General features: G+C 40.6%; 3 protein-coding genes across 5 annotated transcripts; 1 reads left to right on the forward strand and 2 right to left on the reverse strand.

Moving 5' to 3' along the window:
* Positions 1–7,358: 7,358 nt before the first annotated feature.
* MPC1L (mitochondrial pyruvate carrier 1 like) lies at positions 7,359–8,111 on the forward strand. Its single transcript, XM_013057490.2, has one exon. It carries the CDS (start codon positions 7,375–7,377, stop codon positions 7,927–7,929), a length of 555 nt encoding a protein of 184 aa, XP_012912944.1. The 5' UTR covers positions 7,359–7,374; the 3' UTR covers positions 7,930–8,111.
* Positions 8,112–11,129: 3,018 nt separating this feature from the next.
* Positions 11,130–29,502, reverse strand: CUNHXorf38 (chromosome unknown CXorf38 homolog). 2 transcript variants are annotated; one of them, XM_004754910.3, is made up of 7 exons: positions 29,237–29,500; positions 28,952–29,086; positions 22,233–22,352; positions 20,061–20,210; positions 19,586–19,765; positions 13,959–14,141; positions 11,130–12,455 (listed from the first exon to the last, which is right to left on the reverse strand). In XM_004754910.3, exons 1-6 carry the CDS (start codon positions 29,450–29,452, stop codon positions 13,980–13,982), a joined length of 963 nt encoding a protein of 320 aa, XP_004754967.1. In that variant the 5' UTR covers positions 29,453–29,500; the 3' UTR covers positions 11,130–12,455; positions 13,959–13,979. The 2 variants fall into 2 exon arrangements, with proteins under 2 accessions (XP_004754967.1, XP_004754968.1); XM_004754911.3 differs by lacking the exon at positions 28,952–29,086 and having other exon boundaries at positions 29,237–29,502.
* Positions 29,503–31,542: 2,040 nt separating this feature from the next.
* On the reverse strand, positions 31,543–104,561 carry MED14 (mediator complex subunit 14). 2 transcript variants are annotated; one of them, XM_045089468.1, is made up of 31 exons: positions 103,846–104,560; positions 97,958–97,984; positions 95,571–95,676; positions 89,350–89,523; positions 88,551–88,680; positions 87,957–88,085; positions 87,519–87,626; positions 86,844–86,976; positions 85,711–85,861; positions 84,790–84,901; positions 74,404–74,529; positions 72,427–72,505; positions 68,213–68,372; positions 64,498–64,692; positions 63,981–64,115; positions 61,444–61,520; positions 55,738–55,898; positions 55,501–55,647; positions 54,784–54,875; positions 53,680–53,832; positions 53,090–53,359; positions 49,568–49,708; positions 47,920–48,031; positions 45,204–45,335; positions 43,089–43,271; positions 41,898–42,133; positions 39,313–39,492; positions 38,670–38,777; positions 36,876–37,001; positions 36,287–36,479; positions 31,543–33,716 (listed from the first exon to the last, which is right to left on the reverse strand). In XM_045089468.1, the coding sequence occupies exons 1-31, from the start codon at positions 104,058–104,060 to the stop codon at positions 33,643–33,645; spliced, it is 4,365 nt and encodes a 1,454-aa protein (XP_044945403.1). In that variant the 5' UTR covers positions 104,061–104,560; the 3' UTR covers positions 31,543–33,642. The 2 variants fall into 2 exon arrangements, with proteins under 2 accessions (XP_044945403.1, XP_044945404.1); XM_045089469.1 differs by lacking the exon at positions 45,204–45,335 and having other exon boundaries at positions 103,846–104,561.
* Between the last annotated feature and the right edge of the window lie 39,618 nt (positions 104,562–144,179).

The following is a 144,179-nucleotide window of genomic DNA, read 5'->3' on the forward strand; positions in this document are numbered from 1 at the left end:
TCTTGATTGGACCAGGACCAGCCACGACACGCTTTATAGCTAGAGAAAGTGAGATCGACACACTTAACTGACACTCTCCCAGCCACGGAAAGATGCACCTGCCCAGCCTTCAGCCACGGTATTCACAGGAGGGAAAAAGAGCACACATAAAGGCAAAAGATGAGAATCCAGGCCACAGACGGCTCTAAAATTATTTTCAGCAGTAACTGAATATATCTACCTGTTGTTTTATTCATCCAGCTTCTCCTGAGGCACTCTGCTATTTATTCCCTTTGGTAGAATTTAAGAGCAAATACTCCAAGGATATCAGCATAAATGTGGTCCCCCCCCAAAAAAATCTTTTTCATTAAATATCCAAGTCCTAAATGTTCAGTTTTCACAGCTGTAATTCATGAATAGGCATATGTTTTGTAAATGTTGGCCAGCATTCCAGGGCAACTTTAATGAAGTACATTTTTTACTTTTCTTTTAAACCAGAAGATACGAGATGCTTGCCTTTGGTTCAGGTCATAATCCCGGGGTCCTCAGATCGTGCCCCGCATCGGGTCCTCGGATTGTGCCCCGCATTGGGCTCCCTGCTCAGTGAAGAGTCTGCTTCTCCTTCTGCCTGCTGCTCCCCCAGCTTGTGCTCTCTCTCACATGTACTCTCTCTCAAATAAATTCTTTAAAAAAAATTTTTTTAAAAAGAGGTGCCTGGGTGGCTCAGTCAGGTAAGCATCTGCCTTTGCCTCAGGTCATGATCAGGATCCTGGGATTAAGCCCCATGTCGAGCTCCCTGCTCACTGAGGAGCCTGATTCTCCCTCACCTCCCTGGTTGCACTCTCTGTCACTGTCTTTGCCTGTCTGTCTGTCTCTCTCTAATAAATAAATAAAGCCTTTTTTAAAAAAAAAAGGAAGACATAAAATCATTTAAAAAATACAATGTTGCCAGGGTGCCTGGGTGGTTCAGTCCCTCAAGCATCAGACTCTTGGTTTCAGGTCAGGTCATGATCTGGGGATCCTGGGATGAAGCCCAGGTTGGGTTCCGTGCTCAGCGGGGAGTCTGGTTCAGTGTTCTCGCCCCCTCTGCTTCCACCCCCACACACCACCCTGCTCATTCGCCTGCATGCATGCATGTGCACTCTCTCTTAAAGTAATAAATCTTTAAAAAAAATGTTAAAAAATAGAAAACAGAATGTCCCTATCATTAAAGTAATACTTAATTTAGGCAGGAATCAACAATGATGCTAAAATTAGTAGGTTAAATATTTGATGAGAAAAGAGATATTTACATAGTCTCAAAATATCTCCCCCACAAACCACCTATTACAAAGGGGAAAACAGAGTTTACAGTGGGGAAACCCAGCAAATACTGCCTTGCTATCACCAGACATACAGACATCACGTGCCTGCTAATGTGATTGCTGCACTAGGGACACAACATTCTTGTGGGGTTCCTGCCCAAAATGAACCCTGAGGACAGTCACGAAGAAACATCAAATGAACCCAATGAGAGACATTCTGTCAAATAGCGGGCCTGTACTCTCCTAAAATGTCAAGGTCACGAACAACAAACAAAGGCAGAGGAAGGCATAACTGTTCTAGATGGAAGGAGATAAAAGAGACATCATGGCAGTGTGTTATCCCTGTCTGGATCCTGGACTACAAAAAGAGAACTGTGATACAGGACATTATGGGGACAATGAACAAAATGTGAAGAGGGACTGCAGATTACGGTATTATGCTGTTCAACATCTTGATTCTGATGGATGTACTGTGGTAATGTAACAGACAGTCATGAGGGACACCTGGGTGGCTCAGCTGGTTAAGCGTCTGCCTTCAGCTCAGGTCCTGATCCCAGGGTCCTGGGATTGAGCCCCCACATCAGACTTCCTGCTCAGTGGGGAGTCTGCTTCTCCCTCTCCCTCTGCCCTACCCCCTGACACATGCTCACTCTCTCTCTCATCCCTCACTCTAAAAACTAAATAAAATCTTTAAAAAAAAAGTCATGAGCCTCCATGTGCTTAGGAAATGCACACTGATGTTCTTAAGAAATACCCTTCAAGGAAGAGAAAACTTTACAGAAAATATTGCACAATGTTGAGAGTTGGTAAATCTGAGTGAAGGATATGTGGGTTTGTTTGTGTTTTTTTTGACACTTCTTGCTTTGTTATACTTGTTTGAAATTGTTTTAACTTTTCTATGAGTTCGAAATTATTTCACAATGGAAAGTTAAGAAGAGCAGTTAAAATAAAAAGGTATGCTCTCTACAATCTACTGCATGGGAACTCACTGAAGGGTCCTGTTGGGCTAGAGCTGTTAATGTCAGGCAGGATCTCACAGGACCCTGTGGGCTGCGATCTTGGGTAGGAGTGGGGGCTGGGCAGAGATCTGAATCCATCTTTGTATTTAGGTGTCTTCCCCCCTCTGAGCTTACTGACTATGTTCATGTTAACGTGTCTCTAGGCTGAGTCACACAGCAGACTCGGACCGCTTTATGTAGAAGAAACACCACCTCCAATAATATTAATAGTAAAGAGATATTATTTAATGATAAACCTTCAGTTGTTTAGTCTCCTCCATTAAAAGGCAGTGAAATACACAGCGAGGCTAATTTACCTGTAGGGAAGGGTAGTCACGGGCCAGCATTAGCGTCATGGTAGCACCTAACCGGGCTTATGGATTAACTTGCTTCAGGTTAGCACACTCCCGGCTTGCTGACCTAAGGCCTCTGATATGTCACAGAACTAATTTACTTCCTCTGAGATTTGCAAACCACTGGCCTTGGGGAGTGTAGGACCAGAACTTTCCCAGGCTACCAAGGCCAACAAGTCTGTCTGAGGCTGCCTCAGCTTTCTGATGAGCTAAAACATCTTTTAGCAAAATGTTTTTCTCTTTTTAAGGTCACATAAATGACTTTACTGACCATCCTCTGTGCATCTGCAGCCCCTGCCTTCCTTTGCAGAAAGAACAGAGTATTCTTGCACAACCCCCAAAGTACCAAGGAACCAGACCTTCTTGCACCATCCCTTCCCCGCCCCCACTTCCCTACCCCGTGGGGCACCAAGGAACTTCTAGAACTTCCTGCACAACCCCCGAGCACTGAGAGAACTCTGTAGCCGGCCTCATGGAGTCTGCACGTAATAAAAAAATGCCACAGACCACTGCACTCCCTTAACTGATTAAATCTCTTTAAAAATCTCGGGGCCAGGGGCGCCACTGGGTGGCTCAGTGGGTTAAGCCTCTGTTTTCAGCTCAGGTCATGATCTCAGTGTCCTGAGATCAAGCCTCGCATCGGGCTCTCCGCTCTGCAGGGAGCCTGCTTCCTCCTCCTCTCTCTCTCTGCCTCTCTGCCCACTTGTGATCTCTGTCAAATAAATAAAATCTTTAAAAAAAAAAAAAAGAAATGTGGGAAATCAAAAATTTCCTATACTTCTAAAAAAAAAAAAAAAGTCTCTGGGCCAGGCAGAAACCTCAGAGTTGGCTTTTGGACAAGGCTCTGCCTTCTCCCCAGGGGGCTGGCCACCTGAATAAAGTTCATATTCCTTTCCAGTCAATAGTCATCTCTTGAGTACTGGCTTTTCAGGCAGCGGGCAGTCGAGCTTGGGTTCGGTAACATTACTTATGTTCTCTAATCCTAAAACTCTTTGGTCACCATCTTTGCCTCAGTCAGGTAGGATTCTCGATAGCTTTGCTCATGCCTAGCCCTGTGTGCTTCCTCTCTTCAAGTGCTGGCCAAGCTCCATGACAATGCCGTACACTTCGATGGGGCTGTTCGTTGCAACTCTAACCACCAACAAATATCTAGAAGGCACAAACCTTATACGAAGACTGTATTCAGCCTGCTTGTACTGGCCTGGAACCAACCAGGAAAGTCACAAATTGTCTGTACCTCCATTCCCCTAGCTGTAAAACGCCCCACTGAAAGGCAGACCTTGTCACATTCAATTTGGACCATGTCCAGTCAGCACATGCAAAAGGCTCATGGGGAGAAGGAACAGTTTCTTTGGTGATATTTTCCCTGGTCTGGGGGAACTTAACAACTTAGCTGGAAAGACAGAAACACATCAGATGTTAAAGTGATATGTGCATGGGGCCCATGGTGGCTCTGTTGGTTGGGCGTCTGCCTTTTGCTCGGGTTGTGATCTCAGGGTCCTGGGACTGAGCCCTGCATAGTACTCTCTGCTCAGCGTCTCCCTCTCTGCTGCCACTCCTCCTGCTTGCACTGTCTCTGTCAAAGAAATGAAAAAAAAAAAAAAAAAAAAAAAAAGACACAATAAAAAAATAAATTAAAAAAAGAAAAGAGAAGAAAATAAAATAAATAAATAAAACAAAAAATTAAATTTTAAAAATAAAACCAAAAATAAAAAATAAAATAAAATAAATAAAGTGATGTGTACAGAGGACTAATGGGAGAAATAAGAAACCTTAATCCTGGTCTACTGCAAATTCACTGTGTCACCCTGGCAAATGAAGATGTCTTAAGGTTTCACGCCTAATTTGTAACATGAGGGGGTTGGAGTGGATGACAATGAAGAGGGTAGAAATGTACTGAGCACTTATATACCAAGCCCTACAGTAAGCACTGAACAAGGATTAATACAGTGAAATCTCCTGCTATGAGGTAGAGACCACTATTTCTATTCTACAGATAATTCATGAGATCCTTTCAACTCCAACAGAATTATATGATTTCAAGTTAAGTAATATGGTAAACTACATTCTCCAAAGGTGGCCACAATATTTCCCATCCCACGTGATCTTCTTAAAGTGTGACTCTGATACTCCTGCCTTGGAGAGGGGGGTCTATGTCTTCTCTCACTGAACCGGGGTGGGCTTGTGACTGGAGAAAGCAATGTTATGTGACTTCTGAGGCTAGATCACAAAAGCCAATCTCTCTGATACTGGTTTGCTATTGCAGTACAACAGATTACCCACAAACTTAATGGCTTATACCCACTTATTAGCTTAGTCCATAGGTCAGAATTATAGGCACAGCATGGCTGGGTTCTCTGTTCATAGTCTCACAAGGATGAATTAAAGGTGTTGTCTGAACTGAGTTTTCAGAGGGTGTAGGGGGAAATCTGCTTACAAGCTCCCAACGTTGTTGGCAGAATTCAGTTCTTTGTGGTTGTAGAACTTGAGGTCTGCCTGTCCTTGCTGGCTGTCAGTGGGGGCTGCACTCAGCTCCTAAAGGCTACCCAAATTCCTTGCTAACATGGCCACCTCCACCCTCAAAGCCAGCTGTAGATAATCTCCCTCACATCTAATCCCTCTCACACTTCAAATCTCTGACATCCTCAGTCCCTGGCTTCCAGAATGGACCCAGATTGAAATGGCTCAAGCGATTAGATCAGGCCCACGTGCAGACTCTCCCTATCTTAAGGTCAACTGATTTGGGACTTACTTATACCTGCAAAATCCCTTATGTCATATAATCATGGGAGTGAAATCTAATCATATTCATAGGTTCCACTCAAATCAAGGGGAGGTATGCCAGGGCAAGGGTCACTGGGGGTAAAATTCTGCCTACCACATAGCTTCTATTTTATTCTCCTGTTACACTTATTTTTGGAGCTCAGCCTTCATACTGCGAGGAAGTATAAGCAGCTTGTGGAAAGGAGCAGAGGCCTCCCCGCCAACAGTCCCAGCTGAGCACCTGGCCAACAAGCAGTGTTAACTTGTTGGCCATATTAGTAAGCCATTTTGAAAGTGGATCTTCCAGCCCTAAACTGAGCTGCTCCAAGTGGTGATAACAACAATTAGTGAGTCCCACCCAATGTGCAAATGTGTGAGTAAAATAAAGAACTGTTGTCAGCCACTAAGTTCTAGGGTGATCTATTACATAGCAATAGGTAATCAAAGTGAAGTAACAACCCAAATGAGAAGATCTACAAGTACTGAAAGGTTTTTTTGCAGATAGGAGTGGTAACCCACCTTTCTTTTAGGACACTGGGGGATCGAGCATCTGACATTTTAGGTCTAAAATGTCTTTCAATTCACGGTTGCTGATTTATTGATTCAAACTTACACTGAACTAATTTACACTCGTATACCAGTCATCTCTATTTGGAAGCCCAGCATTTTAAAAAGGTTATCTAAAAATTATGCTGTTTTCCTTTTGAGCAATGGTTATACCATATATTCTAAGCTACAGCTGAGAAATATTTGGGATGTAAATAAAGATAATGAATGTACTAATTTTTAAAGATACCATGGTCTTGTTCATAAATCACTAAAGTATTAGTTACCTCAATGTATACTTAATTACTTTTCAAATTTTCAATTAGAAAAAATAGAAAACACATGGAAAATAATCATCAGTTTTGTCATTAAGAATTTTAATCAATCGATATTAACTATTAGGTGAAAGACTGTTGGAGTAGAACTTCCATAAACTCTCAAAGAGAGTTTGGATTATTTGTTGATTACAGAGGGGAGAAACCTGGCAGACAAAGCCTTAACAAAATCAAACAAACAACAACAACAAAAAAATCAAACTTAATATCACCAATGATAGAACAAAGTAACATCAGGTGCCTTCCACTGTGATGCACTAAGGACACACCATCACATGTGTAGTATTCTTGCCCCCAAATATTTGTTTATGAGAAAACATATAAATCCAAATTAAGGATATTCTGAAAAACCACTGACTTGTACTTTTCGCAAAAATGTCAATGTCATAAAAAGAAAAAATGCTGGGAACTCCTCTACACTAAGGAAGATTAATCTAAAAGAGGTAATTAAATGTGAATTTTGACTGGATCTCCCCTCTCCCAACAAAAAAGAAAAGAAACAGCCACAAAACTCTAAATTTTAAGTATGCACTGCATATTAAATAGTACTGTACATAAAAGTATCTGAGTGGATTATTGTACTGTGATTAAGTAGGGAAATGTCCTTGCTAAGAGCCAGATGCGGAAATGTTTAGGGGTGAAACGTCACTCTAGATGCAACACTCAGGCAAATTGTGTAAGGATTAAATTTGTGCACCTGGTTGAACGATATTGTATCACATTTAGTCCACACTGCCCACAGACCGGACAGAACAATCAGAGCTTCCCTTTGGATACGGAGGAGAAGCACACAGCTGGACACTCACCTCTCTGGGTGGCGCACGGAGCCCTGGGAGTTTTACGGTGGTCTCCGCAAAAGGGCGAGCGGAGGATGAGGCTGCCAGAGAAACAGAAATACACAAACACAGGACAGGGTTCACGCGCTGCACACTTTATGGCCGTGCTGCTCAGGCATGACGGTGAGGCCACGCCTCTTGCCCCTAAAGGCGTTATCTGACAGCAGCACGTGTCTGTCCAATGCACTTTACGGCAGTCACGGGAAGGTGCGGGGGCGTGGCTATACCTCCCGCACCACAAGCACACACGACAGCCGCACATGCTGTGTGGAGCACTTTATGGCAACCACGCAAAGGCGCGAGGTCACGGGTCCAGGCTGTGCGGAGTAGGCTCTGCATCCTACGTCATCGTGGGTTGGCTGTTATTTCTTTGGTGCTCTCATGCCTTGGAGATCATGGCGATGGTGGCAGCACTGTGGCGGAGTGCGAGGGACTATATGAAGACCAAGGAGTTCCGGAACTATCTGGCCAGCACTCACTTCTGGGGTCCCGTGGCCAACTATGGCCTTCCGCTGGCTGCCTTAAAGGACATGAACGCATCACCTGAAATCATCAGTGGCCGTATGAAAGTAGCGCTCATCTTCTACTTGATGGCCTTCATGCATTTCGCCTACCGTGTACAGCCTCGAAACCTGCTGCTGTTCGTGTGCCACAGCACCAATGTCTTGGCGCGGAGTGTGCAGCTGAGCCGCTACCTGAATTACTACTGTGGCGGAGGCGCGTCGGCGGCTGTTGGTACCACAGCTGCCATCACCCCCGATCCCACCAGCTGTCCTGTACCTGTTAGCGACCTTGACAATGATGACTCCTGTTAGGCAGCCGCCAGCCCCAACCCATTGCCCCAGAAGCGTGGTGGAGAGGGCCCGATTGAAACTTTGCAGCTTGCAAACATTGAACTGTTCTCCCTAAAGAGACCAGTGAAGTTTGGTTTTTACTCTAATAAAATTGCGAGTCTGACTGAAACCTGCAGTTTGGTTAATAAAGAAGAGAAAATAGAGCAGAACTGAAGGTGTTGAGTGTTGTTTATTTTGTGATCTGGAAATACAATGTTCTTAGGTGGGGGTAGATTGGCTGGTCTTCCTCTTCGCTGGACCTGCATTTGAGGGTTAGTTTTTACAGGGGAGGAAGAATGAATGATAGCGTTCCTGAGATGGTGTTTTGTTTCTTGTTTCGGGGTGTCCAGGTCAAATAATGCTTGGTAGCATACATGATTTTTAAAACTTGGTACAGGCACCTGCGTGGCTTAAGTCCTTAAGCGTCTGCCATCAGCTGAGGTCAAGATCCCAGGGTCCAGGGATTGAGCCCCACATTGGGCTCCCTGCTCGTGGAGAAGTCTGTTTCTCCCTCTCCCACCTCTCCCGCTTGTGTTCCCTCTCTTGCTGGGTCTCTCTCTGTCAAATAAATAAATAAAATCTAAAAAACAAAAAAACAAAAAAAACTTGGTACAGGCATTAATCTCTTTGCAGCAAAAACAAGTCGGGGGATATTGCTACTGAGGGAAATAGTTCGAAGTGGGTTTAAATGAATTCAGTGAAATCCAATTTAGGCCTTTAAAAAGTACCTATTAAGAGAACCTAGAATCTCTTGGTGATTGGATAGCAATTAAAGAATCTATGGTGGAAACAGGATAAACAAACCTGAGTTTAGTTGCTGTCAACCCTGGATTCTAGGTAAATAGAAAATAAAAATGACAAAATCACAATCGTTTCCTCTTCTTGCCTAAAAATGGGGGGAAATGGCAGTCGGTAAAACTGATAAGACTATTGCCCTGTGGCTAGCTAGGATTGGGGACGAGGGTCAACAGCATTAGCTCACAGTGTCCCCTTAGGAATCTTATGGGTGCTAAGGACTTGTCTTTTTTTTTTTTTAATATTTTATTTATTCATTGGACAGAGAGATCACAAGTAGGCAGAGAAGCAGGCAGAGAGAGGAGGAAGCAGGCTCCCCGCTGAGCTGAGAGCCCGATGTGGGGCTCAATCCCAGGACCCTGGGATCATGACCTGAGCCAAAAGCAGAGGCTTTAACCCACTGAGCCACCCAGGTGCCCCTGCTAAGGACTTGTCTTAAACCAGGTTAACATGACGTGGGGAAAGAAAAGGGTGGGGCTGTGAGTGTAAGGCCACTGTCTCTGCAGCAGAAGCTGCCTTTTAGGATTTGATGCCAAATCTGCCTCTGGAGATGCAGGGAGTTCCAGAGGGTTCTACGGGGTGAAGAGTGCTTAAACCCTACTTTTGTTAAAGATTTCGAATGCAGAGGCGCCTGGGTGGCTCAGTCGGTTAAGTGGCTGCCTTCGGCCCACTCAGGTCATGATCCCAGGGTCCTGGGATTGAGCCCTACATCGGGCTCCCTGCTCAGTGGAGAGCCTGCTTCTCCCTCTCCCTCTGTTTGCTGCCCTGCCTACTTGTGCGCTCTGTCAAATAAATAAATAGTCTTAAAAAAAAAAAATTCAAATGCAAAGGAGGGCCCCTGGTGGCGCAGTAGGTTAAGCATCTGACTCAGTTTGGGCTCAAGCTGTGATCTCAGGGTCTTGAGATCAAATCCCTCATCTCACACATAGTCTTCTATGTCGTCATCTGGGAAGTGACATACCATCACTCAGCTGTTTCCTATTGGCCACGTGAACCAACCCCAGTACGTTGTGGGAGGAAAATACAAGGGTGGGAATACTGGGAGGCAGGGATCTTTTGTGGGGGGGGAGCATCTTGGAGGCTGGCTACCACATATGGTTCTGAAATTAAATTTGTCATGCCTTTCTGAAACTCAGTATAAAGTAATAAAGCATGTCAGGTCATCACTCACCTTCCCCCAAAAGATGTCACAAAATGCTCAGTTTACAGTTGTGTGGTCATTACTAACATGCATATATCATGCAGCATGGGTTTGAGAAGCGAGCGGGAAAGAAGTCTCTGGAAGATAGTATTTTCATATTTATATAGTTCAGACTATATAATGTAGTAATAAAAACTAGTTCTTAAAGTTTCAAAATGAGTCATAACCTTTTGTCAAAATTTTTATTAAAACTTGAATTTTTCCCTTCACTACGTGAGTAGAAATTCATATATTTTTAGATCTGTCTTACAACATGTATTTTGTAATTTGAGTATATTTCAATCAAAGGCAGGTAGGTTTCTAATTAACCTGGTAAGGGAAAAGTAGGTAATAATCCCTACTGATAATTTCCCATTATTCTACATTTATAATTTAGAGGGCAAAATGATTAGAGAAAAAAATCCAAAAGATTCCAATGCCGCCAACTCTAAGGCAATGTTCCACTTACAGGATCTAATTTGTAGTATGCCCACCCAAGAGGCCTAACCCTTTGTTGCCTAGGATATTCATGTTTAAAGCCATATAAGTGATTAATACTTTAATAAAAATGAGGCTTTCAAATCATTAGGGTAACAATCACTTATAATCTCCCCAAACTATCAAATACAGTCCTTTCTGGCCTTCACAATTTAACCTGTCTACAGATCTCTTCTGCTACTTTATGAAGCCAATAACATTTTGAATTGGCAGAGCTATTTTTCCATAAGTTTTTGTTACTGACACACTTCTGTTATTACCTAGAATTCGTGTTTTATACTGAGCCTAATAAGTAACGTCCTTCTCCTTGGGTCCTCTGAGTTCCCTGGAAAAGCACAGGCTAAAATCCGAAGAATTGCCTTACCTTTGCAACCATAATGTCAAAACTCTTTCTCCTCTAATTCTTTCCACCTACTGTGTCACAGGGAGAGGAGGAGAGAGTAAATCATATTGTTGGATGGAAACCAGGCCCTTGGAGACAAAACAGCCCTGTGTGAAAGGGAGACCACCTCCTGGGCTTCTCCGGATGCTACCGCCTCCCCAGGGCCCTAGAGGTGGAGCTGACCCCCGCAAAAATGGGAGGCTACAACCTATTCCAGGGAATTTGACACATAAGTCTTATAGTTTGAATTTATATTGTTCACGTCTCTTGATTATCTTGAAATGAACAGACTGTAATTAAGAACTTTCAAAATACCAGGAGCACATGTTTGTTGAACAAATTTTATATGGGACGATGCCACAAACAGAATAGCCACATTTCTTCTAACCACCCCCCTCGACCTCAATTCCTCTCCCAGCAGTAACACAGCAAAGGAGCCTGGGACAGGCATACAACTTTCCCGACCTCTTACTGAAAAAGACAAGAGTTACAGTATACCATGCAATGCTGAACGTTCTGCTTCTGTTCCGTGTGTGTTAGAGATCCTTCTGTATCCCTCCACTGCAGCATGACGACATTCTTCTTTACAACCACAGAGTGCTCTGTGGCTTGGATGCGCTGGGATTTCACCAGTCATCTCTTGATGCCAGGCTCCCGGTGCCACTGTGAGCACCCCCCGTGTGTGCATCATGGGCCACGTGCCCAGATTCGTAGAGGAGAGGCCCTGTGCACGCTCCATTTACTTTAAAGCCCTCTCTGGACACGTCTTCCCTTTCTTCGATTTCAATGTAGTTAAATGTTGCCAGTATAACGTTTTCTGCACAGTATCTTTCATTTATCAGAGCAGACAATAAATCCAAGACGATGGCACATATAACATTGTCCATACCTTATACATCCTCACATCTGGCATCCTCTTCAGTGCCCAGCTGTGGCGGACACTTGATAAATGTTTGAGAGAGAAGGAAAAGCTAACTGGACACAAGGGATATGAGACGAAAGTGTTCATAACCCTAAGTTACTAAAGTTTGAAAGCAGGTCTTAACTTGGTTAGTGAATCAAGATTTAATTGGATCCTACCTTCCAGATGTACCTTACATCTAGAAGCTGGGAAATGTTTCAGCAATTTTCTTAGTCTGGGCATGGTTGTGAGAACAATGAAGATTCTTACTTTACTATGGAAGTTTTTTTAAAGAAATTGTGTGAAATGAACGGACAAAGAAAATGTACAATTCAAGACCCGTCAGTTAGGAACATCTGCCTTCATGCAGGGTTTACAGCATTTTATACATGCATTTTAATGTAAAAATATGCCATATATACCCCCACCCTCTGCTCACTGTCTACAGAGCACATCCTTGATGGGCAGCCGAGCAAGCGAACGATGGCTTCCTTTGGGCTTGGAGCGGAAACACTTCCTCCAAGGAGTGCGGCAGGTGGCAATTCTGTCCCTGAAGGTCCAGAAATGACCTGGCCCGGTTAAGTACTGCTGGCTTTGAAAAGGAGCAGATGGAGGGGAGGGAGGCTGATCCCATGGACCACTGCATATGACTGGACAGTGGTTTTGCAGTTGAGGAAACAAACAGGACAAAGTCAGAAGTGGAGAACTCTTGGGGTAAAGCAACAGATGAAGTTACAGATGAGTTTGTCAATCTGTGGAAAGAAAATGATGTCTCTGAATTTCTGTTAAGAATGGTGATATTTCATCCTTAAATCTCATAACAAAGGACAAGGCTTAGTTAATAGTATGACACACATTCATGTGTAAGAATAAATTGTTGGTGGATCCTTCAGTCAACAAGTATTTGTGAAGCATACGAGGGCTAGGCCCTGTGCTCGGCACTGAGAATATATAGAACTGACCAGAAAGGGCCATGATGGCCATGGGAGGTGACTTTTCCCAGGAGTGTCATACACAAGCCAGCAACTGCAGAGCTTTCCCCGACGTCCCCATCTGTGATGCTGGCTTGGGCCCTCTGCCTGCTTTGGTCAGTCAAGTCACTGTGTTCTCCAGTCCCCCGCGACCAGCCTGGGCCCACCTCCTCACCCTACCGGCCTGGCCTATCAGAAACGGGGACCAATAATTCTGTACTAACCAGAAAAGGCTAGGAAATGGCCTTTCCAGAGATTTGTTTTCTTGCCTTCTTCCAAAAAGGAAGGATTTATACCTCAACATTTATATCACAGCCCCCCCACCCCCCGCTGTCCCCTGCTGCCGCTTGGGCATCCTCCTAAAAGAGACTTTCAGGAATGGGTGTGGGGACAGGGCTTGGGTGTCATTGGGTAGAGCACTCAGTGTGACCCTTCGTGCAGGCCTGGCCAACCACAGACTTTACTGCGTGAGGCAGTTTAAAGTTTAGGACCAGAAAAGAATCTTATCTTCTGAATGGAAAACAAAAACAAAAACAAAAAACCACCCTCCCCCAAAAACCCAATGCCCCAAACCCTAAAACCCCAAAATCAAAACAAACAAATAAAACAAGAAAAACCCTGGATGACAGCAAGTTTTGGCACAGCAGCATCTAACATTTTCTGGGCAGTTACAGATAACACAACACCAAGCTTATGAATATTAAAAAAAATATTCCCAAAGAGTCAAAGAAGTCTAGGACAAACCAACAAAAATTCCTTTTCTGTCTGGGCCAGGGTACTCTGATAAGTGTTTCCTTTTGCACAGAAAAGAAAAGCTGAGATTGAAGCCATGCTGACATTCACATAACAGGCCTGATTTCTATCAGAGGGCAATCTAAAACAATAGAAAATATTTAATTTCCTTTATTTGAAAGGAAAACCATGAAACATTGGAGACAGTGATTTTAACAAATTTTTCTTATGGAAATGAACAAGTTGTTAAAAGCTAGGTATCACTGGCATTGTTTTAGAGCTGACAGGCTTTTTGATGAAGTCAGAAAGTTGATCTACTTAAGACTAGACCAGTGACTCCAGGTATATTGGACTAAACAAAGCTGACAGGGACATTATGTTGAATTACTTCACAGATGTGAGAACCACCAATTAGAGCACAGAGCTCAGTGTCCTTTCTTTCAAATAATAAGGACACGGGGAAACTTCAGGTTAGACCAAACTGTGTGTTCATCACCGCCTTACATAAGAGAACAGGCATCAGGGTGATGAGGTTATTTTGTCCTTACTTACCGTCACATGCAGGAAATCACCTCAGGCCTTCCCTTCAGGTGTCTGGGCCCCAGGTTCCTTGGAATCTGGAGTTTGGTGCTGTAGATGGAGGCTGTCTAGCTTCTGCAGATCTCCTATAAGACCACTTCTAAGATCCTTATTGTTTCTCAGAAATTCTTTTACCACTTGCAGTCGGTTTAAGATCTGCAAGAGGAAATCATATGATGTACGGCTTAGATCATTTAATAGCAGGCTTGTAATTCAGATGGAAAACTTACTAGGTCCGAGACTGGCTCCTTTTCACGTGTCCGCCAATAGTTGGTTCTGGGGCCACACAAGGGGTTGTTTGTTTGTCTCCTCAATTTTTTTTGCTTTTTAAAGGCTAATATCCAAAATAGATGAGGAACTCGTACAACCCAATAGCCAAAAAACTCCAAATAATCCAATTAAAAATAGACAAAGGACCTAAATAGACATTTTTCCAAAGAAGATGTATTATTGGCCAACAGGTACATGAAAAGGTGCTTGACATTGCTCCTCATCAGGGAAACATAAATCAAAACCATGATGAGGGGACACCTGCGAGGCTCAGTCGTTAAGTGTCTGCCTTCGGCTCAGGTCATGATTCCCAGGGTCCTGGGATTGAGCCCTGCATCAGGCTCCTTGTTCAGTGGGGAGACTACTCCTCCTTCTCTCATTTCTCCTGCTTGTGTTCCCTCTCTCTCTGTGTCTAATAAATAAATGAAATCTTAAAAAAGAATAAAGAAAAACAACCACAATGTGATCTCACCACATGCCTGTTAGAATGGCCGTCACTGAAAAGATAAGAGATAACCAACATTGGAGAGGAGGTAGAGAAAAGGGAACCCTTGTGAACTATTGGTGGAATGTAAATTAGTGCAGCCAGTGTGGCAAACAGTACGGAGGCGCCTCAAAAAATTAAAAATAGAGCTACCCCATGATCCAGCAGTTCCACTTCTGGGAAGATATCTGAAGGAAACGGAAACACCATGTCGAAGAGATGATGTGCACCCCTGAATTCATAAGCAGCATTATTTACAACAGCTAAGACATGAAAACAACCTAAGTAACCACTGAGAGATGAATGGGTAACAAAGATGTGGTATATATATACAATGGGATATTTCTCGGCCATAAAAAGAAGGAAATTCCACCATTTGTGGTAACATGTAGGTCGGGTCATCATGTCGTATACCCTAAACTTATGTAATGCTGCATGTCAATTACATCTCAATAAAAATGGAAAAAATTTTGTAAATTCTTTTTTGCTTTAAAACCTCCTACATTTGTAGGAAAGGCCTATATAGCTACCCCATCTCTATATGTGTATATACACACATTTGCATATATATATATATATATATATATATATGTTCATATAAAAACAAAATAAGGGGCGTGTGGGTGGCTTATTCAGTTGGGCAGTCAACTCTTGATTTTGGCTCTGGTCATGATCTCAGGGTTGTGGGATAGAGCCCCGCGACAGGCTCTGTGCTCAGAGTGGGGTCCGCTTGAGGTTCTCTCCCTTTCTCTCCCTCTGCCCCTCCTCCCACTCATGCATGCTCTTTTACTCTCAAATAAATAAAATCTTTTAAAAAATAAAATAAAATGAAGCCCTTTCGTTTGGAATTTGTACCTGCACATTTATTACTATTACATATATGTATACTTATTACTATTAAATATTTATAAAATATACATGTTTTAATAGTAATAAATATACAGGTACAAAATTCAAAATGAACACATTGGAACAAGGTAAAAAGTCAGTTTGACACAGTCAAAACAAACTTTTTAAATTAAGAATGGGGAAGGCTTATGCACGTTTATAGGTAAAGGGAGAAGAGGAAATAGAGGTAGAAAAACAGAAAGTCTGGAAAAATTAAGGAATATAGTCAGACAGACTTGGATTGTGAAGCCCAGCTTTACCACTTAACCAGCTTTGTGACTCTGGGCCAGACACCTGATCTCTCTGAGCTTCCTTGCACGTATGCAAATGGAGGACAATGATACCAACGCTGCCTAGGATTCTTAAAAGGTCTAGAAATAATCTACTTCAAGCGCTTAGCGTCGCTTCAGGTATATCCTTTCCTTTCTATGGTCATTCCACAAATATTTATCCAGATCCAGTCTACTGCATGCTATGCACTGCTCCAGGCAAAAGATGCTTAGCACCTCCATTCCTCCAAACTCTTGGGCTTGTCTTGCACGTGTCTCTGTGCCCCTTCTCACCACCCCACGTGGGCTTTGAAGCCAGTATGGGCGACAGCCTCCTCCCAGCTCTCCCCACTCCTGGCCGCCCTGGGCTCAAGAGGGAAAGACTCTGCCCTTCCAATGGCTAACAAGCCACCCACACTTGCTTCTTCCACCTTCCCTTCTTTACCCCTGCCTGAAGGCCCTTCCTCCAGGTGTGCACCTGCCTAATCCTCCGCAAGCATCCCCCCAACCAGAACACAACCTGCCCCTCAGCCCCAGGGGCCCCAGCCGATTGGGCTAAGTCCTGATCGCCCAGACTGTGCTCCACATAGTACTTCTAATGCTTAGAAGCAGCGCATACATACAACGTTGACTGTTTACTGCCTCCCCCTACCGGGGTCTTTGTTTTGTTCACTGACACACACCAAGCTTCCAGAACAGGGCCTGGCACATGGGAGGCACATGGTCTGTAACTATTTTTGAAATGTCATAAATGAAGGGTCATTTCCATCCCTCCTCCCCACTGCTCAAGGCTCCCCAGGGATCTCTGTGGAGATGGTCCCCCCCCACCCCGATTTTAAGAAATCACTAATGATTTTAAAGAATGCACAAATTCCTTACATGTTTCTCAGCTGCCTACTGTGCTTGCCATGCTTTTGCTGAATGGCTAAACTTGCTGGACCCTAATAGAGCCCTGAGGGCTGGCAGAGCACGATGGAGGGGTCTTGGGTGGTGGCCAGAGGCTGCTGCGGATGGGCCCATGGTGGGCACACAGCATAGGTGTCCCAAGGGGCCTAAGCAGCTGCTGCTCCCACTTGGCTTTGGAGTGGAATGAATCTCGCAGGCACAGAGAGTGGATTTTAAGGGGAACCCCTTTTTAGAATGCTAGACATCATGGAGGTTCGTCAACTCAACAGAACGGGACGGTAATGAGCTCTGTCTGCTCGGCAGTCCCTGGCACCCCCAGGCTCCGTGATGCCCTGCCTGGAAACCGTCACAGTGAATTACCACCATGAACCTTTTTTCTCAAGTTGGCTTTCCAAAGTTAGCCATGCTGGTTTCACGAACACTAGAAACAGGTCTTGTGAAACAGTCACCAAAAAAGCCCGTGGTCCTACTATAACCATGGTGTTTCTAAATTCCTGGATGCCTGGTTTTTCATCTTTTAGCATTTCAAATGAGAAGGCACCTTACCGCTGATAGTGTCTTACAATAAACTGGCAGTGGTTTTTTTCGATTGTTTGTTTCTTTCTTAGAAGTAACTGGATTCATGCTGTCTTACAGTTCATGGCACTTGCAATTCAATGGAATTTGGTTTATCAAATCCTCTGACTGTGGAGACTAACCCTAAAGTACACGGATGCCAATATATGGTACCGAACCTTCCAGAAGAGAGCGGTTCCACAGGCTGTGGAAAGCCAACTTTCAACTTCTTCGAGATAATAGGCCACTCAATCCTAACTTACATTTTGATCAATTGAAATAACAAGAGGGATGCCATAGTCTACTGAACAGAAAGCATGAGAAATGAGAATTTATCAGTGCTATCTAGAGACTCTGGGGACCCAGAGGACAAACCCACTCACCTCAATTTCCTGTTCGTGAAACAAAGATAATGAGGGTCAGAATTTACAGTAGCTAGCTCCTCGGAGATAGGGGAGCTGCAGGGCTGCAATGCAGAAAGGCATAGAACCAGGCAGCGAGACCCAGGCCTGCCCTCACTTGCCAGCCGTCTGGCCTGGCATCTGTCAGCGCCTGTCCTTGCGGTTGCTGCCTCCCGTGGTAAACAGGGGGATCTGGGCCCTGCCAGGTTCCCTGCCAGCTCTGAACTTAAACAGACTCCTGGCTTGAGTGCGCCACTATGGACGCATTTTGTTGTTCGGTACACAAACAGAAAAAAAGAACTACGGCTCCCTCAAGAGAGAAGACGGAGTTATTGACGCCTCTGGGGCCTTAAGCCTGATGGTCCCCCCTCCCCCACCAGGTTGTCTCCTGTTCCCCGAGGCTTCTAACAGAAGCCGCAGAAACAAAACTGGGGCTGGTTCTAACCATGTTTTAAAATAAAGTCAGATAAAACACACGGATTTAGAGAACAGAAGACGTAACCATCTTTTTCATTTCTGTACATGCCTATGGTGTGCTCGGGTGGGAGCATCCAAAAACCAGTGGTTTTCAATCCCTCTACTAAAGGAACTCACCAAGTTGAATGAATGAAGCATCTAGGTCAAGGTCAAAATGGTTAATAGAGGCCTATGGGGCAGTGAGGAGCAAGGCTTAATAAATGAAACACACACTTTGTATTAAATACACACTCTGTCTTTAAAGAGGTAAGCAGCAAAACCCCTTTCCTTGACAGGTAGAATGGAGAAGTAAAATGATTTGTCTAAGATCTCCTGGTGATTTAGAACTCCAATCTAGCAAGTATTGGAATATGTCTGAACTTTCCTAGTACAATTCTACTATTGGTCACTTTTTTTGTACCTTGTGTGTAACAAAGGGGATTCATTTGTCCTGTATTCCCTAGCAGGACTTAAGACCATCATCAACTTGCCATGTCCTAAGCTGGAAACCTTGCCGATCCTTTAACTTCTCCTTCCCCATCTTCTTCCAGCCCCATGCCACATTCCAAGTAATCTAAGCAGCCACTAAGAGCCATCAGCTCTGCCCAAGTAATGCCTCCAGAATCTGGCCCCTTTGCTGCCCCTCTAGTTTTTTTCCATTCTCAAAGGGCTGTGACAGCCCCCTGCTAGCCTCCTGCCTGCAACTACCGCGAGTTAACTTTCTACAAGCCACAGCAGATCTATCCGATTTACTCGTTCTTGCTTAAAGACACCTGTTGGCTCCCCACTGCTTTTTGGGAACAAGGCCCAAGCCCCTTGAACAGCAGAGCAAGCCTTTCAAAATATGGCTCCAAGCTCACCTGACTGCCCTCGCTTTGGACCGTCCCTCCTACACCTGCCTTGTCACCACTCATGCCCCACTGTTCTTGTAGACATCTGCCAGTGCTGCCAGCTCCTTCGGCCAGCAGCACCCTTCTGCTCTTGCCAGTCTGCCACACTCTTGTGTGATTCTGCTAGTTCCAGCTCAACAGCACCTTCTTGGCAAAGTCTTTTTCTTGTAACCATCCCCTGACCTGCTGAGAACGCCTGGAGCCTTTTGTTCAGAACCCTGCTGTATCCCTTACCACATTGGTCCACTCTGTGCACACACTGGGCACTCGACTGTTGGCTGACCGAGTGAAAATATTTGTGGCGAAGTAATATTGGTCTGTGCCAAAAGCATACTCATTTCCGGAAGCGATCTGACTTCTAAATCAGAAACATAGCTGGAAGTCTGCCAAAAGGAGAGACTTTTCCTCCCCGGTGCCTTTCTTTGTATTGTTTACTCACACCGAGCGGATGATACTTTTTTTTTTTTTTTTTTTTTTTTACCTCTTCAGGCAAGACGTCTTGTTCTTGTGCTTGAAGATAGATTTCTTGAAGTTTTTCCTTTAGTAATTCCATCTCTATTTCGTTGACTTGACTCTCACTCAGATAAACTCCTGTTTCGTATTCACACCCATCGCGCTGATCTTCGTCAGGAATGTGAACAGCCCAGTCAGATGTCAGCAGCTGTTGGATTACCAAACAGATGTGTGAATGATGGAATGGAAAAGATGCTCCACCGGGTTGCTCAAAGAACTTGTAACTAAACATCTTTGACTGGATCCACTTTAGCAATACCCTGTGACCAGAGATAAGCTTCTCAAGCCCAGCACAATTCTGGATTTCGTATCAGCATCTCTCCCCCTGCTCACATTCTATAATGTCATTTAAATCTAAGAAACTCTAAATTCTAAATGAGAGACTGCAGTTGCCTTTTCCCCCTTAATTCTTTAGGACAAAAACTATTAAATCTGATTTTTACCTGTTCTATTCTGGTGTATGTTGCCACAATCTCTGGAATATTCTTGAATTCATTCAGGAAATTTTGGATCTTCATCTGAAAATCTCGAAGCCAAAGAGAAGACACTTTCATCTCTGAAGAATGCATGATTTCGTTACGACACTTAATCACCTACCGAAAGGCCAAAAAAAAAAAAAAAAAAAAAGGACAGAAGGTTTCAAAGTCAAATAACAGAGTAAATGGAGATTTTGTAGTTCCGAAGTAAAATTACAGGGCTGCCTGGGTAAGCCCAGTTAAATGTTTGGCTTCAGCTCAGGTCATGATCCCAGGGTCCAGGGATGAAGTGCCACATTGGGCTCCCTGCTTAGCAGGGAGCCTGCTTCTCCTTCTCCCTCTGCCCCTCCCCCTGCTGTGCTCAACTCTTGTTCTCTCTCTCAAATAAATAAATAAATAAATAAAGTCTTTATTTTTTAAAATCATTTTTAAAAAGATTTTATTTATTTATTTGACAGAGAGAGGAATCACAAGTAGGCAGAGAGGCTGGCAGAGGGAGAGGGGAAAGCAGGCTCCCCGCTGAGCAGAGAGCCCGATGCGGGTCTCGAGCCCAGGACTCTGAGATCATGACCTGAGCAGAAGGAAGAGGTCCAACCCACTGAGCCATCCATGTGCCCAATAAATAAATTCTTTAAAAAGGGGGGGGGCGCCTGGGTGGATCACTGAGTTAAAGCCTCTGCCTTGAGACCCTGCCTCATGATCTCAGGGTCCTGGGATGGAGCCCCGAATCGGGCTCTCTGCTCAGCAGGGAGCCTACTTCCCCCTCTTTCTCTGCCTACTTGTGATCTCTGTCTGTCAAATAAATAAATAAAATCTTAAAAAAAAAAGCTATGTCACATAACATATGTCAAGTGGAATAAAAAAAAAGAAAAGAAAATAAAAATGATAGGAAGGCTTTGTTAATTACAAAATCCACAAGTGAGGCGTGTAGGTGCTACCAGGGCTTGAGGGGATGTTCAACCACCTGCTACCTAGGAGTCATTGGAATCAGAAATACAAAGAAGCCTACAACTACAATTAGCCTTGAAATCTTGTGACTGGCTGGTTATCTCTTACACAATCCCCAAATCTCTTAACTTAAAACCACCTGCCAAAAAGCAAGAATATTGGTTTCTGGCTTCTGGGTACACCCAAAGCTGAAGCAGACAATGCGAAAATCTTGTAAATATTGTTGGAACTCCAGGAAGCTGGGTCAAGGGGTTAAATATGTATCATGGAGCTTGAACTCACAACCCCAAGATCAAGAGCTGAGCTGAAAGCAAGAGTCAGAAGCTTAACCAACTGAGCCACCCAGGCACCCCATGTTTCATTTATTAATATATAATTCACACAAAGTCTTCCACATTCTTAGTTAAAAGATACAAAGGGGTCAACCTGGTACTGTGAATTTTTTGCCTCTGCTGAAAGCATGCAAGATTCTCAGTCCTTTCCACTGCTGGCATGCCAGCAAAATATACATGCATTTTCTCTGCATATTATATATCATCCAGGTATGCTATATATGCTTTTTGATGACCCTCAAAGAAATAAACGTGCAAGAGCTGTTCTCTGGTGTAACAGAGAAAGTCTAAATCCCCCAGAGAAAGCCTAAATCCATCGTTATCTCTTCTGACATTGTCCATTAGTGTTTATGCTTCCTTCAGTCCCGTGTGCCTTGGTCTTGCAACTATAGCCAAAGAAATTCAGAAGGGCAGGATTCAAATGTTGGCATATCATGGACAGGGTGGTGCACTGCTCTTCTATTTTTTTTTTTTTTAAAATATGGAATACTTTGCTTCTGTTTATGGCAGACCACGGAAGAGAAATCTGTGGTTTATCTATTTTGGCAGCAAACAGTATAAGATCAAGGTCCTGGGAAACCTCAGTGAGGGAGAACTAAGGGGTCCGTCTCCTACCTGCATTTGCATGGGGCTTCTCGGACATAGAGAAGGTGCATGCGCTGTGAGCCCCGCTAGCCCACTTTGCGACGCCAACCTTGAACCAAAGCCTAACATTCCTTGCACACCGCTGTTTCGGGGAGAGCCTGTGTGCTATGTGTGCATGGCTGCTTTGGCACCACAGGGTGCGTCTCTCAGCTGGTCTTCACAGTACCCACCCGACCGACTCTCACTGTGTGGTTTTAAATCTGCCGGCTCTTACCTCGGTGACTTTCTTTCGATCAACGGTGAAGTGATCGCAGGAGTTGATGAGACTTAAAAGAGCAACCGCATCACATTCCTCGGGGCCGGTTTTGTCTGCCAGTCCTCGGGGCATGAAAGCCTACAGTAGGGGAGGCACAAGGGACACCTGAGTCTCCTCCAACCCTAAGAGCTAGCGGGGACAGGTGTTATTTGCCCGCTTCCCAAATGATGACCGAAATTCTCTTACTGAGGTTTCGAGGTTGAGCCTCATGAGTCCAAAACGCAAGTTCGGGAACCAGTGTCAGAGCTAAGCCTTGGCCAAGGGCGGTAGCCAAAGGGCTGCTCTGCCTGTCCCTCTGCTATACGGAAATACTTTAAACACTGGACAGAACTGGTTTCCTGTCCTTTCCTAACGGTATATAAGCAGGCTACATGGGTAGGAGGCACTGAAGTTTCAGTGGCTGAGTTGTGGAGAACATTTGAAATTTAAAAATAAGTTACTCCCAAGTGGGCACTTTAGGCGCCTGGGTGACTCAGTTGGTTAAGTGTCTGCCTTCGACTCAGGTCAGGATCCCAGAGTCCTGGGATCGAGTCCCTCAGATCAGGCTCCCTGCTCAGTGGGGAATCTGCTTCTCCTTCTCCCACTGCCCTTTCCCCTGCTCGTACTCTCTCTCAAATAAATAAATAAAATCTTTAAAAAAAAAATAAAGATGACTTGAGCAAGTTCATACGGTAGCATAAAGTTAAGAGCCTGGGCTTGGCAGTGCGACACAGCTGGATTCAAATCTCAGGTCTGCCACTTGCCAACTGAGTGACCCTGGGCAAGTTACTTACCCTCAGATTCCTCATCAGTAAGTAGAGGATAAGTGTCTGAAGCTGCCTCGAAGGGCATTGCGAGAATTAAATGAGTTAATGCAGGGGAAGCACTTGCGCGGTGCCTGGCACGTGCTAAACCAACAGGCTGTAATGTTGGCAATTACCGTGTTGATGATGCAAGGCGAGCATGACCTCCCCAGAAGTTACAGATGGAATCCTAGGGTTTGAGATGCTCGATATACCAGAAGGGCCTTGTTCTGGCATGATCTTGCCTTTTGTGGGATTTTAGGGCATGGACCCCAGAGTGGTGTCACTGCAAGTCTTGGGTATGTTTCTTTCCTGAAAAGTCCCAACTTTACACCTGAGTGCAACCACTTCGCCAAGCTCAGAAGCTCACCAGTACATTCCTGCCAAGGGACTAGAAAAGATGACAGACTGCTTGCAGTAAGAACTCTAAATAAGGAGACCTGCTCCCTTGAAAAGAAATCCATCGCAGCAGGCAAGCAACAGCATTGCTCCCTACAGTACTGCTTATAATGGGATTCCAACATGGGCTTGCGGTTGGGGGCCCACACATGCCAAGGAGAGTCAGGGCTACGTTCCTCACCGTGCTGGAATCCTCCACTGGAACCTCCCATAATTAAGAACTCTGTAGGGCGGCACCTGGGTGGCTCAGTGGGTTAAGCCGCTGCCTTCGGCTCAGGTCATGATCTCAGGGTCCTGGGATCGAGTCCTGCATCGGGCTCTCTGCTCAGCAGGGAGCCTGCTTCCCTCTCTCTCTCTCTCTGCCTGCCTCTCCATCTACTTGTGATCTCTCTCTGTCAAATAAATAAAATCCTTAAAAAAAAAAAAAAAAAAAGAACTCTGTAGGGACGCCTGGGTGGCTCAGTCAGTTAAGCATCTGCCTTCGGCTCAGGTCATGATCCCAGGGTTCTGGGATCAAGCCCCGCGTTGGGCTCTCTGCTCAGCATGAAGCCTGCTTCTCCCTCTCCCTTTGCCCCCTCTTGCTCTCTTGAACGCTCTCTCAAATAAGTAACATCTTAAAAAAAACAAACTTTGTATGCCCTCTATGACCCATATCCGAAGGTACAGTAGCCAGTAACATCACTCTTTCCACATCTTAACAGCCACTGACATGCTGAACCTCTGAAAGTTTATGATGCGTGCTATGATTTATTTTTAAAATATTTTATTTATCTCTTTATTTATTTAGAGGGAGCATACCAGCAGGGGGAGAGGCAGAGGGAGAGAGAATCCCAAGCAGACTCTGCGCTGAGCACAGAGCCTGACACGGGGTTTGAGCCCATGACTGGAAGATAATGACCTGAGCTGAAATCAAGAGTTAGAAGCCCAATCTACTGAGCCACCCAGGCGCTTGTGGATGCTATGATGTTAACACAGAAGGTAACTCGTGTATCAGAGCTAAACTAGGGCAAAAAAATTGAAGGAAAAATTTTTTTTTTTACCTCCTCTCCTGCTGGGAGGATGGTCCCCAAGTTAGAGGGGATCTTAGGTGTCTCAAAGCCAGGCATAATTTTTCTTCTCCATGACACGGTATGTCCTGCCTGACATTTTCTCACCAACATAGACCTGTATTTTCTACATTCATGTTTTTTATTCTCATCATTATTCCCTTTCTTCCAAATTAGAAGCTGACAGGGGCTCTGTTGTCTCTGGGCCACCGAAAGGAGTTTCTTAAAATGGTATCACATGCCATTTTGTATGTGTTCTGTATGTCAAATGCACAGTGGTGGGAAATGCGTGGTACTCCCTCCCCCTCCCCTCCCCTGCCTTTTCAGTGAGTAGGAGACGAGGTTGCAGAATCCAGCAGGGGCTGGATCACGCTGGGCTTCACTGGCCCTCGAAAGGAGTTTGCAGTTTATTCTAAGGACGTCAGGAAGCCATCCAGGGGTTTTAGGCAAGGGAAGAAAGTGATCTGATTCCCTCTCTTGAAGACCACACATTCTGCTGTGGGGAGAAGTACCCAGAGCAGCAGCAGAGGCGGCCAGGTGGGGGGCTGCAGCCAGCAGGAGGCAGGAGGCAGAGAGAAGGAACTAGCTTGCAGGTATAAACAAGGGGGGAATGACCAGGACAGAGGGAGGGTGGTAGCAGGTTGTGGCTGCTGGGGCCTGGCCACGGGGTTGGGGGTTAGAGATGAATCCTGCTTGAGGAGGAGGGAGGGAGTATGGCAAGGGGTGGAGCATGCTGCTGGACAGGGACACCTGGAGCTCAGAAGAGAGGGCAGGGCTGGGGAGACAAATCGGGGGGCCATCAGCATGAGTACAGTATTGAACGGTGAACTCCACGGGCCGGGGCAGTATCGCCAGAAGAAGGGGACAGAAGAGGCCTGAGAAAGGCGGGTTGGGGATGGGAAGGAGGCTGAGGAGGAGCCAGGGAGCTAGGAGGAAACTCGTGGGGGACAGTGACGTCACCAAGTCATGAGTGCTTCAAGAAGCAGGGCCAGTTGTGCCAAATGCCTGAGAGGAGAGAAAGATGAGGCTGGAGAACTGAAGGTCAAACGTGCCCGACAAGGCAGATGCAGAGGGCTGGTAGGGCCAGGGGCCAGGCTGGAATGGCTTAAAGAGTCACGGGCAGCTGAGGAATAGAGCGCAGGCACAAAGCCCTTTCTAAGAAGCTCCACTGGGTATGCTTACGGGAGGCAAATACAGAAATGTGGGGAGAGAGCTGGAGGGAATGGCTCAAGGGAAGCTTTTCTTTTTATAATTTATTTATTTAAAAGATTTATTTATTTATTTGACAGACAGAGATCACAAGTAGGCAGAGAGGCAGACAGAGAGAGAGGAGGAAGCAGGCTCCCCCGCTGAGCAGAGAGCCCGATGAGGGGCTCCATCCCAGGACCCTGGGATCATGACCTGAGCCGAAAGCAGAGGCTTTAACCCACTGAGCCACCCAGGCGCCCGGGGAAGCTTTTCTTTTTAAATTTTGTTTTCCAAATATTTATTCAAGTGTTTTTTTAAAGATTTTTTTTTTTTTTTTTTTTTTTTTTTATCAGAGGGAGAGAGAGGGAGAGAGCGAGCACAGGCAGACAGAATGGCAGGCAGAGGCAGAGGGAGAAGCAGGCTCCCCACTGAGCAAGGAGCCCGATGCGGGACTTGATCCCAGGACGCTGGGACCATGACCTGAGCCGAAGGCAGCTGCCCAACCAACTGAGCCACCCAGGCGTCCCATATTCAAGTGTTTTTTTAAACAGCTTTATTTATTTATTTTTTTATATCAAAGTACTCCCTCCTTGAGAGAGACACTTTTCTTTCTTTCTTTTTCTTTTTTTTTTTAAAGATTTTATTTATTTATTTGACAGAGATCACAAGTAGGCAGAGAAGCAGGCGCGTGGTGGGGGAAGCAGGCTCCCTGCTGAGCAGAGGACCCCCCCCCCACAATTCGGGGCTCGATCCCAGGACCCTGGGATCATGACCTGAGCCAAAATCAGAGGCTTTAACCCACTGAGCCACCCAGGTGCCCCTAAACAGCTTTATTGATATAATGCACATATCATATAATTCACACCTTTGAAGCACATAAGTTTTTTTGTTTTTGTTTTTTTAAAGATTGTATTTATTTATTTGACAGACAGAGACCACAAGCAGGCAGAGAAGCAGGCAGAGAGAGAGGAGGAAGCAGGCTCCTGGCCAAGCAGACAGCCTGATTCGGGGTTCGATCCCAGGACCCCAGGATCATGATCTGAGCCGAAGGCAGAGGCTTTACCAACTGAGCCACCCAGGTGCCCTCCTCCAGGGAGAGGGAGAAAGAATCCCAGGCAGACTCTCCAGTGAGCTTGGAGCCCGATGCAGGGCTCCATCCCAGCACCCTGAGATCACCACCTGAGCCAAAATCAAGAGTCAGATGCCCAAATGACTGAGCCACCCAGGCACCCCAGTTCATCACTTTTTATGGCTAAATGACATTTCATTGTATGGACAGGCCACAGTTTGCTCATCCATTCATCAACTGATGGACATTTGTGTGGTTTCCACCTCTGGCTGTTATGTTATGAATAGTGCTGCTGTGAACACTCATGCCCAGGTTCTTGTGTGGATGTGCATTTTTTTTTTTTTTAAGATTTTTATTTATTTGTCAGAGAGAGAGCGAGTGAGAGCGAGCACAGGCAGACAGAGTGGCAGGCAGAGTCAGAGGGAGAAGCAGGCTCCCTGCAGAGCAAGGAGCCCGATGCGGGACTCGATCCCAGGACGCTGGGATCATGACCTGAGCCGAAGGCAGCTGCTTAACCAACTGAGCCACCCAGGCGTCCCTGGATGTGCATTTTCATCTCATTGCGTACAAACCTAGAAGTGGTACTGCTAGGTCATATAGTAACCCTGTGTTTAATCCTGTGTTTTTTAAAAAAATTAAATAAACAGAGGTAACATTAAAGCTATCTGTAGGGTGGTGGGAATAAGCTGGGAGGTAGACAGAATGGATATCTGAGGTCTGAAAGTCCACAGGCAGGTGGGAGGGGATATGGCCCGAGGTACAAGTGAAGGGCCAAAGTGGTGAGAAGAGAGATGCCCTTCCTCCTTTGTGCCAGAAGGAAGATGATGGTGCACAGGGAGTAGGTTCGCAGGTCTGGTAAAAAGATGAGGAAGCACAAATCTGGGGGCATCCATCAACTCTTAAGAAAAATTGCACAAAGTCAGTAGCTGGCAGTGAGAGTGGAGGAATGGGAGCTTGGTGAGGGAAAGGCAGCAACAACTGTCGGCAGGAACAGGAGCCCTATACAGAGCCATGGCCAGACCACGGGAGCTCATGATCAAGAACTAAAAGTGAAACCATTCTGCTCCCTTGTGAGATTCTCCCCCTGAGCACAAGTAGATGATGGTGTCATCGGGACTGCTGTTGAGCCATGCAAGTTCAGAGGAAGGAGAATAAAAGGAGGATGTGATTGAAGAATATAAACACTGGGGTTGGACTAGAAGGTCTGTTAGTGACAGCAACAAAAAGGGGCATGAGCAGGTCACACGGGCTTCAAGAGGACTCCAAGGGTATGAAAGCAGCAACAAAGACCAAATAGGTGAGGGACAGTCACAGTGAAGAGCAGAATTTTAAGTTTCTCTTTTCTAAGTAAAAGTAAAAGTTGGCAATTCTGTGGTGTGTCAACAACAAAAAAAAATTGGGAAGAGGGTGTAAATATGGTGGGTTTACGGGTTCAGGTTAGCCATGAGTCTGTGGCCACTGATCAAGTCCAACTTCCTCATCTTTGAGGTTAGGGAACAGAGCCTGGCGTAAGGACATGCAACAGCAGCAGAGCAGGGACTCTGATCCCTGCTTCCCAGGCACTAAGTCTGTGCCTGTGGCTAATCAGCACATAGAGGGACTACAAAAGTTAATTTGTGTTAGGGGCTGACTTTGCCCTGCCCCACCCCACTCCTTACTGGGCTTCTGGAAAACATTAAAAAAAAAAAAAAAATCCCCAATTGGCCCAACTGGCAAGTCACAGAGCCAAGCTCTAAGTCTTCTCTCTGGCTGCCCACTCCACCCAACCTCCCCAAGGTTTTATTCCTTACCTGGCCACTTAAAGTCCATTCTGTTTCAGCCCTAACTTCCCTTGGCTTCCTCTGCCATCCTGATGGCACCATACAGCCAAAATGAGCTACTCAGGGAGCCTACACTCAAAAACGCCTTACTGTCTCTCCCTCTGGACCTGTGTTCAGGATGCTCGCTCTACATCTTGCCTCAGCGTCTCAAGCAGGGGTGGCAAACTTGAATGTCTTGTTACCAGAAAGGTAAAAGGAAGCTTCTACTTCGCTAAGCTAGATCGGATCCTGTACAGCAGCTCTGAACTGCTTGGACACTAAATCCTAGATCAAACACCCATTCCTCTATCTTTGCATTTGTTTATGGGGCTCTGGGCTCCAGGTGACCGGCTACCTGGTGGCTCATCTCCTACCCTCTCAAGCAGGTGCTTACCTTGGCCACCTCCCAGGCGTCGACGGGCCAGCGGCCCGGCCGGCAGTTTCCCCAGTGGACGTCTCCATTCCTGTTGGTGTGGTGTTTCAAAATCTCCCGTTTCCACTCTGCGCAAACCTGACACTGAGGCTGAAACTACAGGGGGCGGCGGTAAGAAGGGGCCCATGAGGGAGGGGCGGCGTTTTGGGCAAGTAGCCGGGTCGTTGCGGTCTGCCCTGCCCCAGGAAGGGCTCGGGACCCTAAGCTCGGGGACCGGGACGGGGGCCAGGGGGGCCAGGGGCTCACCTGGCGGGCGCGCGGGCTACACCGAGAGCCGCTGCGGCAGGCGGCGCGGGGGCCCAGGCTGGGAGCTGCGGCGAGCAGGCCGCGGTGGAAGGCAAGCACCTCGCGGGAGACGAAGCCCTGTAGGCAGCCGCGCAGCAGCAGCAGGCAGTGGCCCGCCTTCACCCAGTTCTTGTACTCCGCGCAGTTGAGACGCGCGGCCAGTTCAGCCAGCACCATTTCCCGTTGGGGCCCGGGGGCGAGGGGCGGGGCGGGCGGCAGTGCGCAGGCGCGGAAGCCTGGGCGGTGCCGCCGCCGGGGCTCCGCCCAGAGCCCGCCCTCACGTGCACGGCGAAGGAGCCAGAGCTCGCGCGGCGCCCAGGATCCCGGGGCGGAGCCTTATGTCTTAAAGGGTAGGCCTGCTCCATCCCCGTGTTAGGTGACAGCAGATGTGTGATGCTTGCCTAAAGAGCTTGTACTCGAAACTTACGCCCTCTTGTCTGTTCCCCCAAACCGAGACCCTGCCAGTCCCCGATTCGACCGCCTCTCCTAATGTCTGTGCTCTTTTATTGTAGAAATACAGAAGATGCTCAAGGCACACTTTTTGAATTACATATGTTCCTTGCATTATACAAGTCTATAGTTTTAGTTCCTAGGCCCAATAGATTGGCTGTATCAAGTAAGGGCATTAGTTCAGTGTGACTGCTGGCTACCTGCATCACGCATCTACCCTGCGTCTGCTGGGTCAAGGTGACACAAAGCTCAAAAACATTAGCCACTGGACCATCTAGCAGAAGCAAACAAGATGCACATCCCCTAGATTCTGTGGAGAGCAGCTGCACCACCCAGAGTCGGATAAGGGTTTCTTCCACTATGGTCCTGAAGCATCCAGCTTGGATGATTATTTAATACTCTTGGTTATAATTAGTGCTTTTTACATAAAGCACTCTTAGTTAACTTCCAAATAAGTGCCATGAGGATCAGATCTTGAGCTTGGAAGAGTGTTAAAACTTTCCCCTGACTTCGTGGTCAAGAGCAAAGTGGCACCAGTATGTAGGAGCCCTAGCTCTGAATTTCAACTGCCCCTTTTCAACTGTTTGATCTTAAGTAAACTTAATTTTAATCTCAGCAAATTACTTCATTTCTCTGGGGCTCAGTTTACTCATCTGTAAAAGGAGGATATTAATACCTACCCCACTGAGTTGTTGTGAGGATTAAATACACATTGAAATACTTAGGACAGTGCCTGGCAATAGAAAGCTCTCAGGAACTATTAGCTATTATTTTACATGGATCTAAACGTGCCCTTCCATCAGTCAGTCATATTTCTGGGCAAGGTATTTGAACACATCACTGGCCACTTGGAAGTGGAGACAATATATAGAAAATGGTGAGATCTGGTCTCCTGGGGTTGTGCAGTACAATGCTCGTTGGCCTCAGCTTTTTTCTTAATAACCTCAATACTAAATCCACCCTAGGTAAATTTCAATTCATTTCCTTAGACATAAGACTGTCCACTCCTATCAAACCAAATGAAAGAGGAAATTTCCCAAGAAATAATGAAAGATGCATTAACATTTTTCCTTTCTGTCCTTTAAATTTCCTGATAAGTTCTCTTAAAATTTTCTGTATATTGATTTTTATATCAAGAACCAAGAACTTGGATTAATAAATATTTAAGTAAAACATAATAGATAGTTCTTTGAGGGGAAAATCATGAAAGAAACTTTTTTACATAGAAACTGGGTTCTGAATTTAGAGTAGCAAAATTATACTTCTTGAAGTTATCAAATTAATCATGGTCCACAGAATGACTAACAAACGGTTAGTATCCTGTGGCTGAATGAGTTCCTGTATTAACTGCAATAGTTATTAATGGTATTTAAATTTAAATCATGTGTATTTTAGTTTCAGCTTGCACTAGCTCAGATTTAACTTTCATACATAAGGTTTGGCCCCTGTAATTAGTAACTTGATATGTTCTGTTGAATTTTTTGCTTTCTTCCTCTCTAATTCTGAAAGTACTTCTATACATTCTGAAACAGCATTTCAGCAAATGAAAAAAAGAAGCTGGCAAATCAGGACCAATTTCTTCTTTCGAGATCAAAATAATGCTAAGCCAGACTACAGTCCAAAATGTCTCCATGCTAATTAACTAGAGAGAGTTGGTAGTTCTCTGAAACTTGTATAAATTTTATTACCGAAATTACTAAAATTACACTGAAAACACCTTCAAAGTTAAGACCCCAACTACCTATCAGAAAAAAAATTACTATGGGCATCCAGTCCCTTTGATTGAACCTGGGTAACAAAAGAGGCAAAAGACATGGTTTATGCTGAAACCTAAGATTTGAATGCTAGTGTTTTCAAGCTTTAATAAAGTATATTTCAATTCCAAGTACCAAACATATCAAAATTCATATTCATGGGTTTATTCTTATGCATTGAAAGCAAATTCTGCTCACTGAATCCTATTTTGATTTGCACGAGGCATTCAGAGACGAGTTATAATCAGGAAAAAAGTGTCCACTGAATGCATCGTGTTTAAAAAATACAATTAATGTTTCAAAACCACACTTAAAAAGAATACCTGAAAAGTTTACTCTTTTCATAAAATTTGAGACAATATTATCCTGCTGATAAAAATACATTTCTTGTATATACATGTAGATTTCTACATGAAAGAAAGGATTCAGCTCCCAACAGAAAAGGGCTGACCCTTGATAAAGACATGTTAGATTGCCAAACTGATGCGATTCCCATTTTAAGGAGAACTGAAAACCGAAAGATAAAAGGTAAGTTAAAGGAAGGATAAAGTCCAGTCACCTGTTCCTAAACAGTGGTAGAGCTGGGCGAGAAGCAGGGGATAAAGGTAGAAATAAGACAACGAAGAAAGGCAAAGAAGGCCTGCACTCTGACCAGAAGTGAATGGAGAATCAAGCGAAGTTGAGAACAGATACAACATAGCTGCAGTGAGATGCCTGAAATTAGAATTTGGTAGTTGATAGTTAACAGAAGCTCAAATCATCTTAAAGTGGAATTAGAGTGTCTACAATTTACTGGAGAGCCAATATTCCTGTGACCAAATAACTCAGTACAATATTATCACATAAAAAACTTCCCCAAATAACATTAGGTCATCAGAAGACCTTTGCTTCTCTTCTAATCACATTCTTTGAAGCTTAAAAAAGTCCCTGACTCCCGGGAGAGACAGCACGGTGCTCCAAAAAGAAACTCTGCTGAGATGTGTCAGTATCAGAAACTCCACTTGACCCTGGACGGGCACCGAATCTTGGATTCTTCAAAGTGAGGGCACTGTAACCAGGTTTCTTCCAAGCGAAACACTTTACCATTTTGTTGACAATGAATTAAGTTAGGATTGTTTAGAACAACCCCAAGCGTGGTGGGGAAGGCAAGGGCGGAGAAGTTAAGCAAGATAAAGAAATGTCACAGAAATTTCATGCAAGGGTAGAACACTCAAGTTCTAGGTTTCCTAATTCATGCTGTATGCAGAAGTATCCTGTAAACTAAATTTGCCTAACAGAAAAGTTTCCGTATCTTCAACGGATGAGAATGATTGCAGTATGAGATCCTTGATCAATACAAACTACCGCTGTCTCTTCTCAAAGACGGGTTCACCTTGTTTTTTACTTGAATCCTACACTAAAAGACAACTACAGTGCTACATGTTCACCACAAATCAAGTTAGGAATGTCTGAAGAAAATAAATTAATCCTGAAACAAAGAAGATGTTCTTGGTCAAATTTCAGACATTATCATTAGAAATTAATTATTGGCTCCACCAGGTGAAAGATGAAGGGAGGCCAGGAGAAGTCTATAGAGCTGATATACACACAAGTGAGTGTCACTGTTTGTTTTGTTTTGTTTTGTTTTTAAACCTAGTTTTATTAAATATTGCTTCCTTGGGATGTGTTTATAACAACTCCCAGAACATTTTCATGTAAGGACTCAAAGCGGGCATATTAAAATACAGCTTCAATATAAAGTTTATCACAGTTTTACAGTATTCAAAAATGACAGACCTGCCTTAAAAAACAAAACGAAAACCAAAAAAAGGACTATTACACCCAAAACATAAGAAAACAATTAAATAAACAAGTTTGGCATTTCCATAACTTTATAGTATAAAACAGAATATTAAATCTATTACTGGCAAGCGGACACCGATGTTTTACCTAGCTTGAAATGTGTCCCATTTAAACATACTATACAAGTTCACTATACAAAAAAGATTGATGGTCTTTTTGATGAAAGAAGTGCACCCTGAAAATTTTTGCCAGTTTAGAATATTTAGCTCTTAAAGTCAAAAAAGTCCTTTTTTAAACTGAAGGCTAAATTCTTTTTTTTTTTTTTTTTTTTTTGCTGTTTTGTCTCATTTGTCAGCCTTCCTGGTTTAAAAACAATAGTGTCTATGGACGCCCACCAGGGGGCAGTGTAAGATTAGCCATTAAATCACGAACAGCTGCAAATATTGTGCATTCACCTGCAACAGAGAAAAATGGTCATTAGCTATTCGCAATACAGGAAAGATGCTGTCAACACACTGGTGGGGGTAGGGATAATTAAATCTAAAATCAGCAAGAACTTCAAGGGTCAAAATAAAAGACTAAAGTTTAACTGCACAGGCTACAGGGGACTGAGCTTCGGTGTTATGATACTTGGTTCTGGTTTTATTTGTTTTTCTTCTCAGGAAATTCTGGCAATTCCACGTTAGGTTTGAATTTAAGGAGAAATGCCTTGAGTTTCTCCACTGAAACACTGGAGCATTGGATAAGCCTTTAAAATTGGGTTTCGATGCTACTGAGAGTTTGTTTATGCATTCTGAATCTAATGAAAAGATTGAATTTAGATTTATGCATCAGTTACAACAGCAACGATGTCCTTCTAATGTTGCTTTAAAGGCCAGGTAAAAATGCCTATGATCGCACTGTCCAACAGAACTTTCTGTGCTGATGAAAGTACTCCGTATGTGCACTGTGGCTCCTGAGTACCTGTCATGTAGCTAGTTTGCCTGAGGAACTGAATTTTAAATTTTAGTTAATTTTAACTAGCTTGAATTTAAATAGCCACATGTGGCCAGTGACAGTTATATTGGGCAGTGCAGTTATATGACACATTTTGGATTTTTCTCAAACGTAAAGGAAATGATCAACTTCTGGAGTTCAACATTTATATCAGTTAATGAAAAGAGAGTGATTCTTAAAAGCACTTCACTGGAAGGGGAGGAAGTAACAGGTACGGGGGGCGGGGAGGGGGCGCTGAAGTATATGGCACACGGACAATCCAAAAACAAGACTTGTTGAGGGCGGGCAAGTGGGGGGAGGCTAAGGACTCATCCTTTTAATTTCCCCTTTGCTCAAAGAAACCAGAGACCCTGCCTCGTACTTCTTCTGAACATTACATAGACTTAAATATAATAAACCCAAACCAGCTATAAATAATATTAACCAAAAGCTGGGTCCCTTTCCTGGCACATGGCCTAATGCTACAGTGAGAGAACTGGAGGCCTCAATGGAAGAATGGCCTTCTGACAAAGGGTGGGACGTGCAGTGACCCTGTGCAAGTTACTGCAAGCTTTCCTCCAACTGGTACAGAGAAAAAATGAAACCCCAGGTTTGCTCAATCTAAGGTAGACATAAAAAAAAAAAAAAAAAAAAAAAGACTAAAAAAGTAAAGAAAAACACTCCCCAAATATCCCAACAACTTCTCAAATAAAAGGAAAAGTTATATCCTTCTTTTTCCTTTTTCAAAAACACATTTTCATTCTTGATAGGTAGAAAAATGTGTCTGATCCCAAGAGGATCAAAACATTCTTTCCTTTTAATTGTAAATTCCACAAGACATAGTAATGATAATCATCTGCTTGTGAAGAAATGGTCTTATCATCAAAGTTCTACTGGACTGCTACTTTGAAAATTCTTTTAACTTTAAACTTTGTTTCTGAAGGACCTATTTGTAGCTGAAAGAAGAGATAAGTCAAAGGATGAAAGCAGAAAATTTTAAGAAGTGGAAGAAGTCTTACAGCAAAGGAAGCATACCCTTCTCTACTGCCCAGTGCATTTCTTGTAAACTCTATGTGAGTGAAAACTTGCCTACGTATATACAATATGGAGAAATAAATAGCGAAAAACAATTTCTCCCGTGATTCCTGTTTTTAGTAAAATTTTAACACTGTGGTACCTAAAAAATGTTTCAGAGAACAACTTTCCCTCATTTAAAAATGTAATTCTGTTATCATACATCCTAAGCAGAAAGCTAGAGGGCTTCCTTAATAGTAGAAATAAGCAAATTTTAATTGAAATTTAATTTCCTTAAAATTAGCAACAAGCAAAATGGAAGAAAAGTGCTCTTTTTGTGACCAAACATTCACCACTGCTAGGAGTTGTGTGTTCCGTGTAGGCTACCACAGTGTGGAAGGGACCTGGTTTACCTGCCAGAAACATCCAGGATTCCTCGAAAATGTTGTCTGAGAGCTTCATTGTGCACTTGGTGAAAAGGTTCACTTGCACCCGCCTGACACTTATTAAGAAGCCCAAAAAGCAGTGATGCCATTTGTATCAGCTTTTATTCTTCACAAAACATTTAGAAGATACAGAACTTTGAATGATAATATTCTATTAATGATCGAACCATGAAATATGAGAAATCGACATGCATTTCAACTGGTGATGTACAGAGTGGCAGGTATCGATGGTAGGGCAGGAATTCACAGCCATGAAAAAGTCTATCGTCCTAACCTACAGTTCTGTGGCAATGTGTGCTAGAAATACAAGCTTCTGGCATTAGCAACTGGGTCAGTCCCAATAGTAAATCACTAACAAAAATGAGGTCCAGGCAGCAGAGACATGGACAAAAATGAAGAACCAGTGAGAAAGGAAGAAAGCGACAGGCAGACATTAAGAGGGCCACAGCAATCAGCGCTCTATTACTAGGATTGGCGGGGGGGTGGGGGTGGGGGGGTGGGTAAGGTGGGAGCAGAGGAAAGATGGAGGAATCTCTCAAAAGAACTGTTATAACATATATGCAATAAAATATCATCTACTGGTCAAGTACCTTGTCGTGGTGGGTTCATCTCTGCAAACCTCTTCAGAATGTTGCTGACCATCATGGGAGCAGCAACAGAAGAGTTCTGCTGTCTGGGAATGTCTGCCTGTTGGGTTGTACCTGAAGCCATGTCATAAATGATTGGAACTATAATACTAACAGGTTCTTGGGGAGGGACGGACGTTTTCTGAGTTAGTTGAAGCTGAAGACACACAACACATACAAAAAGAATAAAAACATAGTAAGAAAATAAAACATTTGCCTCCATTTATCAAAGGTATTATTTATCAGATTAAGATACCATGGACATAAGAAAACTAGAGATGACAAGAAAAGTGACAAACGATTGAATATTATGGTTAAGATGCAACCGTGCCACACAATTATCTAGTTCAATATGTTTCTGTTATTATTGGAAGAATCGGGAGTACATCACATCTAAGCTGACAATTAAGGAGTCTGAGCCTGTGTTCACAGCGACAGTTAACTCAAGTAATCCCAGAGTTGTTCTATTATCCTCGCATGGCTTTTTCCTGAGGGGCTCTGCATGTGTGCACGCGTGCACACACACATTCACACACAATCGGGTAGTACTTACAAAAAATAGCATTTTGGATTTCAGCACCACAGCAGGCGTCCCAGGGGGTGCAATGGGCGGTGCGCTGGGAGGGATCGTCAGGCAAAACTGGACGTTCCATTTTAGCTGTGTTGCCTGGTCAGGAAACTGTTTTTGAAATCATGATAAAGTCATATGAACATTTAAAATTACACTCTAGTATAGGAGTCTGATCTTATTTTATACAATCTATTATTAACAGAACATAAAATGACAGCCTGCATTATTTCAAAGAAAACGCATACATGACGTTCCTACATGCAAAGTTCCTACATGCAAAGTCAACTCCACACCTGTGTGATGTGTTCCCCTTTCCTTCCCTCCCGCTCCTTTAATTCCCAGGGCCTACAGATTCTGCTTCCTTGGTGTCTCTGTCATCCGTTCCCACCTCTCTACTTTGACAGATGCAACCAAGCTCCAGGACTGGTGATTTCTCTCGTGGCCCCTAATGGTCCCTTCCGGTGGCTGCCTCTCCCAGTTCCACCATCTATCACTGCCAGAAAAATGTCCTTGAGCATGGTTCTAATCGAGCTCACAAATGTTTAGCAACATGCAGTGACACATGTTGTTCCTTTCCCTTACCCTACCAGGACCAAGACCTGGTATTCAAGACCCTTCTTAACCGATGCCACCTAGACGTCCCAGCCTCAGTCCCAGCTCTTTCTCTAAAACATACTTGTCAAACTGTATTAATAATTTCAAACTGTGTTCACTGGTGTTTTTTGCCTTTTTTTTTTTTTTAAAGATGTATTTATGTAGTTTGGAGAAAGAATGCTCATGAGCAGGGGGAAGGGCAGAGGGAGAGAGAAAGAAAGAGAGAATCTGGAAGCAGACTCCCTGCTGAGTGCAGAGCCTGAGGCACGGCTCAATGCCAGGGTCCTGAGATGGAGACCTGAGGCAAAATCAAGAGCCAGCCATTTAAGTGACTGAGCTACCTAGGCACCCGCACTGGTGCCTTTTTGGTTGTTGTTTTCGCCACATTTCCTTAAAAAATTCAAATGGGTATCTTTTTGATATAAATGTTTCCTACATGCTACTAGAGCAGAAGCCAAATGTTGAGACTATCAGCAAAGGAACACTGCTGTCCCCAATGTTAACAGCAAAACACCAACTGGAAAAAGGAGTGAGGTATTTGGAATTACCCAAAGCAATACTGTAAACATTTGAATGCAAGTCCTGTAAGCTTGGAAAAATATAATCAGCTGCCACCTGGATTCCATCTATATAATTGTATACTTTCACAGGAAAGAAGAGAAATTCATCTCCCCAGGGAGGACAGATTTTTTGATAAATGACATTCGGGGAATTGGGGGCATCTGAAAAAGCCAGATCCACCCCTCACATTTGACACCAAGGTATATTTTAAATGGATCAAAAATTTAAAGAATTTTAAAAAACAAATCCATAACAGTACTAAAAGAAGCCACAGGAGCATCATTTCAGTATCTAGGAGCAGGAAGAGTGAATTAAATGTATTTGCTTTTGTAAGAGGTAAGCCACTGGTAACTTGTGTTGCCTGTAGGGAGGGAGACTAGACGGCTGGACAGGGATAGATGGGAAATTTTCCCTGTATCACATCTTGATCTCAATTCAAAAGATACAGAAGGGCTGTGTTACCTATTCAAAGATAAATAAAATCTTAAAAAATAAGAAGAGTGTAAAAGAAAAACAGAAGTACATAAATAGGTGAAAACCAATAAACACTGCTCCCACCAACTTCAACCTCTTCAGACAGTCCTTGTTATATATAGAAGTATGTGCGTCACTCTAACTTACCAGCTCTAGCTTCATAATATGCACACAGTCCCTGAGGATGTGTGTAGGAGCTCCTAACAGCTTGGTGAAGGCTATTAATGTATTGGCTTTAAACGGCGGTCCTGCAACCTACAGGGATGAATAAAGCAAGTTACTCCACATTCTACTTTGACTCTTCTTTTTGTTGATGGTACAGGCATACCTTGGAGATGTGAGTTCAGTTCCAGCCCACCCCAATAAAGCAAGTATTGCAATAAAGTGAGTCAAGTGAGTTTTCAGCTTACCCAGTACATATAAAAGTCATGTTTATCTATTAAGTGTGCAATGGTATTATGTCTAAAACAATGTACCCATCTTAAAAAATACTTTATTGCTAAAAAACACTAACTACCACCTGAGCTGTCAGAGAGTCACAATCATCGGTCACCATAATAAAGAAAAAGTTGGAAATTTTACAAAAAGTACCAAAATGTGACAAGGAGACATGAAGTGAGCAAATGCTGGTAGGAAAATGGCCCTGGTGGACCTGCTTCATGCAGGGTTGCCACAAACCTTCAATTTGTTAAAAAAACAAAAACAAACCAGTATCTGTGAAGCAAAGCAAGATAAAGTGCAATAAAACAAGTTATGCCTGTATTAAAACTATGCATTAAGAAACACATACTCTTGTTTCAAAGAACTTCTCCAAAACTTGAAGTTCATCGGGTTTCCACTGTCCTGCATTTTCAGGTGTCACTTTGAGCTGAAGTGTTTGGTTGGTTTTCGGACTAAGGGCTACTCTGCATTTCAGGGCATCAGTTTTAAACATGATCACTCCAGGTTCGTTGGAATTTATCAGCTGCAGCTGCAAAACATGAAGTGCATCAAGTTAGTACGTAAGACAAAGAGGAAATGAAAACAGAGAGAACTGTTTCAGAGGGAAAACTAAAAATTGATACCTGCTCCCAATCAAAAATATCTAGGCCCCGAGAACCATCAATTGCTAACATCCCAAAGAAGGAACTATAGGTGTCTCTTGAAGGAAGAACATAACACAACCTATGGAATATTCTTGTAATGTAACAAACTTGAGCTACAATTCAGGAGTTAGATTTGTAGGGTAGACCAATATTATAGAAATGTGAGGGTCAAGGGGCACCTGGGTGGCTCAGTGGGTTAGGCCACTGCCTTCGGCTCAGGTCATGATCTCAGGGTCCTGGGATCGAGTCCCGCATCGGGCTCTCTGCTCAGCAGGGATCCTGCTTCCTCCTCTCTCTCTCTCTGCCTGCCTCTCTGCCTACTGTGATCTCTCTCTGTCAAATAAATAAATAAAATCTTTAAAAAAAAAAAAAAAAAAAAAAGAAATGTGAGGGTCAAAAGGACATGTTAAAGAATTCCAAAGGGATGCAATCAGCAAAATCCAGACTGTGAGGAACTTGACACAGCAACAGATAAGGCTGCTTCAACAAATAAACTGTGTGAGAAGAGATGGAGGGGGAGTCTCCAGTTTGAGAGACATAAACTTGTTTGGTTACTTCTTTATTTTATTATTATTATTATTATTTTAAAAGATTTATTTATTTATTTATTTGACAGAGATCACAAGTAGGCAGAGAAGCAGGCAGAGAGAGAGGAGGAAGCAGGCTCCCCACTGAGCAGAGAGCCCGATGTGGGGCTAGATCCCAGAACTCTGGGATCATGACCTGAGCTGAAGGCAGAGGCTTTAACCCACTGAGCCACCCAGGTGCCCCTGGTTACTTCTTTAGACCATAAACACCATGATAACTTGGGAAATCTGGACACCAACTAGCTATCTGATGATAAAGAAATGGTCTTTATGGATGAAATGAGGTCTGGGACTTGCTGTCAAACCATATGGGAGAAGGAGTTATAGAAGAAACAAGACTGACAGGAGTTCACTGTTGAAGGCAGGTGATAAGAACACAGAAGTTCATTATATTCTCATACTATTCTACTCTCAACTTGCATATATGATTAAAATTTTTCACAAAAAGTTTTTTAAAAATGGCACAGTAGAAGAAAAAAATAAAGAGCACCATTACAAAATGTTGGATCTGGGTTGGGACCTTATAGCTGGCAAATTTTTCTGTAAAGTAATGGAGAATAAATATTTTAGGCTACATGGTCTCTGTCACAACTACTCAATGATGCCGTCAGAGTTGAAAGCTGCCATCAACAATACATAAATTCATATATGTGACTACATTCCAGTAGAACTTCATTTACAAACAGGTGGTGGGTAGGAATTGCTCCCCTCTCCCAACCAGGGCCAGTAGTTTATTGACCCCTGCTCTATCATAACATATTAATTATGCAGATGAGCAAAATGAGGTTCTAATGCCCAAAAGCTTATGTGGCTTCTAAGTGGCAAAAGAAGGGTAGATCACAGGTCTCATAATGATTTTTTTAAATGCTAATTCATTCAACTTATGTTAAGACCTCTATTATTTTCAAATCTAAATATAAAGGTTGCAGAATAGCTAGGTGCCATCCACGGAGCAGATATTTTAAACATTCGCCATTCTACCTCATTAACACATACATGTATCAAGAGTTATAAATAATATGTACTGAATAATACCAAGATATTACGCTAAGAGCTTTATAAGAAATACCTCAAACTCCCACAATTGTTATGAGTTAGGTAAATACAATAATCTACCATTATCAAAAAGGTAAAGGGATTTGCCAAAGCTTGTACTAGCTGGTGGCATGGACTGGGTACAAACCCAGATAGTCAGACTAGAACCACGGCTATCAACTCGGAACTATTTCCTGAGGATATCACCACAGGACATAAGTCTTTTTCTGACTTTTTCTATATCAATTCAGCTGTTCATGAACCTTGTGATCAAAAATAATTTTATTTTAATGGAGAATCCAATTCAAAGTCAGCTTGCCAGCAAGAGAATTCCAGGAAGCCAACAGCTGCTTCTACGCTACTCTATGCAAAGGCAGATTCTGGGAGCATTTGTCCCATGACACTGTGGGGACGCTGTAGGACTTATCTCTGGGCCTGTCAGCCACAGCACAGGAAACTATAAAATGCAGGAACATGTTAACTTAAGAATGGAAAAGGAAATAGTGGGGCCCATTTTTAATGCTAGAGCAGTGTGGACAGCACAGTTTTAACAAGCTAGCTAAAGGAAGTGAGGGAACATTATTTTAGTTCACATGCTGTTCCGTGGGGCAATTTATTAGCACCATCCTTTGACAACCATCACTGAGGAGTTCACTAGGTACCCATACCGTTTCTTGTTGAATAATTCTTTGAAGGTGCCGTCTCATGATGACCGATCCAAGGAATCTTTCAAGCGGAGAACAAAGGTAACTACCTGCCAGGCCAGGCACAAGGCCTGGTGTTGGAGAGGGCAGCAGTAAAATGTTCAAGGCACTGTGAGTGAGGATGGTAGGTATGGAGGCTGCCCAGGAGCGCTGAGGTAGTTTACGAGGCGGAGGCATGTTTGTTGGCAAAGTCTGGGAACCTTTTGGGAAGGAAAACATGTCATTTCATTCACAAATACACATGGTCCCACTGTTCTGTTTTGCTTTTATCATAAATCTTTGCTACTCTAAAGCAATCCATACTGTTTTCCTTACTCCTTGTGGCCTAACAATCCTATGTTAGCTTCCTGTTAGCAAAATGGCCAGGATTCCTCTCCCTATAGCTGGGTTCCTTGCAAAGTGACTTTGTAGCAAGACCTTTGAGAGACGGAGCCCATTTCTCTTCCTGGAATCTGGGCTGGCCCTTTGACTTGCTGTGACTTAAAAGAATGCAGGGGAAGTCATGTGGCACCAGCTGCAAACCTAGGAGTCCACTCGCGTTCTTGGAACCCCGCCCAGCCATCAGGTGAACAAGCCTGCGATTAAGTAAGAGACCACAGGGAGCTGAGGAAGCCACGCCACCTGGGGCCATTTTACACCAGCCAGGCCTCAGCCCACACAGGAGCTGACGATAAATATACTAGTAAGCAAAGCAGAAACTGGAAAAATCACCCAGCTTGGCTTAGCCTAAATCACCAACCTATGGAATGGTGAGCTAATGTAAGATTGCTGTTCTAAGTCATTAAACATTACCTGGCAAAGCTAACTAACATATGTGCACAATTCTGTTCTGTGTTAATTTGTACAACCTTGTCAGTTAACTTGAGGTGTCCCTCAAGGTCTAGTTTTGCAGCTAAGCTAGTAGATATACCAGAAGCACTGGGGCTCACCTCATAAGACTTCTGGAGGAGACATTTTCCTCTCCTATATTTTACTTTAACTGTGCAAGTTAACTACTGTTAACCAATTTACTAAGTGGATTAAAGTTTAAGTTATTAAGTATCTCCATTTAACAAGCAGGTCACAGCTTTCAAATGTGAGGATGGAAAAAAAAACCAACAGGACATCATGTGGAGGTTAGACTAAAACAGACACAAAAATGGTGATGCCACTCACTTGTTCCAGCTCGAGGGGAATGAGAAGCATCTGGTACTGGAGAATGTAGTGATGGGTTGGCTGGTGACATTCCAGGCATGCGTGTTGCTGGTGAGGGGCCGGACACTTGAGGAGACCCTGGCCAGTTCCCAGCTCGTCCACTTGGTGACACCATAGTGTATGGAGAACTAGGGTCCAGGGTTCCTATAAACAAGTGAACAGATGGTTTTCAAAACCTGTATTTTAATAACTGAAAAGTACTTGACACCACTGAAATGCTTGACACTTTACAAGGCAATCATTTTTTTTCCCTTCCGCTATTTCACTAAAGTATGCGGCTTTTGCATGTGGCACACCTGAATCTCTATTTTGTGTAGTTTATGTACTTTTTAACATGACTCAAAGTTAGAAAAATATAGAATGAGAAATGATAAAGGGTATCTTCACACAAGCTTCAGCATGTTCAATGTGTAACAATCTACACACTACGCAACAACCTATTTTCAAAAACCTATTTGCAAACGTCTTTGAAAATGTTGAGCAAAAAAATCTCAAAGCTCACTTAAGGGCAGAAATCTTTTATTTTTCAAGTAACCCTGACAAATTACGTTTTTCATTCTACCCAAGGCTGAGGAGAGAGAAATTTTCCCTTTTCTTTCTTTAGTAAAGGCTATGCTGACTGAGAAATGGACCAAGAATCAAGTCTTGAAAGCAGTAACTTCCTGAATCATTTGATTATTTAAATTTCATCCCGCAGTTACCTTTAACGTATTATTTATGCCCCTCTGTAATCAAAATATAAACGAAGAAAATACTTTTACCATATATCAGAGAGCAAATGATCCTAACTTTCAAGTCTTATAAATTGGTAAGAAAAAACACAAGAACACATAGGCAGGCATAAAATAAGAAATACCTAAGACTAGTGAAAGAAAAAAGGTTTGACTTCATTAATAATCAAAGAAATGCACATTAAACAAGAAGATACCATTCTTTACCTATCAAAATGACTACGATTTCTGAAAGTCCTAATACCCTGTGTTGGCAATGATGCATGAAAATAGACATTCTTGTCTGATGCTGGAGGAAATTGGTACAGCATTTCAGGTGAGCAATTTGCAGTATGTTTCAAAAGCTTTAGAATTTCTCAAACCCTTTGAGACAGCAATTCCATGTCTAGGAACTTACCTAAGGGAATAATCATGTGAACAGAGATGATATCATTTGCCGTTGTTTAAAACAAAAAAAAAAAGGAAACATTCTAAACATACAATAGGAGGGCAGTTAAATCATGGTATGTCAACAAAAGGGAATACTATGAAGCCATTTAGTAGGACAATGTAGATATCACAAATATTAATAGTAGACAGTAAAACCACAGATGCTACACAGCTGTAAAAACTGAGGAAGTCCTTTATTCTGTGATTTGAATGTAGATATCACAAATATTAATAGTAGATAGTAAAACCACAGATGCTACACAGCTGTAAAAACTGAGGAAGTCCTTTATGCTGTGATTTGGCATGGCATTTAGGAAAAAAATAGATGAAAAAAGTAAGGCACTGTAGTGAAGTATGCTGTCCCATGTGTAAAAGCAGTAAGAACAGTTACAGGCATCTGCCTGTGTATGCACACATCTCTACAAGGACACATAAGAGATGGGTAACACTGAATGCCTCTGGGAAGAGCAACTAGGTGGCTGGTGGCATAAAAACACTTCCCTGGCTACCTCTTGTATTCTTTATTTGAACCAATTCAAAATAGAATTTTTTAGTTGGAAAGTTAAAGAATTCAAGTCTCAAAACAATACATATGATATAGTCCCAGTTGTGGGGGAGGTGTCTGAGAGGAGAGACAAGCAGACAGGTGGAGAGCAACAGAGAGGCGAGCAGGCAGACAAGCTGGGGGGTTAGGGTTAGACGGGAATAGCAAGGCAGAAGCGAGGGGGAGAGAGAGTCCAAAGCAGACAGACTAACTGGTAGATCTCTGCGTGGTGGGATCAGGACAAATTCATTTTCTTTGACGATTTCCCCAACGAACAAAGTGCTAATTTTGCAATAAGAAAATAATTTATTTAACAAAAAACTACTTCACGTCAAATTCTTAAGCTATTGCGATTTCCATGTATGGACTCACCATGTGGACTAGCAAAACTGGCCCCTGGTCCTATTGAGATTCCATGCGAGGATGGGGGAGGAGTTGGAACAAATGACGCTGGTGAAGGGGCTCTCAAAGCCCCACTGGGGGAGCTGGCAGCATGCAGATTTCCTAATAAAGGAAAATAATTATAGATGATCTTGCAGGACACATACTATGTCCTGGCCAAGGACCTCAAATTAAGACTCTCTCTACAGATTAAAGAAATAAGTAGTAAAGCTCCCTTAAATAGCACAAAGAAAATGTAGAATGATTCTGTTACTGAAAAAGAGAGAGAGATCAATTCAATGGGGCCCAAATTTTAGCTCTTATAGTGACTGAATTAAAAAAAAAATACCCAGTGTACTTTTGTGTTTGCTCACTCACTCTTTCAGCAAGTGGGCATGAATGTTAATTTCATGCCAAGCATTGCTGTAGGCACTGGGGATGCAGCAGATGACAAGACAAAAATTCCTGCCCTCATGTAGTTTCTATTCTAGTAGAATGAGGAAGACATCAAATGTATGTCAGGCAGTGATAAGTGCTATGGAGAAAACCTGGGCAAGGAAACGGGGCAGTATCATGTAATGGTGGAAATGGGTGCTGTTCTTTCTAAAAGCAACCCCAGAAGACTGCTCTAAGAAGGGAGCATGTGAGTAAGTGAAGGGTAAGGTGTGAAGATACCCAGGGGGGTAAGATATTCCAGGCAAGAAGCAGAGCTAGTCCAAAGGCCCCAAAGGCCCCAAAGGCAGTAGCAAAAATAATAGGGAGGAGGCCAGTGTGGCTGGATCAGTGCGAGCCATGGGGAAGTGGGAGGAGTTGAGGACAGAGAGATGGTGGGGGGGGGTGTCCCAGATCATACGGGGACTTGTAGGCCATTCTAAGGACTTAGGGTTTACCCTGAACGAGATGGGAAACCACTGCAAAGTTTGGAACAAAGGAGTTATAAACTAGCTTCTGTTCCGGAAGGATCACTCCAACCACAGTGTAAAAAACAGACCACAGGGCAGGGGCAGGGAAACCAGTTAGAGGCAAGAGTAATAACCCAAGTGAGAGATGGTTAATGGCTTGGGCAAAGGTGGAGGCTGAGGAGGGTTAGCATCTGGATAAATTCTCAGCTCAGAGTGGACAGTATCTGGGACTGACTGAAGTGGGTGTGAGAGAAAGGAGTCCAGCATGACTCAAAACAGCTCTGGCCAAGCGGCAGGCAGGAAGGGGCTGCTGTTTCCGGGAGGTGGGGCAGGGTGCGGAAGTGGGCGGGCAGGTGTTAGGAGTTGAGTCTCAGCCATTGTCTACACATCTACAAGGACATGCTGACTAGACAGCTGGAAAACACAAGACTTGAGTTCAGGGGAGAGGTCTAGATGGCAGACATTAAAAAACTGAGAGCAGTGAGCTTAAAGATGGGATTTAGCCACAGGACTAGTTTCTACTGAGCATCAGGAAAAGGGGTAACCATGCTCCCCAAACTATGAATAAATGTGACATGGAGACACTCACTACATTACCATCACTATCCTCGGTATTCACATGTTTCCGACTCTCTACTCCTGTCTAAGAGAATTTCGTATCCTCCACCTAATACCTAATGCAGTGCCTTACGTGCAGTATGTTCACCAACATGATAACCTTTCAGTGTCGTTTAGAGATTCAGCTGTGGGTTGCTGTAGGGATTAAATGGATAAAGTGCTCAGAACATGGCTTAGCACACAGCAAGCACTATATACCTGTCTGGCACTGTAATTATTTCCAAATAATTATTTCTACTTCCTTCTACATAAAACCTCACTCATACCCTAGAAATGTACACCCCTTGGGTTCTCTGCCCACATCTCCTGTTCTGCTCCTTGCTCCCTAGCAGCTCCTTCTCAGGCTCCTACACCTGGGAAGCAGCTGCCGGTATTCCGCAGGGGCTGAGCTCACCCACCCAGCTCAGCCTTAATTGACCTTCAGCAACATAACAATAACTTCTAAATCTTCATCTGTGGTTCCGCCATCTCTGCTGAGCAGGTAAGGGGGTTATCTACCCAAGAAATCTGATACCCGTCTTCTTTGCCAGACGACACGCTTGAGAGCGGAACTGTATTTGGCTGGCTGCTGAATCCCCAGCGTCATGGAGCATCTGGCCCAGGGCAAGAGCTTAAGCTACACCAACAAACTGTCCAGTTAAGAGTAAAAATTAGGCAACCTCAAGTAGTTCGTAGTGTGCTTCACGGGGCTGCCAACAGAGCCATTTTGTTGGGACAAGCAGGCTGTGCGCTGGCCTACTCTGTGGGGCAGGGCACCTTTCACACATACTAGGACTCAGCAAACTTGTCATGTAAGGGGTCGTCCTAGCAGGAGAGCAGCCCTGACACTGCAGGAATGCGTGTGGCTGGGTTCCCCCAAAACTACAAAAACAGGTAGGTGGTGGGTAGGACTTGATTTGTCGGCCCGACACAGATCGTGTTGTGATTAGCTCTTCTTGGAGCTGTGCCGTGAGCCTGGCACTGGGTGACAATACCTCCTCTTAATTCAGATCTTTTAAAGTGTTCCTGAGTCACGAACGCAGCATTCATAACCCTGTCGTAAGGAACAAATGGCAGGTATCTAGCCACAGGTAAGGAGTGGTATCTGAAGGTCTAGGCTGCATGTGTGGTGCTTGTGTTTGTGTGTGCACGCGTGTATGTTCTGAATGTCAAAGCTGAACATGACAAGAGAATAAGTAATATCTTACCTGGAGACTGTGTGTGCATCATAGAGGGAGACTGACTAACTGTGCTGTGGTAAGACGCAGGGGGCGAAGTAAGGGGATAAGCACCTGATGATCCTGGCTGTTTGGGAAATGGCTGAAAAGAAAAAAGTACACGTGGGTCAGTCACGTGTGTATAGTGTATCGCACATACGGCTAATGAGTTAGCCTTCACATAGTTCACTGGTTACCAAACAGGAAGCACGAGATATGAAAATGTGCAAAATACACATCAATACCACAGATTTTTAAAAACCCCCTTTCAAAATGTTTAGAAAAACAGCAAGAACTCACTTCTGACCTTGTAATACCATTGTCTATATTCCTCAAGATGTTTTTTGCTTACTTTATCTACCATATCACTGATTTATCTGTATTATTTATCTACCATTTCACAGATTCCAAGATTCTTCCCCCACCCCTTTAGTATTTCTGAAATCAGGGTGTATCTTCTGATTCATGGCATGGCACAGTTTACCCGGCAGTGCTGTTTCTGGCAGTTCATAAAAAGTAGTGCATCTTACATCTGGTGGAGTTTTGAAAGCAAATGAAATACAGTAGTTTAACCTGACCTCTCCTCACCTTTACCTTCATCTCCAGCAGTGGAAAAACCTAGGACTTGTAATCCTTCCTAGTTTTTTATTTGAGGTACAAATCACATATAGCAAAGGACACAAATCTTAGAAAATGTCCAGCCTGATGAATTTTTACGAATGTCACTGCTACAGAGATCAAGACACTGAAGAATACTACCAGTGCCCTGGAGGCCTCCCTTATACACCTTCAAAGGCTTTATCACTGCCCCAAAGGTAAGCACTGTTCTGACGTCTGTCACTCAAGCTTGATTTTGCCTGTTTTCACATTTCCTATAAATACCGAATGTACTCCTAAGTGTCTGGCTTCTTTTGTTCAACATTTTATCAGTAAGATTCACCACACAGTTACACGTGGCAATAGTTTTCTTGATTTCTGTAAAGCATTCTACTGTAGGAATAGACCCAGTTTATCCACTTATTCTGTTGCTTGGTATTCGGGTTAGTTTCCACTTTTTACATAAATAATGTTCCTATGAACACTTGTGTTTTTTGATGCATTTCTGTCGTACATATATCCAAGAGTAAAATTATAAAATCACAGGTATGCCTAATGTTCAGATTTAGTGCTCTGGAATATTCCTAAACACCCCCACAAGGTTGTTAGACCATTTCATGTGCTGCTAACACAAAATGTTGCCAAGAATAATGAATTCTCTTCTTAGAGCAATTTTTGTGGGTATGGAGTATTATCTCATTGTGGTTCTAAGTTGTATTTCTGTGATGCCAAATGATGTTGAATACCCTTTCTGTGCTTACTGGCCATTTGGATATCATCCTCTTTTGTGATCACATGGCTGATCACCTCACATCATTTTAAGTGCACAAGACTGAGGTTAATGCTATTTCTGGTACTGTTCACTTGCCATCACTAGAAGCCTTCTCTCCCTCTGTCACTATTTTTTCATATGGACTTCCTGGACACCTTGGGCCCACCAAGGATCTCCTTGCCTTTTAGTTTAGCAAAGACGCTCAGACACCTGAGGAACCCATTAAGTTAGACAAATATGATACTATTTGGAATTTCAGCTAGACATCACCTGTTGCTGAGGTGGTGGCTGGAGCTGCGAAATTAAAGAATCCATCATATCTCCTCCTATGGGAGAAGGGGGATTATCGTCCTCATTTACAGACCTTCTTCGAGCATCCTGATTGCTGTCAACAAACATATTCAGGAATGTCTATGGATATAAACAGGTAGAATTCAGATTATCTTACTTAGCTTTAGTAACATATTTTTAATCATTTAGACTATTTTAAGAGAAACAAATACACTACACCCATCTCTATAACAGAAGTTTGTTACACAGCCACTACTATGAGGACAACCTGGAAGATATACTGATAATTTTGAATGGGGAAACTGAGGAAACTGGTTAACTGCAACAACAGAAACAACATCTAAGTTAAAAATCCTGTCAATTAAGAAGTATTGTGCAAGCACAAAGTCGAAGAGAGAAGTATACCCTGGCACCTCCTCACAAATAATAAGTATTTCATTATTAACTTCTGAACCAGAAACTCAGGAAACAAAAGAAAAGTTGTATGTTGGTCATTTAAGTAATACCAATGACTTGGGAAATTTCCTTTTTGGTGAAGAGTCCTCACTTCATAAGCTAGAAAATATGACAGAGGAAAACTGAATGCAGAAACTAAGCCATCTTTCCTCTTTTTATCTTAACATGACTGAAATTTTGAACCACCAAGAGTGGGACAATCTTGTTTTATGGGATAGGTCATCAAAAATTAAGCAAGGCTACCAGAATCTATGTCTCAAGCATTCTCTTCCTTTTAATACTCTTCACCTTCTCCATCTTCAAAAACATAGATCAAAAGCTTACCAGGATCACTAGGAAGCTTTTAAAAGTACATCGCTTGATTTCTAATAAAAGATGATGGATTTACAACACACATTTTATCTTTTCCCAATACCCCACTGAAACTCCTAAAAAAAATTTTTTTTAAAGCAGTAAGTTACAAATACAGAGAGAATGGGAGAAGAAAAAAATAGCAATGAATTCTGGAGGCTGCAGAGCAGATGGCTGAGTGGTAAGTGAACTATCCAATGTGAGGAAGTTGTATCCTAAAGCTAACACTGGTGAAAGCCAAGAAGCAAAGCTATTTCTGTCCAGATCCTCAAGACACGTAGGAACTGGCAGCACTAGACACCCCTGGAAGTGGGGATGAAAGTGGGACTAAAAATAGGACTGGTCAAAAGTCTCTTTAAGAGACACTGAAAGCCTCCCAGAGCTTCTGTCACTCTCACTGAGTGAGTTTGACTTCTACCACTCTGGTGGAGGGTTCTTTGGCTATGGGGACTCTAGCATCAATCGAGAGGAATGCTGTATTAAAAATGAAGATTATGGGGCACCTGGCTGGTTCAGTCAGAAGAGCATGCGACTCTTGATCTCGGGGTTGTGAGCTCGAGCCCCACGTTGGGTGTAGAGATTACTTTAAAAAAAAAAAAAGATGATTAAAGTTTACATACTGAATGTTGAAAATAGTAGTTTCCTTCTCTTATTTGATTTGCCAAAAATTGGGGGCCAGATGCACACCATCTATGCAGAGACTTGAATACTCCTCTTTTGGTACTCATACCAGCCCAACAAAAAGACCTAAATCTACTGACACTGGGAGTTACTCAAAGAAATGGCCCAGGTAGATAAGCTTACAATGAAGACCACAGTCAGCAAGACTCACCTTCTAGTAAGAGCTGTGAGTTAAGAACCACTAATATGAAAGAGATCAAAACAAAACAAAACAAAACAAAACAAAACCAAAAGCAAGGTGCATGAAATGGAGATTATGTAGGAATAAAAAGGGTAAGAAAATATAAGATAGCTATATACAACAAAGAGGTCATAAAAGGAACACTTAGCAACAAAAGATAGCTCCTGCAATTTTTTTAAAAGATGGCAAAACAAAATACCAAAACCAGAAAGACTCATAGGAAAAAATGAAGAAATCTCCCAGAAACAGAGAGAGAGAAAAACAAAACAAACAAACAAATAAATAAATAAGAAAATCGAAGGATAAGTCCAGGATACCAAACAGCAGAATAGTAGTGGTACCAGAAAGAGCTAACAGAGAAAACAAAAAAGAATTGAGAAATAATACAAGGAAATTCCCACAGCATAAGGATGTAAGTTTCCAGAGTGAAAGAGCCTACTTAGTTACATAAGGTTCGATAACTGGAACAAGATTAAACACCCCCAACAGTCCCAATGGAAGTTAGAAGACAATGGAGCAATGTCTTCAAAATTCTTAACAGAAAATGTCTCTGTAACCTCAAATTCTATACATAGCCATTCTCTCAATTAGATGAGGGTAAACTAAAGATATTTTTAGGCACACAGAAGTCTCAAAATAACCTCCCATGTGCCTTCTCCCAGGAAACTATGGAGACCGTATTCTACCAAAACAATGGAATAAACCGAGAAAAAGACCGGCAGTCCACGCCATAGGGCATGCCACGCAAGACAGAGGCCAAGGACTCTCCCTCTTCCCCACCCTTCCGTAGATTCCTAAATCAACACCGTGCAAAGGGTCTGGGGCACACCATTCCAGATTGGAGGTCAGAGGGTTGTTGTAGAAGAGACTTCTTCAAGATGAAACCAGCGAGGTTTCTGATAGGTGAACGCACTGAGAGGAGAGTTACATATATGGGAGAGGCTTTAAGGTTGAGTTAGTGATAAGTATACAGAAACTTAAGCAAAAAAAGTAAATTATTAATTCCCAGGAAAATAAAATGTTGAAGAAAGGAAAAGTAATTATAGTAAGCTTGGTGGATACTGTTTACATATTTATAATAATGAAAATACTGAAAAATCATCTGATCAAAATTGCTGTCTAACCATACTGCAAGGGTAGGAAGAAAAAAAGAAGGCATACTGCGAGTAGCCTGGGAGGAGGAGGCGGCATATAAGAATTAAAAAAGAATTAAACCCTCATCTTGCATTGTGAGGATCAGATAATGCCCTCAACTAAGAAGTCAACAAACAGCACTGTAAGCATGTTACTTAGAGATAAGGATGTAAATACCAAGAGAATCACCATCTAAGAGCTGAAAGCAGAGCAGGAAAATGGCAAGACTGCACTGCAAGCCACTAATTTTCAAAACAAGCCTTTGGAACTATTTGACTCTAAACTATAAGCACATACAATTGAGCTATTATACAAGAATCTGCAGGGATTGTGGCCCAGGACCCTACATTTTAAAAAAAACTTCATGGTTGAACTGATGAATCAAACTTTCTCAATAATCGATGAGAAAGACATTGTTGAAGTTCCTTAAAATTCCAACTAGCAAATAGGACTCTCCTCGGTATCATCCACCTTATGCATTACAAGAAAAGGAAATTTTATCATCTCATACAACATAGGCACAGTGCTTTTTAAGAACTTCCCATTCCTTTGGAAGGACGCTGCAGAGGTGATGAACTAACACAGCTGCTTATTAAACAGGAATCTGTTGCTCTCCCCTGTTATTTCCCCCTTTTAAAGGAGTTGTTATAAAGATATTTACTGTAATGCTGTAATGCTGTAATACTAAAGTCAGTTACCTTTAGTCCGGGTGCAGGATAAAAACCTTCCACTAACTTGCTATTATCAAACAGACTATAGGCACCATCCCGTATCGCCACTACGCCTCGGCTGCGGCAGTAAATGTCGATGCAGTACATGTTCCTAAAGGCCAGTCTGATGTGGGTGGACGACTGTGGCAGGATGGAGAAGCACTGGTAAGCAGTGTTGGTTCTCTGGGTCAAGCCCAACATTGGCACAGTGGGGAGTTTGTTGATGGCATTTAATGGAGCCTGAGTATCAAAGAGTACCTAAAAGGAAAACATACAGTGAGGGCAGACGGTTTCCATACAAATGCTAAAGCCTCAGAATCTTCCATGTCTAACAGTCATAAATGAGCCAAGGGTCTTCCTAGAACATTCCGTACACCTTTCCCTTGAAGAGAATGCAAACTATATCACTGCATTCACTTTGAATCAAAGAAAATTCTCCAAGAAGAGTGCAAGATATAAAAGACAAAAACACGCACCCTTGTCACTGAAGACAAGTCAAGCCCACATGATTTTTGGTTTTACATGAGACAGTAACACTGTCGGAGTCACAGTTTTACAAAGAAAATAAACTTAATTACCTGTAATAACTGAACCACATTTGGTGTTTTGTTGAACATTTCCTGAAGCTGATGGAGAATGGTATTGTGACAGTTACTGCAACCTGAGTTTGGACCAACAGTGCCCAAAGAAATGTGAAATTTCTGATGTATGGAATTCCACTGGATGCTGATCTAAATCAGAGATTACATGTTTCAGAAATGGAGAGAGTAACAGATTCAAGCAGAAGAAAAAACAATGTTTAAACAGTAAGGCAAAATGCCAAAGATCTACATGAGGTCTTTCTGGAAAGCCAGTTAGAAGACTGGACTCTGTAAACTCCAAAAGTGTTGTTACTATGGACCGGTGCAATTGCGGAGTAGGTATTTATTAGCCCACCTCCACCAAATAAAACAGAGAAGGTGCTAAAGAAAAAAATCTGGATTAAACTTTATTTGGAAATTATTATTGGTGTTTTTTATTTTTTGTTTTTATATAGGACTGAAGAAAAGTCACTGTCTACATGAGCACTGTCATAAGGGGAAAGGAAGCCTCTTCCAACACAGATTCTTTTAGTTTACAGATTTTAAAACACTTGATTAATTTCTGATATTACTTGATGTGAAGAGTCCAGAAAGAAGCCAGCTGGCTGAATTTTTATACTAAATTTCTAGGACTTCACATATAGAGTGGGAAGAAAATGAGGACACAGAGATTACAGGGAATGCCTTTAAGATTGAGACAGGATCAAACAATGTTAATAATCATGTGATCAAAAGCATAAACATACAGTATTGTTCAAAACCATTCACAATCTTCAGGACAGTAATCATGTTGCTAACCAGATTTGAAATCGGTAAAGAAAAAAATACAAACACCAAAAGTATATTACCTGGTCTAAAACTCATCAAGATTATATAACCCATCAAAGATGGCATTAATTTTTGCTTCCAATTTTAAAAAGAGTTAAGCATTACAGTATACTAGTCTACTATATATCACCAAAGTACTTAAAATTTACCATTTTAACCCTAATTTTTACTTGAGTCCTCAATTAGTTCAAGGCAGTTTTCATAACTTTTGAATTGTTGATTTTTAAAGGATCTATGAGAGGAACTTCAGTTCTAATTAGTTCACAAACTTACTGAGCTTCCCTTGGTGGTTCCATAACACAAGATAAGTTTTCGGTAATTATAAACACGGACTTCTGAGAAAATATTTAGATGAGCAGGTATGTCTAAAGAGAAAGGAAATTAAAATGATGCATGCAAAACTTTAAAACACATATTTGAAGAAGAGGGCGTCTGGGCAGTATCCTATGCCTAGCTGGAAAGATCTCTAGATGCATTTCGTTCAAAAAAAAATAAATAAATAAAAAATAAAAAGGAATGAAATGGCATAGATAGCAGCCTTCCAAGTCCATTTCTACAGAAGGGGTCTAGGGCAGGGGGCAGATACTGAAGCATTACAGCACAGCAGTTAGGAGGCTCCAAATCCAGCTCTGCCCTTTCCTAGCCGTGCAACCTTTGGTAAATTTTGTAGTTTCAGTGACTTGTGTTCTTCATTTGTGAACTGAGGAATAACTCACCCACCTCACAGGGTAACTTTAAACAGTTAACACAAGCAAACTGTTACATTGTATGTAGACTCTCAATAAATGCTACCTGTTATTACAATAACAGGCTTGGAGTAAAGATTTCTGGATACATAAGAAACTAACAGTGGTTGTTTCTGGGGGAAAGCCTGAGGTAGAAGGGAAACTTATTTTTCATTAGATATTCTTTTGAAATGTTTTCTTCACGACATTTTCTTCTTCAGTAAAAAAAAGGGGGAGGGAGGGGGAGGAAGATTATCACATGTACCTGGTAGAGAACGTGCAAATTCCAACACACACTCATATAATCGTGCAATGCTATTCCAGTCATTAAGAAACATTTCAACCACTTTTCTACCACCAACGGGTTCAGACAACAGGTTTTCATATGTCAGATAAACATGCCGCGATGGACCTACAGGATTAAACAAGAGGATTAAAAGGTATCAATACTAAAAAGAAATCACCAGAAATATGCAAAGACAAAGTGTGTGAAGCATCTCACCTTGCTCCCTAGTAGAAGTGCCATTAAGTGGACAATTCGCAAACACTAACTCCGCCACCCATGTGCGGTTATTTCTACCTTGCAATCGGAAAGTGCAGTCGAGAAGAGAGCGGTCCAGAGCCCTCTGGGTTTCCTCATTCACACCCTTACAGGGAGGAATTCTGGCGACAAAAGACAGAATATATGAAGTATACTTTGTATCACAGAAAAGCAAGAGCACAATCTACACAACAACAGTCGGGCTATCACATTAGAGCTTCAGTTCAAGCTCTACTACTAGTTGCCTTCTGTGCAAGAAGGAAGCTATTTGCAGCGATTCACAGCACTGGATCCACTTCTCAAATCAACACAGACTAGGACCGCTTACTTTAATAAAGTGTTTGAGTGTTTGAACAAAGTATGTCTGTCTTCATCCTTATTCCTATTATTAGAAACACTACGATTCTTCAGCATGAAAATAAAGAATATTGGCTTTCTATGAAACCTAGGGGAAAAGAATACTTGTAAAACCACTCTGAGAACACAATGGTACAGTGGAAAGAACACAGGCTTTGGAGTCAGAGACCTGCATTCTAATTCTGACCCAGCCACATTTAACCTCTCTGAATTTCAGTTTCCCAACGACACAATGGAGATAATTACCTTACGCGTCACTGATTTTAAACACGACACAGTGTACACTGAAAGTGCTGGTGGCAGCTGATACAATAGGTAATCGTGTAGTTAGCTCCCTTTGTGGTAAACCCAAGTCTCAACTGATGCCAAGATAAAATGCCAGGTTCCTTATCTCTCCCCGCCTCTTCAGCAGAGGTAACACTCAATGTGATGAAGCTTTGCATGTACTAACTCATTTTAACATGTTTTCACTTAAATGTATCACATATAGAAGAGGAATGTATTAGCTTTGGTTTAAAATACCTACCTACCCATTTTCCTCTTGCAGCTTTAGGAACTACCTCGTCATAAAACATTATGAGGTAATATATTTTCACTTTTTCCCCCCAGTAATAGATAAGATAATGAGATCATGTATTTTTTAATTACACATTATCCTTTAACTCCTAGGGAAGGTGAGTTAATTCTCAGACTTGGTATAATGATTATCTCTAAGTCTAACAAAAACTGGAAACATGGAATCTTGATTCAGGCCTCTTACTCAGAAACACCTAGATTAGGGTTTCTCAACCTCCACAATACTGACATCTTAGGCTGGATAATTCTTTATTGTGTAGCCTTTAGTCTCTCCCTCCCAGATGCCAATAGAACCTCCCACCCCTCCTTCTCAGTTAAGGATCACCAAAAATATCTCCCAACATTGCTAAAGGTCCCCTGGAGGGCAAAATCGCCCTGGGGTGGAGAACCACTTGCCTAGAATAAACAATTCAAGAGGGCTAGAGAGGGACAGAGATTGCAAATGAAAAAAAAAAAAATTGTAGGGGAGAAAACAGCTATAGTTTGCATAAAAAGAGAATTATCATAGTACTAAAATTTTCTCAATTACAAATTCCACCACAGCTCCTCTTAAATGTATGTATGTATGTATATATATATATATATATATATACACACACACTTTTGAAATGTTTATATATATATATAAATGTTTATATATAAACATTTCAAAAGTTAATCTTTCCGGGGCACCTGGTGGCTCAGTCAGTTAAACATCTGCCTTTGGCTCAAGTCACAATCCTGAGGTCCTGGGCTAAGCCTCGAGTTGAGCCCTGCAATGCCTCATGTCAAGTCTCCCTGCTTAGCCAGTCTTCCCTCTGCCCCCTGCCCCCCGCCCTGTGCTCTCTCTCTCTCAAATAAATAAATAAAATCCTGAAAAAAAATGTTAATCTTTCACACTACGTAATTTTTATCACTCACTACCAGAAAGATCTTGTCCAACGTTATCTGGGGTAATTACAGGAATTCCATACACTGCATATATGCTTGTCAATTTCGTAGGTATACTGAGGACTTCTCCTTATCCATATCCCTGAAAACATAACCCCAACCCCCTGGAGTTATAAAGCAGCCAATTCAGATCGTTTATTAAATCTTGATTTAAAAAATATAATAATGCAGTACATTATCTTCCTTTCATATAAATAGGTGTTTCGTGAAATCCATCTGGTTAGAAAATGAACCCATAGAAGCCAGCATGTCTTTAAATAAAAGAATAAGACTTTCAGTTTATGCTCTAGGGACAGCAAGATCCTAAGAGTGCATTCTATGCTGCCTTCTTCATCTCTTATACACAACTAATTGGCTCAGCTTCAAGGAACCTGGAAACTATTTACTTGCTTTTTAAGGTTACTAATGTAACAGAATAAACTATAATTGTAACTTTGATCCTCCCCCACCCAAGGATGAAAATGGATAGTTCCTAAAAGGAAACCCTTTGAAACAAAATTATTATAAACTCAAGATACTGCAAAATACTACTAGAGTCACCAAAAATGAAGAACTGAGGAAGATATTTCCTGGACAGTGGCTTAACTTTATCTGAAAAATTCTACCAATCCAAAAAAGGTTTTTGATCTAAACAGCTACTTCTAACTGAGGTTTCTCCTGTAATTCTGAGTATGGGAAGAATGTAGGAACTGGGCTCTGGTCTTCCAGGGCAGATGGGTGTCAGCACCACCACCTTGTGCTGTATGTCGATTTCATCCTGGGGGGTTTTACAAACGGCAGTAACCACATTAGGGCCCCACAGTGCATGAGCGGGGAGATCACTAAATGTGCTAGTTCAAGAAATGCAATTGTGCCCATAAGGAAAATGAAAAGTGTTTTATAAAGGTTGCACATGCAAATGCAGAAGGACGGGGTCACATAACTGCTAGAAGCTGAGTCACAAACCGTGCAAAAATGAACTGTGCCTATGCATTATTTGCATAAACTACAAGAGGCAAAGAAACACAATGGACAAGATGAAAAAACCTTGTGGGTGTGGCTAGCAGACCAGTGCCACTGGCCCAGTAGTGTTAGTTCAGGAGAAGGTGGGAAGTTTGCTCAAGAGCTCAAATGGAGGCACTGTGACCATGCTGCTCCTGAGACCTGAGTCCTTTGTGCTGCTGGATCAAGGCTCTTGGGAATCTACACAAGGTAACAGGCCCATGGACAATACCAGTCTAAGGCGTTTACCATAAAACTCTCACAGATACTTCAGGCCTGCTCAACAGAGACTCAAAAAGATAAGTTGAACAAGAACAGAACATATTTTTATCAAAGACTAGAAAACTGTACTCAATTTTAAAGCTTTGATGTATCAACTCATACTCCCATGTAGTATTAATATGTCTAGGAATAAAGGCTTAAGACTTTTTAAAAAAGATTTTATTTATTTATTTGACAGAGAGACAGTGAGAGAGGGAACACAAGCAGGGAGAGTGGGAGAGGGAGAAGCAGGCTTCCTGCTGAGCAGGGAACCTGATGGGGGGCTTGATCCCAGGACCCTGGGATCATGACCTGAGTCAAAGGCAGATGCTTAATGACTGAGCCACCCAAGTGCCCCAAGACTTAAGGCTTTCTAAACATTAAATGTATGAGAGCAATTATATATTAGACCTATGTCAGATTTTGATTTAGTAAAATTGTGTTTAGACATTTATTGTTTACTGTTTTCTTCTTCATTTCTACATCCTATCCCTATAATCCTCATAATGTTGGTTACTAGACAAATTATCTTTAATTTATCCATTTCTCTACATTTCTTCCATTTAAGTTTTCAATAAAGAAAATAATAGCCAGGATATAATAAAGACTTTTCAAAATTATTATTAAATGAAGCTTAAAAATCAGGAAATGCTTCCTTCCTAGGTAGGACTATATTATGGGTTCTCTTGAATTCAGGAAGGAAGGGGACTGAAATTTCTTTATAAAAATGCTGAGAACAAGATATTTTAAGACTCCTGCAAAACATGAAAAATATAACTAAGAGAACAGAACACAAATGTTAACACTATTTATCTGCAGTTGCCAGGAAGAGTGAAAAGTTAAAAAAACAAAAAACCCCAAACCCCTGTACTTCTTCACACAGAAATAATTAAAAACCAGAAGCCATTAAAAGTATCACATTGGCCTAGTGATTTCCATTACAAGGCCAGCTCTCTCTCCCGAGAACTTTTTGTAGAGATGGTGTTCAGACAGCCAGGAAGGGAAGCTATCCTAGTTCTTCAACTGTCTCAAGTGAACACCTTGACACACGGGTAGAGTACGTGCTGTCCGCTAGCTCTTCCCATCTGCCCCAGAAACCAACTGATTCCCAAGTAACAAAAATGAAAGCTCCACTGGCAGAGCTGCCATGTCTTGGTAATCAGAGGAATCCCATAAAAACCTGCTTCAGTGATTTATATTATTAAGCAACATCTAAGAAACAATACAAATGCCCACCCTACCCCGCCCCCATAGAACTGTTTTCTGCACCAGAAAGGTTGATCTCGTAAATGGGAGGTTAATTTTCCAAGTCCATCCTGGTCACCTTCCATAGCACACGCACCATGTTGGCTTTCCTTTGAAGCATCCTTTGGCCCCTGGTCCTCGATCCATTTAGAGCCAAGCCCTCTGCCCATTTCCCTCTGTATACTCTTTCCTGGCAATCTATGTAACAGCCCAGCTCAATTTCTACCACCTTGGCAATGACTCATTTACTCCTCCCGGCCAGCCCTGTCGCCAGAGCTTGAGATCCAGCCCTGCCTGGCCAAAAGGATGTATAAGCACCTCAAACCTAGCAAAGCCCCTTCAAACTCACATCTTCAGTGTCCCTTATCTCAGAAAACACTACAATCACCTACCACATGCCCAAGATAAAACCAACAGGCACCCGTGCCATCTTCTCCTCTTTCCTTCATCATCAATCTCCTCACAAACCCTTGAATATTCCATCCCCTAAGTCCTTGTGGAACCTCTCCAGGGTTAAGCTACCAACAACTCTGGTGTGAACCACTTCAGCAACCGGTTTCACCACTCAGTCTTGGTCCCTTCCAACTGATTCTCAATATGGCTTCCAGGACGAGCTCTCAAAACACCTAGCCAATGATGTCAGTTGCTGCTTCAAATCGTCTGATGGCTTCATACCGCCATTAGGATCAAGTCCACATTCCTTAAGGACACTTACAAAGCCTTCTAGGATCTGACCCCTTCCCACTTACAGCTCAGGTCCAGAGTCATCTCTCTCAACTCTGACCTCCTTTCAGTTCCAGGATACAGAGCTCTCTCTGAGAAAGAAGAGAAAAACTGCCACCACCCTAGCAGTTATCCCTTCTGGTCAGTACTGCACACTCCACCCCCGCCCCTCCCCCAAATCTCCCTTTCCTCTGGCTAATTCTCACCTCTCCCTCAGTCCAAATACAACTGGTACTTCCTCAGGGATACCCTTTCTGACTTCCAAACTAGCTTAGATCCTCCTACTACATGAATCCAGACCATCCTGAAGGGACCTAGCAGAATTCAAGCCTGATACACAGTCACACTGAGTAAAGAGCCATTAAAAGAATGAAAAGGAATGCAGAGGAAAGACATCCTAAGACACCAAGTGGTGCTGGATCCCCACTCGGCAGGTGAAAAGGAAGTCTCCCCCAGATGACAGTAATTCTGTGCAGAAATCAGTGACATCCACGGGTGCCGAACTCTGCTTTATGCTGTTTCATGGGAGAGAAACTGCTCTAGCACTGTGGCTGTAATGCGCGACTTCAAGGGAGACACAGGATGGGGACTTACTTCAGTAAGCGAATTGCATGGCTGAAGCCATCACCTTCCATTTGCACTCCTTGATGGGGAATCTCCAGATTGGACAACTGGTAAGAGAAAAAGCAGGTAGATCAGACCAGCAACTTTACAAAGGAAACTACCTTTTCTAAGTATTAGTGTCTGTTTCGTGGCACCCGTTCTAGGGCCACTCTGTTCCAAAGTTAGAACCTATCAGACAGGCACACTGTCCTCCATCTCCTGATTTCCTGGGCAACTATATTAAGTGCTGTGAAACCCAAAGATGACCCAGAGCCCCTAGTTAAAAAAAAAACACAACAACAAAACACCTCCGGGGGCCAATCTTCAGAATTTTGGGGACTAAGAGAATCAATCCTAGTGATTCTGAACGATGCAACTGTAAAATAAGACTGGTTTTCTTATGTCTTTCTTCATTACATCTGTTCAAAACAAAGTCCGAGTCACAGTCACATCCCACTTTCACAAACAATAGTTTTTAGTGTATAACTTTTCTGGAATACATTTTTAAAAAAGATTTTATATATTTATTTGAGAAACGGAGACAGAGAGTGAGAGAGAGAACACACAAGCAGGGAGGAGGGAGAAGAGGTTCCTGGCTGAGTGGGGAGCCCGACATGGGGCTCGATCCCAGGACCCTGGGACCACAACCTGGGCTGAAGGCAGACACTTTGACTGAGCCACTTAGATGCTCTTCTGGAATACATTTTTATTTTTAACAATTAAAATACTTCCTGTGTGAAACCCAAGAAAAGATTTCCAATTTATGCATTTACCCAATGAGATAGCTTTCCCAACTGGAGGATTCAGAAAGTGAGTTAAAAAGATGAATGCAGGGGCGCCTGGGTGGCTCAGTGGGTTAAGCCGCTGCCTTCGGCTCAGGTCATGATCTCGGGGTCCTGGGATCGAGCCCCACATCGGGCTCTCTGCTCAGCAGGGAGCCTGCTTCCCTCTCTCTCTCTCTGCCTGCCTCTCCGTCTACTTGTGATTTCTCTCTGTCAAATAAATAAATAAATAAAATCTTAAAAAAAAAAAAAAAGATGAATGCAGGGGTGTCTGGGTGGCTAGGGGTTAAGCATCTGACATTCGTCAAGCTCACAGTTCTAGGAGCTAGGACATCAAGGACCTGAGTATCTATTTGAGATGCCTGTTTCCGGGCCTCAATTTCTCTGGGCTATTCCTGTTCTTCATAGTTTTTACTCTGGCTTCAGACCCTGAAACCCTACAAAACAGGGGTCAGCATACAATAATAGCTCATGGGCCAAATTCGGCCCAATGATGTTTTTGTAAATGAAGTGTTACTGAAACATAGCTGTACTCATCTATTTAAACATCAACTGTGGCTGATTCACACTACAAAAGCAGATCTGAGTAGCTATAAGAGACCATATGACCCACAATGCCTAAAATATTTACTGTCTGGCCCTTTGCAGAAAAAGTTTGGTGATTTCTGCTCTAATGCATGATATTCAACAAGTCTTCCCAAGACTATCATCATCAGTTTCACTAAAATAATTCACCCATTCCCAGGTCTCTTCTTTTACTTTTTTTTTAAACCTCAGTTTTATTTATAAACATTAAAAAATTTTTTTTGTTTTATTGTGGCAAAGTCTCCACTTCATTCCCAATAATTTACAAAGGGGAGGAGTCTTACAAAAAGTAAAACTTTAAAACAGAGGGAAATAATTAAGGTTTTGGTGTATCCCTTTAAAGGGATGCCAATCCTTGGCCAAAGTCCCTTTTGGAAATATAAAAATGCAGGTTCTGTTACTGCCCTTTACTCTCAAGTTTGGGGATCATGCTGGATACCACAGCTGTGTATTCTTGAAAGACACTAATTCTAAGTCTATTCCTTAGTCCATGTGACAAGAGTGAAAATCAGGTTTAATATTCTTTCTGACATGTTTCTCAGAAAGGAACCTGGTTTTATTAGTGTGTAAACAATATGTATGGCTTTACCAACTCAAAAATAAGACACACCTTTATCAACTAACCAACTCTAAGAGATAATGTTCCTACTAAGGTATGGTAGTAAGATGTTAATACTCAAAAATTATCTTTTTTGTAAATTGGGAAGAATTTACTTTCCATTTCCATAAAGAGCAGAATGCTCACAATTTGGAATCAGAAAGATGAAATAATATAAGTCATGTTCTGGGGCGCCCTGGGTGGCTCAGTGGGTTAAAGCCTCTGCCTTCAGCTCGGGTCATGATCCCAGGGTCCTGGGATAGAGCCCCGCATCGGGCTCTCTGCTTAGCAGGGAGTCTGTTTCTTCCTCTCTCTCTCTGCCTGCCTCTCTGCCTACTTGTGATCTCTGTCTCTTAAATAAATAAACAAAATTTAAAAAAAAAAAAGATTTAAGTCATGTTTTACAGGTATACCATGAGATGCTATGATTTCAATTCCAACCCTTCCAAAATAACCAAGATCACAGCCATTCTGGGTCTCCTAATGGAATCCATGTAGCTTTAGCAAGGAATTTTATAAATTATTCTTTTATACAGAATAGTCGCAACTTTCAAAAAAATTACCTCCAACCGAAGTCCTACGAATGGCATGTTTGTATCACACATAGCAACAAAGTGAGCTAGAACTTTATTGAAGGCACACATTTCTCCTGATCGTTTGGTTTTCTTGGGTTCTACTGGACATGGATCATCAGACAACTAGAATTTAAGTAAAGAACACAAGTGGGTACAAAAGTACAGGTGATGCAATTAGTTAAGGCAGTTAAACTACTATAGCTCAAGGTTAACCAAAACAAATGTTATGCATTCAACAAATATTTATTGAGCAAATATTTCAACCTAAATACTGGAAACTTATGTAAATATTGTGTATTCAGCAACCTTGTGGAAATGATGTATAATTAATTATTAATGAAAAGAGAGGCATTTTCAAGAAAATGTAGAAAATTGTTATTTAAACCTTATTGCCCTTCAGTCTTTTATAAAGCAGATCTAATTCTTTCTCAGGTTAAAAACTGTTAAAGAACATGACAGAGTTAATACACACAAATCCTGTGCTCACTTCTGTATGTGATCCTACCTTGCGCTTGGGACCGGTCCTAGGCTGTTTGCCAGGTTTGGTGCGAAAAACCAACTCCTGGATGTTTTCCTTGAACTGCTGCAACAGGAGCGCCATGACAGGGGTGTCCTCACGTTCTGCAGCATTCACAGACATGAAGTAGTACTTGTACGACAGCTGTGTGGGTTTATTGGGAACTTCCAACATCTCCACAACCTAAAAAGACCCCAGTCAGAAATGAGACTCACAGAAATAATTAATGAGTGTTGCATATTTTCCTTCTTACAGCACATAGGGTTCAGGTTTGTACATCTAACGTAGATGGTCTTTCTTCTTTAAACAAGAACCAATCAATCATGAGTCTCAACAAAAAAAGCATTCCTGTTAAATATATACTTTGTTCTCTAAAAAACAGATCAGCCTAATGAATAAAAGCAAAAACCGCCATAAACTATACCAAATGGGACATTTAGACTATGACAGCATTAAGTGTTCTAGATATTCATACCTTAGCTTAAAACACTGCATGCCTAAGTCCAGCAGATCTGCTAGATATTCTAGAATGGTATCTATTTCAAATTGCGCTATTTCCCTTAACCGTTAAAACATCCTAGGGGGCACCTGGCTGGCTCAGTCAGTGGAGTACGTGACTCGATCTAGTGGTTATGAGTTCAAGCTCCACATTGGGTATAGTGATTACTCAAAAATAAAATCTTAAAAATAAAACCTGCTATGAATTCCACTGTTAGAGCAGAGAAGAATGACAACTAACTCTCACAACTGGAAGCATACAAAAACAAGCCCTGACAGATAGGTCATTGTGAGGATAATGACACCATTACCACCAACATCCAACGGTGATATAGAGTACTACACAGCGCATTCTGTGCCAAGCACCCAACAGACGTTAACACATTCAGTCCTCCTAATAACTCTGTAAAGAAGGGATTATTGCCTTCAGTTTTCTGATGAAGAAACTGAGGCATGAAATACTTGGGTTACTTGCCCAAGGTCTCAAGAGCTCAGAAATGATGGAGTCCTGCTTTGATTCCATTTGGCTCCAGAGACCTTGCTCTTTACCCACTAGACCAGCTTACTCTTTCAAGCTCTACCTAAAATTTAAGAAAAGTCCCCTAAATATGCCATTGGACTATTGCTCTGACAAACATATGCTTTCCTGTCTCTCTTCCTGCCTCCCTTCTCTCCCTCACCCCACCCCATTTCTTCAGGAAATTCTCAAGCTAACACCTAATATAACACTGATGCATCTGAGGAAATGGAAGAATTAAAAGAAAAATGGATGCTTCACCAGAGAAGATAGAGAGATAGCAAAAAAAAATACATGAAAAGATATTCAGTATCAGTCATTAGGGCAGCATAAATTAAGACTACAATAAAATACCACTATACCTCTATCAGAATGGCTAAAATTTACTTATTTTTAAAAGATTTTTTTTTTAAGTAATCTCTACAGCCCCGAGATTAAAAGTTGCATGCTCCACCTGGGGTACCAGCCAGGTACCCCCAGAATGGCTAAAATTTTAAAGTTATAATACCAAGTGCTGGCAAGAATGCAGAACATCTCAAACTCTCTTGCATTGCCATCAGTAATGCAAAATGGCCCAGCCATTTTGGCAAAAAGTTTGGCTATTTTTTATAAATCTAAACATACACTGATATTATAACCTAACCTAACAATCCTTCTCCTAGTTACTTACCCCAAAGAAGTGAAAATCGAGGTTCACTTAGGAAAACAAACAAACAACACCTATGTCCAAACGCTTACAGCAGCTTTATTCATAATTGCCCCAAACGGGAAATAACCCAGATGCCCTATCACCAGAGACTGGTTAAACAAACCGTAGTATACGGTTACCATGACTACTACTCCAATTACTGGAATGAATTGTAATACACATCAGAATACAGAGGAAAATCAAAGGCATTATGCGAGTGAAAGAAACTAGACTGATGGGCAAACCTATCTAGACAGAAAACAGGTCAGTGGTCACCAACTGAGAGTGAGGGGAGGGTCTGATTATAGAGAAGCAGGCATGAGGGCATTTGGGACGTGAGGGATCTGTTCTGTGTTCTGCTGAGATGGGGATTACAATAGTATATGCATTTATTACAACTCAGACACAGTCTAAACATTGCCCCTATGTAAACTGTATCTTAATAAAGCTGACAAAAGTAAAATGGCAGACATTCAAAGGCAGCAAGCCTTCCCTCTGTTCTTCTTAATGTTAATGTCCACAGTAGCAGTTTTCGCCATTTCTATGAATGTAGCAACTGTGAGAAATAAAAAGGATGAAGACTAACACAGATTCAGTTTTGGTCTAAGCCACGTGAAACAAATTACTGCTTTATAATTAATCATTAGTCATTGAAACTAATGTCTGGTTTCTGTTGATACTAAATAACATCAGAAATAATAAAAATCATTTTGTCTGTGGCTGAGTATAAGGATCTTTGGGTGTTCATAGTTTGATTATCATGCACGTATTCCCAATATCATTTTATATGTAGACCAGGGAGCTCACCAAGGATGAAGACAAAGAACTCACCAAGTTCTGGCTCACCAAGAACCAGACAAATCTGGTTCAACGTCTGGGGTTTTAAAATTCAGAAAAAAAGTGAAGTTCGTATCAATGACAAACCTATTGCTCTCTATAAATAATGCTAACCTAAAACATGTCAGGCTACATAGGGTACCTTTTTTTTTTTTTAAGATAATATCTTTTAAAAATACAGCTCAAAACCTTAAAAAAATTCACTCCCACTACCTTCAGTCAACAATCCTGAATGAAGTTCTTCAAACATCTCAGATTCTTAGCCAAAAATATCTATGTATACACAACTATTTCTATACTCAGGGAAATATATTTAGGGCGAGTTCATATTTCAAATTCTTGCAACTTTTAACCAATTCAAAGATCTCAAGGAAACTAACTAGAAAATACCTAGACAGAGTGAAAAAAGAGTAAGAAAGGATCTTACTGTGCCCTGAAAGGTACAGGCAATCAATAAAAATGCAATGAGTAAAAAAAAAAAAAAAAAAAAATGCAATGAGTAAAAATCAATATATGTATGCCTTCAATCTATTAAGGATGAGAATATAAAGCTACTTCAGCCAGCTGTATGTAAAAGGATGCATTATGGGGGTGCCTGGGTGGCTCAGTCGCTAAGCACCTGCCTTTGGCTCAAGTCAGGATTCCAGGGTCCTGGGATCAAGTCCCACATCGGGCTCCCTGCTTGGTGGGAAGCCTGTTTCTCCCTCTCCCATTCCCTCTGCTCATGTCCCCTCTCTTGCTGTATATCTCTCTCAAATAAATAGATAAAAATCTTAAAAAAAAAAAGTAAAAAGGATGCATTATGCAAGTTAACATTCAATTAAAACCAAGCAAGTTTATCTGACACCAAAACATCTCCACACCTTCAGAGTAGTTGCTTTCCTCCCACACATGGGAGATGCTTCATCCCAAGCAGAAACTAGGCCTCACTACACAAAAGACCTAAGGGTGAGGGACAGAGATATACTTTATATTCCCCAACCCTGCCTGATCATTTTAGCATTTCTTAGACATGATTTTCCTCTGTCCTTCATCCCTACCACCTAGGTTGAGAATCACTTAAGTTAAACATCCAAGAAAAAACGTTTGCAGATTAGATTAAGTGAAAAATCATGTGAGAGATACTGACCCTGATCACCCAAATCTCCCCTTTGTATACTTACAATGTAGTACTGCGGAAGCCGGGTAAGTTTAATGAACAGCTTATTCTTAGAAAGGTTTCCAATAGGATGGGTTGAGTAATTGGACAGCTGCAATGTTTCACTGCTTATCGTAGGCAGATGTTTTATAGATTGTTTGCAACGCTGTTGTCCAAGCCAAAACCTTAATTGAAAGGAGATAATTCACATCACAAAATCATAGATTCTTCTGACTAACTGTGTGCAACTGATTTGTAAACTGATTACTGAAGACCACTAAAAAATAACAGTCTGAAACTTAACTGAACTAGTAAAAAGACACAAAACCATAATGATGAATCATTTTTCTAAGTTTTGCATTGGTCTATTAGTTCTAGTTTAAGGAGTTGAAACTCTGATGTGAATAAGGTCATAAGGTAGAATTAAACTAGTATTAAGCCTGGGACACTGTAGCAGTGTATTAAAGAAAATGATGGATTTCCTATGGTTTACTAAGACAGCAATAACCAACCTCAACATCTTTTATAAAATGCCAGAAATATTTATAGAACAAAAGAGAACAAACAATAAATAGGTATACATGTATCTAATTGGGGTGCCTGGGTGGCTCAGTGGGTTAAGCCTCTGCCTTCGGCTCAGGTCATGATCTCAGGGTCCTGAGATCGAGCCCCGCATCTGCTCTCTGCTCAGGAGGAAACCTGTTTCCCCACTCTCTCTCTGCCTGCCTCTCTGCCTACTTGTGATCTCTCTCTCTGTTAAATAAATAAATAAAATCTTAAAAAAAAAATCAATCAATCAATGTACCTAATTTTTCTAGTATCACTAGAGATCTACAGTCCCCATTCTTCTTCTGTGTATGTGTAAAGTGACGGTTATGTATCTAGCAGGTGCCAGTATTAATGATCTTTTCTCCCTCCTCTCTCTCTTGGCTAAGCCACCAGATTTCAGTTTGATGCTTTTTATAGTACTCCTCTCACTTTTATTTGATTAGCTATCCTTGAGGCTAGACACTGTGTGTGTATAAAAAATATATGGAAAAAGCACTGTGCTAGTCCCATGCCTCAAAACCATGTCATAAAAGGGTTCACAAACCTCACTGGTTCACAATGAAATAACTACAGAAAGTAAGAATACGAATTTAGAAACTTTCCAGAGCAACATAACAATTACAACATCCACGCTCACGATCAGCAGGCTCGTCTTGTTGAACAAGGCACAGCCCAGTTCGGATGCTGCTGCATCTGTGCAGTGATCTGCATGTGGTAAAACTCTGTACTAGTCACATGCAGTAAAACCATGTCATAACATACAAAATTTTAAGGGTAGTTTGTCAACTATTACCCAGAAATGTATAAAGTCCTGAAAGTATTTTTTTTTTTTTCACGGAAAAACAACTTAAATTTATCTGCAACTTCACAGGATCAACTGCTACAACTGGCTACAAATGAAGAAATGAAGATAGATTCTGAAAATGCAACAATACTTGCTATGTTTTAGATAAAAGTTCAAAATGAATGTTCTGAACTTGCCAAAACTGCTTTCAAATCTCTACCTCCAGTCCCATTAACATGTGAGACTTTGTGAGACTGGGATCTCCATTATGTATGTTTTTAAAGAAAAACAGAAACAGTTAAGATATACACTATCTCCTGTGAGTAGCATCATCATCAACCCAATCTAGATTAGTTACAACACGCAAGAAACAAGCTCATCCGTCACATTAAAAAATTCTAAATACAAGATAATATTAATACAGTATAAATTCTAAATACATATAAGTGTGCATTTATATAAATTATAAATACAAGATAATCTTTTCAAAGTGCATATGGGATAGCCAGTGTTTGTTTTGATTTCAGGGAACAAAAAATCTGAACATTAAGAATGAATTTTCTGTATTAACTGCCTATATATACTGCCAATGAAAAATGTGTATACATTTCTTTATTTTTATATTGTTCATTCTGATTATGTTTACTGAGATATAATTTTGTCTGTTGGTTCTTAAAATAAAAAATTGGGGCTTATATTTTACATGTTTTTTTCGTTTCCTTTTTGTAGAATTTGTTTTCATTGCACATTATAAGAAAAGTAATCACATGAACAGATGCTCAACATCATCAGTCATTAGAAAAACAGAAATGAAAACAATGCAATACCTCGTTATACTCACTGGGATGCTTATGGTCAAAAACAGTGACAACTGTTGGCAAGGATGCAGGGTAATGGAACCCTTCAAATATTGTTGATGAGATTTTAACAAGGCACAGCTACTCTGGAAACTAGTTTGGCAGTTTCTTTAAAAAGTTAAACATAAATTTACTGTGTGACTCAGCAGTTCCATTCCTAGTGGAATGAAAATGTTATGTCCACACATAGACTGAAACATGAATATTCAAAACAGCATTATTCATAATAGCCAAAAACTGAAATAACCCAGGGGCGCCTGGGTGGCTCAACTGGTTAAGTGGGCGACTCTTGATTTCTGCTCAGGTCACGATCTCAGGATCATGAGACCGAGCCCCAAGTCAGGCTCCTGCTCAGTGAGGAGTATGCTTGAGATTATCTCTCTCCCTCTGGCCCTCCCCCTGCTTATGTGTAAGCTCTAAAATAAATAAATCTTAAAAAAAAAAAGTGAAACAACCCAAGTGTCCATCAATTTATGAATGGATAAACAAAATGCGGTACAAAGCCATATAATGGAGTATTATCCAGCCATATAAAGGAATTAAGCTTTGATACCCGCTACAAAATAGATAAACCTCAAACATTAAGTGAAATGATTTATGATTTCACTTATACAAAATGTCTAGAAGAAAAAAGATCTGTAAGAACAGAAAGTAGATTCATAGTTGCCTGGGGCTCAGGCCGGGAATGGGGGTTAACTATAAATGAACACCTTTCTGAGGTGATGAAAATGTTCCAAATGTTCAAAAAATTGGACTGTGATTATGGCTGCATAACTCAGTAAATTTACAAGTCATTGAATCATACACTTAAAATGGGTGAATTCTATGGTACAGAAATTGTACTTCAATAAAGTCATCTCAAAAAACACTCATGTCCCATGACAGATCAGAAAGCAACTGGGCATTACCTAAAGGTCATTTGAGAAGCACTACTGTAAGTGATAACTAGGAGAACCTTCTTACAAATTATGTGTTTAAGTACAGAGACACATTTGATAAGTTTAAGGCTTTGGGGACTTAGCTTTCTGGTTTTATGTTATATTTCTGCTAGCTAGGCTGCCACATAACCTTGAGTTACCTAAGATGTGAGTTATTAAGCACTTAAGTATTTAAACGTTATTTGTTTAGCCAAATACACAAAAATATGCTAAATCACTAAAAATTTTGGAATGCGTTACCCAGAGTAATGATTCATTTTTCATATACAATTAAACTAAGCAGCTATTCAAAAGGAGGCTCATAAAACATTATCTACTGGCATTAAAAATCACATCTTGTTAATAAAATCATTACTTGATTACAGTGAAGTCTTCAAATATTTATACAACTCAAAATGGCAAGAGGAGAAGGGGTAAGGCTAGATCACAAAACCAACAGATTTGTTTGAAGAGTCTAGCCCCCTGCCCCCTTCTCCATTTGCCAGTTTCAGTTTTGATCTCTGAAACTTATTTTTATCCCATGGAATTCTGTTCTATTAATTTTAAAAGAGAGTTTGTTAGAGTTGCCATAATGGCACCTCTGTGTACCAGGATGGTAATGAAACCTCACAGAATTATCTCTAGCTGCATTTCCAATGTTCTTTAGTTTAACAGTATGAAGCATTTAAAGGATTTTGAGACAGTATTGAATGACAGTATCAGAGAAGCAGAAACAACTATTCTGGAAGTGTCAGCTGGTAGATTCATACCATGAAGATTATCTGGGGTAAGAACAAGTAAGACTCTATTGCAGAGAACACTAGACTCAAAAAAATTCACTGTGTAAGTGATTTGTACAGTGCTTTTACAGAAGGAAATGTGGCAAAGAATGAAAAGTAAGAGTGTATCATGCCCTTCATACCTGTATTTGCTCTGGAGGGGAACTAGATACAAAACACTGCCATCTTGGCCCTATTCCAAGAGAATTTCAATTCCAAGTACCAAAAGGTACTCAAGTTTCATGTTATAAACATTAAGGACAGTGACTGATCAAGAGTAATGATGGAGAAGAAAATACACCATGTCAAAATAACTTTCCATTTTTAGTCTTGAGCTAAATAAATAAGCTTACTTCAGTTGTTGAATCCAAGGGATAATTCGTTTCATATCATCGTTCACAGACTTTTCCATGTCATCCAGTGTGGCCTGGTCTATAGAAAAAAGCACTTCATTAATTCACTGTTTACATGAGGCATAAAATATTTAGGTAGCCCAAAACTTACATGAAAATTATTGTTTTAGTCAAAAGTAGTATTATTTTTGAGTCAGAGAAAAACTAAACTGAGCACATCATTAGGCATAAATTTTAACCTAATTTGTTAACCCTCTTTAACATTTAAACAGAGATATAGATAAAGACAACTAATTAATAGCAAATGTACACTAGCAGGAAGAACAAGTAACAAACATATGAATTCTTTGCTTACACTTTAATACCCAAAACTCTTCGTGTAGTTAATTACTAATTTTCATTTACATGTATTTCAAATTCCTAGTATTACATAGTTTAGTAATACTATACAAAAACTAAAAAATGAAAAACCTATAAAACTACATTAACATGTTTACTTATTAAACACAAATGATTTTTGGCATAAGCAAGAGCTGTTGGCTTAAGGTCAGCTTGCTAAATGTCACTTAGAATTTTTAAGGACACCAAAATATGTTATAATAACATGTTGCACAAAAAGCAAAACATAAAATGATTTTAACCAAAGAAAAATATACAGAGAAATTAAGAAGAGCAAGCATTACAATGGAAATTTGTTATGTTGAAGCCCTAAACTCCTAACATGATGGTTTTCAGAGCTGGGGCCTTTGGGAGATAATTAGGTTTAGATGAGGTCACAAGGGTAAGACCAAGGTCATAATGTGATTGGTGTCTTAATAAGAAGAGACACCAGAGAGCTTGCTTGCTCTCCCTTCTGCTGCGTGATGATAGAGAGAAGGCCTACATCTCCAAGCCAGGAACAGAGCCCTCACCAGAACCCAACCACACTGGCAACCCGATCTTGGACTCCCACTCTCCCAAAGCTAACAAAATAAATTTCTATTGTTTCAGCAACCCTCTCTGTGGTTCTTTGTTATGGTAGGCTGAACTGAGCCAAACATATATCCCCTAAAGCAAGAATGACTGCTAATAGGTAATTATTTTGTTCCTTTCATTTTTACATGTTCATCTTCCTTATTTATGAATATGTATTATGTAAATAGTCAAGAAAACAGTTAAATAAAAAATTTTTTAAAGAATGAACAATCACGTTGTGCTTTGGGTCACAGTTAAAAAGGTAATTCCTAAGTATGCCACTTATCATTTAGCCAACATAAATGCAATGTGATTCAAAGTAATGAGACCAGCTTTCCATGAACAATTCATAGACAAATTTATCTTTATACAGTATAACAAGAAAACCTTTTACTTTTATCAATCTAGCTTAATATTAATTTCAAATGGTAAATGTGCTAATATGTGCAAGAACATTGTTCCATTAGCAATACAAAAACACTAAGTGCCAAGTAGTTCATCATTTCAGAACACCAACTTGGTAAGAGATGATGTTAGAAATCCAACATTAGTGTCTACTGTGTTTAGGACAGAAAAAAATAAAAACAAACAAACAAACAAAAAACACTCTTCTCCAGGATTCTGGACCCTAGGTCAACATTTAGATGCTTTACACTGTCATAAATTTGTTCATCAGCCATGAGTGACAACAGAATCCCCTGTAGTTGGTTCCACGTCACCCAACTATTAGCGGTAATATTGTTAATCTAAAAAACATCAGCCATCAACATTACTACTTTTACAAAAGAGAAACAACATGAATGCACTTCATATTGGGAGGTTTAATTTTTGATACAAGAAAATCCAAAGTAGACTTATAATTGGCCTCAAGGAACAGACGTCAGCCAGAGTTATTCCTTCTATATCTACTTTCTGCACTGCTAATACCACCCCTTCCAATACCTAATGGCAAAAAAATTTTAGTTAGCTTTTATTAAAACATTCTTCTTCACACTGAGTGACTGTTATCATTGAGTAACTTACCGAGTCCATAGAGCATCAACTGAAACATTCCAGAATGCAAGTCTACAAAAATGTGTAGACACTCTGAATTACCGCAGGGCTCCAGGATGGGAACAACAAGAGCTGGAAGTGCAGTCTCTATGGAAGCTGAACAGTTAGAATGAAAAAATCATATTTCTATCTGAATATTTTCCAGAAAAAATTATTTCTCAGTGAGTAGAAACAATGAACTATCAAACAATCCTGAATGTTAGAGGAAAAACACGATTTTGCAAAACTGGAATAGTACTATTACATCAATTAGTAGCTCAAAAGGAAGAATGTATTCCTCGAGGTGCCTTGAAATAAACATACCCCTCTCAGATACTACAGCAAGAAAAAAAAAAATCCCAAGATTCCTTAAAAAAGGTTAAAAGAGCTAGTGAAAACATAACTTCATCAGTGAGCTGAGTTCTAGTTTTACTTTCATTCAGTAATTATTAAGTAGTTAGTTTTTAAGGATATTTTTGATACAGTGAGAAGAAAATTGGTAAATAGAATAAATTTCATCTACGGCCTCAATATTTTCAATGCCATTCTTCATTAACAGAGGTTTTCTGGCAATTAGGGCCCATGTGTTTAAAAACAAAAAAAACACCTGAACTTGAAAACTATTAAGCATTATTGCTTATATAGGAAAAAAATTTTTTCCAGTTATTTATGTAACCTCATTTTCAAGTCACAGATGAAATAAGAACATAAGCAACTGTTAAACACCAATTCCCAAAGCTGCCAATATACTTGTTCTAGAGCTTTGTAGTTATTTCCACCAGGCCCAATTAACTCTTCCCTTAGTCCCACAAGCTGGCAAAACAAAACCCAGTAAAGGAACAAAGCCTTGAAAGCACAGAGCTACTTAGACTGAGGAGTTATAAAAGGAATATGCTCTTCTAGTTACCACGTTCCTCTAACGCTACAGCACAGAAGAAAAGGCAGGCAGTGAGGTGAGTGGTAATGTAGGCCCAGCCTTTCACCAGGTGACTTCTCTGTGCTACTTTGTTAAACAAGAACAATAACATCTTCCTGTCCATGGCATGGGTCCTTAGGAGGAAGAAATGACAAGTTTGTGAAGGTGCTTTAAAAAAACAAGGTGCTCAACAATGTACATTATCTGTAGTCCTTTAAGAAGCAAAGCAACAAACCAAAAGCTCTTACTAGGAATTTGCACAATAATTAAAATGGGTGAAGTTATCATTGGTGCTATCTATACAAAGAAATTATCAAACAAGTTAATAAAGCCAAAAATTAGCAGGAGACATATTTAAATCAGAAAATAAATTGCTTTTAAGTAAATCTACTATATATTTGTAAAGAAATGTTTAACACACAGAGCCAGCAGAGCTGTCACCTAAAACAAACACAAAAGAACAAAAAGGTACAAATTTCTTCTACAATATTTTGTAATTCAGAGCAGTGTGAGAACTTAGTTCAAATTATGTTTTGCTGAATTTACTGTTAATATAATAAAGAGTGCTTATAGATCTGAAGCAGGGTTGCTGATTTTTAACACATATCTGTACTGTTACAATTCCTAATGGATTAGAAACGTATTCTTTAAAGCAAAAAACCAGTTTTATTTTTGTGCGTGGTTCACAGCTTCCGAACTGCCCTTGATATCCTGATTCTGGCGCTGACACACTGCAACACAAGGGAGACTCCCCTGGCTTTCAAGAGACAGGAATGCTGCAAATGGGGCCACCTGGCAAGTGACCTTACATGCCTTGCACTGCCTTTTTTGACCTCTCCAAAGTTCTGCTTGCTCTCCCTTGAGACATTCCTCCCCACAATATGCGACCACACACTGCCATCTAGACTGTCCCAAACCTGCTGTCTATACATTTCCCCAGCCCTCCCTTGAAATGCTCCCTTGTCCAAACTACTCAATTCCCTGGTTTATTCCAGTGAAGAGTGGTAAGAAAAGCCAGGTGATTAAGGATGATTGCACTAAAAGATTCCAAGAACAGTCCTTGGTCCCAGTAAAGGATGTGACTAAAGCATGTTTTCCCATCACTAAAGGGATCAAGTAAGACTGCATGAAGAATACAAATGCATGAACACAAATTTAAAAACAAGTTAAAGCGTATGTTGTAAAATGGTGGGTCAGTAGGCCCTTTCCTGTAGCAGTCCTTATTTCTGATTCAAGCAGGTCTGAGGAGCCCAAGCCCACACGCAAGCACCTACCTCTCCTCTGAAACACAGTACAGCCTCCAAAACACTGTTCTCTCATACCCGGGACTCTATATGGATGTGCCGAACATGAAAACCACTGCTGGAGCACACTCCCACCAGTCAGAGATCTAGGAAGAGCCTGGACTAACATCACTGAGTTACAGAAGAGAATGGGGCCCAAAGAGTGCTACTTGCTCAAGAGCATGCAGCTCACCTCAGACCTTCTGGCCACCCAACCAATGAAATCTCTACAAAAAGGCACTAAAGAAAAATCTTTGCACCTTATATTAACAAGACACAAAACTATTCTTACATAAATACTTGGTTAGTCTATTTTTCAAAGTAACTTCAATATCCCCTGGGCAATCATACTGAGTTTTTAACTTACTACTACTACTACTACTACTACTGAGCCTTGTTTATGGCGGATACTAAAGTAAACCAGAGCCTATCAAAAGATCACAAAAAGGTTGTAGCAAATATTAACAAATTAAAAAAAAAAAAAGGTCACAAACCTTGATTCCTTGATTTTCTGCAATCCCAACAAATGAATTTTAGAATTTTACTATTAGGAAAAGTTAGGGGTGCCTGGGTGGCTCAGTGGGTTAAGCCTCTGCCTTTGGCTCAGGTCATAATCTCAGGGTCCTGGGATCGAGCCCCACATGGGGCTCTCAGCTCATCAGGGAGCCTGCTTCCCCCCCCGCCCAACCCCGCTCTTTCTGCCTGCCTCTCTGCCTACTTGTGATCTGTGTCAAATAAATAAATAAAATCTTTAAAAAAAATAAGATTGTAAAAATCCTGAGAAGTCTTGTTTACAAGGGTGCCAAGCAAAATGCAAAAACTGGTTTTTTCAACAAATGTCACTGAACAACTACATATCCCCAAACAAAAGAGAAGAGGTGGACCCCTACCTCACACCACATGCAAACGTAAACTCAAAAAGTAATCTGAATGTAAGAGCTAAAACTATGAAATAGAAGACAGATGAAAAGATGTGCAAGAATCATTGGGCAAAGGCAAATCAAAACTACAGTTCACACACACCAGGATGGCTAGAAACCAAAAGACAGTAAGTAACCTGTGCTGGTAAGTATGCAAAGAAACTGGAAGCCTCACAACACACTACCGGTGATGGAATTTTAAGGTTGTATTAAAGGTGTAAAAAGGTAAAACATAGAGTTACCATACGACCCAGCCCTTCCACTACTAGATATATGGCCAAGAGAAATGAAAACAGGTCCACACAAAAACCTGTACAAGAATGTTCAAAGCAGTGTTATTCATCATAGGAAAAAAAAAAGTGGAAGTGATGTGGGAAATAAAGGCAGAAGGAAATGTAGATAAAATTAAATGTCCTTATAACCTGCAGCCCACTGACAAATACTTGAGGGCAGGCAGAGTAGAACTTTCCTCCAGGAAGCCCCCCCACTATCATCTTAATGTTAAAGCCTTGTTACAGGGAAAAACCTCAGTTTGACAATAACAAGGCCTCAGTTTTCCTAGTCTTCTTTTAGCATATGAATATCCTTTTGAAACTTCCCTTATCTTTACTTGCCCCACCCCAAAGTATATCATCAGTTGACCTCACAGTCCTGGGGCAGCAGCTCCTTCTGCCCATGGGTCCCGCTCCCTGCTTTAATAACACCACCATTTTGCACCACAGACGTCTCAAGAATTCTTAGGCGTTGACTGCATCCCACCAAACAGACCAACAGTCAAACACTATGTTATCTGGAGAGCCAACGTGGGGCTTCATATCTTTTCATCTGGACTCTGAGCTTCGGGGCAGAATTGGTGAGAAGTTGGCTTTCCCTTTACCCTCATTTCAGGGGCTCTTCAAGGAGTACGGTCTTATTGGAACATTTTCAGGTCGAATGCTTAGGCTCCAATACTCTAGCCCATGGCTAATCTACAAAGAGGAGAAAGCCTGCCTTTTGGCTTCAAGTTAGCACAATGGCTGGAATGGTAATGAGACCCAGACACTTGATGCCCTCTCTTTATTCTTGCCTTCATACAAAGCTGTTTGTCTTTGGCCGCCTAAGTGACAAGCACGGCTACCAATCTTAAGACTCACGTGTGAGGTTTCCTCCTCACTGGTCGAATGTGATCCCTTCCCGCATCTCTGGTCTACCCACTTCTGGTGTTCATGAGACCTCCACTGGGAGCCAGCTAGAACCAGTATCCGACTGAATTAAAACCCAACTGGGGACCGTTTCCTAGGGAAGTTGGCTGTAAAGACTACATGTGCTGGAATGTCGCTTAGATCATGATGGATTTCTACCTTTATTGTTTTCTGTCAATATCCTCTAACTACTTAAGTTATAAAATTGGGTCCTTTCCTCTTGTAAAAACTTTTCTTCTATTTTCCATAGATTAAAAATGGCAGGTTCTTTGCGGCCTTCATGGTGAGGCAAGCCTAGGTGCAGTGTGACCTTTACTGAGGGGCCTTTGGGGCAAGGCAAGCCAAGGCTTCAGGGTAAGCCAAGGTGCAATGTGACCTTCAAGGCGGGGCCTTCAGAGCAAGCCAAGGTGCAGCGTGGCCTTCAGGGCAAGGCAAGCGAAGGTGTGGTATGGCCCTCACAATAATTCCTTCAGCAAGGCAAGCCAAAGCATGATGGGGCTTTCACGGCAACGTAAACTGGGTCCATACCAGCATATGGACCCACTGTAGTCTAGAATGCGATGGGGAAACGAGGGGAAGGCGGGCCTCCCTCCTACAGGGCCTTTATGGTGGCAGCGATCATAGTGATTTTGTTCAAGGGATGTCCTGCGTCGCTTTGACATCTAGATCCCACCTGGGAAGCAGGGGTAGGGGTAGGGTTTGATAATGAACCATCTCTCTTCAGTCCCCAAGAACTCTCCCTTGGGATACCTTTTAACTCACTAGAAACCACTCGGATTAAAACATTTAAGAAAGGTACTGTATGACCTCAGTAGGATCTATCAGTTAGATCTCTTCTGTAAGAAACAGCAAATAGATGAAAGTACCCTAAGTCATCCAGGCCTTCAGGGCTCTAAATCAGGACCTGGACCTAAGGACCTCTTGCAGAACGTGTTTGGTCATAACCAGACCAGTAAACTCCCTCCTGATATACTGGATGATAATTATCTACATAGGCCTCCTCTGAATAAACCCAGGTTTGGTAGAGGAAACATGGGCCATTCCTAGCAAAGGGGACTCTGACTCTTACTGTTCCTAATAGACCCAGGCTACTCTAGCATTACGTAGGGACTTCTCCCTCAATTCCCCGGTAAATGGATATAATCGGAACCAACTCTCTCTGGTTAGTCAACCTTGGAATGGGGACTTTAGAGAGCTGCCGAAAATCCCCTTGTTTCAGGGAAATTCCCTGTCTTCTGTGGCCTAACATGGACTGCCTATTTCCTTTTGTTGGTAGGAAAACATGGCATCCACGCCTCTGTTGGAGCTGATGAGCTCTAGAGTTGGGAACCCTTTTTTCTGCCTTCGGGCAGCACCTCGCCTCTTCTGCCTCCCCCTCCTCCTGTTTCTGTACCACCTTGAGTGCGTGCATAACTGGCCTCTGTACCACCCTAGGGGCCTCCTGTACCACTGGCTACTCCTCCTCCTCCCCTCACTATCATGGAGCAAAGAGCATCCCCTGGACTTAATACCACCCACTTGAGACTTCTCTGCCAGTTTCCAGGTAAAAAAGGACAATGGGGAACAAACTGACTTTTAAAAGAGGAGTCAGGTAGAATATAATCCAGTATTTAAACTTAAATTCGTTTAAAACCTGTTAAATTTAGCAGCATTAAAGGTAAAACTTTTATTCTACCAAGATTTATAGAAGGTCAAATAAGCTCCTGTTATCTCTGTTGCAATCTGTTAGCAAAAAGAGGACTTAAAATGGTTAACTGTCTCCAGCTTTCATGGGTAATTGTTAAGATACCTTTCAGTCTTTGGTAACCTGAAACTTTAAAGTTTTGCTTGGGTGAGTGAGACTGAATTCACTGGACATCTAGATATTTCCAAATAGGAAAAAAGTGCTAAAGCACTGATTACTGGATGTCAGTTTGTGTTTTGACTTCTTAGTACAGAGAAACTAGGGATATTTGGGTCAGTAAACATGCTTTGTGCTTAACTGATTCCTAAATTTGCTATCTAAAGAGTTTTTTTTTTTTTTAAGATTTTATTTATTTATTTGACAGAGAGAGGAGAGAGATCACAAGTAGGCAGAGAGAGGAAGGGAAGTAGGTTCCCTGCTGAGCAGAGAGCCTGATATGGGGCTCGATCCCAGGACTCTGGGATCATGACCTGAACCAAAAGCAGAGGCTTTAACCCACTGAGCCATCCAGGCGCCCGACAGTTCACAATTTGTTACTACTTAGCTTTCACTGGAGACTAAGGTTTCTAAGAGTTAAAATTCTGCTAAATGTAATCAAGACTGATGCAACTAAGGGAAGCAACTCTGAATGAAAAAGTTGCAGAAGGTTTGTTGTAGGGATATCTTTGGAAAAGAATTTTACAGATGGTCAGGGCAGACTAAGATTAAAATGAAGGGATTTTCTTCCCTCTTTTTTTTCTTTTAAAAAGATTTTATTTATTCAACAGAGAGGAAGATAGTGAGAGAGGGAATATAAGCAGGGGGAGTGGGAGAAGCAGGTTTCCCATGGAGCAGGGAGCCTGATGTGGGATTTGATCCCAGGACCCTAAAATCATGACCTAAGCCAAAGGCAGATGCTTAACCAACTGAGCCACCAGGTGCCTGGGACTTTTTCTTTAAATATTTTATTTATTTGAGAGACAGAGGGAACACGAGCAGGGGAGAGAAGCAGACTCCCTGCTGAGCAGGGAGCCCTGATGCTGGGCTCATCCCAGGACCCCAAGATCATGACCTGAACCAAAGGCAGACACTTAACCAAATGAGCCACCCAGGCACCCCACTTTTGAGGTTTCTTTTTTAAACAAACTTCCCAACCTTTAAATAGGAAACAAAGTCTCTTTGACTCGTTAGACCTTTTTATTTGGCATGTTAAGTTATTCTGGAAATGCTGTTAAATAATAAGCCTTAGGTTACATTTGGGTAAATGCTATAACCATTCTAGAGATGATATGCAGTTCTAAAGTTTTAGTATGTTCGGGTATAAGGTCATTACTTAATATTCTGATTACTGAACTAGTATGTGTCACAGAAATAACCAGATTTCCTTGCCAGCTATGTTGTAACCTCTCATCAAACCTTAACCATGTCCATTTTGAGTCTTTTTAAATTTATAGTTATTGTTCTTATTCTCTTGCAGAACGTGTTTCATCTTCAAGAAGATTCATAAAAAGGGCTTTTGACAAATACAGGTTTTTTAAATCTTTAAGATCATAAAAACTGAAATGGTTAAGAATTTCCAGAACTAACTAAACTGAGGATGATTATAGTTTATGACTCTTCTTTAAAACTTTGCTTGTTCTCTAGTAGTTGTACTTCTAGACTAAGTAAACTTTCTCTTATGATGTTTATGATATGAAAAATAAGATAAAATATTCCTCTGAATAAACAGAAGCCTTTAACTTTTCTCTCTACCTGAACCCTCTGGAACTCAAAAGGTCTCTGAAAGTATTCTCTCTTCCTTGGCAATTACAGTTATTTGTGTTAAGTTCAATAAGAATCTATTCTCCTTATTAACAGGACACCAGTGGAAACATTGGTTATTTTACCAAGGCTTTGACTGTAATGCCGTATTTGGGAGAGACATGCATAGACTCAGATATGACCAGACAGCTTTAAGGAACTAAGGTTGACTTTATGAAGCATGGAGCCCATAGAGCCCCTTGGAACTGTTAGCCTGACACCAACCTTACAGAGTTCCCAGCAGCCATACCAGGTGCATAAAGAATATCACTTCCTGCAGGTGCAGATATTTTGGGGATCTAAAGGAGATGAATTTGCCCAACTACAAGTATGGCAGGCAAGCACTTGGCTTGGCTTCTGGCCTAGAGAGGCTACTAAAAGTTAAACCTAGAGATTCCTTATAAAAAGTTCCAGCAAAGCAATTGTAAAAGATGTCTATGATCACTCACTATTCTTGCTGAGCTTATGTAAGTCATAAATAAGTCACAAATAAGTTTGTTAAAAATGGACTTGTTTTACAAACAAATTAGTCCCGATTTGGCTATCTCTGATTAAAAAGGAAAATATCTCAATAACATATCTTTGTAGATACTAGATTTTAAGCATTGAGACTCAAGAAAACTGGATTACTCTTTTAATAGCAGGGCTTCTCCAAATGAGGATTGCCCCAAAACAACCAATAGGATTAAGTCCTTTTGAGTTACTATATGAAAAACCTTTCTTCACTGTAAACCTATCAACAGATGAAGAATTTAACTGCTTTGTTAAATTATTCACTTGAGGCTGGGTTAATTCAAAAATCTCGAAATGAATATGCAAGCCATGTCATCCCTACACCTGATCTGACAGTCACTAGCAACCCATCCCATACAAATCCTGGAGGCAGGGTTTATTTAAAGAATTGGAAGGCTAATACAGCAGGGGATTTAACTACAAATGGAAGAGCCCCTACCAGGTTATTATGCACCAAAGATGTCTCAAGAATTTTTTGACTGTTGGCTCTGGACCCCACCGAACACAACAACATCCAAAACCTATGTGAAATGCAACTCCGTGAATGACGAATGCAGAAGCACAATGTGGTGTATCTGTACAATGGATTATTGGACCATAAAGATGAAGCACTGAAGCATGCTTTAACCATAGACAAACCTTAAAAACATTAGGTTAACAATATGCAGAAGACCACACGTTATATGACTTCATTTATCTGAAATGTCCAGAACAGGCAATTCTAAAGAGACAAAGTAAATTAGTGGCTGCCAGCGGCTGAAGGGAGGGGTTAACAGGAGAGTGACTGCTAATGGATACAGTGTTTCTTTGGAGAATAATTAAAATGTAGTAAAATTGGATTGTGGAGCTAGCTGTACAACTCTTGAATATATTAAAAACCACTGAATGAGTGAACTGTCTATGAATTTGATCTCAAAACTCATAAAAAAAGAAGAAAATGGGGGAGGGGATGTACGCTTTCTAACCCCAAAGAAAGTTTTGATTATACTTTCCAATCAAAAACTTTAGGTTTATATTGAACATCCTTGCTTGAGGGATTAAAATGGGGGTGGGTGGGGCATGAGGACTTCCACTGCATCTTACAATTAAAATTACCAAAACCCAAAAACTCTACTGTTAAGCCCCAATGGGATTAGTGAGCATGCCCCCTCACACAAGATCTAAGGCCAACACTTGCAGTTTTGTTTAAGTTAAGCTGCCCTTCCCCTTAGTCTTTAGTTTGTTTCAGACCCTCTTTTATACCTCTTTTCTTTCGCTTTTTTGGAAATGACTATTGTATTCTAAATACAAGTTTATTTTCCTGAATATCTTTCTTTCAGGCAGTATTTTTACCTAGCTCAGCAAAGTGGTACCAAAGAAGCTGCTTTTTTAAGCATAATGGACTGAGCTGGCTCTGTGATGATGAAAGGCAGTACCTTTGCTACCAGAACCATTAAAGACATATTTTTATGGCATTTCCTCTACACCAGCTCACTGAATTAAAGGCTGTTCACTGTGGGCACAAGGTAATCACAACCAAAAACAACTGGGGTAGGGAGAGTGAATATGCTCATTATGATACTGTGAACCTATTTCTAGAATGAAAGCACTGGCTTTCTAATTGACTGCCCCGCAAAGCTCTAAACATACTTACTAAGTAAGTAAACCAGAAGATATTGCATTTCGTGTGTATATATTCTGAATCCTGCTAATGTATTAGTAACTTTTTAAAAAGTCTTTAAAAAGACCAGGGATAAATTCTGCTTCCCTCAAAGAGGTGTATTTTATAAATAACATTGTAAGTATCTGCAAAGCTGCCTTATTCTTAGAAGACCTATAAGAAATAAGATTCATAGTAAGATGTTAAAATAACTTCCGTTTCAATAGGAAAAAAAGCTTTAAGAAGGTTCAATTATGCATACATTTCAGAAATAAGGCCAAGCTAAATAAGAAGAAAATAAGAGAAAAATTAGATCAAGCTTGGTAGATCACAAGTTCAAATGCAGAAATGCCCAACATCCACAAAATCAGGGAAAAAAGTCAGATTAAGAAAGATGCTTCATAAAAGTAGATACTAACATAAACAAAAGAAAGGCAGAAACGCCAGTTTAAAAGAACCTACAGTTTTCATTGGCATTGAAGCCTCGCAGAATGGCCTTCAGTTCCTGGAGCTTCTGATGAGCTCGTGCATGGACACTGTCAATCAGGAGCTTTTCTATTGATAAGTGATCAATCTGCATAAACAAGAATAACAGAATCATATGTGCAATGTAAACATATTGACTTTATAAGCCTGAGAGCAGATAATTGTGTTTTAAGATAGTTCCTTTTAGAATCACGCTGATTTTGTTTTTAAAGATTTATTTATTTGACACAGAGAGAGAGAGACAGGAGAGAGAATACAAGCAGGGGCGGGGGGGGGGGGAGAGGAAGAAGCAGGCTTCCCACTGAGCAGGGAGCCCAGTGTGGGTTTTGATCCCAGGACCCTGGGACCACGACCCCAGCTGAAGGCAGATGCCTAACAACTGAGCCACCCAGGAGCCCCGAATCACACTGATTTTTTAACCAGTAAAAGAAAGCAAGGTCCAAGTTAAAAAGAAATATATAGTATATGGTACTGGTAGCTTAAAGGCCACAGTTAACATTTTAGAAAGTATGTATCAAGATAGTAAATGTGTTGGTTATCAGTGGACAGCACTTCAATGTTATCATTCAATGTTAACATTCCCAATGTTAACATTCAATGTTATCAATGGCAGCAATTGAATGTTAACATTCAATGTTATCAATGGCAGCACTTCAGAATAAAATGGTGATCTGACCTAAGTTAAAAAATTTGAAAGAACATTTTAAAAATTACACATATGACATTAGTTATTTAAAAAAATGCAAAAGCATAACATTTGTTTAAAACAAATTTCATAAAGAGTTTTAGAAACAACTGGGTATTTTAAAGAATTTGTGTTAGAAGTTTAAGTATAAATATTTAGTTACATATATTCATTTAATCAAAATAATATTAAAATATATTGCGATCTTTTACCTTCATGGCCCTTTCTACTAATTTGGAATCAGAAGCTGGCAAAGGAGGATCATGAAAAATCTGTAAAGGCTTAGACACATCATTTTCATCGATTTTAATTGTAACTTTGTGAACAGATGCCGTCCCTGTTTTTCTCCCAAGAACCTGTTGACTAAAGAGAAAAAAAAAGAAATAGTTTCTTGTTTTTAAAGATTTATTTGAGAGAGAGAGAGACAGACAGAGAGCATACACAGGCAGGAGAACAGAAGGAGAGGGAGAATGAATCCCAAGCAGACTCTGCACTGAGTGCTGAGCTCAACATGGGGCTTGACCTCATGACACTGAAATTACGACCTAGGCCAAAACCAAGAGTTGGACACTAAATTGACAGTGCCACCCAGGCACCCCAAGAAAAAAAATATGAATAAAAATTTTTTCCAGCCTGTTAACTTTTGGAATAAAACAGAAACTATCTATTGTGTACCTTAGTCAGAGCCTAGAACATGAGAGGCCCTCAATGTTTGTGGAGGGAATAAATTAATATTGAGAAGACAGCTATTCTATAATCCAACACAAACTTATGTTCTTAAAAAAAAAAAACCACACACACACACAATTTAAAAACAAAACACATGCATGCACACCCCCCCCAAAACAAAACAACATATGTTCTAAGAGGTGTCTATTAATCTGATTCCTTTACAGAAAATGGGAATCAAGCAAAGTTCCAGGGAATTGAGGACTGCAAACAGCCTGATACTGATTTCCCCCAAAACCCTCCCCAAAAAAGATTTTAAAAGGCACAATTCAAAATGCAGAACTGTGACAAGAAAACATGTTTTAAAAACATATCCACCAATTATAATGGTCTTTCAAGCAAACTGGTATGAGCCCAGAGTAATCTAACTTTTTAAGAACAAGTCTTAGTACAAATAGAGGTCTATGTGTATAAAACATGCCACGTTCTAAGAGAGGTATCATTTACAGATGTCCTATGTGGTTTATATGATACCAGGGACCTTACTATATAAAATCATGTTGCTGAAAGGTACACAACTGTTGGCATAAAGTAAATCAGATGCATGAGAGAAAAAAAGAAAGAAAAGTAATTTTAACAGTCATAGGATGAACTCACCAGAATCAACTTCACTTACTTCCAAACTGAGAGGGAGAGGCACTTTCCAGCATGGTACCTTTCCACCTGCACAAGGTCTCCCCACCGCTCTCGGATTAACATTAGAGTTTGGGAATGTAGCACTTCTAACTGAAGCGATAAGCAGAAAGAATCTGATGGGTCTCGTTAAGCAAACTTAATAAATCACTATAACAGCAAATGAAGCACAAGCAAACTTTACTTAATGAAAGCTCTATTTCCCCAAAAGCTGGCTATGAAAGAAATTTCTGGAATTACATTTCTCCAACGACATATACTAAAAAGTGATATAATTTGTGGCACAATTTTAGCAAGAAGTTTTATATTTAATTTTGAACCAACATAAACAAACTGTAAGGTCCAGGTTGCCCACTAATTCATCACAGTTTAGAAAATATGAGTAGACCAAATAGCACTATTTTTTTCCTCCAGGTAGTACTATTTCTAATTCATTTTAGTTTTTACCTGCAAAGTGAACAGTAAAATTTTAAATCTAGTTTATTACAGATGTATAATTATTCTTCACACTGACCTGTTCCCCAGCCCTGTTTCTACCCCCAAAAAGGAGGGGGGGTTAATCTGCTATAGTTCAGGATGGGGGGACAAATGGAAATATGTGGAAGAGAGACACACACGAATTCCTTATAAATATATGTCTCAAATTTCAAAAGGATACGTAGGCAGTTATACATGTCCTGAAGAGGTTTTTCATCAGCAAAGAGTCTAGACTGCACCAGCTGATGGATAAAGTTGATTTGCATACTATGAACCAAGGCTCGCCCATCTTCCATTGGCAGGAGAAAAGAAGGTGGTTAATCAGAAAAGTGTTCAGATCATATTATAGTACCAACTAAGGAAGAGTATACTAACACTAAATTAAAAAAAAGAAAGAAAGAAAAAAAGAACTAAAGTTATCTATCGAAACCAGAGAACATTATACTTGAGAAACACTAAAGCCTCTATGGATCAGTAGGTAGGTATGATTATCCTAGCACCTGCTTCAAATGACAGGATAAACTGTTAAACTTATCATTCTGTAAGAATGTTTCAGTAATATAAAAACACCAAACATCTGAATTAATATTTAGAATTAAAGTCAGTGTTCATAATTTACCTCCTGTTTCCTTATCCTCAACTAGAATTTCTAGCTTGAGAAGACGCCATGGAACATCTGGATCATCTCCCATCACGGTCAAGGTGGCTTCAAATTCTCCCTCAACTCGGAACTTCACCCGGCCATTTGCTTTTAGAAGAAGAAAAAGATGACTACTTGCTAGAAAATAAGCAGTTTCCTACTAACTTAGAATGTTCAGTCTAACTTAAAATAAATTTTAATTAGCTTGCAAGTTCTTTTATAAGTATCCAAAAAATTAGGTAGTTCCTGCATAAGAAATAGCCAAAGGCAGTTAACACTTCTAACACCAACTAACAATTTTCTCTTGAGGTGTAACTCTGGGGCTTCTTCTCTTCTCCAGTCCCACAGTCCCACGTGATCTCCCTGCTTCACATACCAGTGTTTTATCCCCAGGTACTGAAGAGAAATGATCGGGTTGACAAGTCTCATATCTGAACACTACCTGAATTGCAGGCCAAAAATTCAAAGTAGTATTTCTTTGAATGAAACCCCAAAAGCTGTTTAAAAAAAATTCTAATAAGTTAATTCTTAAAAAAACAAACAAACAAACAAAAAAAACCTTCAGGTACATACCAACTGTAAGATTTGCTAACTGAGGAGGAAGATCTGTAGTCACAAGCCGATGTCTAAGAATCTGATTAAGCTGGTGAAGTGTGGCTTGTTTCTCAATTTTGGTAATTGGGTCTGGAGGAATAATTTTATCCTACGAAAAACATGAAGTGATTTGAAAATAATGTACAAAGAGACACAATTTTTACCTGTGCCTGTCTTAACATAGTATTTTTGTACTTCATGCAAGAGAATCTCAAAACTCATTTCTGTAGTTTACATCCAGTAATACTAACATGACCATTACTATCATGCTTTAGAATGCCAATGATTCCACCAGTCACCCAGCTAAGATGGTAATACAACACGATCTTCTTCATGCTCTATTTACAAGACCAAGTTCATGTCACTAGATGACTTCCACCACTTCTTGAAAGTATAAAATACAATAGCACCAAGTCAGTAAACAACTACCACAATAGTACTTAAAAAAAAAAACACAAAACCTTCCAAAAAGCAACTAGCATGTAGTGTTTTCACATCTGAAATAGATCTAAGCTAATGTGCACATGCTTAACCTCACACACACACAGACATAGTCATCCATTTTGATAGTATTCATATTCTGGCCTCAATTTATTTCAAAAAACCACAATTTTAGTTATAGAGAAAAAAGTGAATTACATGAAATAATTGTTTTAAAAATAGATAATAGCTGTTTTGTTGGGCTAACAGAGATTTCATCACCAAAACCTTCAACTTCTTTTCCTTGATTCAAAAACCTTCAAGTTTTAAGAATAGGAATGGTGAACAATGCACTTACCCTAATGCAGGTGGGCAGTCGTGGGTAAGACCCAGTAGTCAGTACATCAATTGCATACGGAATGGCAAAGCTAGGCAGGCGTGCATGGACTAGGGCATCTCTAGCTAACGAGGCCAGGCGATCAGCAGTATCCACAAACAGAATGGCTTGCTGATCCAAAAAGCTTGAAATCATCTTTAAAGCGAAGGGTAAATGAATTAAGCTTCATTGAGAACAAGCTGCTTTGCACTTCAAATATCATTTATTCATTCCAAAGTAAACTTTGAGGAAATTAATACAGTTTTCCACATATGAAACATTTCTTCAAGAAATTTTCCAGTGATGTGAAGAAATATTTTATACATTTGTATTTGGCACTAAAAACAATAACTTCCTATCACTTTAAGTAAAAGATTTTCCAGTTTGTTTGCCCATCTTTAACATTACACATACGTAGCAGAAGTTAGGAAAAATAAATAGAATAAAAGGCTCTTTACTTCCATAGACTTCTAGAGTTGGCTGGTAACAAAGTAGTTAAAAGATGGACTCCTGGATCCAGACTGCCTTAGTCTCTTTAACTTTGCAACTTACTTTCCCTATAATCTTAGGCAAGTCACTTAACCTTTCTGGGCCTCAGTTTTTTCAACTGTCAAATGAAGATAATGATTTCCAGCCTCATAAGGTTGTTCTGAGGATTAAGAGTTAATGCGTATAGGGTTGCCTGGGTGGCTCAGTCGCTTAAAGTGTCCAGCTCTTGGTTTCGGCTCAGATCATGATCTCCTGGGTCATAGGATGGAGCCCCACACGGGGCTCTGCCCTCAGCAGGGAATTTTCTTGAGATTCTCTCCCTCTGCTCCTCCCCCTTCTCGAATGCTTGCTCTCTCAAATACATAAATAATTTTTTTTTTTTTAGAAAGAGCTAATACATTATAAAACCTTCAGAACACTAACCAGAACACATAAAATACTCCATAAATGTTGCCTGTTGTATGATATCTGGGCCAACTCATGCCCCAAATAGAAATCCTTTCCATCAGTTCTCTACTGCATTTCATAAGGGTACCTGAACTAGCCAAGCTCTCAAGGAGCTAAAAACTACTTCCTTGAAATGTTTATCTTCTATTCTAGAGCAGTAATGTCTCTCATGTCCTTCAAACATCGGAAGCCCACCCCATCTCCAAGCTAAAACATCCCAAGTTACTTCATTTAAGCGGTTATCTCCAAATTTCCAACTCACCACCCTTGTTCTGCTGCCTTGGAAATGCTCTAATATATCAGTGGTCAACTTAAAACATGGTATCCAGAATTAATACCACATCACACCCACAATACCAGCACAAAATGCCCTACATTTTCTCAGTATTTCCATACTCATTTTTATTATGTGATCTTCACAACTCTAGGAAATACATAAAACTAGATAATTACTATCACCTTAGAGATGAGAAAATTGAGACTTAGCCACCTGCTCAAGAAAGCCAACAATCAGAGAAACCAGAACCAAAAAAAATGTTTCTTCTTTTAGACTGCCCAGAAGTGCTACCTTGCATGACTACTAAAATGGATTTCTATCAATGCCACCATTAACTTATTAAGAGCAATGACAGTGCTAGCACACAGCAAGCTGGGACTCCACTAAAAGGCCTTGATATTTTGTACATGAATCTACCAAGCAAGGTCCTTTTTCCACCCCGAAACTGAAGGAGGACTGTAATCTGTCTGATTCTAACACATTAAAACCATTTGGATCCTACTTCTCGCAACTCTTTTTTTTTTTTTTTTTTAAGATTTATTTATTTGTTTTGGAGAGAGAGAGAGGACAAGCAGGAGGGGCAGAGGAAAAGAGAAAGAATCTCTACCAGACCCCACATGGAGTGTGGAGCCTGATGTGGGCTCCATCCCCCGACCCTGAAACCACTACCCACCCTGAGCTGAAATCAGGAGTCAGATGTTGAACAGACTGAACCCTACTTTTCTCAACTTCTGAGCTGGTTTTTACTGATTTAGATCATCCCAAATCTCCAGGACGCTGTTAAAAATGCTTATCAGATCATAGTCAAGGCCAAAGAATACCAAAGACTTCCCTCTGGGAAGACAAGCATCAACCCTAGTGGAGTTCTATAGTTCATCTAGACCACATTGCTTCACCTTTAATATGGGTAATTAATGAAAAATATACTATCTCTGACTCAAAAATCTAATGAAAAAACATAAAATTTTAGTTTTGAGTAACTTTTAAACAAAACTATACAGGTCCCTAGTGATCATCACATTCTTTTTTTTTTAACCACTCACATGCCAGCTGTTTATATGGTTAATATTCTCTTTTCAAATTTAACTGAGCACTTTATAGATATTTCTCTTAAGAAAACTACATAAATGCCCAAAAGCAAAGAAAACATATTCAACATCACTTGTCCGCAGAGAAATGCAAATCGAATCCACAATGAGATACCACCTTCACACCTAACAGGATGACTGGCATCAAAATGTCAGACAATAACAAGTATCAGCATGGAAAAACTGGAATGCTCATACATTGATGGTGGGAATGTAAAATGGGTCAGCCATTTTGGAAGACAGTCTGGCAGTTCCTCAAGTGACTTAAACACAGTCACCATATGACCCAACCATTCCATTTCTAGGCATATACCCAAGAGAAATAAAAACATATGTCTATGCAGAAACTTGTACATGAGTGTTTACAGTAACATTATTCATAACAGCCAAAAACTAGAAGCAACCTAAACCTTCATAAACTTATGATAAACAAAAGATAGTAGATCCATACAATTCAACTATAAAAAGAAACAAAGTACTACTACATGCTACAATGAACCTTGAAAATGTTAGATGCTAAGTGAAATAAGTCAGTTACAGAAGCCCCTATCCTACTACAATTCCATTTATATGACATGTGCAGAATAGGCAAATCTATTGACAGCAGATTAGTGCTTGCTTAGGGCTGGGTGGGGGGGCACTTGGAGGTGACAGCAAAAGGCTACGTATTTCCTTTCTGAGATGATATTAACAATGTTCTAAAATTGACTGATGGTTGCACATATCTGAATATACTAAAAACCACTGTACACTTTAAATGGGTGGATTGTATGGTCTATGAATTATAGCTCAATAAAGCTGTTTTTTAAAGAGCTCCAGGAATATGAGATATTTTCTTTTTCTTAAATAAAACATGAACTGTTCTACTGTTAGAGTTATAAACTGTGTATTTATACATTGTTACACACTTAATATGTCCAGCATGGCTAAAAATCATTATTTATTAAGAACCTCAAATGGTACTAGGTTGAGAACAGAAGAGTCAAAACATGAATAATCCTCTAATTCTCCAGTTGATGGACCTTATCCCTAACAAACACATTTGCAGCATCTACATTCACAAAACAAAAATACCAAAAGTTTATATAAGCTCAGTATGAGACTTTATTCAGAATGTGACTTATTTGAACAGCCAATTCAAAAAACAATACAGCTCAATATCAAAAGCAGGAGTCTTGGATTTTCCTTGACATTATGCTACTGAAGCACAACTCAGCAGTATTAAACAAGCAACGGAAATACTCACGATATAAGTAGGGATTTAACGCCAGGTTTGAAAAATTGAATACTTGGATTTGATATACTTCAGTGATTCCTAACTTTTCATTACAAGTTTGAACATCTTTAACAAAAGATTACCCCAAGTTAAGTAATTATTGAAAAGAAACCCTAGGCTTTTCATAAATATTATACCATGCTTCTTCATTTCAGCCAAAATAGATTTACTACATTTGGTGTCCGAATTTCCAGAACAATGAATTATAAAACTTTCTGATAAATAAGTTTGGCATAAGTCTGTTTATTAACATTTATAATCAAACTATTCTTTGAATGATGCTTTACAGTAGACAAAAGACCTTCTAAATACAAACTTTAATTTCCTTATCATACTGACAACAGATGAATCAAAGAACATTTCCCCCCATGAGAAAAACAATATATGGGGTACAAAATATTTTCCCTCTAACCTGTGATTGAGATTTTATTTCAGAAGGATGACAGCCTACTCCTATAGACAAAAGGTATGTGGCTAGAATGTACCTTGGTAGAATTCTTCCAGTCTTGTCACTAGCTTGGTTGGTAGAGCTCCAATTGAGTATCAACTTCAATGAAAACTGGGTTTTATTTTTAAGATTATTTATTTATTTATTTCACAGAGAGAGAGAGAGAGAGAGAGAGATCACAAGCAGGCAGAGAGGCAGGCAGAGAGAAGGGGAAGCAGGCTCACCGCCGAACAGAGCCCGATGCGGGGCTCGATCCCAGGACCCTGAGATCATGACCTGAGCCGAAGGCAGAGGCCCAACCCACTGAGCCACCCAGGCGCCCCGGGTTTTATTTTTAACTTTAAAAAATTGTTATTCTAGAATTTACAATTCTCAACTTTTTCACAGCCCCTTTTCTCCTTTCATTTTAGCAACTTTCACATAGGCTCTGTGTCTAACGATGAGGAACCCAGTAGAACCGAGGACAGTGAAAGCAGCAGCTACAAGGGAGGGTAGAGGTTAGGAAATCATGTGCAGAAACACAACTGTGTCCTAGATTCCTTTCTGAAGTGGGATTTTATGGAAGAGGCAAACCCCGAAAGAGTTGGAAATATAAAAGTACTATAAAAATATTTTCAACTTAGCTTGTCAGGGTGCTAAAATTACAGTACCTCCATACTGACCAGGTGGCTGCTCATTTTAATTTATCCAGGAAGTCCAGTAAACTTTAAGAGAAATTTGAAAAGGACTCAAATAAAATTTAACCAATGTAAAGCTGTTTTTTTGCCTTCACTGACAAAAACTGATAAAACATTTTAATGTTATTACATAACTGAATGGGAAAAAATATGAGCATCAATGTCAAGATCAGAGAATCTACCCACTTTCCAAATATAACTGACAATGGTTAGAAGGTTACTTGGCCTTGTAGAGCTGACCTCAATTAAAGTGAATAAATGCTCTCATTATTTTAGGACTTTATTCATTTTATAATAATTACTCTACCCTTTCCACTATGAAAGGGCACTCTACTCTCTTTCCTTCTCCTCATGGGAAGTGACTGAAGTAAAAAAGAAGGAAGTAATCATGTGTCTTGTTTGTTAACACTGCGCCATCCTCCCCAAGTTATGAGCTCCTAACTTGGGTTTCTTTTCTTTTTGTTGCGGGGGGGGGGGGGGGGCGGTTGGCAGATTTTAGCATCTTTGGCACACTTCATCAAGTGTCACTCCTTTGAATTCAAGGGTGATTTAACAGACAAAGACTATGACCTTCTTGAGGGCAGGGCTGTGCCTTAGTTAAATCTCATCTGCTGGGGCCCCTGGGTGGCTCAATGGGTTAAAGCCTCTGCCTTTGGCTCAGGTCATGATCCTGGGCTGTTTGCTCAGTGGGGAGCCTGCTTCCCCCCTCTCTCTCTGCCTGCCTCTCTGCCTACTTGTGATCTCTGTCAAATAAATAAATAAATAAATCTTTTAAAAAAAAAAAAATCTCATCTGCCATACCCTATGCCCTGTGCTCACTAAAGGGTTTGGAGAATCAATAGATGAATAACAAACACATAAACGCTGTTACCAGATCTGTGACCTTGAAGAAGACATTTAGCTCCTAAGTACCTTACTCCCACATCTGTAAAACAAGAAGGAAATACCAACTCTGCCATACTCAGAGGATTTTGAAGAATCAAAAGGTAAAATTCAAGGAAATACTTTGCTTACTCTAAGGAAGCAAACGAATGTAAAGCTCTTTCCCCCCCTATAGTTTGAGTCTCATATTTAATGTCTTCTAGAATAATGATATCTCCAGATACGACCAACTCTTTTTTCCTGCTTAGGTGATCAAGACTAAGTTTCTACAGAAATATAGTACACATTTTTTTTTTAAAGATTTCATTTATTTATTTGAGAGAGAAAGAGAGCAAGAAAGCAAAAGAGAGGGAGAAGCAGGCTCCCCGATGAGCAGGAAGCTCTATGTGGGGCTTGATCCCAGGACCCTAGGATCATGACCTGAGCTGAAGGCATATGCTTACCCAACTGAGCCACCCAGGCTTCCCTACACATTTTTGTACAGAAATAGGATTACTCACTTAAGTACTCTCTCGAAAGAAATCAACAGATATAAATTAAAGCTAAAATTAGAAGCTATGTCTATAATAAGTTAACATTCCAAAAGGTTATTTTATATAAAATAAAAAGTTTAACTCACCGCACATTTTTCCACCTTGCCAGCATTATTAGCCCACTTTACTAAAGCTAATAGTCGAACAAAGAGTTGACGTGTCCGGCTAGCAAACTGCACTATTTCTATTTTCCTATAAAATAAAACATTTCTTAATGAACCAACGTTTTGAAAAGAGTATTTCACAATTTATTTCATCTGGGCTAAAACATGAATCAATCTCTGTTTATAAAAATTACAATGAAATGAAACCCCAAATAAGGTATTTACCTAAATATGAATTATTGTCACAATTATACTGCCTGCATTTTTTATTTTCAACTTCCAAGTAATAAGTCCAAAAAAAGTTTTAGCAATAAATCACAATCACATTTTTAAAATTAATTTTGCATGACAAAAAAAGTTGTTTACTGAATTATGCCCAATTCACAGATACAAATGTACAATATAAGTTAACTAGGTCCCAGAGGAGAACAAATTAAGAGTCAGGAATTTCATAATTGAGACTATGAGTTATGTATTAGCAACCTTTTTGGTATGAGAAAGGAACTGAAACAGATCTTTACCAAAGCTTGAAACTGTCTCACTTCTACAAAAGCAAGGGCCCATTTCCCATCTTACAAGAGCGTGATTTAAATACCTGAGTAATCAAAGAACTATGCAACTCTTTACCAAACTAATTGCAGCAACAAATTTAGATATTAAATCATCTAAACAAAGTTAAAGTAAGCTGAGCACTAAAAATAAAAGCTTAGATGGTCTGTCCATATCTATTTTTGTGCTATATGCACTATGATGCTTTTTCTCACAATACTCATCAGTATTTTTATCATCTCATAAAGCCTTGAAAGCTTTGTCAGTTTGTTAGCCAGACCTCTCAATTTCCAGTCAGCTATAAAACTGAAAATCACTTTTGTAATTTACCTTAAGATACCGAAAAAAACATTCCACAGGCCCGTTGACAAGACCCAGCAGTACATCAACCTCCCTCCAAGTGGACTCTGACCTATATTAATCTCAGTACAGTTGCAATGGCCTACAGATCCAAACCACATCTCTGTATCTCACCAACAGCAATGCCAAGAGGCAATGCACCAAAATAAAAGCTTTTGTTGAAGTATAATCCTGACTGAGGACTACAGAGTCTAAGTCCTAGCGAGAGCATGTGTGCATAGCCCACAAAAAACCCTGAAAAGGTTTCCTTAAGATCCAACCATCAATATGATTATTAGTAGTATGAAGAGAAGAAGCAAGGGCACAGATACAATTAAGACTCTTTGCCAGTGTCTACGAAGCATCTTAACAGACCAAACAAGCAGAGCATCACAGGCAGGATTGGAGCACAGCAGAAATAGGAAATGTGCATTAAGATCTGGCACCATCTCGGGGCTGGGAGCCCCAGTACTGAAACTCCAACTCAGCAATGACTTACAGAGCACATGAGCTCTCTGCTCTTCTCCTAGAGCAAACATATCTGTATATTATTAACTTGGTTCCCCAAATGATCTCCTGTACTGGAAAGCAAACACCCACCTTTGTAAACTACTGTAACATGACTTTTTTTGACACCATGCAATCTCAGTGATCAGCAGCATGAGTCAGTTTTTCAAGGCCCAGCTTCCCTTCCGACCCCAGAGTGGACAGAAGAAACCCGGATTTACATTTCCTTCCTTTAAAACTGACCAGCCAAACTATAACAAAGGTATGCTTTGATGGTCTCTCCCATCTCTACCTTTTTGATCCAGTTCCATCAGAAAGATAGCTGGTGGTGGGGGTGGGGAGCAGAGTCACTAATAAATCTTCCTTAGTGACTTGGTATTTAGGAGAAAAAAAAAATAACCAAGGAGCATAAGTAGTGCCAGAGATACAGTCAAGTAGCCAATTCTATGGCTACAACTTAACTCTCCATCACAGGATTACTTTGAAACCTTAATGTATCTTGTTCCTTTCCCTTATGGAAACATTGGTGTTTAGTTATGTCTTAAGCCCCAAACTCCAACTCAATCAAAATTCTCTCAACTATTAAACAGCAATAGCAGTATGCAAATGTCAATTCTCTAAAGACATCTAATAGCATCTTTGCGGCCAATTTTCTTAATTCAGTCTGTTCCTCAGCTTTTTCTATTAAGTTCTATACCTTCTACATTTTCCTATCCTCTTCAGGGACTTGACAACAAAGGTTTCTAGAACACAAGGTCCAGAGCTGGTCTACACCAAGAATGTCAAGGATGACATTTCCCAGGGTTCCCTAAACAAATGGTGTGAAACATCACCTTAGGTTCTCTGGACCTAGGTTTCGGATCCATAGCCCTAACACCGCCCCCCCCCCCCAATACTCACTCACTCTCTTTCTCACATACACTCTCATAGATATGCCAACATAGACAGAGATTTAAGGTTTCGTTCATACTCACCTTTCCACATCAGATTTCCTTGGTAGTCTATAAGGTTAAAAAAAAAAAAAAAAGAAAAAGAAAAAAGAAATTGACTAAATATACACAAAGCTTCATCAAAATATGGTAACAGTCTTTATTTTGGCTCTATTACATACCTTAGTGTTTCAGAAAAACTAGATAAATAGCCACTACAGGCTTATGTGGCTACCTGATCTTTTTTATGGGTTTCTAGCAATATGGCTATAAGGGAAAAAACCAACAAACGAACATTCCTCTCCATTCAAGATGATCCAAAAGGTACTGCATGAATCTCAAACATTTAAAAAGCTCACATCTTACATTAAACACTACTATATCATACAGTCAGAAAAAATACTCTTTTTTAAAAAAGATTTTATTTATTTACTTGACAGACAGAGATCACAAGTAGGCAGACAGGTAGGTGGGGGTGGGGGGGAAGCAGGCTCCCTGTTGAGCAGAGAGCCTGATGGGGGGCTCAATCCCGGGACCCTGAGATCATGACCTTAGTTGAAGGCAGAGGCTCAACCCACTGAGCCACCCAGGTGTCCCGAATATATATATATATTTTAAAGATTTTATTTATTTATTTGACACAGACAGAGAACACAAGTAGGCAGAGAGGCAGGCAGAGAGGGTAGTGGAAGCAGGCTCCCTGCTGAGCATAGAGCCTGATGGGGGGCTCTATCCCAGGACTCTGAGACCATGATCTGAGCTGAAGGCAGAGGCTTAACCCACTGAGCCACCCAGACACCCCGAAAATATTCTTTTAAAACCAAAACAGAGGGTGCCTGGGTGGCTCAGTGGGTTAAGCCACTGCCTTCGGCTCAGGTCATGATCTCAGGGTCCTGAGATTGAGTCCCGCGTCGGGCTCTCTGCTCGGCAGGGAGCCTGCTTCCCTCTCTCTCTCTGCCTGCCTCTCCATCTACTTGTGATTTCTCTCTGTCAAATAAATAAATAAAATCTTAAAAAAAAAAAAGAAAGCAAGATGTTTGATTTAAAAAAATAAATAAATAAATAAAACCAAAACAGACACAGATGCAGTATACTAGCTGCTAGCTTCCTTATAGCCAATGGAACCTTGCTTCCAAGCAATAATCTCTCCATGTTTTATCAGGATGGGCAAAACTGGAAGCTAAGCACACAAAAGAACCAGTGTCAGCCAAGGGTTTTACAGTAAGTATGATGTTGCATGGTGGTTAGATGTACATGATTACTTTTAAGCTCCAGTAAGGTTTTGATTTATTTTTTGCTAGTTCTCCAGTACAATAGCCAGCAACCAATGTCACCATTTTCCCTGTTAAATTATACCATTTAACACTCTCACATCCACTGATGCTTACAAAGGTCCTGATGTGCCTCCTGAATCACCGCATTTTGGAAACCTCTATCCCATGGCTCAGGATTCAACGGCCTGAGCAATTGTAAAGCCTCCTTTACATCTAATCCCTTCTTGAAGAAAACACACTGAGCCATTTCAATTCTCTTCTCCCACCCACAGGCCACAGGTGCAGAAAAAATAAAACCAGAGTTCAAGGTACAAGGAGGGGAAACTATCAAAATGAGCTCTGGCTTGTAGTTAACAATAATTCTGAGAGCAGACAGTGAGACAGAAGTTGAAATTATGATCCGGATGGTAAAGGAAACTAGGTAGAAGGTGGAAGGGCCAGCAGGATCAGATGAAGCAGAAATTAAGTCCTTATAAGACTGCAAGGAAAACAGCTATTGGCAAGTTCCTCTACACGTGAAAGTTCCTGAGAACACTCCTTTTGAGAAGCCACAACCCTCATCCTCAAGGGAAGGAGAGAATGATAACTATGGATGCTGATGTGTGCATAAGAGAGAGAAACAAAAGAGGAGAGCCTTTGGGGGGTGGGGGTAGAAAGAACAGGAAACAGTGTCCCAGCTCTTCCCACCTGCCCCAGAGACCCTAAAAGGATCACCTCATGTAGAGGCAGTATCATTTCCCGGACAAAGATTAGGCTTTGTTGTCTGCATCCCTTTCCTCCCAATTCCTCCTAATCTATTTAAAATTCCTTTATGGATAACAAATCCACGATTTGGGGCAATAGCCCCAAAATGCAAATTTTTGGAAGTAGCAGACATTTATTTACACTGAAGTATAATAAGACAAGTTTACATAACTGAGATCCTAGCTTTTTCTAATTTTATTTAAAACAGGTTAAAGAAAAAAAAAGGAGTAGAATCTAATTCCTTAAGAAGTCAAGGCAGAGTGTAAACTCTGAGATGAGAGCACGTATGTCGGAGAGGAGGTGGGTGTAGATAAGCAGAAGGAAAAAAAAAAACACCCAGATTTCTGTGGCCAAAAACAAACCACTGAAATTGTCAAGGCAGTCCTTTTTACTTTCAATAGTTCACAGACAAGCATCAAATACAGCAAAAATAAGACTCTTAAAAAGTAGACCTAGCACACTAGTTTTACATCAATACATTGATTCTGACAGTTCCCACCGGGAACAAGGAAAAATACATGATTATGGAGTATTATGCCTCCATCAGAAAGGATGAATACACAACTTTTGTAGCAACATGGACGGGACTGGAAGAGATTATGCTGAGTGAAATAAGTCAAGCAGAGAGAGTCAATTATCATATGGTTTCACTTATTTGTGGAGCATAACAAATATCATGGAGGACAAGGGGTGTTAGAGAGAAGGGAGATGGGGTAAATTGGAGGGGAGGTGAATCATGAGAGACTATGGACTCTGAAAAACAATCTGAGGGGTTTGAAGTGGTGGGGGGGGTGGGAGGTTGGGGTACCAGGTGGTGGGTATTATAGAGGGCACGGATTGCATGGAGCACTGGGTGTGGTGAAAAAAATAATGAATACTGTTTTTCTGAAAATAAATAAATCAATTAAAAAAAAAAGAACACCAAGGTAAGTTCCTAAAACTAATTTTGGTTAGCACAAATCAAAAGAGAAAAGAGTTATTTTATATACCCAAGTATCAAGAGCAGGAAGGTATTTTCCCATTAAATCCTCCATGGTCAGGGGCGCCTGGGTGGCTCAGTGATCAAAGCCTCTGTCTTCGGCTCAGGTCATGATCTCAGGGTCCTGGGATGGAGTCCTGCATCGGGCTCTCTGCTCAGCAGGGAGCCTGCCTCCTCCTCCTCTCTCTCTCTGCCTGCCTCTCTGCCTACTTGTGATCTGTCAAATAAATTTTTTTTAAAAATCCTTAAAAAATAAATAAATCCTCCATGGTCTACAATGATAATTCTAACAATTCATTTGTTAATGTATTAAATCAATAAATACTTAGTTAATCCTCAACTATATGCCAAACTATGTTCTAGGCTCAGGGAACATACCAAACAAATAAAAATTCCCATCCTCATGGAGCTTCCAGTGGGGAGGGAGCAGATAATAAATTAAGGATACCCAGTAGCGATAAGAAAAAACAAAGATAGATCACAAGTAGGCAGAGAGTCAGGCAGAGAGAGAGGAAAGCAGGTTCCCTGCTGAGCAGAGAGCCCAATATGGGGCTCGATCCCAGGACCCTGGGATCATGACCTGAGCTGAAGGCAGAGCCTTTAACCCACTGAGCCACCCAGGCGCCCCTATTTTTTTTTTAAAATATTTATTTTAGAAGAGAGAGAACATGGGTGGTAGGGACGGAGGGAGAGAAAGAATCTCAGGTAGACTCCCCACTAAGGATGGAGCTCGATCTCATGACCTGAACTAAAACCAAGAGTCTGATGCTTAACTGACTATGCCACCCAGGTGCCCCCAACATTATTGTTAAAAGCACAACCTTTTGTACTCAAAAGTGTACTGATTTGGACCTTTTACAGTCACTCCATATACAGGTGACTTTAAAACCTTTTTACCATAAGTGAGATAGAGACCCGCTGGAGAGTTGAGAGCAGAAAAGTTTCAAAAGGATCATCCTGGCTATTTTATGGATGACAAAAACTATAAAGGGGAAAGGGTAGCAGTAGAAATATCAACTGGCAGACTACTGCAGTTAACATGGGTGAAGGATTCACACTTGATGGAAATGGTGAAAAGTGGTCAAATCCAAAGTCAGAGATGACAAGACTTGCTGATGTACTACTGGGCATGGAATTGGAAGAGGAATTACTCCAAATTTGTGGCCTAAGCCACAACAGGAAGAATGGGGATACTCTTTAGTGAGATAGAAGAGGTTTGGGGGTGGTTGGATATATCAAGTGGAATTGACTGAAATGCCCATTAGGGCACATTACTAGGACATAAAAGTAAGCATCTGGATATAGAGTCTGGAGTTCAGTGGAGAGGTCTCTGCTGCAGACAGAAGTATGGGAATCATCATCACATAAAGGGTGCAGGATTAAAACTATACACTTATTCTACTGCAACAAAATAGACATTCTTCATAACTAAGTTGTATAATAAAAAGCACAATATAATTCAAAAATTTCTACAAATCGGGACGTCTGGGTGGCTCAGTTGGTTAAGCAGCTGCCTTCGGCTCAGGTCAGGATCCCAGCGGCCTAGGATGGAGTCCCACATCGGGCTCCTTGCTCGGCAGGGAGCCTGCTTCTCCCTCTGCCTCTGCCTGCGATTCTGTCTGCCTGTGCTCGCTCTCTCTCCCTCTCTCTGACAAATAAATAAAATCTTAAAAAAAAAATTTCTACAAATCCTCTATGAAAGAACAAATTATACAAATTACACAATCATTGACAGCAGTTCTCAACATTTTTCCATAGCTATACATTGGGTAGGTGATCTTCACATATATGAAAAATTTTCATGAACACTCTTAAATTTTTATGAAATCCAATAGTAATTGGTTCAGAGAAGTATATTGCTACAATGACACCTAATCACAACAGCTATTTAAGTTTCTCTTAAATAGACGGGGAAGCCTTCTTTCTGTTCCATTCGATAAAGTACCACATGTCAAAACTTTGTGAGAATGTTTTACAGGAATAAGTGGAACCTATTTTAACTCCTTCAGTCATCTGCAAACAAATATTTTAAGTCTCAGGTAACAAATTACTATGCCACTTTACAGGCCAATATCTACGTCTTAATGTATACAACTGAAAACACTGATCTGCAGTGTAACAAGATAAAAGATAAAAACTAAGTAAAAACTTAAAATTCTTATTTTTTCTGAACCTGGATTTTAAAATGAAAAACAGTACTTAAGGTATATATCCCCCCAAATATTATTGTGTCTTTTCTTCACACACTGAAAATTAGTGTATTCTGATCCTATTTTGAAGGGATTAACAACCTAATCATGTCCCAAGGCATTTCACTGGTAACTTGATTTACAAACTCCCTTCATACTCAAAGAAACAGTAACAGAAGACCAGTTACAATAAACCTTTTACTTACGCTAAACGCGTTAAGACTTCAAACACTCTCAAACATTTCAGGGAAAAAAAGCAAACCAAATTTTTGGATTAATTTATACACAATAGATCTCCTGAGTTCAAACTCTGGCAGAAACAATTACAACCTAAATTTAAAATGTAAATTTTAAATCTGTAAAACAGATTTCCTGTCTTTAGGAATTCGAACATTATGTATTCCTAAACCCTAATCTTGGGCTTTCGGCTAAAAAGCTTCCAACCAAGAAATCAATAGGGTTCTGCTTGTAACTCCAGCAAAACCCCCAAAGATAGAATTTTCAGTGAGTCTAACAACATACATAATTAACCACTCTCCGTTGCTCCATCTCCAGAAAGACCCCAAATGCAAAGCGTTTCCTCCACCTCCTCTGAGCCCGAGAGTTCAGAAATTCTAGACTAAGTAGCCCAAAGGAAAGGAGAAAACAGCAGCCCCGTGGGGAGGTGCGAGCCTCTCTAAGCCGGTTGGGCGGGAAGCGGGGGGAGGGAGGGTTCTGGGGAGCAGGCATGGGTTTCGCGGCACTTACAGGTCCGTCAACACCATGAGCTCGGAGTAGGCCCGGTGCAGAAGAAATTCGATGAGGGTGCTCAGCCGGTAGCCCGGACTGGCCGCGGCTGCTGCGGCCGCCGCTACGGCGGCTCCGGGAGGAGGAGGCGCCGGGGCTGACGCGGGACCACCGCTGGCCCCGCCACCGCCTCCAGGCGGGACCAGCTGGTGGTTCTCCAGCTGCACTGGGGCCATGGCGGCGCAGGGCCGGGCTTGGCGCAGCGGCACAAGATGAAGCCCTCGAGCCTCCTAGGCGCTCGGTCACCGCGCCTAAGTGGGCGCGGGCAGAGTCGCCACCGCCTACCGCCAGGCCGCCTCCGAACAGGAAGCCGTGCGCCGGCCGCGGAGGCCCGCCCCCATGTAGCGACGAGCCCGCCTGCCCCAGCGACTGGAGCGAGGGGCGGGGGAAGGCGGGGGAAGGCGGGGAAAGACGGGGAGAGGCGGGGGGATGCGGGGGAGGGAGGTGGGGAGGGAGGTGGGGAGAGGAGGGGGAGGCGGGGAGGGCGGGGAAGCGGGGCAGACTCAGCAGAGAAGCTGCGCCTCCACAACGGATCAGAGGCCGCTTCGGCAAGCAGCCGCAGCGTCCATGTTGACGGCCCAAAGCGGAAGTCGTTAGGCAAAACGGAAGGGGAACCTGCAGGGGGACTTCCGACAGCAACCTGTGCTTTTTCTCCGGCTATCCGGCGCCGTGACGCTTGGGGGCGCGTGGGAGTGAGGCGGGGCCGACGCGCAGGCCGGGAAAGCGGAAGCGGGGGCCGCGCGTCACCGGAAGCGGGTGTGAGGGCGGAGCCGTCAACGTCACCGCGGACGTCAGTAGTTGCCCCGCCCTTGCCCTCGCCGCCCTTCGGTGCTTAAAAGGCTCCAATTTACTCTGAGGTATTTATCAGCGCTCCCCAGTGGGATGCAAATACTGCTGGGGAGGCTCCTTCCCAAGGTGTTCGTGAGTTGTGGTTTTGGAATCGCGAAGAAATTGTAGCGGCTCTGGCCGCTCTCATGGCTTCTCAGATCTTTGCTCCTCCCACAGTCTGCTCATGCGCCTTTCGTGGGATAGAAAACGTATCCGTCATTTTTTTTTTTTCTTAACTGTGGGAAAAGATGTGAGGAAATATGATGGGGTTTAAGAGCAGGGCTGCTGACAGAATAACTTCACTTTAATGGAGTTGGACATACGCCGCTCTCGTTACCGACCCCGAAATTCTGGGAGTTCTACCACAGAAACAGCCCTTAAATCTTCTACCTCTGGCTTTCACTCGGTTCTTGTTCCTGCTCTTGCGGTAGACGCCCTGCCCTCCCAGGGTTCTTTTTCTGTGCCCTACCTTCACTTTTCCCCTTCAAAATCCACGTTTAGTATTTTGCTTCCTGCTGAAAAATGGTGATTCTCAACTTTACACATTGGAATCGCGGGGAGTGGGGGGGGGCTTTAAAAAACAGCTTTAAGTGGTCGGATGTGAGGTCTGGGTTCGAGGTTTTTAGACGCTTTCTTCCTGCAGCTAAGGTAGAAATCCACTGTTAATAAGCGTCAGTTGCTGCGACCCTTTTTTGAAACATCCTTTCGCAGATCTCCTCCAGGAGATGCCCTTGTTCTTTAAGGTTAAAATACTCTTACTGTCCGCTTGTGTAATTCTCAGTCATTCTTGAAAGCCATTCACCTGTCTTCCGAAGGTGTAACCTTTGGAGTATAGTCACTTGCTCCCTCTTTTGTGGCCTTAAAGGACATTTACACGCAATATCATCATGTGCGTGTAGTACTTACAACCCCTTACAGGTGTAGTTGCGGGAGGGCAGAGACTATTATTCCTCCCCATGCAAGTCACTCCAGGGAACAAACATTTTTGTGTTAGCTAGAATGGTACCATTTTTTTTTTTTTGCAGTTGTTTTGATTTGTTTTATTGAAGTTTTCCCCCCTTTCTGAAAACTATTGACTTGAGTTTAAAAAAATAAAAAAAACCGGTGGCCACATGTACAGGAAAGATAGGTTGTCCTACAAGATGGTCTTTAAGAGATTTTCTAATCCTCAGATTCTGATTCTATGTGATGTTGATAGAATTTTAGCTCTGCCTTATTGCATATATTAAACATAGTTATACACCATGTCTTTTGGTATACATTCTATTTGGCAATAAGGTTCTACCTAGAGCAGTACAACCAACGTGCAAATAAAAGAAAATAATTAATTGGATGGAGTGGTTTTAGAATAGAGAAAATTTCACCCACATCCATCAGATTAGATTCTATTGAAATTTCTGTAAGTTTCAATAGCTCTCTTTAAAAACTGAAAAGTACTTGTTAAAAAGGATATTCTAAAGGAAAACAGGGCAAAGATCAAGGAATAGAATCTTGAGAGGTGCAATGCTTGAATTGTTGGCAATAAGGGAGGTTATATAAATGAAAGCTCCTTAAAGAGGTGATAGCCCACCTCACAACCTGATAGTATAGCCACTAGACATATATAGGAAGTGCTGGTGAAGAAATGAATGGGGAAGGAGAAAAATATTAGCATGTTTGGCTGAGTTACTAAAGGAATGACTCATCCATATCACTTGGAAATCGTATAATTTATAATTTTAAAGCCTACACTACAATGTTTGGCACTGTAGTATATATACATAATTCTTTCATATTTTTCAATTGTTTCTCTATTTGGTCATCACCAGATTCTGTCACACTTCAGATAGTTTCAGAACTAGTAGCATGATATTTCCTTGGCTATTCAATTGGCCCAAACACTTGACATCTTTCATGAAGTCAGTCTGATTTTAATAAAAGAAATTGATTGCAAAATATGGAGAAATAACATTTCCTTGTAAGCTCTCTTGATGGAAAAATGAAATTGTGACAAATATAGTTTCATTTTGAAGCATACAGATGCCCCTCAGACACAAACGAATGGGAAAGAAATTGAAAAGTAATTTTTTCTTTCTTTTTATGAGATACTGCAGCCAGTTCCTCCAAAACAGAGAGCAAAAGCAGTAACTGCATTCATTCAAGAGTTGCTCAGTTCATGGTAAAGTTGAGGAAAAGAATTCATGATACTGTGACTATGGCCTGACCAACCTAGAAAAAATGAGAACACTTTAATTGTTTTGCCTGTAAAAGAAAATCCAAACATTTTACTGTGGTCTCCAAAGCCATTAACGGAGTGACCCTTGCCTGCTCCTCCACTGCTATCTCCTGCCACTCTTTCCTTCACTGACTATACCTGTAACCTCACTGGTTGTAGTATGTGCTATTTTCTGTAGTATTAGGGCTTGTCCACTGTTTCAGATATGGGAAGCACTTATTTCACAGCTCTTCACATGGCTGGCTTCTCATCCTTCCAGTATCAGCACAAATGAGAAAATCCTCAGGGAGGCCTCCCTTGACTATATGATATTAGGAATATATAAGGAATTTCATTACCCTATTGTAGAAGCCAAACTGTATGAATGATCTTACCTGTCTCAGTAGAAGAATGGCTAAATAAATTACTGTATTTCTTTTTTTGTTTTTAAAGATAACATTGATTTTACAAAGGGAGAGCACATGCATGTGTGAGCATGCTCTTAAGCAGGGGAAGGGGCAGAGGAAGAGGGAGAGAGAGTATCCTCAAGCAGACTCCCAGCTGAATGTGGAGCTGACGCAGGACTCAATGCCAGGACCCTGAGATCTGAAATCAGGAGTTGGTCACTTAACCTACTAAGCCACCCAGGTGCCCCAAATACTGTATTTCTATGCAACTGTCAAAATGAAGGAATGAGACCTACATGTACCAATGTGGATACATTTCAAAAACAATGCTGAATGAAAACAGCAATCTTTTTGATACCATTTCTATCCATTTTTATTTTTTTATTTTTTAAAATTTAGTTTAAATTCCAGTATGGCTAACATATACTGTTATATTATTTTCAGGCATACAGTACATTGATTCAACAATTTTATACATCACCCCGAGCTCGTTGTGACAAGTGCACTCCTTACTCCCCATCACTTATTTTATCCATCCCCCCCAACCACCTCCCCTCTGTTAACCATCAGTTTGTTCTCTATACTTAAGAGTCTATTTCTTGCTTTGTCTCTCTTTTTAACTTTGCTCATTTGTTTTGTTTCTTAGTTCTGTCCATTTTTGAAGCACACAAAATAACACTGTATAATTTCATATATTATGGTTAAAGTAAACAATGTAAATGATGACAGCACTTTCAGGATGGTAGTTACTTACAGAGAGGGGTAAGAGGTGAGGTAGTGCTTTGTGGCTATTAGCTATTTGTTATATTTAATGGGTTTACTAAAGAAATACCTGAAGGAAATGTGACAATATCTATTATATCTGGGTAGGGAGAGATGATTGTTAATATATTCTGTACTTTTCAGGATTTTTAAAGATTTCATAAGTTGTTAAAGTTTAAAGTAAAATGTTTCTGTTAGTATAACTTACACAAGCCAACATAACAACCCCCCCAAATCTCAGTGACTTAACAAAGTAAAGTAAGAGTTTATTTCTTGTGCTCACAAAATTCAGGAAAGATGTACCTGATGGAGAAGCCCACACTATTCTAAGCAGTAACCCAGAGTTCAGGCTCCTTCGACCTTGGAAAGCCATCATTCTAACAGCGAGATTTTTGTATGTCCACCCAAATTCCATTAGTCAGAATTAGTCACATGCCCCTTTTAAAGGCTAGGAGCTGGATCCATCCATGTTGTCTTTCTTATGCCTAGGTAATATTCCCTTGTATATATATTACATCTAATTTATCCATTCATCTATCAATAAACACTTAGGTTACTTCCATAACTTGGTTGTTATATATAATGTTGCCATGAGGGCCAGGGAGTGAGGGACGGGTGAAATAGGTGAAGGGGATTAAGAGGTACAAATTTCGAGTTGTAAATTCTAGAGATGAAAAGTACAGCATAGAGAATGTAGTCGATGATAATATAACAATGTATATGGAGACAGATGGTGACTACACTTACTGTGGTGAGCATAGCTTAATGTATAAAATTGTTACATTGCTGTGTTGTTCCCCTGAAATTAATGTAACATGGTATATCAACTATACTAAAATAATAATTCATTTTTAAGATTTTATTATTTATTTTAGAGAGAATAGGGAGAGGAGCAGAGGGAGAGGGACAAGCAGGCTCTGCGCTGAGTGCAGAGCCTGAGTGGGGCTCAGTCTCATGACCTTGAGACCATGACCTGAGCTGAAACCAAGAGTCAAACACTCAACCAACTGAGCTGTCCAGGTGCCCCAATAATAAATTATTTTTTAAAAAAGGCTAGGGAGCTGAGAAATACAGTCTTCTTGTGTGCCTAGGTAGAAAATGGAAATGGTTTGGTGAACAAATAACATTGTTTTTACCAGAAGATTAAAGTAGACTTTTCTCTCTCTCTTTTTTTTCCTTAGGGCACAGCCTCTGGAATCAGACCACTTAGGTTAAAATCCTAGCTTGACCACTTACCATCTGAATGCTCTCCAGCAAGTTATTTCAATTCTTGGGTCTCAAATTCCTCATCTGTAATAATAGTATTTACCTCAGAGGATGATTGTGAAGAATTAATGAGTTAACATTTGCAAACAGTAAGTGATCTACAAGTATTAATTACTACCATCATCATCATGTAGGAGTAATAATTCTTGCATTTGTTTTTTCACCTAATAACCTCTGAACTTACTGTTTTTTTCTATACTCATCTAGCTCTCTCTCTGATAGCCTCAGCACCAAGCATAGTGTGCATAGCTATCTGGCCTAATGAACGAATGGGACAGGTATAGTCTTTCATCTATACACTGTAGTTCTATTTATATTCCATTCCTTTTTTGGGGATTAAGATTGACTTACATATATTTACATGTGAAATGAAGCATTTAGGATTTCTGTGAAAACACTTTAGTGGAAAAAAGTGGGCAGATATAGATGAAATACAATTGGCAACATGTTGAGAGTTATTTTTTTTAAAGATTTTATTTATTTATTTATTTGAGAGAGAGAGAGTGAGAGAGAGCATGAGAGGGGAGAAGATCCGACGGAGAAGCAGACTCCCTGCAGAGCTGGGATCCCGATGGGGGGACTTGATCCCAGGACTCTGGGCTCATGACCTGAGCCAAAGGTAGTCACTTAGCTGACTGAGCCACCCAGGTGCCCATGTTGAGAATTATTAAAGTTGATGATGGATACATGGAAATTCCTCATCCTCTGTTCCTTCTCTTCTATGGGTGTGAGAATATGCATAATGAAAAGTTTTGAAAAATTGAAAACAGGTAGTCAACTAAAGGTCCAGATCGTTTTCTTTCCTAGTCAATAGCTTCTAATATATATATATATATACATACATATATATATGTATATATAATATATAATAAATAGAATATATATTTGAGGGGCACATGGGTGGATCAGTTGGTTAAGCATCTGCCTTTGGCCCAGGTCATGATTCCAGGGTCTTGGGATCAAGTTCCACATCTTGCTCCCTGCTCAGCAGATAATCTTCTCCCTCTCCCTCTGCCCCTGCCACCTGCTTGTGCTCCCTCTCTCTCTCTCAAATAAACAACTAAAATCTTTAACTATATATATTTTTAATATATCATATGTATTAAGTTGTATATAATACTATATAATATATGTAATAAATTAAATATATATTTAATTTTTCAGATTTTTAAAAAAACTTTATTTGAGAGAGAGACAAAGAGAGCCCAAACGGGGAGGGGGAGAGGGACAAGCAGACTCCCTGCTGAATGGGGAGCCCACTCAGATGTGGGGCTTGATCCCAGGACCCTGGAAACATGACCTGATCCTAAGTCAGATACTTAACTGACTAAGCCACTCAGGCACCCCCATCTTTCAGATTATTAAAACATTTGTGTAATTTATAGAGTGTTTAACATCTAAAAAACTATCAGGAAACCTAAAATTATACCTACTTGTAAAAGAGATGAAAGTGTCAAATATTTTAACAACTTTGGTTTCAGGCCTTGAAAGAAGAATGTTTGCAAAAAGCGCTAAAAAAAAAAAAAAGAAAGAAAGAAAAGAAAAGAAAAAGAAACTTATCCCAATATACAATCTTAAAAATTTCTAGCTGTGCTAAAATTCAATGTCTTTTTTCCACCTCATGATTACTTTTTAAAAAAATTTTATGGTGAGAACATTCAAGATCTACTCTCTTAGCAACTTCAAATATACAACATATGTTAACTATAGTCACCATGCTGTTTACTAGATCCCCTGAACTTATTCATTTTATAACTGGAGGTTTATAACATTTGACTAATATCTCTGCATTTCCCTTATCCCCGCCCCTGGCAACCACCAATCTACTCTTTGTTTCTATGAATTTGGCTTCTTTGGATTCCCACACGTAAGTGTGATCATACAGTATGATCTTTGTCTTTCTGTGTCTGACTCACTTTACTTAGCATATTGCCATCAAAGTTTTATCCAAATTACAGGGTTTCCTTCTTTTTTTTTTTTTTTAAAGATTTTCATTTATTTATTAGACAGACAGAGATCACAAGGAGGCAGAGAGGCAGAGAGAGAGGGGGAAGCAGGCTCCCTGCCAAGCAGAGAGCCCGATGAGGGGCTTGATCCCAGGACCCTGGGATCATGACCTGAGTGGAAGGCAGAGGCTTTAACCCACTGAGACACCCAGGTGCCCCTCCTTCTTTTTTTAATGGCTAAATAATATTCCTTTGTGTGTATGTATAGAAAAATAGATACCACGTTTTTAAAAATCTGTTCATTCATCAACAGACAGGTTGTTTCCATGTCTTGACTGTTGTGAATGATGTCACAGTGCACATGGAGGTATAGATACCTCTTTGTAAAATTCATCATTTTTAAATGAGTAATTTCTAATGGGTGAACAAAGGAAAAATAAATAGAAAGAAGAAGGAACCCACTTAGAATATAGTTATACTTTTCATTAAGAGATAAAAATCTTATCTTGCCTTGTTCTGTCTTTGTTAGGGAAGATCCCTGCCCTCTTGACTTCGAGGAGTAAACCTGCCATCCATAGGTGCTAAAAGTAGAACTTATGATCAGAGTGAGCCTCAGTGCCGCAGACAGCAGGGGTACCATCATGACAGATCTGGTCCTCATGCCCCCAAGTCCCTTGGCATGATGTGACGGGGCCAGATGGAGACCCTGTGCTCAGTGAGCTGCATCATAACTGAGAAGCCTGGGGCCCATGGTTCAACTCCTTAACTCTTAGCAGTCAGATTGAAACAAGATTACATTCTTGCAGGCATGAGGAGAGAGCTGAGATGTCAGGCCCAGCCGAGCAGTTTGTTAGGGTACCAGGCAGAGCTGAATAGCCCTGCCATCTTGAGGGTGTCCAGCACAGCAGAATAGTTCCATATGGCCAAGCCCGCATGAGTTCATACAACAGGGATGGGATAACAAACCCAGCTGCAGGCTCATGGTATCACTTGCAGCTGCTGCTTGATTCATACGAACCACGTGACTATTTTGTGCTACTGCAGTACTGGGTGAAGGGGAAAAGAAAGCTTTACATGTTCCCACCCCTTCTCCCTACCCCTCACACACGCCTTGTAGGGATGAAGGTGTCCCACCATCAGGTATCAGGGTTATTGTTCTCCTTCCATGGCCATCTAGTTCATTGGTCTAAGTCAGTAGCCACTATGTCTCTCTTCACTCAACTAACTCCCACCTCCACCCAGACCTTCTTCCATTTCAGATGGGCACCATGGGAGAACTTGGTGGAACTTTGATGTCCTCTGTCATCAAGCAGGCCACTGTAGGAATATTCTAGGGCTCGTGAATTTCACCAACTGATTGTTCTCCTCCTGGTCAGTGCTTTTCCACCCCCCCAACAACTGAAACCATGTGGTAGCAGAAGCAAAGATTGTAGTCACCTCCCCCCTGTGGTCTAACTGCCACCTTAAGATGAAACCAGTCAGGCTTCCCAAGAACTAGGACCAGATGAGAAACAGAGAGGAGGGACTAGAGATTTTCAGGGTGGAATCATAAATAGGGAGTACCGAGTCTCCCATTGCTCCCATCCTTTCAGTCCTGACCTTCCCTACTCAGGTGTTCCAAAGGAGATGTTCCCCTTGGAAACCTGATAGGCCATATGGCTGCATTCAGTCTCTCCTGGGTGTAGACCCTTTCTACAAGTGTCCACATGGGCTACATAGATGCCCTGTTGGGCTATAGCAATGGCTTTTCTGAGTTCATAGCCCCACAGAAGGGTGTCTACTACACCAGTCAGTCATCATCTGGGTGCCTGACCTGAGAGCTAAAGCATTAACCACAGCCCGAGTCAGGAAAAATATAACATGGGTGGTCCTCAGCAGTACTGCCTAGGGCAAGGGTGATGGCTTTCAGTTTGGCCCATTGTACTGAACCAGTCCACACTGCAGTGTTTCTAACAGAGCTGTTGGGGCTGGACAGCTGCTGCCACCTAGGACACATCGTCAGCTTTTAGTTTGGCTGAGCAGTTAGTAAGCCAAGCCCGAGCATCCTCAGGGACACTCAGAAGTGGGGTCCCTACATAGCTGGAGGCTGCCTGTATGAGTGATCTAGGAGGGGGAGCTACTGTAGCCCCTTAAACTGTGGCCGCAGTATCTTTTTTTTTTTTTTTAAAGATTTTATTTATTTGGCAGAGAGAGAAATCACAAGTAGGCAGAGAGGCAGGCAGAGAGAGAGAGGGGAGAAAGCAGGCTCCCCGTGGAGCAGAGAGCCCGACTCGGGGCTCAATCCCAGAACCCTGGGATCATGACCTGAGCCGAAGGCAGAGGCTTTAACCCACTGAGCCACGCAGGCGCCCCTGGCCGCAGTATCTTCATGTGAGGAGGATGCACCTGTGGGGCTAGGCCTGCCATTTTCATCAAATAAGAAAAGACTGTTGTGGCTTTCTGACTGTCAGTATGGAGTAGAGGCAACCTAAGAGGATGCTATCTAGGTGCAGTGTAACCCGGAAGTACTGTGTGAGATGCTCAGTCTCTCCAAGTGCCCGCCCAATAGCAGACCGGTTGCTGTGTTGCAAATGGAATGTCGTGGGTAGGTGTCAGGGTGGCAGCAAGTCCAGAACCCCCGAGCACAAGCAGTCTCCCTTCGCCAGAGGTGTACAGCAAGGGTCCAAAAAGCCAGACCCAGGTGGTTACAGTTCATTCCCTTCCTCATATTACTTCATTTCTGATTCTGGCCAGGCAAGTGCATGGCTGTGAGCGAGCACTGGTATTCGAGTGAGTCATAAAAATTGTTATGCTGCTTCCTTGCCCTCCCTTCACCTCATTTTGCCCTCATTAGAGATTAAGGCCTCTGGTCTGCCCTGGGAGTGGGAGAAACCCCAACCCCCATCCTCAGTCCCTTTTCTCCTTAAAGGCAGTTAAATCGGAATACATAGTTCACAGTCAAGCAGTAAAGGTGCCAAAGGAGGAATCTGTTGTAAGGCAGCCACTTGGCTTCTTAGTTACTCCAGTAGAGAGAACGATTTCTGTGGAGGGATCTGGTTTCATAGACACACTTTCAGTTCCAGCAGAGTGGACAGCTGTCTGTTGCTCCTCCCCACATGGCTCAATATTGGAACCACATTTCTTTGGTCCTCCCCCTTATTGATCTCCTCTGTGGGTAGCCCCTGCTTGAACAGCCATATCCACATTGCCTTATGGGTCCCTTTGGAGGGAGTTTGATATTCCTTTCCTTAGGTTTGTCTTACATTGCAGAGTCTTTGCCTTCTTTGGGTTGCCCATCTTTATCCCAGGCATTTGTTGGCTCGGTGTCACCACCACCTACCACAGAGGTCCTCCAAGTACTAAAAGCAAAGATAGTGAAGTCTTCCACCTGGGGCAGGAGTGGGGCAGACCACAACATTCTTTCAGCCATTCTCCGAAGTGAGGGGCTCATCATGGGGGCTCTCATTCTGTCCATTTTTTAGTTATTCTGGAACACATACAGCACTCAGGCTTTAAAAAGCTGCTTCTATGATATTCCATGGAATTTTTTATCAGCTTTAGGGAAATCTGGTTTGACCATAATGTAGTCATTGAAACCTAAGTTCAAAGTAGCGAGCGTTGTTGACTGCCTAATTCTGTCCCAACTCCTAGTAGTTTGAAGCACATAAGACAGCCTAGCTGCTGCCGTTCACCTTTGATCCCTCAGCACGCTGACATACCAGCCAGCTCTTAACAGCTCTCCGCTCGTAAGCCAAAGCGGTCCCAGGTGTCCCTCACCACAATGGCTCTACAAAACTGATTTTTGTTGGAATACAGGTTTGTCCCTCACCACAGTGGCTCAACAAAAACTGATTTTTGTTGGACTACAGGTTTGTCCCTTGGTGATCTTAGGCTGATAAGGCTAGGATAACTTGGAGTTTCTACAGAGGTATGGTCAAGGCCATCACTGCTCTGGACCAGGACCCTTCATGTGATAATAATGCGCACATCTGCAACCCCTTGCATCTCCTCCACTTGAGGCATTTCTTTCCCTGATAATATGGGGTTTGCACTGAATCTGGGCTCTGATGATCTCTTTGGCCCTTTGGTGTCGGATTTGTTATCCCATCCTAGGATTCTAGAGTTCCGATCAGACTTTGGTGTCCTCTGATGAAATATGTCTTTTTTAAAAAGAATTATTTCTTTATTTGAGAGAGAGCACAAGTGGGGGGACTGGGGGAAGGGTGGAGGGAGAGGGAGAAGCAGACTCCCGGATGAGCAGGGAGCCCCATGTGGGACTCCACCCCAAGACTCCGGGATCATGACTGAGCTGAAGGCAAATGCCTAACTGACTGAACCACCCAGGCGTTCCTGAAATATGTCCTTTGATACCATCCTCTGTGTACTGCATGTCCATCATCTTGTATGTTGTCTGAGGACTTGTGGGAAATTGGCCTTGGGAGAGATCTTTGTAAATATTCTGCCCTCCAGGAGGCTGTTGATTTTTCCAATGAGCAGCTGAGGTGACTAACTTAAGAGCTAAGGGCCCAAGTCATTTGTGAGTGATATTTTTATGTTTAACTGAGTGTCAGGTAATTTCTCAGGGAGTTGTTTGCTAACAAACTTCCTAACTTCTGGTGTAAGTTCCCTGAGGATAATTTGGAATTGTAGTGCCCACCTTAGGTAACTTTGACATAAGGAAGATTGTTCATCTGAGAGGTGCTTTAGAAAAAAAGGAAACAAACTCACAAGGAGACTGTCCTATCTGAAAAAAGAGAAATCACATTATTTTTCCATATATTGAGTATTAGCAAGTACTGACTTTTCAGTGGTATGACTTGAAAAATTATCAAGACCCCAAGTTATTCATTAAAACACCTCTAATGACTCTTGTGGGAATGTGTATATAATCATATGTCAAAATGGGTGTTTAGCTTTTACAATGCTAACTTCATTCTGAAACTGGCTCCTTCTTTTTTCTCTTTACCTCACTGGGGAAATTTTAAAGATAATCAGAAAAATTATTTTGTCATTAGGTGCATATTCTAGGTATATCTGGTACAGGTAGTCATAAATGTTTATGAAGAAGAAAGAAAAAATATAAACTGTTTCTTTCACTTTAAAAACATATGAAAAGTAAGTAGTGCTTTTTTTTTTTTTTTTTTTTTTTACTATAGTTACAGGTAAGAAGAATGTCTTCTCTTGGTTTTAATTTGTAGAATTGTAGAATTTGTAGAATTAATGCAAGTCAGTGTTCTAGTTTATATAACTAATGCTAAATTTCTCATTATTTAGACTTCCTAAATTTCTTATATTGGTCCAATGGAACAAACACATTTTCATTGTTTGCACAAAATGTTAAAGATTACAAAATAAAAAACGATGTTTCACCAGATGACAGTTTATCAGACATCTTGTATCCAGATCTTTAGTTAGCATCTGTTTAGATTCTAAATGTTAGATTGAATTCATTGACAAATAATCTTTGGATACATGTTCAAAAAGATATAAAATTTTGGTCACTAAATGTAGTTTCAACTTACTCTCATTCATATAAGTTACAAAACTGTTGTAAGTTGATGGAACATTCCATTGCTTTAGATCACTGACATGTGCTTATTTTGCCCCATAAAATTTATTAATATAATTTAAAAAGTGTATGCAGGGAAAATTAGCTAGAAGGTTCTTGATTTCCTGTCTATTAGTTTTCTCTGGGTCTGGAGAAAAAAGTTGACTGTGTAGATTAAAGGAGATAATAAAAATAATTATACAAAATATAATACCATAAAATATGAATATGCATGCAGTAAAATAGATATTATTTGTTTGTTACTTACAGAAATTACTAGTCTATTAAAATAGTGATTTCAGTGTAATACATATTTTAAGGAGCGCCTCAGTGGCTCAGTCAGTTAAGTGTTCCATTCTTTATTTCAGCTCAGGTCATGATCTCAGGGTTGTGAAATTGAGCCCCACGTCAGCCTCCATGCTCAGTGGGGAGTCCGCTTGAAATTCTCTCTCCCTCTCCCTCTGCCTCTCCTCCCACTAGCTCTAAGTAAATAAATAAGATCTTTAAAAAATACATTTTTATGTTAACACTAATTATTTCTTAAAATTAAAGTCTTTACTTTTATTGTCAATTTACATTGCTGTATATTTACATTCAAACACATTAACATGAAGGTATATTAAGGATTGGTGTCACTGAACATTGCAGAGTGAGAGAACTCCAGGGCTGCATCGTTCCATAGAAGCAAGTAATGAGCTGGCAAAAATTATCAGAATCGACTTTTGCAAAACTGTAGAATCTAGTCAAACACTTGGAACAACCAGAGGAAAGCTTGGTGAAGACAAAAGCTGCTGAGTTATGGAAAGAGAGCACGGTGAAATTTTAAATTGCCCACATATAGTTTCCATACCTTAGATTGGCAGCACCCAGGAGGACAGCAGCTCGCACTCTAGGCACAGGTTGCTAGTGCCCAAGAGAGCAATATGGACCTGACTCTTAAGTAATTTTAATTGTGGGTTTAGATTTGTCTGGTGGCTCTCTAAAGGACCTGCACAACACTTACCTTTGTTTCTGTCAACTCAGAGCATTCCTGGACCACCGGCAGCTTCCCAAGGCCCTTTTGCCCAAAGTATTTAAAGGCCTTTGTATTGGCTGTAACAGCCTGGGGGCAAGGGACAACAGTCAGGATGACAAATAAACAGATCATAGGCCTAATTGGGAAGAGATCAAGAAAGAAGATGCATGGGGAAATAAGGACTCCTGGCAGCTCCCACCTGTACTTGGGAATCAAGAAGTCCACATATATGGCCAGGACTAGATGAATGCTCAAAAGAACCTCAAAAGATCTAAGCTTTTGCCTCCAGCTGGACTTCAGGCTCCAAGCAAGCAGGATGTGAAGGCTAAGGCAGAGTTGAAAATGAGCCTGGCTAATCGTTAGAGAAGTGCTCCCATATTGAGCCAATCCACGAGGACTGAGAGAGTAGTTTTTCTTTTTCTTTTGCCTTCCTTCTTCCCCTTGTCCTTGTTCTCCTCTTCTTCCTCCTTCCCTTGCTCTTCCTCTTCTCTTCTGGTATTTAAGGAAACTGTTAAAACACTAATTGATCACAAAGCTAATAGAACAGAGGCTTAGGTAGCCACATGTGAGAAAGAATATAGCCTTTACAAAAATAGTTTAGAAAAGTCACTGAACAGGGGTGCCTGGATGGTGCAGTGGGTTGGGCCTCTGCCTTCGGCTTGGGTCATGATCTCAGGGTCCTGGAATCCAGCCCTGCATTGGGCTCTCTGCTCAGCAGGGAGCCTGCTTCCTCCTCTCTCTGCTTGCCTCTCTGCCTGCTTGTGATCCTTCTCTCTGTTAAATGGATAAATAAAATCTTTTTAAAAAGTCACTGAACAAGCAAGCAACAGTAGAATAATGGATTAAAGTTGAGAATTCAGAAATAAACCTGTGTATTTATGGCCAACTGGTTTTTGACAAAAGTGCCAAGCCCATTCAATGAGGGAGGAATTATCTCTTCAACAAATGGTGCCAGACAACTAGATATCCACATGCAAAAGGATGCAATTGGATCCTTATACTATGTACAAAAGTTAGCTCAAAAATGGATCAAAGACCCAAATGTAAAAGCTAAAACTATACAACCCTTAGAAGAAAACATAGGGGTAAAAATCTCATGACCTTCGATTTGGCAACAGACTCTTAAATATGATATCAAAACACAAGCAGTGAAAGAAAAAGGAGATACCATGGACTGCATCAGAATTAGAAACTTTCCCACATCAAAAGGACACTATCAAGAAAGTGAAGATATAGGGGCACCTGGATGGCTTAGTTGGTTAAGCATCCAACTCTCGATTCAGCTCAGGTCATGAACTCAGGACTGTGAGATGGAGCCCCATGTCAGGCTCCATGCCGAGCAGGGAGCTTGCTAAAGACTCTCTCTCTCTCTCTCGCCCTCTGTCCCTCCTCCACTCAAGCTTGCACTCTATCTCTAAACAAAAATAAATTTTAAAATTTTTATTAATTTTTTAAAAAATTTATTTATTCCTTTCAGAGAGAGAGCGAGCGAGTGCATGAGCAGGAGGAGGGGCAGAGAAAGAGGGAGAAGCAGACTCCCCACTAAGCAGAGAGCCAGATATGGGGTTTGATCCCAGGACTTGGAGACTGTGACCTGAGCTGAAAGCAGACACTTAACCATTTGAGCCACCCAGGCACCCCTTTAAAAAAAAAAAAAGAAAGAAAGAAAGAAAATACAACATACAGAATGGAAGAAAATTTGTGAATCATAAATCTATAAGAGTCTAGTATCGAGAATGTATATAGGACTCTTACAACTCAACAAAAGACAGACAATACAATATTAAAATATGCAAAGGACTTGAATAGACATTTCTCTGAAGAAGATATACAGATGGCTAATAAATACATGAGAAGACATGCAGCATCACTAATCTTAGGGAAATGCAAATCAAAACCACCAGCAGATACCTCTTCACACTTAGTAGGATGGCTATTATAAAAACACAGAAAATAGCAAGTGTTGGTGAGGATGTGGAGCATTGGGGCCCTCATATGTCAATGGTGGCAATGTAAAATGGTGCAAATCCTGTGGAAAACAGTTTGGTCTTCAAAAACGCTAAGCTAACAATTGCTATATGACCCAGTGATTCCACTCTCACATAAGTACCCCAAAAGAATTGAAAGTGAGTATATAATTACTTGTACACAAATGTCCACAACAGTACTATTCCCGATAGCTTAAAGATGAAAACAACCCAAATGTCCATCAACTAAGAATAGAAAAAAAATCTTTTTTTTTTCTTTTTGGTAAAACAAACAACTAATTCTCTGCTGAGGTAACAGAGGGTTTCTGTTATGGCTTATTTAACATTCATAGAACGTATTTTGTTAAGACCCAAAATATTATTTTTACTTTTTGTACTTCTAGCAAACTCTTAAATAATTTTGACAAGGTTTTTAAAAAATTATTTTTAAGTTTAAATTCCTAAAAAAAAAAACCAAACCACTGTTAATTATTACTGTGGTTTAAAAATATGTAGAACTGAATTTTTGGTTTAAAAATTATTATTGCACAGTTAACAGGAAATAATATTTCTCTCAAGGACATGCTGTAGGTATAAAATGTCATAACAACTACCTTCTTTGGGTGACTACTGCCACCATACTCCCTGAGAAATTTTATTCTCTAAAAACTTTGCTTTTTCAAAATATACCTTTAAAAATAAAGTATCCCATTCTTGCCTGGAGAGTTTGAGTCACTTTGATCTAGAGAAACAGCTACAATTTTCACTGTAGGTGCAGAGCTTCAAGGAGGGGGTTCTGGATTCAACATTGCACATATATCCTAACTTGGTAGATTCCAAGGAATCCAGGGGTGTACATTGCCTCTTAGAGCTGATGTTGGTCCCTTGCTTTGATGTTGCCTTGCTTTGAGCCTACTGCTTCATTTAAATTTCACCTAAACTCCACCCCCCCCAATTCTGTAATGTCTCTATCTTATCCTTCATTTGTTACAATGTCTCATGGTTCGTCTGATATGATCTCCCTCATTGCAGTGGGTTGATTAACCTAATTTTGTTGCACTGTAGATTTCTTTTTAGTAGTCTGATGGGGCTAACAGAGTAAAACTCCTACTTTCAAAGATGTCAAAAAAGTAGGCAACAAGATTCGATAAAACAAGATGAGACATTTTAGTCCAGCACAGCAAACAGTAGGAGCATCAGCATAGCAGTGCCAGTTCCTGTGTCCCCAAGTCTTCTGAGGTGACATAAGAAGCTACACGTAGTGGTTTGTGCCACAGCTGAGAGACCCAGCATGTTTTGTAGCAAACATCAAACCAGCCAGGTCCGCATTCCCAGGGAGCAAACCATTACATGGTAGTCATCTTTTGGTTACCCTGCCTAACCTGTGTGTGACTCTATAGAAACTAGTCAGTATCAGGGGATAGTAAGGCCTTAGTGTGGAGCACTTAGCAAGGCAATGTAAGGATGCTTGAGACCTATGATAACTACCGCTCCCATAAACTGATGGAAATATTTGTATAGAATTCATTTTTACTAGGCGCCTGGGTGGCTCAGTTGATTAAGTGTCCAACTCCTGATTTTGGTTCAGGCTGTGTTCTCAGGGAACTGGAATTGAGCCCCGTCTCAGGCTGTGCACTTATCGGGGAGTCTGCTTGAAGATTCTCTCTTTCCCCTCCACTTCCCCAGCTCACATGCTCTCTCTTTTTCTCTTAAATGAATAAATCTGTTTTTAGAAGATTTTATGTATTTATTTGACAGAGATACAGGGAACACAAGCAGGGGGAGGGGGAGAAAGAGAAGCAGGTTTCCCACCACGCAGGGAGCTGGATGCGAGGCTTGATCCCAGGACCCCAGAATCATGACCTGAGCCGAAGGCAGACGCTTAATGACTGAGCCACCCAGGCACCCCTAATTAATTCTTTTTTTATAAAAGAATACATTTTTACTTCAATAAACTGTAGCCCATTATTTCTAGAGATTTTTGAACAAGAGAGAATGAGCCAAAAGAGAAGGCCACTCTGAATTCTAAGCCAAAAGCAAAATTTAGAGAGAAAACAATGCTCCTCAAGAAAATGTGAATTATAGCTTTGGTTTTTATTTGATACTTACAAAGGACACAAAAATTAGTCCCTTTGAATATTATCAAAAGATTATTGAATTAGTTACTATCGAGAGGTAGGTAGTGGTATAGTAGCCTATTCACTAAACCAAAGGCACAAAATAAGATTGCCAAATATTATGAGGTTCTTGATTCTTCAGTAATTTCATTTATATGTGTTTTCTTAATTTTTCAGTTTTATCTTTTTGCTGACTTAAACAACCAGAAATGTATTTGTTGAATTATAACCTAGACTATATTAAACACAAACTATCTGATTTTGAGGGCCACCAAGATATAAAAATACATGTGGATAAATCTATACCTTGAAATCTGATACTGGGTTGAGCTTTTATCATTCGCTAGAATCATTGCATGACAATTTTTTCACTGCAGAGAAGTGCAGCCCCAGTGCAGCAAAGTAACAGTTCTGTCATGCTGAATTTCCATACCAGTCAATTATTTCCTCTTTATGGATGTTGAGTTCAATTATTCTGATATTGTAGGTCATTATTTAGTGCCAAAGTATTTTCTCTTTGACAACAGAACACTTTTGCAGATAGAAAAAATAATAAATAGGTTCAAGAGACCATGCAGAAACCTGCATTGATGAATAGTGCTGCTGAACAGTAAACCCATCTGTCTCTGGTATGTAGTTATCATAGCCCATTACAGACTTTCCCAGATCTGGTCTGACTTCAGCCAAATACTAGATTAGGTTTCAAAATCATTAGGACTGTGGGCACTGACGTGGGAAAAACAGAATAAGTGGAACTCTGCCTGAGTAAAAACTAGTTCTCCTTTATTTTTAAAATTCTCAAAGCCAGAATATCTTCCATTGTATCAGTTAGGAATGATTCTGGCTGCAAGAACAATGTGGCCAGCAATGGACAGGAGTTCATTTTTCTCACATAACAAGGTGTCTGGAGATTTGTGGCTGCTGGGGAATTTTTAAAAAGATTTTATTTATTATTTTAGAGAGAGTGTGATATGAGGGAAGAGCAGAGGGAGAGGGACAATCAGACTCCATGCTGAACTCATAGCTGAACATGGGGCTCGATCCCACGACCCTGAGATCATAACCTAAGCTGAAACCAAGAGTTGGTTAACCAACTGGGCCACCCAGGTGCCCCGGGAATTGGTTTAACATCTTAACTATATCAGGATCCTTTGCTCGGTAAGTTCATGGTCACAAGATGGTTGCTGCAACTCCAGACATGGCATGAAGTAGAGAAAAAGAACTGGACCCAGGATATTTGTCCTCCTTTTCATTATAAAGCCAAACTCTGGGGATGCCTGGGTGACTCCGTCTGTTAAGAGGCCCACTCTTGATTTCAGCTCAGGTCATGATTTCAGGGTCCTGGGATCATGCCCCACCTTGGGCTCTGCACGCACTGGGGAGTCTGCTTGAGGACTCTCTGCTTCTCCCCCTGTTCTCTCTCTCTTTCTCTCCCTGCCCCACTGTGTCAAATAAATAAATAATTTTTTTTTTTTTAATAAAGCAAGACTCTCCCAGAGGCCCTCCAATTGATTTCTGCTTGTAGTTCATTAGTCAGGCTGTGAAGCATGGCCACTCTTGGCTGTGAGGGAGACTGGGAAACCAAGATTTTTTGTAGCCTCTAGAATGGACCCAAGGAGAAGGCAAAAGCAGTTGGGTACAGACATGGAATTCCCCTATCAACACATGTGATAAACATGTAATTTCTCTGCTATTCAGTTCTATTCCAGGGGACATGGGGCAGCAAAATTAAGGAGGAGATCAAAGAAGTTCTATCTGCCTGTAGTTCATAATCTTCTTTCATTTATTTTCCCAAAATACAAATCAAAGACACTGTTCAAGCTTTATTTATGAATATTTTCTTTAGTGTACTGTATGATCTGACCCAGTTTACTCTCCTGCCTCCACGCATTTGCTCGCACTGTTAGCTCAGCCTGAACAGACCTCTTCCTGTTTCTACATTTGAACATCTTATTTGTTCTTCAAAACCTAACCAAAACATTATTTCTTCCATGAAGTGTTCCCTAATCTCCCTAGCTTGAAATTATCTGTGTGCTCCAAGGACACATTCTTATTGCCTAAAATAACAATAGCTTGGGTTCTTTACATAGACCATCTCAATCTTCACCACCTCTCAGGGAGGTAGATACTATCATTATTCTCATTCCATGGTTGTTGAAACTGGAGCTTAGGAAGATGAAGTAATTTGGTCAAGGGCACATAGCTTATAAGTGCTAGTGTGAAGATTCAACCCCAGTTCTATCTGATGCCCAAATCCATTCTTTTAATACCATGCCATACTGCTTTCTCTGTCTACCCACTAGCTGCGAGAGAGTAAATTAAGGTAGGAACAGAGTCTTACTCACCTCTAACGAGGCTTCCCTCCTTTACTCATTCACTGCCTCTTCTGTGGCCTTGGAATTCAGAGGCACTCACAAAGTTATTAAATAAATAAGTAAAGCTGAAGGCTCTGCCAAAATGGCTGCAAAGTAATACATAAGAAGGAGATTCGAAACCAGATGGCCTAGGTTCAAATCTTGACTTACTTGAGCAAGATATGTATCTACCTTGTACCACAATTTTCTTACCAGTAAAATAGTAATGACGACTTTCTCCATCTTAGAGAGTTATTTTATTAGGCTTAAATGAGATAATACATCTAAAGTACTTAAAACAGTATTGGCAAACAAAAACAAAAACAAAAAACCAACCAGTATTGGCACAAAGTAATTGCCCAATAAATGTTAGCTATTGTATATTTTTCCAAAAGCCCGTTATCAAATTGAGATTAAAGATGCTAAAAATAGAGGGGCCGTTTTCGGATGGACCTAACAGACCATAATGTAAATGTAGAGCTGCAAATAATTTACTGAGTAGTTCTGTTTGTTTCATTCCTGTTACCTTATTTAAATGTATTTTTCATAAACATGAACCATTAGTAAATACCTATACCTTGTTCTCTAACCCTACCCCAGACCCCCACAAAACAAGAACCTTAATAGACATTCAGTTTCCTCTGCTAACTGTGCTCCTCATATATAGAAATCGTCTGGGAATTTAGTTGGACTGTTGATTTTTTTTTTTTTTTGCAGTATGCAGCAATATTGGCTTAGATTTGTTTTATTTTTTCTTACTTTTGGACTCATTTTTATGTTGACAAAGTACATCTTCAAATAACTCTTTCAAAAATAGTTTACATGTCTAGACACTGAGGAATTTTGCTATTGTCAGGGTCTGGGAAAAACAATTTAGAGGTGCTAAACAAAAATGTTCCATTTAGCTCTCAAGGTTGAATGCTAGTAAGGTTTGGTATAAAATTCTAGGATCAAAATGTTTTCCGTCAGAACTTTCAAGATATTGTCTTATAGCATCCATGGTTGCCAATTTTACTCTCATTTCTATATAGGTAACCAGTTAATTTTTCTCTGAATGCTTTTAGGATTTTCTTTATAAGACCTCAGTTTTCACCATAATGTGTATAGGTGGAGGATTTTGTAAAAAATCCGTATGTGTTCTTGAGTGTTTAGTGGCTAAAGACTGACATCTTGAACTCTGATAATATCTCATTCATTATTTCTGTATTCCTTTCCTTTCACTATCTCTGTATGTTTTTGGGGGGGGGTTCAGTTGTTTTCTTTTTTTAAAGTAGGCTCCACATCAAGCATGGAGCCCAACATGAGGCTTGAACCCAATAACCCTGAGATCAAGACCTGAGCTAAGATCAAGAGTCAGATGCTTAACTGACTGAGCCACCCAGGTGCCCCTCACTGTCTCTGTTTACTGTATTAGCTATTTCTTCCATTTGGAAAGTTCACTAACTCTTTTATGGTTGTTCTTGGTTTTGTGCTTGTATTTTATTCAGATGTTCTATTATTCTGTGAATAGATTTTTGTTTCATGTAATGAATTTTACATTGTTAGCAGTGAGGGGTTCCAGATAGGTTTCAGATACCTGAATTAATCTGTAGCATAATTATTTCAATACTAAAACATAATTATTTTTGCGTAAATATTATTATGGCTATATAATTACCTGCCACAAAGGATTAAGGCCTCCTTTATGAATAGGCAATACTATATGGGAAGTTTTGAAGGGAGGGAGTCTCCCTGAAAAATCAAAATTCCTAGAATATGCCTCTTCTGGGTTTGAAGTCCAAATTTATACTACCCACATGGTTTGGTAATCCTGAACTATACAATTAATGTAAAAAATTAGTCCTGGTCCAGTGATACCTCCCGAAGAACCCGATTGTACCATTTATCAGTTTATTGCTCTTAAACTTTAAATCTACCCTTCATGGCCCTGTTTTGTGATACTGGACCTTGTAAATATTTCTCCTTGGCCAGATAGTATAATGTTAGGCTTTGTCAGGTGAGGGTGCTGGAAGAACAGTGTAGAGCACAGCAGAAGCAGGAGCTTATCTTTTGGTCTGGGGCGTTTTCTTTTCCTGAATCTATCATGCAGCTGCCAGTGGTGTGCAAGAGACCAAGTGGTGCCTACCATTTGGCAATTTACACCAGATTCCAAGCAGGCGACCCCCTTGCTAGCAGTGTACAGGAAACCCAGTGGCACCCCCCTGCCCAGTGGAGTTCCCTGGCACCCAAACAGGCAACTTCCTGCTTGCCAGCCCTAGCTAACTAGCCCCCCAGCTCTCCAGCACCCTGGTGAACAGCTCCCTGTTTGCCAGTTTGGGCTTGCCAGTTGTGGGCCTGCTCTGACTTGCTATACCTCAGAGGACTTCTCCACCATCCAGTGGACTCAACCCACCCTCTCTGCCAAGGTCTGAGTCCCAGCTTGAGGATGGTGGAAGGGACAGTGTTCTTTCAATTCCTCAGATCTTCTCCCTCAACTCTAGACTTAATGGCTGCTCTCTGCAATGCTGTTCCTGTGTTCTTCAGAGTTCTCTTTTATCCTTTCAGTAATCACCACTAACTCATTAATAATTCTTTGGGGTTCTTTTTAAAGATTTATTAATTTCTTTGAAAGAGAGAGTTGGGGGTGGCAGAGGGAGAGGGAGAAGTTCAAGCAGACCTCACACTGAGCACAGAGCCTGATGTGGAGTTCCATCTCACGACCCAGAGATCATGACCTGAGTGGAAACCAATAGTTGGAAGCTTAACCAACTGTGCCACCCAGATACCCTTCATTAATAATTCTCTGTATTAATTCTGTTGAAACAACTGACATGGTTTCTGTCTCCTAACTTGACTCTAATTGATACACCTGGCAAAAGTAAATGCTAAGAGCCCAGGTTGCATTGGATACACATACAAAAATAAATGCTAGACATAAATGTTGAACTTATAATAAAAAATTATAAAACCTCACAAGGAAACAACCCACCACAAGCAGAAGTCAACAGATATAATAAATGGAAGGATTAGAGCCTCTCAGACTAAGATAATAGAATAAAAATTTGAAAGAGAATATAAAAGCCATATGTTTTACATCATTGGAAGCCTTAAAAAAATCAGAACAGTAAGAAAGAGCAAGACACTGTGAAAAAAGAACAAGGGATGCCTGGGTTGCTCAGGCAGTTGGGCGTCTGCCTTCAGCTCTGGTCGTGAGTTCCGCATCAGGCTCCCTGCTCAGCAGAGAGCCTCCTTCTCCCTCTGCCTGCTGCTCCCCCTGCTTATGGTCTTTTTCTCTCTCTCTCTGACAAATAAATAAATAAAATCCTAAAAAAGAAAAGAAAAGAAAAGAAAACAGATAGATTAGGAAAAACAACCATAGAAATATAAAGATAAAAAACACAGCCACTGAAAAGCAATTTAAAGGATGAGTTAAAAAGCAAATTAGACACAGATAAAAAAAGAATAAATGACCTGTAGAATCAATTTAAGGAAATGTCCCAAAATTCTGTGGTGTAGAGTGACACAAAAATTGAAAATACTGTTAAAAGTTTAAGAGGCCTAGAAGATAAAATGTATATGACCCAGAGCAGTGTTACAGTAAGGTAACTTATGTATAAGAAAGAAGAAAATAAGACTATGTATTGATAGTATGTTTCTGTAAAAACTCAAAGGGCACACAAAAAAATTGATAAAAAGTACATCTGTAGGAATGCGGTTGTGGTGAGGGAAAAGAAAAGATGTGGGCGAGGGTAGGACTGAGGCTTTCATTACTTGGATACATCTTATATTGGTTTAGTTTTCAATCCTTATGTGTTAAGGTCCTCTGAGAAGTAGTAGCTAGGATGGGATTGGATATGTAAGAGATGGATTGGGAGGAATGCCTTTAGTGTAAAAGGGGCAGGAGCCCCAGAAGGTGGGAAGAGTCTTCAGATCATAATGCAGATCTGACCCCTGGCAAAGAAGGAGGTTTGCACAAGCAGATTTTAAGACTGCAGTGCAGTTGTGGGAAAAGTTCAACCAGGCAGATGAGGAATCCTCAAGTCAAAGTAGCCTGTCAAAGGAATCACATGTCTTACAGGAATGGGTCTGCCTTACTTTCCTTGCCATGCTAGTCATTGACTGTGAGCAGCCTGTGTGAAGTGTGGCATCTCGTGGCCTCCATGTTAACATGGTGGCGGATTCAGAGTGCAGCCTCTGAGAGCATCTGGCAGATACACTCCCTGTAGCAAGAGATCCGAGTGGCCTATTTTCATACCCACCACATCATGTGATTCACTTTTGTATTCAAAGAAGGGCAAAACAAAGACATTTTCAGACAGAGACTGAAGGACCTTATCACTCAGAGAGTGTCACTCTGGGAACCCCTGAAAGATTCACTTCGGAAAGAACTATTTTGAATCCTGAACAACAGTGCAGGATGTAGGAAGCAATGGTGAGCAAATAAATCAGCAAACATGTGGGAAAGAAATTAGTAAGTACACAGATAAATCTAAATAGCCACTGACTAAAAAACAACAATGATGACAATAATGATTAATTTGGGTGTATTTAAAACAAGATGGAATTAAAATATTGGCAATGACATCTAGAGCTGGAAGGGGAAATTAGAAGTAGAGTATTTTAAGGTGCATGCGTTTGTCAAGATGTAATCAAGTTAAGATGAGCTCATACTGGATTAGAGTGGACCCTAAATCCAATGACCGGATTTGAGGAATAAGAAAAAGGAAGGGGAGTGGAACATGGGAGGCTCAGTTGGTTAAGCATTTGGCTCAGGGGTTGTGGAATGAGCTCACCCCAGGCATTTGGATCTTGGGGTTGTGGAATGAGCTCACATCAGGCTCTGCTCAGTGTGGAGTCTGCTTAAGATTCTCTCTCCTTCTCTCTCTGCCCCTCCCCCTCCCACTTGCTCACACACACAATCTCTCTTCCTCTCTCTCTAAAACAAATAAATAAAATCTTTCAAAAAAATGAGAGAAAGGAGGGGAGATTTATAGAGAGAGATATGCAGAGAGAAGAAGGTCATGTGGCAATGGAGGCAGAGATTTAAGTCATGCATCAATAAGCCAAGGAACATTAAGAATCATGGGGAGCCTCTAGAAGCTAGGAAGAGGCAAGGAAGGATTCGTCCTTCCCTGTGGTCTTCAAAGAAAGCATGGCTCTGCCAACACCTTGGTTTTGAAGTTCTGGCCTTTAAGCCTATGAGAGAATAAATTTTTTATTGTTTAAGTTGACAAGTGTGTGGTGATCTGTTATGGCAACACTGGGAAACTGATACACTGCCAAATTATTTTCTAGAGTGGCCACACCAGTTTACATTTTCACCACTGGTGTATGAGAGCTCCAGCTTCTGTACATCCTCACCAGCATTTGGTATCGTCAGTATATTTCTTTTTGCTGTTCCAGTAAGTTCGTAGTGATCTCTCCTTGTGGTTTAGATTTGTATTTCTCTAATGACAAATGAAGTTAAAACACCTTTCCAGGTACTTATTCGCTATCCACATCTCTTTCTGGGTGAAATGTTTGTTCATGTCTTTCGCTTATTTTACAATTGGATTCTTTTCTGTTAAGTTTTGAGAGTTCTTTACTTATTCTGCAAAGAAAGCTTTTGCTGAAAATGTGCTTTGCAAATATTTTGACCACACTGTAGCTTGTCTTTTCATCCACTTAGTGGAGTACTTCATAGCATAAAAGCTTTTAATTCTGATGAAGTCTAATCATAAGTTTTCTTTTATGAATGGTGCTTTTAGTGTAATTTTAAAGAACTCTTCACCTAATTCTGAGTTCCGAAGGTGTTCTCTTGTTTTCTACTAAAGTTTTGGCAATTCTACATTTTACATTTAAATTCATAATTCATTTAGATTTAACTTTTGTATTAAAAGAGTATAACTTTTGTATGGTATGATGTTTAGGTCAAGGCTTACTTTTTCTTCTTCTTTCCCCTGTATGGAGGCCCAGTTGTTCCAGCACAATTTGTTGAAAAAACTGTCCTACCTTCATTGAATTACTTTCAGATCCTTGTCAAAACTTACCTGGCCATTTCAACAAATGACGCTGGGAAAACTGGATATCCATGTGCAAAAGAATGAATTTGGATTGACACCTCACACATATACAAAACTTAACTCAAAATTTATCAAAGACTGCCTTATCCCCAGCAGTTCAGCAAAGTATAAAAATTTAAAGCATTCCTTTCTTTAAATTTGTAATTCTTTACTGTGGAATAGCTCAGAATGTCACTTCTGTTTTAAATAACAGAATTGATAATTGGGCAAGGAAACATAATTTGGATCATAAAATTGTTGCTTTAATAAAAATTCCTTAAACAATACCCAAAAAAAGTAAGATCTAAATGTAAGAGCTCCCTGTTGTTCAGACTGTGTAATTTCTATTGATTTATCTTTGGGTTCTCTGATTTCTTTCCTCTGTCTTCTCCAATATACTGTTGAACCTGTCCAATGAGGTTTTTTTATTTCAGTAATTAGACTTTACTGTCATATTTTTAAAAAGATTTTATTTATCTATTTCACAGACAGAGATCACAAGTAGGCAGAGAGGCAGGCAGAGAAAGAGAGAGGAAGAAGCAGGCTCCCCGCGGAGCAGAGAGCTTGATGTGGGGCTTGATCCCAGGATGCTGGGATCATGATCTGAGCCAAAGGCAGAGGCTTCAACCCACTGAGCTACCCAGGCGCCCCTTTTGGTTCTTTTTAAACATCTTTTAAATTTTTTTTTTCCTGAGAATTTCTATTTCATTTGTGTCAAGAATGTTCATAATTGCTCATTGAAACATATTTAGGATTGATGCTTTAAAATCCTTTTCATATAATTCCAATATCTGAGTCATCTGTGTTGGCATCTGATGCAATTGTCCTGGGTTTTGGTATAATGAATCATCCTTGATTGTATCATGGATATTTTGGGTATCATGTTGTGAAACTCTGGATTGCACTTAATCATTATAAGCAGGCTGTATTGGTTGGATGTAGGGAAAAGTCCAACTTTATATCCATTTATAAAGTTGTTTTGTTTTCTTATCAATGAGTTGTAAGTTCTTTGTATATTCTGGATATGCAAGTCCTTGATGTGACTTACAATGTGATGTGGATTTGTGCTTTGCAAATATTTTCTCCCAATCAATGGCTTTTCTTTGCATTTTTTAGGGTATTTATTGGTGTTTCTTAGTGATGTTTTGAGCTCAGAAGTTCAGAGGTTTTAAATCTTGATGACATTGTATTTATTAATTTATTCTTTTATGAGTCATATTTTTGGGGTCATATCTAAGAAATCTTTTCCTAACTTGGGCTTAAGATTTTCACCTGTTTTCTGTTACAGGTTTTATAATGTTAGCTTTTATACTTAGGTCTCTGATTCATTTTGAATTAATGTATGAGTGTAATGTGCATGTAGATACCCAGCACTATTTGCTGAAAAGGCTGTCCTTTCCCCCATTGAAATGCCTTGGCATCTTCGTCAAAAATCAGTTGATCATAAATATAAAAGTTTATTTATAGATTCTCAGATCTTTTCCTTTGCTCTATTTGTCTGCCTTTGTGCCAGCATCATACTATATTGGTAACTACAGTTTATAATAAATTTTGAAATTGGGAAGTGAACGTACTCCAACTTTGTTTTTTCATTTCCAAAATTTGGAGGGTGTTTGTATTCTAGGTCTATTCCATTTAATTTTAGGATCAGTATCATGTCAAAAACCATGAAGGGTCTGAGATTTTACCCTACTTTCAAACTAAGTTTGTCACAGTTTCACGTGCTTGGGCTGACAGAAGACATCGGATCCCTGCGTCGGGGACACAGGTAGTATATTACTCGTGGTAAAAGCAGCATCCAGAGTAGCATTTTGCATCAGTTCTCTGTGCAACGGCTCTCCACAGGGCAACACAGATGAGGTTCAGATGTTTACCTGCATATGCAGTGGGTTTCACTGCAGGAATGGACCCCCCAAATTATGAGACTCTAAGCTCACATAAGGTTTGCTGGCACATCTACACATTCTTGTCTTTTGGGAGAGAGAATGACTTCATCTTATTCTGGAATGTAAGGAAATCTTTCCTGGGGAGGGGAGGGAAAAGTCTCTAGATTTATTATCTTGGAATGTAAGCAAATGTCTCTTAGGGAGATGTATCTGTCAATTTCTAGCTTCCAAGGTCTTTGCTGTTCAAACATGTTCTTTGCTTGGAAGACCTACACTGTGCAGAACCGTGGAATATCCTGGAGAATTGTCTCCCAACAGCCAGCTTATCAATTTCCACAAACAAAAAAATTTTTTTGGAATTTTGGTAGGGATTATTTTAGTCTACAGACCAATTTGGGGGTGTCATGTGATGTCTCTCCATTTATTTAAATCTTCTTTAATTTCTTTCATCAGTATTTTTAAATTTTTAGTACTGGCTTTATACTTACTTTGTTAAATTTATTCCTAAGTACTTTTGTTCTTTTTAATGCTATCATGAATAGAATTATTTTCTTAATCTCATTTTGAACTGTTTATTGCCTATAAATAGTAATATAATTGATTTTCATATACTGGTTTTGCATCCTGGGATTTTGTGGAACTTATTTATTAGCTCTAGTAGCTATTTGTTTGTGAATTCCTTACAGTTTTCTACATACAGGGTCATGTCATTTGCAAATAAAAACAATTTTTCTTCTTCCTTTACAATCTGGATGGCTTTTATTTTTCTTGCCTGATTGCACTGGCCAGAATCTTCAGTAGAGTGTTGAAGTAGCAACATTGAAGTGGCAACAGTGGACATCCTTGCTTTGTTCCCAATCTTAAGAGGTAACATCCAGTTTTTTAAGTAAGTATCACGTTAATTTGAGGGTTTTTGTACATGTCTTCATCAGGTTGAGGATTCCCCCGCTCTGTGCTAGGTTTCTTGAGAGTTGGTATTCTGAATGTCAAATGCTTTCTTCTGTATCTATCAAGATGATTAGGTGGCTTCTGTTCTTTATTTTATTTTGCTCTTCATTTTCTTTTTTTTTTTTCTGTTCATTTTCAAGTGGATTAATTTTCTAGAACTTTCAGAAGGGAGATAAAGATTTTGTAAATTTATGACTAGGGCTCTCTCTCCTGTTGTTTTTGTGAAGTGTCAAAAACTATGGTGGCTTAATTTTTGGGATTTCTAGACTTTGTTCCCCAGTTAATGTTTTTGGACCCGTCCTTTCCTTTGTCTCTATTGTCACTATCCTATTCAATTTAGATTCACCAGCAGATCTCCTCAGTGTGGATATTTATCCTTAAAGGATGCTATAGCTGATTAGTTCTAAGAATTCATATGTTAGCCAGACTATTTTAGCCCTCTTAGACCTTACTGTAGACCCATGGTATTCACCTGCCATTGGAATACTAAACCCTTTACAGTTTTAGCTCCTATCCTCATGTTGGCTCTATGAGCTTTCAGTGAGTACCTGTTCGTTATTTTTTTGTTTTGTTCTCAAGTCATTGAGAGGCCCTGTTGCTTCCCTGTGCTTCCTTCTGCATATAAGATAATACTGTAGGTATTGTAGTTGTCACTAGTTTGTCCCCACTTGCTCATATTTTGTTTTCTTGGGGTGGGGGACGGATAATTTATCATCTTGTTTTGTTACACAAATAATTCCTATTTAAAAAGAAAGCTAGCAGCTAAATAACTTGAACATGAAAATGGCAAACCAAAGAACAAAACTGAAATATGTCAACTCCTGGGACCAGGACTATGACAGATGTGTGTATGTATGTGTGATAATCCCTTTTATTGGACCATATCTTCTGAGCACCAGGTGGCAGAAATAATTGGGAATGGACAGGGAGTAAACAACCAAAAAAAAAAAAAAAGTGACAGCCTTCACCTCTACTGCTTCAACTTACTAATTTCTTTTTAAAAAATTTAATGAAAATTAAGTTACCTTAGGGAGTCTGGAGTTATATTTTATGCAGGTAGTTATGAGTAGAGAAGAAAGGCGGTTAATGAGCTAGTGCTTTGGTATTGCAACAGATGTTATTTGAATCCCTCAAACAAAGATTTTAGAGGGTTTTTTTTTAATCATGGTGGAATAATGAGGCTTGTTGTTATAGTATTTTCTCTCTTCAAGGAGGGAGACCTTGAAAATGGATTTTACTCCAATGTGCCATCAGTAGACAAGTAAAATAAACAAAATACTCTGACCTAAGTACAAGTGATTACTCAGTAGGTTAAAGTCTAACAAATTTGAAAGCAGGAAAAGTAATCTAGAGGCTCCAGGTAAACACTTAAACCAAATAGCTATGCCTTGAATTGCACCATAAGATGTTTTATAAAGAGACAAATATATAGATTCAAATTTTAAAATAAATATTTTTAAATCTGGCATGCTCTGTGATTAGAATTTTCAGTGACTGAAACAGGGAATTTCCATTTTTTAAAAAGTAAAATGTTGGACTTTGGATATTTCAAACCCACCTCCACACACACTATTCTTATCCCAAGAATTTTATTTCAGCCATTGTGTAACATTTTAAATTTCTCCACAAATAACTGTATACTTCTGTCTTAAATTACCCAGATGCTTAAAATCATGTATTTTAAACCTTAAAAAATTCCTAGTACGCCCAAGTGTGGAAATGTAATTCCAGTTCATTAGCTGACAGTAACTGCATAAGAATTACAAATAATAGTTTGGGAGAGGGGGGTGGGGTTATGGACATTGGGGAGGGTATGTGCTATGGTGAGTGCTGTGAACTGTGTAAACCTGGCGATTCACAGACCTGTACCCCTGGGGATAAAAATACATTATATGTTTATAAAAAAAAGAATTACAAATAATCAAAAAAGGAAAGATTAACGAAAGGCATTTATCTTGAATATTGAGCCTTCTTAGTAAAAAGTAGAGGATGTACTTCTCTAGTCATTATATTTTATTTAAGAGCCATAGAAGGAAACACATATACTTTCAAAATATTTTTAATGTGTATACATTTGAAAGCAAATTTTAATTTTTAAATCAATCTAGTTTCAAATATTTTTCCGTCTACCTAGTATATTCCCATTAAATGCCATAATGACTAGTTATGCTTTAAAATTATAAGAAGAATAATTAAAGGTTTTTACTCTGGAAAATTAAAAATACATTGCAGAGTGATGATGTCCAAAGAATTTTAAAAAACAAGTTAAAATTAATGCACAAGTGCCTCATTAAACATCAAGTAATTTTGATATTTGAGGAACACAGATGCTAGTTCCAGAAGCCTCTCCTGCTTCCTTCTTCATCCTACCAATGCAATTTATACACGTTGTCATTGGAGAGAGTTTTATAGTAAGCACAGCTTGACAAATAAAGCTGTATGTATGATAATACATGTATCTAAGAAATTTTTTTTCAATTAATGCTATTCAAAATTGGATAATACTGAAAAAGAGATCAAGGTAAAGATGAAAGGTTTTCCTGAATATCAACCAGTCTCCTAAATTTTTTAGGGCAGGGAGTGGGGGAAGAAGATGAATGGCACAAGAGGGGAAAGAGATCACAAAGAAATTGCTAGAAGAAAGAAGAATACATATCTAAGAAAAAAACTAAAAAAATTCTGGCTCATTAAGATCTGTAGTCTGTAGAAAAAGGAGGAGCCCGTATTCACAGTTCCTATATATGCATTGAGTAGGGATCTGATAGACAAAATTATCTATTATTGTTTAGAGTTATACCTATTGATACAGTGAAAATGTGATTTAAGGATGTGGAAGAAGTAGGTTATAGAAAATATTTGCCCAGTAATCAGCACTATAGTCCTTAACGCATAAAGTCAACCAACAGTTCTTTGTTGCAACACAATTAGAGGAGACAACATAATTCATTTAAAATACTTGTTGAGTACCTACGATGTGCAGAGTTGGTTCTAGACACAGAGATTGAAGGGAAAACAAAACAGATAAAAATTCATACCTTCATAAGATTATATTGTGGTGGGGAAAGCAGAATAAAGACAGGATAAATAAGTAATCTTAGAGAATACAGATATAAAAAGAAAAATAAGAGTTGAGGTTACCTCATATAGTTACAGAACTTTTATAGAACTTTTATACAGAACTTATAGTTATGAGAACTTTTAGGATCTACTCTCTTAGCAGCTTTCTTATCTATTCCTTCCTTCCTTCCTTCCTTCATTCATTCATTTATGACAGGGAGGAAGAGCATGCATGCACAAGCATGGGGGTAGGGAGGTGAGTGGGGAAGGACAGAGGAAGAGAGAGTCCTAAGCACAGTCGATCTCATGATCCTGATATCACCACCTGAGCCTAAACCAAGAGCTGGATACTCAACCAGCTGTGCCACCCAGGTGCCCCATAGTCTCTTAGCAGTTTTCAAATATGCAATTCTGTATTATTAACGATAATCACCATGTTGTATATTATATCCCCAGAGCTTATTTATCTCATATATGGGAAATTTGTACCTTTTGACCACCATCACCCAATTCTCTCATCACCTAACCCCTGCTTCTTGAAACCACAAATCTGATCTCTGTTTCTGTGAGTTTTGGGTTTTTAGGGTCTACATGTAGGCAGATCACACAGTATACATGGAACTGACCTCTGTGGTATGACCAAATGAATAAGCAACACTGGTATCCCCCGCATTTCAAAGTTCACATTATACTACTTCACTTTTACAAAAAGCCTACATCAGTACCTATTTTTGCTAATCAAAAGAAACCTGAAGAAGATTTTTGCTTCTACGAAAAGAGCTGAAAAGCAAAAGAGCTGTTTGTTTTGCAGAGAGCCATTAAAGAGGCACTGGGGCACCTTGGGTCACCGAGGTGGCAGAGTCAGTTGAGTTTCCAACTCTTGGATTCCTCTCAGGACCTGATCTGTCAGGATCGTGAGATTGAGCCCTGTGTCAGGCTCCACACTCAGAGCAGAGTCTGCTAGAGTTTCTCTCTCCCTCTGCCCCTCCTTATTCTCATTCTCTCTCTCTCTCTTCCTCTCAGTAAAATAAATAAATAAATAAATACCTTAAAAAAAAAAAAAAAAGAGGCAGCATGTACCCAAAGAGCAGTGAGAACAGCCCTGCCAAGCTTTTTCCCCCAGAAGTACATTGGGCATCTCAGCCTCTAGTCACCAGAGCTTTCAAAAGCATCTAAGAGCATTTGTGCTTTATCTTGATGTATTTTGTGCATTTTTTTAGCAAGATATGCCCTAAAGTATCAGACAAGCCTAAGAGGGATGATTTTGGTGGAGCTGAGAACACTCAAAACTTTTTCCAGGTGAATTAATAGCAGTTGCTTTGCTTTATGCCCATTTCAGCTTATGAGGTTTCATAGGAACCCCTACTTTTGGATAGCAGAGGAAACCTGTATATACATTTATCAAATTGTTTTGTTGCGCACTTAAACTTATATACTCTTGCATGTCTATTCTATCTCAAACTGGGAGAAAGTAATGACAACGCCAAGTGCTGGCGAGGATGTGGAGAAACTGAATCTCATATACATTGCTGGTGGAATATCAAATTTGGATATTCCAAACTCTGGAAAATAATTTGGCATTTCCTTTAAAAAACTAAACATACACTTACCATATGGCCCAACAATCACACTCTAAGGCATTCATCCCAGAGGAATAAAAATTATGTCCACATCAAAACTTAACACATGATTGTTCTAGCAGTTTTATTTTTAGTAACCTAAAATTGGAAACAGCCCAGATGTCTTTCATGGGTGAATGGTTAGACAACTGGTACATCTGTGCCACGGAATACAACTCAGCAATAAAAAGAAGTAACTATTGGTGCTTCCAACAGCTTGGATGAATTCCAAGGGCGCTATACTGAGTGAACAAAAGCCTCCCCCCCCCCTTTTTTTTTTCACAAAAGCTGTTTTTAAGAGGTCACATATGTGATTCTGTTCACACAACATTCTCTTTTTTCTTTTTTAAAAAGATTTTATTTATTAGAAAGAGAGAGCACACAGGCTGGGGGAGTGCAGAGGGAGAAGCAGGCTCCCCACTGAGCAGGGAGCTCAATGAGGGGCTTAATCCCAGGACCCTGGACCATGACCTAAGCAACTGAGCCACCCAGACGCCCTTCACATAACATTCTCTAGTGATAAAATTATAGAGATGAAAAACAGATTAGTGGTTGCCAGGGGTCAGAGTTTGTGGCATGAGGGGAAAGAGGTAGATGTGACTCTTTTTAATTTTTAATTTTTAAAATTTTTTATTTAAATTCAATTTAATTAACATATGGTGTATCATTAGTTTCAGGGGTAGAATTTAGTGATTCATCAGTTGAATATAAAACCCAGTGCTCATCAAAACAAGTGCCCTCCTTAACACCCACCACCCAATTACTCCATCCCCCCACCTGCCACCCCTCCAGCAACCCTATTTGTTTCCTAGAGTTAAGAGTCTCTTATGGATTGCCTCCCTCTCTATTCTTATTTTATTTTTTCTTCCCCTTCCCCTATGTTCATCTATTTTGTTTCTTAAATTCCACATATGAATGAGATCATATGGTATTTGTCTTTTTCTGACTGACTTGTTTCACTTAACATAATACTCTAGTTCGATCCATGTCATTGCAAATGGCAAGATTTCATTCTTTTTGATGGCTGAGTAATACTCCATTTTATATATAATGGAATGCATATATCTCACATCTTCTTTATCCATTCATCTGTCAATGGATAGCTGGGCTCTTTTCATAGTTTGGCTCTTGAGGACATTGCTGCTTTAAACATTGGGGTGCATGTGCCCCTTCGAATCACTATGTTTGTATCCTTTGAGTAAATACCTAGTAGTGCAATTGCTGGGTCATAGGGTAGCTCTATATTTAACTTTTTGAGGGTACTCCATACTGTTTTCCAGAGAATATACTTGATAAATACAGTTTGAAGGACTGCCAAGATAAAAGATTTTGTACTATTTTTCAAAGGGCTCACCAGGCCAGCAATTCCTGTATTAGGTCATATAATTTCTGAAAGTATCACTGACCCCAAGGTACACAACCTGCCACCATGAGAATCACTAGTAAAGATTAAATATTTTTATTTTCTTAAAGACTGTTTTTAGGGAAGCATTAAAAATTTATTCATTTGGCCAGACCACAGAAGTCAGTTTTCTGAATTTTTTTAAATACACTATGCTGAGTCTTCTCTCTGACAGTAACCAAGGCCTGTGGAAAAGTGCTGCAGTGGTACAGTGACCCTCTTCTCCAGAGCATTCAAGTAAATCTCAGATTCTCTTCTCTAGTTTAGAAAAGTTAAGAAAAGGCATATTCTCTATAACACAAGTTATCATTTCTGGCACTTACAAAGGCACCTTATTAGAAAACAATTCAGATTGAATTGCTCTTTGCAGGCTGAAACTCATATACTGCTTTGAATTTCAGTGTTCATTGATCAGCTAATAAACTAGACATTATTGTAAGTGCTAAATACATTTATTTCTCTGTAATAGAGAGTAATCAACACGTGCCTTTCCTGTCCTCAAAGAAACAGTTGTCATCATCATAACCGAATAAGTTACAATTGAATTCAGTATCACATTCAAACAAGGGTGCCATTTTAACTGAGGGAATTACTACAGTAAACAATTTTATAAATAGAATAGGTAGAAACCATCTTTAAGAAGATTTCTCGATCTCTATACCTGAGGGTAAAGGCAATCTGTGATCTCTCTTGTGACAGAGATGAACAGATCTGATAGGTTACTGTGGTCTTTTTTTCTTAATTAACAAACAATATTACTGACATTTTTATGTGCATACACTTCTATGAGTTTTAACACATCTATAGATTTGTTTAACCACCACTACAATTAGGCTACAGATCAATTACATCACACACCAGATCTTGGGCTCTCTTGTGCTATCTCATTGTAGCAGGGGTTGGCAAACTACACCCGAGTCAAATCTGTCCCATGCACTATTTTGTTAGGACCTAGAAGCTAAGAATGTTTTTTATATTTTCAAGTGTTATAAGAAGAACAGAAGCAACAAAGAAGAACAAAGCAACAGACCATATGCAGCCCAATAAGCCTAAAATATTTACTATCTGACCCTCTGCAGAAAATATTTGCTGGGGGGCACCTGGGTGGCTCAGTCGTTAAGGGTCTGCCTTTGATTCGGGTCATGATCTCAGGGTCTTGGGATCAAGCCCTGCATTGGGCTCAATGCTCAGTAGGGAGCCTGCTTCTCCCCCTCTCTCTGCCCCTGCTTGTGTTCCCCCTCTCACTGTGTCTTTCTCTCTCTCAAATAAATAAATAAAATCTTTTAAAGATGTTTTTAAAAAATTAAGGAAATATTTGCTAACCTCCTGCTCTGCAGTCACATCCATGCCCACCCCTACCCCTTGGAAACCACTTATCTTTCTTGTCACTATAGTTGGTCTTGGAAAATGTCATACAAATGGCGTCATACAATATGCAGCCTTTTGAGACTTTGGAGAATAATGCCTTTGAAATTAATCCATGTTGTTGCATTTAGCAATAGTTCTTTCCATTTTATTGCTGAGTGAAATTCCGTTGTATGGACATACCATCACTTGTTTATTCATTCATCTGTTGAGGGACATTTCTGTTGTTTCTAGTTTTTTGGCATTTATAAAACAGCTGCTATGAACATTCATAATTTTGGGGTTCATGTAAATCTTCATTCCTCTAGGATAAATACCTTGTAGTGAGATTGCTGGGTCCTATGGTAAATATATGTTTAACTTCATAAAAAGTAACCTGCCAAAGAGATTTTCAGAGTGGCTGTTTCAGTTTGCATTCCAACCAATAGTGTATTCTCAGGAAATCTAATTGCTCTGCTTCCTTGTCAGCACTTGATTTTATCGATATTTTCTATTGTTGCCATTCTAATAGCTATGTAGTGGTGTTTTCTTATGGTTTTCTTTCAAAAATCTTCTTTCTTGGAGCGCCTGGGTGACTCAGTCAGTTAAGCATCTGCCTTTAGCTTAGCTCATGATCTCAAGGTCCTGGGATTGAGCCCCACATTTGGCTTCCTGCTCAGCAGGGAATCTGCTTCTGTCTCTCCCTTCCCTTCCCCAGCCCCACCATCCCCCACTAAGTGCTCTCTTTCTTTCTTGCTTTCAAATAAATAAATAAAATCTTTAAAAAATATCTTTTTTCCTTAGAGCATGAGTGGGATAAGGGGCAGAGGGAGAGAGAGAGAGAATCTTTTTTTTAAAGATTTTATTTATTTATTTGACAGACAGAGATCACAAGTAGGCAGAGAGGCAGGCAGAGCAAGGAAGGGAAGCAGGCTCCCTGCTGAGCAGAGAGCCAGATGCGGGGCTCGATCCCAGGACCCTGGGATCATGACCTGAGCCGAAGGCGAAGGCTTAACCCACTGAGCCACCCAGGTCCCCAAGAGAGAGAATCTTAAGCATACTCCATACCCAGTATGGAGCCCAACACAAGGCTTGATCCCACGACCCTGAGGTCATGTCCTGAGCCAAAATCAAGAGTCGGCGCTTAACCAACTGAGCCACCCAGGAGCCCCTTGTTGTGATATGAATTTGCATTTTCCTAATGGCTAATGATGTTGAACATCTTCTTGTGTGTTTATTTGCCATCTATTTGTTTTCTTTGGTGAAATGTTTGTCTAGGTCTTTTGTCATTAAAAAGCCTCTTTTATAGTGAAATAATTTTACATTCACAGAAGTGGCAAAGATACTGTAGAGATGTCACATGTTCCCTTCACCAGCTTTCCTCAATGGTTACATCTAGCATAATTATAGGATGATATCAAAACCAGGAATTGACATCAGTATGATGTGTGTTTGTAGTTCTTTGCCATTTGTGTAACCACCACAGTTGGCAAGATGCAGAACTGTTCCATCACCACAAACATCTCGCTTGTGCTCCCTTTATCCTCATGGCCATATACCTGCCCCCAACCAACTCTAACTCCTCTGGCAACCAACAATTTGTTTTCCATCTCTATACTTTTGGCACATTGAGAATGGTGGAATCACATGGTATATCAGTTTGAGACTGGCTTTTTTCTCTCAGCCTGCCTTTCAGATCTATCCACGTTGTTGCATATATCAATAATGAATGTGTTGAATTTTATTGCTGAGTAACTATTCTGTGGTATAGATGTACCACAGTATGTGTAACCATTCAACTATTGAGGGATATTTTGTTGTTTCAAGTTTTTGGCTATTGCAAATGACATTGCTATGATCATTTGTGTGGACTTAAATATTCATACCTCTGGGATAAATGCCCAGGAGTATGATTGCTGGGTTGTATTTTAAGGTTTTTGCTGGGCTGTTTATTTTCTTATTATGTAGTTCTAATAATTCTAGATATATACTGGGTAAAAGTCCCTTCTTTTTTTTAATGGATCATATTTTGCTGTATGTCTAAGAAGTATTTGCCTAGGGGCATCTGGCTAAGCATCTGCCTTCGGTTCAGGTTGTGATCCCAGGGTCCTAGGATCCAGTTCTATGTTGGAATCCCTGCTCAATGGCAGTCCTCTCCCTCTCGCTGTGCTTCTCTCCCAGTTTGTACTCTTTCCCTCTCAAATAAATAAATAAATAAATAAAATCTTCATTAAAAAGTCTTTGCCTTGGGGCGCCTGGGTGGCTCAGTGGGTTGAGCCGCTGCCTTCGGCTCAGGTCATGATCTCAGGGTCCTGGGATCGAGTCCCGCATGGGGCTCTCTGCTCAGCAGGGAGCCTGCCCCCCCCTGCCTGCCTCTCTGTCTACTTGTAATCTCTCTCTGTCAAATAAATAAATAAAATCTTTAAAAAAAAGTTAAAAAAAATAAAGTCTTTGCCTAACCACTGACAATGATGATTTTCTCCTGTTCTTCTTTATATATGGTTTACAGTTTTATGTTTAACATTTATTTTTATTTATTTATTTATTTGACACAGAGAGAGACATGCAGCAAAAGAGGGAACACAAGCAGGGGGAGTGAGATAGAGAGAAGCAGATGGACCCTGGGGTCTTAGCCTGAGCTGAAGGCAGATGTGTAACCAACTGAGCCACCCAGGTGCTCCTATGTTTTACATTTAGATAGGGAATCAATTTTGAATTAATTTGTGGATAAGATATGAGACATAGATCCAGGATCATTTTTTTTTAAAGATTTTATTTATTTATTTGACAGACAGAGATCACAAGTAGGCAGAGAGGCAGGCAGAGAGAGAGGAGGAAGCAGGCCCCCCCAGGGTCATTTTTTTAAACAATTTTATTTATTCATTTGAGAGACAGAGTGAGCAAGTGAGAGAGAGAGTACAAGCTGGAGTAGGAACAGAGGGAGAGGGAGAAGCAGACCCCTGCTGCACAGGGAGCCTGATGCAGGGCTTGATCCCAGGACTCTAGGATCATGACCTGAGCCGAAGGCAGCTGCTTAACAACTAAGCCACCCAGGCGCCCCAAGGATCTTTTTTTTTTTTTTGCAAATAGATGTCCAATTGTTTTAATACCGTTTATTGAATAGTCTTTTCTTTGTCCAATGAATTGCCAAATGTAGTATATTGTACAATGAATGTTATTTGGCAACACAGAAGAAATGAAATACTGATACAAGCTATAGTATGAATGAACCCCGAAAACATTATACTAAGTGAAAGAAGCCAGTCACAGAAGACCACATATGGTATTCATTCCATTTATATGGAATGTCCAGAATAGGCAAATTCATAGGGAAAATACATTAGTGGTTACCTAGGGCTAGTGAGTTCAGAAGGAAATGAGTGACTGCTAATGAGTACAGGGTTTCTTTGTGAGGTAATAAGGATGTTCTAAAATTGATTCTGGTGACAGTTGCAGAACTTTGTTAATTTTAGTAAAAAACCATTGAATTGTATCCTTCAAATGAATGAATTGTATGGCATGTGAATTATATTTCAATAAACCTGTCATAAACATTTTTTAAAGAAGGAACGTTTGTGAAATGAAGTGATGACAGTATAGCAGCAAGCAAAAATTAAGGACAATTGAGAAAGTGGT

This window comes from Mustela putorius, unplaced genomic scaffold (genome assembly GCF_011764305.1).
Source record: "Mustela putorius furo isolate JIRA1106 unplaced genomic scaffold, ASM1176430v1.1 tig00003836_pilon_pilon_pilon, whole genome shotgun sequence".
Classification (NCBI taxonomy): domain Eukaryota; kingdom Metazoa; phylum Chordata; class Mammalia; order Carnivora; family Mustelidae; genus Mustela; species Mustela putorius.

What these genes read in the sequence shown, in the direction of transcription:
- CUNHXorf38 (XM_004754910.3), bottom strand. Translation starts at nt 29,452, where the DNA reads ATGGTGCTGGCTGAACTGGCCGCGCGTCTCAACTGCGCGGAGTACAAG. An exon ending in GTAGCCCGCGCGCCCGCCAG is followed by an intron (nt 29,087 to 29,236) that starts GTGAGCCCCTGG and finishes CGCCCCCTGTAG; the next exon opens with TTTCAGCCTCAGTGTCAGGT. An exon ending in ACGCCTGGGAGGTGGCCAAG is followed by an intron (nt 22,353 to 28,951) that starts GTAAGCACCTGC and finishes CCCCTACTGTAG; the next exon opens with GCTTTCATGCCCCGAGGACT.
- MPC1L (XM_013057490.2), top strand. Translation starts at nt 7,375, where the DNA reads ATGCTGTGTGGAGCACTTTATGGCAACCACGCAAAGGCGCGAGGTCAC.
- MED14 (XM_045089468.1), bottom strand. Translation starts at nt 104,060, where the DNA reads ATGGCCCCAGTGCAGCTGGAGAACCACCAGCTGGTCCCGCCTGGAGGC. An exon ending in AGGAAATCTGATGTGGAAAG is followed by an intron (nt 95,677 to 97,957) that starts GTGAGTATGAAC and finishes TTTATTTTATAG; the next exon opens with GAAAATAGAAATAGTGCAGT. An exon ending in GATGCACACACAGTCTCCAG is followed by an intron (nt 45,336 to 47,919) that starts GTAAGATATTAC and finishes TTCCTTTATTAG; the next exon opens with GAAATCTGCATGCTGCCAGC.